Here is a 144,179-nt window from a genome sequence, read left to right as displayed (position 1 = left end):
ACAATCCCGGGATGATCTCCCCCTGTATCCCATAATGTGTTCTGTGACTCTGGGCAGTGAACCCATAGTGTGGGTGCCACCCTCATCCCATGGGTCTGCGGCTTTCCTGGGACAGCACTGGCAGGTACCAGGACAGGGAGTCATGTCTCTGACTGGAGTCTCTGACTCTTGTGCTTTCCTTGTGCCTCTGAGCTCCTCTCTGTGTACTGGGACAAGTTTTATATCACACAACCTGGCACTGTCAAGCAGCTTGGACTTCTTTCTCACTCCAGACCTCTGAAGAACTCACAGCTCAGATATCACTCTGTCTTGCCCACAGACCTCAATCTCGCAGTCATTTTCAGAGTATTCCTAGGAGTTTAGGCTCTGTGAAAGGGACAGGGACAGTAAGCACCAGTATAAGTACTTCTGAGAGCGCTGTCTCCTTGTTGTAGAAGAGGGGAGAGGAAAGGGGCAGTAGAGAGAACTTCGAAGTATGAAGAAATTTGCACCCAAACATCCTTGGAGAGTGTTCAAACATACTAAGTGTAGAATCTCATAGCATATTGGAAGTTGAGGAATCCCATTCCTTTCTATTAGAGCTCTTCTATTTTAAATAACTCTCACATGGAAAATTAAATATAAACAGTGAGAAGCAATGTATAGAACTGAACATATATCTCCCATGATAGAACTAGAAGGCAGAAGCCACCATATTCTGCAATGTTCTAAAAAAAATAAAGCCTGTATTATGATTTTTCAAAGACATGTATCAGATACTTGACCCCAGTAATCAGTTTAGGATAGCAAACAAAAAGTGGACAGATTTGAACTCCAGAGGCAGAATATGTAATAAAATGTGTATTTGTTCTTTGCAACTCCTATAGTGATAGATGAGTGGCTTAAACACATTTTTCTTAGGAACTAAAGAGGATACCCTAAAGTAAAGGCTTTGTCTCTGTGTATTTTATAAAGGACTATTAAATCAACAGAGATACTTCTTCTAAGCTGTAAGTGTATTCAATCTTTTGTGTAGATATTCTGTATCTTCCAAACACTATTGAATTCCACTCTGTAGCTCCAGAATGTGGATGTATTTCCATAGCTTTTGTATATTCTTTGAATTTCACAGCAACCTTATCTTCCTGGCAGATCCAGTGACACAAAGGGCTGAAATGAAATGCCACGCAGCAGACCAGGACCATAACTGAGACTAGAACTGAGGTTTTTGATGTCATTGGTAAAGGTCTAGTTACAAGTTCATTATACCCTCAAGATACACTTTTAAACTGTACCTCTGATCCTGTTTCAACTACTGACTGCCTTTGTGGTTTTTTGTGTGGGTTTTATTTTTCCTGAATGTCTCAAATTGTTTGTTTTCTCTTCCTCCTGTCAAGCAATTATTTGTAAACTCTGAACAAATGCATATTGTAGGGCTGGATTACAGTGGAGATAGAGGAACTGTCTGCTGCAGCTTGCTTTTCGGAGAGGCAAATTTATTATGGAGATAAAACTGCTTTACAACTTTAATAGAAGAACATTTAGAAGGAAAGCTGAAGTGATTAATTATTACACAGTAGACAGTTAAATATTTATTAAATACCAGGGATGCATACTGTTGTGAACCACCTAATATGCACATGAATTGCTTTTATTATCATTATGGCAATAACTGCATGCTCAAATTGAGCTAGGCAACTTGCAAGTGTTTAAGATGCGGGTTCCCAAGAGAGTTTGAAGCTTTGTGGGAGATATTCATGCACAGGTAAATCCATTTAAATGGTAGAATAAACAGTCTTTGCAGAAAGGACCACTTCTTCCTGCCACGAGCACATTTGAGGTCCTCGAACTTCTCACACAAACCCCCCCTGTAGCTCCTCTGCTACCAAAACCTTGCCATGCAAAACTATTAGAGGGACTAACAAATATTGCAGTTGCAGCTCCTGTGTTGTACAAGCAATGGATATACTCTACCCTCAAAAGGTATGTCAGTTGACATAGTTTTTATCCTGAATTTATTCTTGGACTTGAGACCTGCTGTTCCTTCCTGTGACCTGAAGAAGAGTTTGTGAAACTGCTGTGCTCTTCAAAGTCTGCTTGTCCTTACTATGTGAGTTGTCATTAAAAATAGCACTAAACCCTACAAACCCTGCCTCTGTTATATCTCGAGTTCCACCACTGCAACTATTGTAAATGATAAAACTAATTAATGCAATAGGGATAAAAAAAACAAAAACAAAAACAAAAACACACAAACAAACAAAAAAACAAACAAAAAAAACCACCCAAAAACAAAACAAAACACATGTTATAGAGGTAATAAAGATGCATTTGTCTTCTAAAGAGCTGCCCATGGCACCTAGGAATCCTCGAATGAATGATACCTTGCAGGTAAATACAAATCTCAGCAAAAATATATTTTCTAGCTTAAGTGTGAAGGAATGACTTTACAACAGATGGGATATCAGAGAAAATGAGAGCTAGGAAGAAGCATAGGTATCTAGTGCCACTGGGGTTGCCCAAAAGTATCCAAGGTTGCCACATGACTGGCAGAATGACACAGAACTTATGGAAGGTTAATATCTGTCTGAACAGACATTTACAGGCTGTGGTGAGATCTGAGGGAGTCCAAGGCTTCAATTTTTAGCAAACTGAAATGTTATCTCATGACTGAATGGTGTTGCACCATCCCATAGATTTTGCTGCTTACATTGGAGGTTGCCTGTTTTTGAGGGATAAAAGGCTCAATGTGAGTCCTTTTCATTTTGAATGATGGGACTCTAGTGAAGAACATATAGAGAGATATATGAGACTGGGAAATAGATGGGAATGACTGTGGGGAAAGGGAATAAAGAGCAGTGACACTCCAGCACTAGGAAGAGCAGAGACAGAAGGACGTCACATGCAAAGGGGACCACTGATGTAGAGCAGAAATGAGGGAAGTAGAAAATCAGTTTTTGCTGCTGACAATTAGTATTGTTGAGCGATTTATTTGGAATCTGAAACCCTTTACATTTTCCATCTACTGAAAAGTATGTGCCTTGGTAAGCAAGAATAACTGCACAGTTACTGTTAACAGGGTAGCTTAAGTAGTCTTTCCGTTAAAAAAATAAAAAAAAAATTAAAAAAAGGGTAAAAGTTCAGCTTTTAAAAGATAAAGTCATCTTTATTTTGATTCAAAGACTTTTTCAGAAAAAAAGGTTTAAAATGTACTCCATGTATTAAGAGTGTTTCTATGCTCCAAGAGGCTTTCCTTTGGGTACTGTAAGATGGTTTATTATCCATTATCTGTAACACAAAGATAATGAAAGTGGTTCTATTGTACTGTACGTGAAACCCACAGGAATACCAGGATTTGACAGTCATGATATATCTCAGTTAGTTTCTAATGTGTAAAGCCATCACAAATCATAGAGAAGACAGTCTGTTGGTTAAATAAGTCTACAAAGTAAGATGATAGAGTTCTTCATTTATCTTCATTGAAACAGCTTTGTCTGCTCTGTGGTTGATAAAATAAATCTATTCCTATTCAAAATGTCTCCTCTCTGCCCATTGTAAGCAAGCAGTTTCTATTCTCATGTATCAATTCTTATGTAACCCTCATAACCCACAAAATTGGACTATCTTCCATTAGCACATTAAGTAAAGTGACTAACATGTGTCAACTGTAGCTCATTTTCTTGGTCATCCTCTCCCAGGGGAGAGAATTGTGTATGCAGTGAAGCATTTTGATTAGAAGACTTTTTTTTCCTTTTTTCTTTCTTTTAATGTGTTTATGAAAGAGATAATAGGTCAGAAAAATGCAATAGGAGATGGACAGGTTCATTGTCGCCCAGAGAGGTTATGGATGACCCATCCCTGGAAGCATTCAAGGCCAGGCTGGAAGGGGCCCTGAGCAATCTGATCTGGTGAGTGGCATCCCTGCCCATGGCAGAGGAGTTGCTCTTTAAGGTTCCTTCCAACCTAAACCATTCTATTATTCTCTTATAGCTGTCTACTTTTATGAGAGCTCATTGTATTATCTAAGAATAATCCCACAAATCTCCATGAACTTCAGTTACATAGCAATCTTAGTGGTGACATCTTCTCCAAAGACACTTGAAGCACATACACACACATATGATGCAAGCTTTATGGTTAGACAGGATAAATATAACCTCTCCCCTTGAGGACCATAAATAAGGCTCAAGATTCTGAATTTGACTTAATAATGGAAACAGAGAGTTATGTTTGTTATGCCTCCTGGACACATGAGATCCAATGCAGATATCTACAACTAAAGATTTAATTCTAAACTATATTTCATAGCTTTAACCCAGCCAAGAAGTGATAAAACCATGAATATCACAGTCATTGCCATAGCAGTGTTGAGTCTCTTTGGACAACTGGTGACAAACAAAAGGCATCACTCAGAAGTGTGGGTTAGTGAGAGTCTAAATCATCAAGGAATGTGGGAAGGGGAATAAACTATAGACTGTGTTGCCCAAAGATAGAAATGAACACTTCAGACTACAGCTGTTTCTTAGTAATAAAACTTTTTACAGTGCTTTTCTTTCCCCATCAACATCATCACTGACCTTTTTGGCTTTAATTTCAACAAACTGTTTTTCAACTCAGACCTGGAGCTGCTTTCCAAGTTTTGTGCCGTGTGTACTGAAGTGGTGTAGACGTATATGTGGTAAGAGATTGCTGATATATCATTTTATGACTGCATTTAAATGCCACGCAGCACCAGGGAGATGGTTGACCTTTGGAACCATTATCCAACACATTCTTTGGATGTACTTCAGTATGAAAACATTGCCTTGGAAATTTGACAGATGTGTCAAATGACTCAGGGAGGTCTAAGAAAAGAATGTCTCCCTGTTAATCATCCCTGATGGTAGCAAACCATCTATCATGGCACTAGAACTTTTCATGTGCTACTCTGAAACTAGATTATATCAAGTTCAGGATAATGTAATTTTGCAAGCTTGAGATTGCCTTGGACTTGCATTTATGTGAAATTCAAATGGGGAAAAAAAAAAAAAAAAAGATTCTACCAGGGAAAATAAGTCTTTCCTGAGTTTTTCTGGCATAAATTTTTTTCTGTATTAGTCATTTGTTTACAGGGAGAATTAGAATGGCATTTTAGACATAAAGACAATAAAGAAGATATAATATTTAACAGAACATACAAGAAAAAACCAAACAACATTACCCATGATAAATTGCTAAGAGAATAGAAGAGAAAGGAAAAAAAATTCTGTCAGAGTGAAATTCTGTGAGTTGTGAGGAACAAGGTGTTTAAAGTACCTTTGTACTTTACTGATTGCCCATTCCACCTTTGGTATCATTCTCTAGCATGTAGCTATTGCACAGCTGCCTCATATTTTGAAAAGAAATAAGATAGAAAACATAAGCATAGGTTACATTTAGAGCTGGGCAAAGGGGTAAAGACAATTACATTTTCTTTCCTCTCTTTTGCAGCTCTGAGGTCTGTGGTGCAAGTCTGTCAGATTTCAATGGCCAGATAAAGCTGGATTGAATTCAGGAGTGTGTGGTAGAAAGGGCGGGGAGACCAGCACACAGCTGCTAATGTCCCTGGATAAACTGGTGCTACTTTTCCTCTTGAATGAACACTGAAGAAAATGTCCTGTAGCAGAGAATAAGCATCACATGTAATCCTTAAAACTCTTTTATCAGAATAAAATCCCAAGGACTGTGGTTTGCCTAGTTGTATTGCCAGTGCTCCTTCTGCTGGAGACTGATTGCTTAGTCACAGAAATAATATTCTACTTTGAAACAGAGCTGAGAAATAAAAAATATTACAACGAAGCACAGCACTTTCATCAAGGAGCAATAAGTGCCACTTGCATACATCTCAGTCAAGGATACACTGTGACTTTAAATTATTCTTTGACAAAACTGTGAGAAAGTAGGATCAATCTACTTTCCTCAATAAAATTTGAGGACTGCGACCAATTCTTCATGGTGGTTTGTAGCACTTAATCCTATGATGTCTGGATCATCCAGGCCTGAGTTCTTTAACTCATATTTATACCTGTGAAATATATTACTGCTTAAAAAACCAAGAAATAGCCTTAATTATCCTTTTACACTGCATATGAGCTGTAGTGCGATTTGCTACATTAAACAATAAAAATAATTTCACAAATCCCTGCTGGCTGGACCTGAGCACCTGGCTGTCCTCTCTGTGTCATGGCACTCCAGATGAACTGCTCTCAAGATGATCTGGTTACCCACACAAGGAGCTTGCACACAGCTTTGAGTGATTTGCAGCACATTCTGTCCATTTGTGTATTTTGAAATGCTGTATTTAGCGATTTCCTGGGTTTCATATTCTCCTTCAGAAAGTACCAGAGGTGTCTTATGTAGAACTTCATTAGTCCTTTGATGAATTGCAATCATCCTGCTCATCAGTCTAGTACCAGCTGCTCATCAGTTAAACTGCTGATTTTTGCTGATATAGACATTAGCGTCTGCAATTCTTTCAAAATCAACAATTGCCCTGTAAGTCAGTCCCGAAGAAATTTATTTTAAAGTTAGGCATATAGTGTAAGCTTGATTTGTTCTATAACTGATTGAAATGGGTACACCAGGGAGCCATTTGATGTAATATGAATGCTAATTTTAAAAGAGAACCACCCTTCAAACTCTGTGGACTATAGAGGGAGCTTAGGTGATTAGCTTAGATTTGACTTTTAGATGGTGTAAGTTCAGCAATAAAAATCTCAGACTGCGTGCCTGGAGTTTATTGGTATTTAATCAACAGATCTTATTTGAATGCAGCTTTCTTTTTTAAAACAAATGTAATCTAGTTAATGAAAATAAGCTGAGACAACAAAAGGAAATTCTACACTTGTAGTTCTAACTATAATGAATTCCATGGAAATTTGCACTAACATACCTGCAAGTAAGGCTTTGCCTTTGTTTCCAACTCCCAGTACAGAGGTATTGATTGTACATATGAGGACTGAACCTTTCTTACCAGCATCTCTAAATACTGTGTTATCAAGATATTTAGAGAGATATTATACTTTTTAAGATTGAGAATTTGCCTGTTAACCTAATTCTGCAGTTAAATAATGAGGAAAAAGTGTTTTCTTACCTTGATACACGTTAAGATGCAACTGTTAGATACAGTAATAAGAGAATTACTGTAATAATTGTCTAAAAGGACAATGCAAAGCAAATCATCAATAACAAAAAAGAAGATATGAAACACAAGGAGTCTTTGGTACAAATTGATTTGAACTGTTGCCAGCTCTTAGTAAATTGTTATCCACCGTACCCTTCTGTTTGGTCACTGTTTTTACTACATTACATGAAGTTTACAGACCATTAAGATAAGCCATGTCCATTGGCCACTTTTCTTTCTGTAAATAATTTACCAAAAGTTAGTTAGAAAACTAAATTGTTAGAAATCAAGAGTTATTGAAGAATATACAGCAATAACTATGCAGAATAATGAGATCTGTCCATCTTGTCTGCTTGGAACATTAATCACACATTTTAGCACAAAAACCGGTGCAGGCACAGCCTGTGCTGCCTGGGTGGAGTCTGGGATGTTGTGAAATTCACACCTTTAGAGCACCTGAATCAAGTACTTAATTGTGAAGAGGGTTAGGAGGTCAGTCAATCATCCAGTCTCAGATCAGTTTATTGTCTTACACCAGTTCATTGTCTCATCCATATTGAGAAGACAAGAAGGAAGTGAAAAGAAAGACAAGCTGAGGAGTTCTTGGGTCACCCTAACTATTAATGAGGTAAGTGCACACAATATCCCCCATATTTATAAGGAAAACATACAATTCATACTTATGACTAAAATTCCACAGCTCTTGCCACACTGGTATTTTTGAGGTTTTTATTTAAAGGCCAGAAGAATGGGATTGCAAATGGTGTTTGCTCTACTAGTATTCCATAGTCTGTGTTCAGATATATTTTTGTGTTTAAGGTTAGAAGTAAGATTATTTTTTATTTAGTGTGTCTTCAAGCTTATTCGAAAGACTTGATGAAATGATTAAAAAATTTTATTTGCAAACTGATTAGTTGGAAAGGTGACCCTAGTTTTAATTCATTAATTAAAAACAAAAAAAAAAGTGTAAGATATGGACTGTCATTTCTCTCCCTTTTAATTAAGTTTCTGGAAACTTTTTAAGAAATGATTTTATGTGGGTTTTTTTCTGTCTTGGCCTCTTACCAATAGTGCAAGGTTCTATACAACATGTTTTTAGTGCTCAGTTGAGTACTAATAAAGAGAGTTCATACTAACTGCCTGTAGCTGGAACTAGCCTTTTCATTAAAAAAGATGTTAAGTTTCAGTATCAACTTTCAAGTGTAGAAGACTATGTTTAAGACCAGAATAAATAACCTATTTTTATTAACTAAGCATAGAATGTATTGAAGAGAAATAAAAATTAATAAACTGAATTTGGCAAATATATGGAATGCAGAATATCTTTGAAATGGTGAAAACAAGTATCTATATTTTTGTCTGAAAATGAAGAATAAAAACAAGTGTTCAAACTTAACCAGAAACATGGAAATACCTAAGACCAAGCCTTCTTTGTTTCCATTACAACAGATACTTCTTTCAAACTTGTCTTTCTTGAAATCAGTGGAAACATACTCAACACTGACTGCTTAGAACTAGTTTGAATTCTCAGTAATTTATATAGACAAAATTTCTGACTGCACCCCAAAAGAGTACTAAATGGAATATATAAGATAATATCTACTTATAAAACATGTAGATGCATATGTGGCAGGTGTCCACTGAACCTCTCCATCCCTCCCCTCCTCATCTGAACAGGGGAGAAAAAATACAACAAAAGACTTGTGGGTCAGGATAAGGACAGGGAGAGATCATTCAAGAGCTACCTTCATGGGCAAAACAGACTTTATTTGGGGAAATCAATAGAATTTATCAGCAGCCACCTCAGAGTATAAGGGAAAATAAGACCAAATCCTCAAAATATCTTCCCTCCACCTCTCCCTTCTTCCCGGTCTCAGCTTTGTCTCTGCTGCTCCTTCCTCTGCCCTCTCCTCCCCTGCTCCAGGTTTTCCTCCCATGGGAGATGGTCCTCCATGAACTTCAACCTGTGTTCTTCCCACAGGCTGCAGGTCTTCACAAACTACTCACAGCATGGGACCCCCACAGGGTCTCAAGTCCTGACATCAAACCTGCTCCAGTGTGTGCTTCTCTCCCCATGGGTCCTGCCAGGAGCCTGCTCCAGCATGAGCTCTTCATGGGGTCACAGTTTCCTTTGGGCATCCACCTGCTCTAGTGTGGAGTTCCCCATGGGCTGCAGGTGGATCTCTGCTCCCCCATGGAAATCCATGAGCTGCAGGGGCACAGTTGCCTCTCCTGGTCTGCACCATGGGCTGCAGGGGAGTCTCTGCCCTGGCACATGAAGCTTCTCCATCCCTCTGTTCTCTGACCTCGGTGTTAGCAGAGCTGTTTCTCTCACAGATGCTCACTCCTTTTTCCCAGATGCTGCTGCACAGCAGGGTTTTGTTCCTCATCTTAAATACATTATCCCAGAGGTGCTACCACCACTGATGATGGGCTCAGGCAATCCTGGAGCAGTCTGACATTGGTTCTATCAGACATGGGAGAAGCTTCTGGTATCTCCTCACAGAAACCACACCTGCTGCCCACCCCTACTACCAAATCCTGGCCACGCGAACCCAACACAGCATTTTTCTTTTGAGATGCTTGTTTGGGTGAATTGAATTTTCTTCTTCAAACTCATAAAACACATTGAGGAATAAGGGTGATCTGTGAGCGGTAAGACTATGCTAGATCAACAAGACATACCTGAATGAGTAAATAACTTGACTGATACTCAGAAGCTAGAGGCTGAAATACACTTACTTTACCTTTTGCACTGGAAATGCTGCAACCTCAGATTCAAGAAGCATAAAGGAACAATTTGCCCAGAAGAAGAGAAGACTTTTAGTCCAGTGGTTATTTTTTCACTCCTCTGACATTTATAGATGAAAGAGTAAAAAAAAAAATTAATGCAGTTGATTTTTTTTTCCAGGTGACAGGTCTTTTCCAGAAAACAACTGACTGCTATGATCAACATGTTTTGCTCAAAAATATCTCTGACTTATTTTGTGAAATGTCAAAACACTAAAGCATTTGTCTTCTGGAAGTTGGCATGAAATTAGCAAAAATTGCTGAAAACCCCAGGATTTTCAGCTGTAGCCAAACTACACCACCTTGAGTACATTTTTTGAAGAACGTAACAATCGGTAGGATTTGGTTGGACACATGATATTTTCTAAAATTACTAATTTTAATTGATGCTGTTAAAACTACAGGCTCCTTAACCAAAGGTAAGAGTGGATTGCAGACAACACAAAACTGGGCAGAGTGGTTTAATCACCAGATGGTTGTGCTGCCATTCAGAAGAACCTCGCCAGGCTGGTGAAATGGGCTGACAGACCCTCGTGAAGTTCAACAAAGGGAAGAGACAAGTCCTGCAGAAAGGAGAAATAACCCCATGCACCAGTACAGACTGGAGATCAGATCTGCTGAGAAAGAGATGGAGGTCATGGGGAACACCAAGTTGTGCATGAACCAGCAGTGTTCCCTGGCAACAAAGAAGGTCAACACCCTGTCGCTGTGCATTAGGCAAAGCCTTGACGGAAGGTCAAATCAGTTAAGTTGGTTCTACAGCACCATGAATGGAGTTCAAGGCAGGATTTGAAATACACACCATGTAGATACTTTTCTCTGCACCCCTCAGTCAGTACAAAGCAACTCTCTACAGGAATGAGTGCTGTTAGTAGACAATTTATCTAAGCAGTTTTAGATGCACATCTTCAAATAATTCCGTTGAGAAGTACCTTTTTATGTGTGTGACTATATCAGGTGAAGACACACACACTTGCTTAAATAAGTCCTATCTCTGGAGAATTTATTCAATAAGAAAATGGGTTATCTTGGATGCAGAAGTACACGACTGCAATTAATATGCTACCACAAGCTTATCTCCACACAGTGCTGCATTGAGCTTTACAGACATACCACTTTGAGCTGCCCTAACTCATGATCTCTGAAATCTGTACATCGTTGCACAAATATTTATTCTCTCAGTGAAAAAGCCCCAAATTATATTTGGAGATTTTTTTAATTTCCTTTGGATATTTCAGTTTTAAATAAAGACACTGGGATTCAGTGAGTTGTCATTTTGAAGGAAAACAGCCATCTAATGTAGAATGATTCTAGTTCACCTTATATCAGTGGCTCTATTTGTACCTCTTCCCAGGTCCTTGGCTTTCCTTTGTTGATGCCTTGGTTTCCGATGGACATAAATTCAGCACAAGCTAGGAAAGAGCTGTTACCTTCTTTAGGTAAGCAATCCACACGTACATCAAAGAGCTGACAAAAAAATGTAGCACCTCAGAATGTCAGGTCATGTTGCCAGCTGCCTTTTGTAGTTTTAGGGATTACACTGTTTTTTTGAAAATATCAATTTAGGTTTAAGCAAGGTCACATGGATCTCGTATGGAATGTCACTTCCAGATCCTCATTTCTACATGTCCTTCGGTTCAGTTACCCGAGTTTTCCTTTTAAAATGAGTGGTGTTCTGCTTTTGCCTTGTCTACTCTCCCCTGTTTGTGTTTCCTGAACTCTGCAAGGCAAGAAGAGTGAGATGAGTCCAGAATATTTTAAAGGTTAAAGTCAGTTTTTAAGTCCATTAAGAGTTTATAATTTTTAAACAGATTTTACTGGCCATTAAAATTCTGATGCCTTTGCCTGACAAAGATTGTAATGGGAATAGAAAATGGCATTAAATTGAATCCATTCTGAAGATGATTGCAAAAGATAGAAGCCTAACTCATTCTCATTATAGCTTTGTCTTGGTATAATTGTGAGTGTTATTCAGATACCTGAAATACTTGGAGAGAGTTTTACTGTGATTGTAAAAAGGTGCTACTTAATTTGATTTAAAATTGGAACTGGAATTGCTTACTTCTGTTGTTCTGCAAGTGGCATAGGAGCAGCTGACACTGGTTTTGTGTAGGCCTGCAGGAATATTTTTCTCTTGCATAACCCCAGCTACTGACATCCAAAGCATCTATGTGTGGTTTTTAGACTCAATTTGTGATCATCCACAGAGCTGACATGTCAGCTGCTCCTGTCTTATTGTTTAGAGTGAAACCAGAATGGGGAAAAACCTACAGCTTTATATTGCATTGGAACATGTCCTTGCCTTTGTGAGGATGATCTCAAGGTCACTGCCTTGATATTTGCTTCCACATAGGGTTGGGTTTGTTTTTTCTTTTTCTTTTTGTTGAGAGTGTCTCCTGGAAAGCTTCCATTTTGGCCTGCCTGGGAATCTAAGAAGCCTCAGTTGAAGGGGGTGGATCAGGCTAATATAAAAGCACAAAGTTATCTTCAAGTAGAGTTTAGGCAGCTCCTGGAGCCAATGGTTTTAAGCAAAAAATTAAAGAAATTCTGTAACTCTATGGAAGAGACAAGTCCATTCGTACCTGAGAAGTTTTAAAGCAAGGAAACCATGCCATACAGGGTACCATTTGCTAAAACATCAGTGGAAATTCATGGAAATTGGATTTGCAGCTGCAGAGGCACATTACATTTACATCCTTGTTTAATGACTTTCATGGAAAAAAATCTCTCTGCCCCCCCAAAAAAAATGTATTTCTATCTTTTGAAGTGATCTTAGAGACAAACTATTGAAGTGGACTGCTTAGAGTTCAGAATTCTAGTTAAGAAATAAACATTTGTACTTTTGTCTGTTACTAGATAACACACTGATCATATTTTGAAGTGACCCTAAATGTTTTGTGAATGGGACTTCCAGATTTAAAAATCAAAGTTTTTGGGAAAGAAAGTTTAGCTTTATTATGTACCACAGCCAGATTTCATTTCCTCTAAGAGAAGTATAATAAACAGCCAATAATTTGCAATACAAATTACCAGCTTTTATTTAGTTACAAGTAGCATAAACTGTAGAACGAGAAAAAATACTAAAGCAGAGATCAGAAGATGGTGTTGTGTTTTGGGGAAGAAGATCATTGGAACTTCTTGCCCTTGAGAGATCTAATAGAAAGATTAGTTGTACCAGAATTTCAGTGTGAAAGCTGTTATTATTCTGCTTCAAGTATCATTTACTCTTTAAGAAGTAAGATTCAAAACAGAGTAGAAGGGAAGGAACTAGTGGGTTTCTCAGACACCTAGTAAAAACTCTGATGATTTTTGCAGGAAAAAAAAATTATAAAATTTATACAAATTTAACAGCACTTGCAGAATTGTTTCTTTTTTCTCTCTCTTTTTGTTTTTGTTATGGTTTCTTTGGTTTCTGTTTATTATTATTATTATTATTATTATTTGTTTTAAAGGAAATACTGTAATTGCTTCTAGATGAAGAACTGCTTTGAGAGTACATTTGAGTAGGTAAAAATATTAGCAAGTCCCATCATCACTTTTTTCCAGGTTTCATGCACAGCCACAACCCAGAGAATAACCTATAAAGAAAGAAAATTTGAACAACATTTAAATAACCTTAGGCTTTTAATTTCATCTGAGGCATATCTCAGATCAACTGAAGGTCATAATCATGCAGAAATTTTAATCTATCCTTCAGAGTGAATCATTGTTTAAAATCCTCCAGCTTCACACATTCTAAATGCTTTGCCTTCCACTTTTCTAAAAAAGTTCAAAGTAGGTGTGTTTGTTATGGGGTTTGGGTGGATCTTTGCTTGGTTTTTTGTCTGTTTGTTTTCGGAAAACCATGGAAAGAGGAGAGAGAAAATTTGTAAAATTACATTCTCTAAAACATCTCATGCACAGTACACTCCCAAATTGTCCAGAGTGGACAGTCTCTTCAAAACCAATAAAGACTTTTTTTATACTTTCAAAACTAAAATAAAAATCATCCCACCTCAAATCAATTCTTTCTTGGTGTTGATCACACCCCCAAGGCTCATATTGGAACTAAAGGTGCTAAAACCACCTCGGTCTTAATACAGGTCCAAAATGCCATTAATATTGCATAAGAAGAAGAAGAACCAATCCTTTCAAATCGTCTATCTTGATTCTTTTTACCTCGGTGTGTTACTGATGAATACCTGTATCAGTTTGTTCTGAGTGGCTACATACTGAGCTTGCTGCAAGAACAAATGAATCCCATGAAAATCCTTGTAACTCAGTTAGAGAACAGTCAGCAAGTGGCAATGTAGCATCCTCTGAAGGAAAGAAAATGTCATGAAAATACTGCAAGCTGCAGGAAGATTTGGAAAAATCAAAGATGACAATCAACTGAGAAGAAAAAAAGAGATACTTATGGGTTGTAACAGTAATCGGAGGCCCATATTCTTTTTGGATTGATTAAGAATCAATATTTCATACAAGTGGAATTGGAATCAAATCTAAGAGAAAGATAACGTGGCCGAGAAACCATTGATCTGTTTTGTGCAATGCATGCTGTTTATGCAACTCCATGTTTTGTGTTTGCATGCACACATGGATCTTTGTGTGTAAACACAGATTTGTGTATATTACTTCCCAAGAAATCAATATAATGCCATGTTCTTGCTTAAACTTCTGTTTTGTAATATGGATTCTTGGGGAGATTCATGGCCTGCTAATGTAGTGCAAATTGTCTTACAAGATTCTTAGCAGTGGTCAATATGTTTACTGTTTTAGAGAATAAAGCATTACCCTTGAGAGATATGGCTCATATCCTAAAGAACAAAGAAATGTTTCGTGAGTATAAAGCAGGGAATACAAACAGAGTATACACTGAGCATATTAATTTTAAATGATGTGGTCACATTCTTCAGCACTTGCTCACAGCAGATTTTGCTTGACATAGTAGAACTGCTTCTGATTTATGCCATGCAAATAATAGGAGAATCTCTGCTGCCATTTAAATGTGCTTCATTGGAAAACAATGAAAACAATTCTAAAGGCATGCATTGTTGAACAGCATAAGCAGTCCAGCTGCATGAGCAAGATATCTGTATTGATCCAAACAAAGTCATTTTAGTCTTACTGGGGAGAAAATAGAAAGAGAGGAAACCAAGATTGCATGGCTTGTCTGGACTTGGCTTAGCCTGTGTGGATTTTAGCTTCTTTCAGGTGTGACAATTGTCTAGTCATCTAGTGTCATCCAAATTGGTTTAAGCTTTAGTTTAGCCTTGTGTAATTGTTCATGGACAGGTAGTAAAGCAGGTAGTCTTCACAGGGTCAACTATCCTATGACCCCAGAATAAAAATGTAGAGTTTAGGTGAGGACAGGCACAGGGCAACACAATTACTGGGGCTTTACACACAAAGCACAGTGGCCAGATACTGGTGACTAAAGGTATAAACAAACACATAAATAAACATATGTGAGGCAGGTGAAAGAGATTTCAGGGAAAGCAATAGAAAAGCAGGTATAATGTTGCACTGGAAACCAATTACTGGGTGAGTCACTGCAAGAATGAAAGAGAATATCCTTCTAGAGAGGGACTGAAGGTGACAACCTTCAGAGATGAATGCTGGACAGGTCAGCACAACACCACAGAAGTATGTATAGATCCTAGAATGCTTTTGTGTATCAGTCTTATCTGTGTTACTAACAAGAAGTGTTAAGTGTCATCATAATTGGCCTGTAATAAATGTTGTGCTTGATTATATTGCCTCAATTTTAATTGCAATAACTATAAATTCCTGGATCCGTAGGTAAGGTGTGTTTCTTTTAAACCAGAAGGAGAATTTAAATGTAATTCTGTGATTGCAGAATCTGTGATTCCAAAATATTTTGTATATGTAAATTACTCAGATCATTGCAACTGAAACATATTTATTCCAAATATAATCTCTTATCCCCTGGTGGTCTAGTGGTAAAGGCGCTGCGCTATCACCGCAGAGACCCGGGTTCGATTCCCGGTCAGGGCCACTCCCGGGCAGGTGGGGCTCGTTAGCCCTTAAAGGCAACCCACCTACGTCCTAAGGACCTCGCTGCCACTGTCCAAGCTCGCTTGGCCCCGGCAGATGAACCTTAGGATTAAAGGATGGGCTCAGTTCTGCGCACACTGTGTCTCACCTAAAAAAATCCAATGCGCAGGCTGGAAGGTGGAAAGACGTCCCCGGATCTTCGCTCGCGAAGACTGGCCATTATTATTTATTAATCTCTTATGCTGGACCATGCCAGAAATGTTACCAAGAAGTGTCTTTATCTCTAGAGATAGTGGTTAGTTAAGGAAAGAGTAGTGGACATGAGGGAATGGGAAACAACCCTGACTACGATCCTACTAACTAGCAGTCTGAAATTTAGGAAATTTCAGGGCCAGATATGTTTTGGGGTTTTTTTTTAAATGAATTAGCCCTCCATGAATTTGTCTAAGCCCTTTCTGAAACAATATAGTGTCTTTCGGGCACAGCTACCACAATTCAATTATGTATTTGGTTAAAAATATTTTAAAAAATAAAAAAACATTCCAGTACTTCCTTGTTTTGTATCCATGGAGCTATTCTTTATGCCAGCAAAACCAGACAGTGTAACTTAAGCTGTATATTTTTTAAAAAGCTGTCTTTTTGAGCCATGCTTTAAGTCTACAAACTAGATGTCAGTTATTATTTTGCAATTCATTAAGAGGTAATGAATGATACAGGAGAGATATTGATTCAGACTACTTAGGAATCAATTATAAAAATCTCCATAGAAATACTTTGCCAAGGCTTTGTCCTGTTGTGTTTCTGCCAGCTGAACCCATCTGCTTTTTTTGTGGGGTCTTCAGGGAGCGTAGGGTGTAGTCCATTTTAGACACAAGAACAGCACAATACAGGCTCTGCTACTACTTTGTGATCTGGTAAATGTAAATAAATATGAGGTGGTTTCTAGACTGAAACTTTATCTCCTTTCACAGTTTATATTCAACATTCTATGGAAATTCATTTCATTATTAGGACATTAAATGAGAACTGAAAATTCATTACTTAAATTCATATACAAACATGTCCCTTATCGAAATATTGAATATTAACAAAGAACAGGTTTTGGATTATGAGACTGTTTTTGAGTCTAAACAGCCTTACCTTGGCAGTTTGACAAAGACCTCCCTAATAGATTTGTTTTTATGACTGACATTCATCCCAGTGAACTCAATTGATACCAAGGGTTTTATAATAGGTGCAATAAACAGGTCTTGGCATTTACAAATTCATTTCCTTGGCCTGATATAGAGTAATAATCATAATCTTGGGTCTTTTTGCAAGAAAGTTCTCCCATTCCCATTAGTGAAGAAACAAATATTAGCAAAGTTTAGGCTGCCATTCACACTGGAGAAAACTTCGTAATAGTTCGTTTGGGTATTAGGGAGATATTCTTTACTGTGATGATGGTGAAGAACTGGAACAGTTTGCCCAGAGAACTTGTGGATGCCCCATCCCTGGAAGTGTTTAAGGACAGGTAGGATGGGGCTCTGAGCAACCTGGTCTAGTGGAAGGTACCCTGCTCATGGCAGGGGTGTCGAAACTGGATGATCTTTAAGGTTCCTTCTAACCCAAACCATTCTGTGGTTCTGTATGTCATTTGTTAGCCCTTCTCTCTGTGCTCAGTAAGGGCAGATTTCATCCCTGAGTACTTGTTCATGGCTGTGACAAAGGGATGTAAAAAGTACAGCAGTATCAGTACTTTCGGAATAGTTCAGTTTTCTTTTTGGTATTTCTTACTCTTCAAATCAGTATGTGAGTGACTACCTTGTATTGCAGTGGACCTGAGCATGTGTAAAGGATTTTCCTTCTAGCATGGATTTGCTTGATATTGTGGCTCTGGCAAGCTGAAGCTTGTTGTTAAAGAGCATCAGACCCCACATTCAGAAATGCTTTTTGCAGCTGTGTGCATCTGACTGCCATCCCCAGTACCTGTGTATCCATGGCCACAGATTCTCATAGCTGTCTCTCTGCTCTGTTGGTTTAATTACCAGGAAGAGTTTGCTTATAAAATGAGTAGTCAGGTTTTATACCTTATTAACTTTGTTACATTACAGTGTTAGTGTTGCATAACTCTAGTTAATGTGTTGTCTGTCTTTTGTGACCTCTCTGACTTTTTTTTCCACTTGTCCTTACAGAATATACTAAGTTTATCAACAATGTGGACAGAAGATTGCACAGGGTGCACCACTGTTGGCTGAAGATGACAGCAAAGAGCTTTGGATAGTCTAAAAATACAATATGAGAACTGGAAAACCAGCTGAGGCAGCAGATGTAGCAAATCCTGAGCACTCAGGATGCTCAGAAAGGACCTGAATAATATTAGTCCATCACTGAGCCATAGGATGACGCTATTAAAATTAATTTGTTCTCTGAATGTGAACACATCCATGTGGAGCAAAGGAGCATAATGTAGAGATCTTTGATTCAATAGAAACCAGAGAAAGTCCATATTATTCTGTACAGTGTTTATGATTTTACCTGGTTGGAATTATAAGCAGCCTAATTGTGTTTGTTGTTAATGGTGTCCCAAATCCTCCCTGCAGTTGGCAGAGATGCAATAACACAAAAGTACAGCAAAGAATAAATGTGTGCTGCTTTTCATTTCCCCACCCTTCTTGTTCAAATAAATATGCAGCATTAACTGTTCTGTGCATAAACCCAACAATGCTTTACGAAGGCTACAGTGCTCAGAACAGCACTTCTTCAAGAACATAATTCCCCTTTTCTTCCTGTCCCAGTCTGTGGTCAAAGGTTAATGATCTTAAAATTGTTTCTGTTTTATTTGGCCTTACTTTTACTAAGAGCTTATGAGAACAGCATTCTTGATGTTCAACTGTGGAATCACAGAATGGTTTCAGTTGGAAGGGATCTTGTAGATCAACTGGTTCCAACCCCACTGCCATGGGAAGGGATGCTACCCCTTAGATCAGGTTGCTCAGGGCCCCATCCAACCTAGCCTTGAACACTTCCAGGAATGGGGAAGTCAGCTGCATGTGTCCTATCCAGAGCTTTGCAAAGCTTCACACCTAAGGCCCTCGTGCTTCTTTCTTCTGTTAATGGTCATACTCAGCTGTCCTCTTATGAACTGAAAACACAATTTAATCAACATGGATTTTAAGAACTGTCTTAGATCATGGACCATCATGGTTCCCCTGTGATATATGGTGATATGTACTCTAAGTCCTTACCAGTCAGTAGCAATGTCTGGAATTTCTGACACAGCTCATGCCAGGACTGTGCTATCAAAAGTGTCTGACACTGCTAATATATGTTGGCACTATTTCTTGAGCTACACAAGAATATATGATAGGGATTTCACCTTACAATTACCCTGGTAATAAGATGGAAAGAGGACTGATACTTGGAGCATATGGAACATCCTACTTGTCAGCCACGACTGTATTTTTGGTGAGCAGAAGTATTGCAGATCCTGATACCAAGGTGACCAGACCTGGTCTGTCAGTCCACTGTCTTCCCTGAAGTACTGGACAATGCCAGGTAAATAATGAGAGTTGCAACAACTCAGTCTCACATGTAAATAGGTTCGTTACATTACAGGCCACTTGCATTAAATCAGACAGAAAGGGAAGAGCTCCTGCCCACACAGAAATAATGGACTGACCACTGAGTCACACAGACACACCCTCATCAGCCAAAGCTGCTGTCTTAGAGAGTCAACATTGTGCCACAGGTATCACCTGGGGCCTAATGCAACAATTAAGGATCTGTCCCATCACATGCACTTGGATACAATTTCTTTTAGCAATGCATTGCCATGATTTCAGACCATTTTTCATAAAACTAACAATGGTTCAGCAGTGAGATATCATTTCAGACCAGTATGTAAAAATGGGAATGTTGCATAGAAGACATGAGAGATAGTTATTCAGTTATATTTTTTGTACTGTGGACTTATTCTGAGAGAAGCAGAAATAGCTAAGTGTGATAATTTTTTTAGCTTTGTAAAGAAAAAATGGAGAGGAAGGTGATCCTCCATTAGGAAAAGGATGAGAGAAGTACAAATATTGATAATGTTGGTCAATTGCCTCTGTTACAAAAAAAAGAAAAAAAAAGAATGAAACCTGAAGAAAGAAGTTTGGTACTGTAGTTTATGATTTTTTTATTTTTTTTTTTTAAGAAGCTTCATTTCCAACAGTCTTCTAGGTTAGTTTTAATTAGAAAGTTAGAGATTTAGTAACTGTGGTTGGCCCATGTGAGAGGACAGGTAGACTGTAATAAAGAAGTTCTTGAAGTGAATTTCATATCATCAGTTCAGGGATTGAGGTCTTTTCCTAACTCTGGTATCCACACGGCTGAGTCCGAATTCCTGCTTTAATTTCTCGGGTTGTTCCAGTCTGGTTCCAGTATTAAATTTAAAATAGGATTAAATGCAGATTTTTAAAGTTTGAGTTTCCTGCATTGTCACTTCAGACAGATGTATTTATTTATTTATTTTTATAATGTATAAAGTTTCCACAAGGAGCTCAGGTGTCAACCTTGAAAAGTATTCACGTATAACACTCTGTCATTGTCACTGGTGCTGAGCTACCCACGACTCAGTAATAGTGAAATAGATGTCGTCCTAAGCCACAGATACTTCAGAACAAGATCATGAAGAGGATTTGCCAACCTGAACTCTAGAATCCTTTAGGATGTTCTTCATCACAAGGCTGTTTGAAAGAAAATCTTACCTGAAAAACACAGGTAAAAAACCCAAACCAAACCAAAAACCAAACCAAACCAGTACGTGTTATATATCATTTGACAGCAATTTCTCTACAGAATTCTACACCAACATATGAAGAACATTTCATTTATTCCATCTCTTACAAAGTACAAGAAAAACAAAAATTAAGATCCTTTGTCCCTTAATGGAGTATTTATACTGTTAATTAAATTTTTTTCTTAAAATAAAGTGAATTCCATGGCCTCCCTAGCAAAATTTAAATTATAGTATGTGTTTTCTGTGTTATCAGCATCAGAAAGTAAAAATTTATTGATTTAATTCTTTGGCTTTCTTCTTTGACTGACTGCAGGGATACTCAGTGTGCTCATTCTTGTGGTGTGGAAACTTCATATTTTAAATAGGACTGCCACATGATTTCACAGTGTGATTTCACAGTGTGAATGAAAAAGGTACAACATACCAGTGGATTTATCTTCCACACTGCTCGAATCTCAGCAAAGAATTTTAAGGTAACTTTGTCCAAAGCCATCCAGAAGCAGACTTGGACCTCCTGGATCCATTACCATTCTCTCATTCAAGCTCTGCCCTGCACTAAGGAGATAATCAGCACTGAATTTCTCCGTATCTCCATTTGGCACTTTTGTGTTTTCTTCCTCCCTCTGCAAGAAAAGTCAGCAGGATTTTTAGCCTTCTAAATCCCAGTTCATAAATGTTTACTAGGAAAGGCTTTTCAGCAACTGTTTTCTTGCTGCTGTTTGTTTTTTTTTTTTTTTTTTTCCCTTTTTTTTTCATTCATCAAAACATCAAAAAGTAATGATTCATGCCAAGGAAAATTTTACTGGGAATGACTTGTCTTGATTGCATTTGGGAATTTACCAAGGTTGAAGGTAGAAATGTGCACCAGAAGACTATCCCTTCATTGCTGAATAGGCTGAATCACTATGGGGTATGGAAAGTCCAAGTTTTTTGTTCCTCATTTACCTCAATCAAGGCCTCTTCAATAAAAATAGATCACAAATTTCTTCATCTGAAATTATCATAAGTGGAAGATTATTTTTTTTAATTATTTTTTTCCTCTGTAATGACTCTCACTGGTAAGTTTGTTTGTTTGATATGTTTACAGTAAAGGATTAGGCTGATTCTGAATCACATGAAAACAAGTGTTTAAACTTAAGTCACTTAATATATGAGATAAGAAAGGGGATATGTTACTTGTTCATTCTAATTTGGAAGTCCATAACTCTTACAGTTTTTGGGTTGTATTGCTAACGGTTGGATGGGTGGGTGATGTGTTAGAGAAGAGAATAAGTACAAATATTCAAATAAGTGGTAAGTATGGAAACATCCAGGTTCTTTTAGACAAACCTGAAAGAAATTCACGTGACCATGAAAAAAATCGAGGAAACACCTACATCTCTTTGCAACCTGGCTGGCAAGGATGAGTAGTGAAACCTCAAAATATTCAGTTGTTAAGCTGAGACAAACCTAAGAGCTGTGGGAAATTCTACCTCTGGTTACACCCAGGCAGTCTGACGGACTTCACTGAGTGTGAACAAAGTTAGACCTTGCAGAGTTACAGGATGCTCACGTGGGCTTCATTTCCCATAGATTGCATTCTGTTCCTTCAGTCTTGCTGGGATCATTAGGAACATTCACAGAGGACTGAAATAGCAAAACTTCAATGTTCTGTTCTGTCTTTCCATCAATGTATAGAAAGAGGATTTGGGGCTCTTAGGAAAGGAACACCTGATGTATGGACCTCATCTTTCAGATAGCTCAAATAATGCACCTCCTGACTCTTGTGTGTCTTGGTAATTCAGGAGAAAGAGAAGAGCAAAATGGGCCTAAAAGTCTATGGGAGTGTGAAAATTAAGGATATTAGAAGGAAAATTACAGAGTCACAGAAGGGTTTAGTTTGTTAGAGACCTTAAAGGCCATGTATTCCAAATCCCCTGCTGTGGGTAGGGATACCTTCCACTAGACCAGGTTGCTCAGAGCTTTGTCTGACCCGGCTTGGAACACTTTCAGGGATGGGGAGTGTCCAACTGCTCTGGGCATTGATATACTGGGCTTCAAATGTTAAAATATTTCTAGTTCAAATCTGGTACCAAAATTGACATAAACTTGTGTAAGAATGTTTTATCCACTTCACTTGTACTATTCAACACTCATAATTTCTGATTTTCAGACTATACTGCCATCAAAACTGCCAGATGTTTGGGAAACTTTGCAATGTAAGAGTAAGTTGCTACAGTATATTTATAAATTAAACTAATCTTTAGCGATAAGAGTGTTTATCAGGAACAAATCTGATAGATTTGAAATATTTATCTACTCTTCACCCCTCTCTTCTAGTATTAATGTAGTAATCTGTCTTTCCAGTTCAAATACTGCCTTTGTAATACTACTTTTCGGTATGTTTCTGATGTCTTTTGCCCTTGTCTGTGTAATTGATGTTTGAAATGAAATAAAAGATTCTGGAGAACAAGAGAACTACATAAATCCTTCCTTAAATCCTTCAGTCTTTAGATTTTAAAAAAAATCCCCGCATTAATGTTTGTAAACCCAATAATGGGACCAGGTCCAACCATTTATGGCTACATTTACAATTCAGATCTCTGTTAACATGAAGATTAAAGAAAGGATTACTTTCCAGCCCTAAAAGGCTCGGTTTAGCAGCCAAAGTATGAGTTGATCACCGGATGTGCCAAAACATAAAAAATACAGGAAATATCAAAATGGCCATTTCTGATATCCCGTCTTTGAAACAAAGATTAAAACCATTTTAAATGCCTTGACATTCTGAATGGCCCCGTAGGACTTTGCCAAACTGCTCTTTCTGATCCTGTCTCATTGACGTTAAAAATTACAAAGGCCCCGGCTTTGGCGTCGTTCTGCTGAGGATAATTTGGCAGCGTTAGGGGAGATGAGCTGGTTCCCCCATGCACTGACCCAGGGTAGCAAAATGGCAGCCTGATGTGGCAGATAAACAAGTCTGTGACAAATAGCACTGACATCCTCGTCAGGAGAAAAGACATGACTCAGAACCAGTATCTGTACGCAGCCCGGCGCTGGCTTTCGGTGACAAATGGTTTCAGTGTGACAGTGTGTTTCACTGCTTGAACTTTCATCTATCAAAACAAGGCACAGAAGCACGGGGACACAGACAGAAGAAGGGAAAATGAGACAAAGCAACAGATACAGGCAGACAGCCTGGCTTGCCTGCTCATAACAGTACTCATAATTTTTTTTTCCACTCTTTTAGTACCTTTATCATTCTCTGGAAAATATTTTATTTCCCCTCTCTGTTTTTCTTATGTTAAAAAAAAAAAAATAGAGAGAGAGGAAATTTTGATTTCCTTGCAGGTTCAAGCATTAGACAAGAGCCACGTGATATTTTAATGTAATCTCTCTCTACACAGGACACTAAGTTTCACTCAACCATGGACAGGGTTCAGCAGTTAGTATTAGACTAATGGGAAATTTGGTTAACTTCCAGCCAGTTATCCATGCATGCCTTGAAGCCATCAGCAGGTAGAAAATCAACTCCAGCCAGTTTGTTCTGGATATTCCTCATCTTTTGGCATTAGCAGTTTAGATCTGGATTTCTGGTTTTTATTCATCTGCCTCCAACTTCCAGCCAGGAATTAATTTAAAGCTTTTTTGCACTAGAATAAATAAATAAAAAAAAAAGGCAAAAGGCAAAACAAAACCACAAAAATCAGTGGGCAGTTGTACTGTGTGTCCATGTCAGGGAGGACTCTGCAGGTTGGTCTCTGTCATGAGAGGCCCTGAGCAATTATTTGTATCAACCAGCATCATTTCAGTACCTTTTCCACAAAACTTATATTCTAGAAGGCTGTTTTTACTGTCATTAATTTCATTCCCATCTTTTAATTTTCTTGTCTTTTCATTTAACATGAAACTTGAGTGATAGTTTTCCCCTCTTTAACAGACTTATAATCACCAAGTCATCCCACATACTCTCTTTTGTTCTTGTTGTTTTGAGTACTGGGCAAATGTTTGTTTTCTTCAGGCTTTTGTAATGTTCTATTATTATATTCCTTAATACATTTCTAACTCTGTGTCCGGAGATCTGTTCAACAAATTCCCTAGGAAACTTGCACACATCTTTGGAGGCCTCATGTTTAATGAAGATAGATAGCGACTTCTTTAATGACAGCAATTCAAAATTACCTATTTTGCACCTGAGGTGCAAGAACAGGTTGGGGTTTTTGTTTTGGTTTGTTTTTTTTTCCCAGATACAGTAAAAACTTTTGTGTTTTCTTAAAAAATTATTTGTAATACTAGTAGACTTATCCTCAGAACTTGTTCTCATTTGCACAGTCTTTATTATTTAAGCCAGTCATTTTTCCTTTATGTGTTTGGCTTTTCTCATCAGATTTTACTCTTAAGAACTTCTCAGTTATATCAATTAATATCTTTCTCTTTTCTTCCTTTTGATACATAATGATTCTTATTTTCCAGGTATTGCCTTAATTATTCCACTAGGACAGGCTAAAAGCTAGAAAAAAATGGTCTTCTTTACAAGTATTTAATCATTACTTCTCAAGTAAATAGTAGAATAGTCTCAGGAATTATTATCATAAATCTCTATTTTTCAAAGATTACACAATCATAGAACCATATAATAGTTTAGTTGGGAGGGACTTTGATGATCATCTGGTTCCCAACGCCCTGCCATGGGCAGGAACACCTTCTACTAGACCAGGTTGCTCAGAGATATTCAGATACTATTGCTCCATTTTTTAACTTTTTTTTGGTCTTCTTCTATTTCCCATCTAATTATCCTTAGCTTGGAAACATATATAATTCATAGAGACAAGCTAATCACCAGCTTGGAAGTCAGTGGTTTCCTAGGAAGTGGTGGTCAGGACTGTCTTACAATCAATGAAACAAAATAAAAGTGGTTGGAACTATCTTTTATCTTCTTTTATTAAATATAAGCAGGTTATAATCATCAGTCTCTAAGCAACAGACAGAGACTAATCCAGCACTTAATTCATCTTTATCCATATAATGAGGTCCAAAATAGAGCTGGCTCATGTTAAATGATGCCTCCGGTGTGAAGGACAAAAAGAAAAAAAGAACCCACCTGTATATGCACATATTCAAGAACTCTAATGACTAACTACTGTCTGTGTGAGACCTTTAATATGCCTCTAAAATTGAAATCCTCCTTAATAACACAGCTTTTCTTTCTGTTACATACAGATATTAAAAAGTATACCCTCTGTTCTCCACATTAAATAAGAATCTTGAATAGGTTTAATTTCAATTCTTTATTATTTAGCCCTTTGGTTCCTTAACATTGAGATCCATAGGCCTATTGATGCTAAAACTGCTGCTGACATTGCTATTACTGAGTGACACCATTTTCTCTCCTCTTCACCCTTTCTTTCCTCTTGTTCAACCCTTTCTGTTCTTGCTGAACTCATTATAATAAGAGCTGAGAATTCCAGTCATCTAAATTAGCCCAGCGTCACTCCATTCACTCCACTCCATCCCATTATACCCACTCCAGTTACACCTCTCTTTTCTCAAAGGTGGGACAGTCAAGTCTGGCCGCCAGTTTTGTACCACAGATGTCTCAGCAACTATGGGAAAGTGGGAAATTTTGTTCCACTGTGTTTGTTGCAGATATTTAGTCCGCATCACAAAAATGTTTTTATGCAATTTTAATCTAAATCCTATCTGTTCATACTTGACTATTCCAACTCCAAGTGAGAGTAAGTGTCCATATTAGTCCTTGTACAAGATGTAGGGTGCACCAAGCACATGATGCAGTAACTATGGTGCCAAAAAGCCTTTGCCAACAGCCATTCATTGATCCTGCTGAACCTTTCTCATAAGCTGGCAACCAACAGTGCTTGAAGAGACTCACCTTCAAAGAAACCAGACTTTTTTAATAATACAAAAAAGGGAATTTTTAGCCTAACGCACGCATAGCTTTCTACCATAGCTCCATGAGTATATTGTAAATGCCCTATGGCATCCTAAATGGCAATAAGTCAACTTTGGTGAGTCAAATATGGCACCCCAAGGAAATTGTCAGCTTAAGGCCCTTGCATTTAGGTCATTGCTTGCACATTACGATTTTTAATCAGAACTGGTTGTTTTTTCACTTTTTTTATCCACATCCAGCAGTGGTTCTAAAATGTCTTAGTAGTATAAAGTGTACGTGTATGCTTTTTATTAGAAGCATGTTATTTTTTGGCAGTACAGTCAAAACTACAATAAGAATATACAGAGAACATATTCATACTGCCTGTAACTTTTGCTTATTCAATTAAGTTGCCAAGAGTATTCAGGTGGAAGACAGCTGCCCTTTTCTGGACTGACAGAAGGGCTGTGACACAAGAAAAGACTGTAATTCTTGACTTCTCGTTACTTCTCAAAAGGTCCAGACTACCTCCCTCTCACATCTGTAGACTAGTTTATTTAAGTGCTCTCTAATTCACTGACAAAATGACCAGTTTTGTTGAGATTAACAAACCATTGAAGTTAACCTGAATTTAATCAGGTACTGCTCATGAAAGTTTTTGAAAGCCAAGTGAAAACGCTGGTAGTATGAAGAGGACAGTTGATGAACCAATGGTAATGACAATAATCTCTTTTAGCCTAACAGATCCTGATGTGAATGTCTGTCAGTTGCTTCAGTTACCAGGAAACAAGTTGCAAATGTTGCACATAATCCCCACAGACTCTACACTGGAAGTTACAAACCACCACCAAACCAAAAAAAAAGAGAAATGTGCCAAGTTAGCACAACTGCAGGCTCCTTTGCTCCTGTTCATGATAGTAGAACCTTTCCAACACTCTTTCCCCCTGCCTTGTTTCTTATATTCCCTCAACTAGACTTTAAACTTAACTTGCGGACTCATTAAGAGGGAGCAATGGTGAAAGGTCAAAACCAGGAATCTCTGAAGTGTTCAGTTTTTCATCTGGTTCCATAGGCATTGAACCATTGGCTTCAATATGTGCTGCCACCATCAGAGATTCCATATTTTTGCTTCAGTGACACATTGTCAGTTCTCTCTGTGTTCTCTTCTGGATATTCTGGGCACTTTAATTCTTTATACTGGCATGATAACTGATTAGGGGAAATCTACATATTGAGTGGGTTTGACATTCATAGAATTATAGAATCTTTAAGGTTAAAAAAGACCCCAAAGGTTATCAAGACCAATTGTTAACCCAGGACTACCACATTCACCAGTAAAACATGTCCCCAGGTGTCACATCCACATGTCTTTTAAGCACTTCCAAACACAGAGACTCCACCACTTCCCTTGGCAGCCTGTTCTAGTGCCTGACTGCTCTATTAGTGAAGAAATTTTCCCTAATACCCAATCTAAACTTTCCCTAGTGCATCTTGAGACCATTTCCTCTTACCCTAGTGCTTGCTACCTGGGAGAAGTGACCAACCCCCACCTGGCTACAACCTCCTTTCAGGTAGTTGGAGAGGGTGATAAGATCCCCCCTGATCCTCCCTTTTTTTCCAGGCTAAATTCCCCCAGCTCCCTCAACCACTCCTCACAAGACTTGTGTTCCAGATCCTTCACCATCTTCATTGTCCTTTGGATGCTCAAAACTTCTGGGCAGTTATCAGCGTTCACAGTGCATCTCTTCATGAAAGATTAAAAAGAAAGAAATAAAGTTTAGTATACTATCTCCCTCTTTGTTAGAGTGAATGCAGGTTTACTTAAACATTGTTAAAAGTGCATCTCAATGTCAGCCACACCAATGCGACTTTTTGTCAGTGATGCTTTTAAATTTTATTTTTCAGAGGAAGTAGCTAACTGAAATAAGCCCAAGGATGTGATATGCAGTTCTAATAAAATATATCCCCATACAGAACTGCTCTACATGCCTCTTTAGAATATTAAACTACTTCTATTTTTTTATGTGCTATTTAAACTGACATGAAGATTTGTGGATGCTCAAAGCTCGGAGACTATAAAAGAACATTAATAGAGATGTAAGATAGGAGGGACTGGTTTGTTTGTTGTTTGTTTACTTTTTCAATTTAAAATATGTTTTTGAGCTGACTTAGCCTCTATCACTTACTAGGTGCATGGATTGCTTACCAATGCTTGAAAATATTTCTGTTCCATCTTAGCCACTTCTTTTATATGCAGAGATTTAGCACTGCTCTCAGAAGTTCCTTGTTTCATCAGGTTCTGATTTACAACATACAAAAGTCTCTGAAAATGTTTGTTATGTCTAATTTGGCCAGTTTGGGTCAGCTGTCCTGGCCATGATCTCTCTCAGGTGCGCCAGCTTGCTGGCAGAGCCTGAGATGCTGAGAGGTCCTTGACTTAGTGTAGCACTGCCTGGCAACAACCAAAACATCAGTGTGTTATCAACACTATTCCTGTTAATAAATCCAAAACACAGCACTGTACCAGCTAAGAGGAAAGCTAACTCAATCCCAGCTGAAACCAGGACAACACTGAAAACTAATAACTGATTATTCAATGTTAAGGATTAATCACTTGAACTTAGTGTGGAATTAAATCAGGTATCTTTTCTTAAAATGAGATATGGGAAACCTATTTTAAATAGCCTAATACCATTACAGAATTAAAGAATTGCAGAACATGCTGAGTTGGAAGGGACCCTCAAGGATCATGGAGTCCAACCCTTAGCCCTGCACAGAAACATCCTTAACAGTCACACCATGTGCCCAAGAGTATTGTCCAAACACTTCTTAATTTCTGTCAGGCTTGGTGCTGTGACCACTTTTCCTCCCTGCAAATTCCAGTTCCCAAAATGTTACTTATTAAGTAATACTTCTTTTGAGCATTAAACATAAAAAAAACCCCAAAACCATTGAAATTGTCCCTACACTGTAGTTCAGTAAGAGGGCAGGTATGTCATGGTTAAAATGTTCTAAACTTTATTTACAAAACTCTCCACTTCTCTCCTGTTTGAAAATGGTAGCAACATAAATGACTATCGGTTCAGATTCTCCTGAAAGTCAGGGAAACATGTTTTGAATCTTCCATGTAAATCCGTAATATCACCAGTAGGTGTTTCTACACATGTGGTTACTGGGGAACTGTGAAATGGTGCTGCAACAAAGGAATGACTTGACTACCAGGAAACTTCTGCAAATAGCTGTGAAACAGAAAATTTTCTGATTTAGTGTTTGAATCAGATCTGAAGTCTCATGATTATCATTTAATAGCTTCAGAACTATAAATAAGTAAAGTCCCATCTGACCAATACAGACATCTGTAATGTAGACATCTAACTACCTACCTGGCTACCACATGTAGGTCTATCTCCAGAGGAGATCGAGGAGAAAAATGAGCAGTTTTAGGATCAGACCAACTATGCTGCTCTAGTTGTTTGTTACACAATGAAACAGAACAAACATTTAAAGTACCAGTTTTCTTCCTCCACTATATTTTGAATTTAGATAGTCATCTTAGAAACACATATCTGCACTGGCAATTCCTGCAGCTGATTCCCCATCAGTGAGTAGTATTTACACCATCAGATTCAAGCTCTTATTTTGAGACAGCTTTTGTTACAATTTGGCAGAACTTTGCTCTCTCCATTCTTGCAGAGAGGGACAAATGTTTTGCTTTTCCTGGGATCTTAACTTTTTGCCATTTAAGTCTACAGAGAATAAATCCCACACTTAGCATTGATTTGAAAGCTATTCAGGATCAACTGACAATAGTGTCTAAACTCTTGAGTTTGAATATGAAATGCAAATATAATTTTAAGGAGTTGGATCTAATCAAAATATCATAGTGATCTATATTGACTAAAATTAAATAAATATAGGATTTTACTTCAGTCTTTATTAAAATAGTTGCTCTATCGTTCATCTGATGTAAATTGGGATTAATAGAACTTTACAGAAATTGACATTTACATTGATTTACACTGACTGTGTTATATCACAAAAAAAAATCTAAAATAGATAAATAAATGATTGGGGATTTAAAATGGTTTGTATGGTTGATTTTTTCTCTCCATTACAAAGCCTGTGAATATTTTTATCATGTTGATCAGTATCTGACAATTATGTCCTATTTATTGCATTTACCTTGAGTAAATGCAATAAATAGGTCTCTTGGGTTATACCTCTTTTGTCTTTCCCTGGATAGATCCTATTTAATTCAAGACATGTAAATGAAACTTATAGGCTTCAGTTGCATTGCTCCTCTTTGCTAGTCAATAGAGATACCGGTTGAGAAGAAAATAAAATATAAAATTTAATTTTGGAGAATCCTTCCTCTATAATGATAAGAACACACTGACACCAACTAAGATTCACCTTTTTCTGTTAAATCAACATACTCCAGTTCAGAGGGACTAAATTCAGCCTTTGTGTCTACCACAACAGCAGCTCCAGTCCAAAGGCTCAATATATCTCTGTGGTGGTATAACCATCTTAACAGCACAGACCAGAATGAACCTGTTCTGTTCACACACTGTTCACACTGGGCTCAAAAATGTCATAGAATCATAGTATCATAGAATCATAGCATCATGAATCATAGAATCAACTGGGTTGGAAAAGACCTTCGAGATCATCAAGTCCAACCCTTGATCCAACCCCGCTGTGGTTATCAGACCATGGCACTAAGTGCCACATCCAACCTCATCTTAAAAACCTCCAGGTGAATCCATCACCTCCCTGGGCAACCCATTCCAATGTCTGATTACCCTATCTGCAAAAATTTTTTTCCTGATGTTCAACCTAAACCTCCCCTGGCAGAGCTTAAGCCCCGCCCTCTTGTCTTACTCGTAGTTGCCTGGGAGAAGAGACCGCCCCCCACCTGGCTACAATCCTCTTTTCGGGTAGTTGTAGAAAGTGATGAGGTCTGTCCTGAGCCTCCTCTTCTCCAGGCTAAACAAGCCCAGCTCCCTCAGCCTCTCCTCACAGGACTTGTGCTCGATATGGAAATTTATGTTCAACTGACTCAGTTTCTCCTTCTTCTCAAAAGAATTGACTAGCAACATATTTCTTCTTCACATAAATGGTAAATGTTTGAATTCACTTACCCTTGCAGCTGTGTTTAGAGGCCATCTGGTGGAAGAGGCTTCTTACTGAAGAACAAAGCACTTAATATTTTGGTTTTTTCCTTCTATTGTGTGAAAATATATATATATATGTATATATATATATAGAGAGAGAGAGAGAGAGATTTAATGCACAGATTTAGATCCCAGTCACTGAAATTCAAAGTAATCTTTCATCTAATTTCCATGCAAGTGAAATGAAGTCCCTTTAAGAGGGGAGCAAAAGAGAAAAACACTCTGAAGTAGTCACCCATTATATCTTTTCTTTTGCAAATAAATATATATTAAAAAAAATCATTAAAAAGAATGGTGAAAGTGGTCAGGAAGTAATTAATTACCACAATGAATCTCAGACTTTTATTCAATTATGTTCAATTCATGATAATAAAATTATACGTCGTTCCACTCTTATAACTCCTTAACCACACTTTTTCAACAAAAATGCTAAGATCAGGAAAAGCAATGAAGAACAGAGCAGTAAAATTAGTGAAATGGCATCAGAACAGTATGAGAGAAAGTAATATCAGTGATCACTATATCACAGAAACACAGAAGCAAAGGCTTTTAGGTCTAAAGAGGTCATCTCATTAATTTGATGTGTTGAAGAAAGAATCACTCATCTTTTGTTTGCATCTTTGATTTATTCTTACTAATTCTTGCAATGGAAATTTTGTTCCAGGGACTTTGTTCCTGATATTAGATAATTTTGGTTTCTTGTTGGTTTAAGCAAAGTTCAGAGCCACATTCATCCCAGTGAGTGTTTCGTGTTCTATTTCCACAAGCTACAGACAAAAATTAATTATGATCTATAAAAAAATCTTTTCATATACAAAAATGTTCACCTTATCCCTGCCCGTGCCAGAGGGCTTGGAACTAGATGGTCTTTAAGGTCCCTTCTAACCCAAACCATTTCACTATTTTTTTCCTCATAGCACAATTGCCCCATCACTGTGCATTTCTCTTTTATTTTATTTTTTTTTTTAGGTGATAGTGAACCTCCTCTTTTTTATTTACTTGCTTGTCTTTTGGGGATTTTTTGTTTCAGACCCATGCAAAGGAAAGAAAGGAAAGGAGATCAGTGTTCAAATTCAGTGCAAGCAAATTACCCATGTAAATTAGCCACCAGAATTTAAGATGACTTGGAGGTGACAGGAGTGTCCTGACAAAGTTTCTCACTGTGCAGAAACATTGTGAACATTGCTCTTCTGCCTTCCAGGTGAACACTCAAATTTTCCTGAGCTTTTTATACCTTTTGTCCAGTTGCTGTTCAATAGAAATTTTGGTTTGCTGACTTTGGTGAATGTTCTAAACTTTGTGGGTTTCTTGATCTGAGGGGCTTTTTGGGTTCTGGGGAATTTGGAGTGTTTTGTTTCTGTTTGAGGATTTTTTTATTTTTTTTTTTGAGGAAAAAAAAAGAAGAAAGAACAAAAAAAGGTAAAAAAAAAAAAAGGAAAAGAAAAAAAAAAAGGGGCGAGGGGAAGAGCTTACATTACCATTAACTTCTGCCACATGAAATGAAAAGAGAATCCCTGGATGGAAAAACCCGAAATAAAATGCATACATACATACCTTCCAGAAATCACATGTTGCAAACGGATGGAGCAACATCCTAAATCCCTTAATGACATGCCCGCTGTAGCACTGCAGAGCTGTAGACACTGTCAGGTAACGTTTCCTGCTGCCAGCCTGTGGGAGTGTTGTGAGAGTTCCCTCTGTGTGCACTGTATTGTTTTCAACCCTGTTTACCAGAACTTAATTGTCTTGCACACTGTTAAAGAGACTGGGGTTTGAGTCCTTCTGCAAGGAAAAAAGGTTTATGGAGTTTATCAATGCAAACTCCAAAGTCTTACTTCTTTACTTATGCTAATCACAAAGATTTCACTGACTTCACTGGGTATGAGATTAAGCCTTCACTGCCCTGAAGTAATGAAATTAATGTTTCCTTTGTCATGAATATGTCTGATTGAATTAATTTTAGGGAGCTTGCTTTGGGATTTGGTCTGGGTTCTCTTTCATGTTTTTAAGTAATTATTTGCCATCTAGCCTCTCTTTTTTTCTAGTTTTAGGGTTTTTAAAATTGATTTGTGTTCAACTAATGTCCATCAAAGTGTAAACTTCAATTTTTCATATTACATGTGTTATTTCTACATGCTGTCAACATTGTCTAGTTGGCAAATTTACTTTGATTTTTTCCCTGTATAGTTTTTTTTAATATTGTTTATATTCTTTGAACTCCAGATTATTTTCACAATTTTTGCTACATGTGGCCATTCTACCTATTCAAGATGCATTATTTTAAAAAGAGTAATGAAGGAAAACTTGTTTTGTGAGATTTTTTTCTGTTTCCTGATGGGAGGAGTATTAGCAAGTATTAACAAGAAAATAAGTATCAAATGATTAATAATTTATTCCAGTTATGATATTTTAGATAAATAATCACTTGTTCTAAACCTCTCCCATATTTCTGAGCTTCCTGAAACTTAGCATGAGTACTCAGGAGGTTCTTGGGAAACAAGATTTGCTTGTTGGTTTGGAATCTTTTGAAGACAACTGTATTACAAAGCAGATATTCCATTTTTGTGCAAATCACCTCATAAAACTCTAACTGCACTAGTGAAGTTAACACAAAAAATATTTTTTTTTATTACATACCAGTAGTTATTTACAAAAAGGGAACTAAGAGGGTTTAATTTCGCTGTATTACAACACAAAGGTTTCACCTCCGTGGTCATGAAGCTGCCAGACATCATGGTGGGGGACACTGTGGAAAATGCAACATCAGGCAGATTCTGACAGGTGCAATCATAATGAATGGGAGAAAGAACAGGGCTGAAATAGAAATAATATTCATTACCCTTGTAATATGTTCTAAAATTGTTAAGTGCCAGACTGAGCCTAATATGCTGTGAAATATTCTAATGACCAGTGAGTACATAAGTCTGGGTGAATTAGGAAGTCCACCTAAATCAAATAAATCTCATAACTTGGTACTCACATATTATTATTAAACTTGATATGAAGGATAATAAGGGCTACCCAGGGAAGATTTCATCACTGTGAATCCACAGCCATAGGTGACTTGCAATTCCCTGTAATAATCAAAGACAAATTTTCTTTGGATTTCTAATAACTGCTTGAAGTACTTTGCTGTTTGCCTTCACTTATAATTTCCATCATATACAATGAGAATACAGTGGTGGGACAATTACAGTACAATGATGAGCACAGGTAATGGATTTTAGTATTCAGTTAGAAATGATTTGCAGTTAGTCGAACTGTTTAAAAAACATGCTTCAAAAATAAAGAATTGTCAAGAAAAAAACAAGATACTAAAATAAGAGATTTTGATGTGTTTTTATATTTCAGCAGGCTTTAGTTCTAACAAGTACATCAAAAGGAAGTGTTAAAGATTCAAATTAACCTTAGAGCTCCCCTGTTCCTCCCTTTCATGCACAGACTAAAACGGTATCAGCCTGGAAAGTAGTACCAGTTCTAGAGATAGTATGTCATATCCTCAAGTGGTTTGAGTATTTACATTATCACAAAAACTTACATCATTTAATATTAGCTGAGTGTTTCACAGCAAGTGTCCATTCGGCTTGAGTTCTCAGATTGGTAAAGGTTATCCAGTTCTCTGATGATGGTCTGTGGTGAAGATGAGCTACCAAATTATGTCTCTCTGTTAAGACTGTGGTTAACAAAATCTCTGCTACTAAATAGGAATAACACAAACATGCATTTACACACATCTGCACACACATGAAAATGCTTCACAGATGTATGTAAGATGTATATAAAAGACCATATAACATATGGTTGTTTGGTTTTTTTTTTATTTGGGATAGGAGTGATTTTCCATAAAAGACAGCTAACACTCACCACAGCACCTTAGTTGGACAACTGGTACTTTGAAAAGTATAAGAACCTATTACTGACGTACCCCTGTTAGCTGTATCAAGTTCCTGGACTTTGCCCTCCTTTTTTTCTGATATATTACATCCTGAAAGTCATCTTTCCTTCATTTCCCACATCTCATTTCTCTTTCTTCTTTGCTTGAAAGACTGAAATTGCTCATTATCTGCTATAAATTGGCATCAACGGAGTTATTTCAATTTATACCAGCTGGACCAAAGCAATGAATGGCTATAAAATGCTGTTCTATTTTATGACAGACTTGGCTTGGATTTAACCTATTATTTTATTTCACTAGCAGGTTTTCTTTCTCTCCATCATCTTGCAATAAAAGTATTTAGTAAATAAACATATTAAACCACAATAGTTTTCCTTAAGTTAAAAACTCATATTATTGTACCAGACTGGATAAAGTAAGTGTGAAAGGCTACTGGAGCAAAGAATGTGTAATGTTACTTTACGTGGTGGAAGTTCATATGCAAACCCACAGAGGAACTCAGAGAGAACAGGAGGGGGTGACCAGGTAATATCTGTCTGCACCTACTCCCAGGCCCAGCCCAGGAATCATTAGACCATCGGAGGCCCATCTGCACAAGTCCAGAGGAGCACTGGTACCCAATGGCTAGGGGAAACCCAAATTAAGAACTGAGAGGAAGGGACACCCTGTGTGGGCCCCTCCCAGGGCTACTCCAGGAGACCCTTGGACTAGCTGTCCAAGTGTAAATTCCTTTGGATTGAGAGAGTTTGCTGCCTGCAAGTATGTGGTGTGACATCACAGCCTGGTTCAATTATGCACAGTTAAATAATTATGTGCAGTTAAATAATATGCACATCAGTTCCCCAAGAGGGTGGTGGGGCACTGAACAGGCTCCCCACGGCGGTGGTCACAGCACCATACCTGGCAAAGTTCAAGAAGCATTTGGATGATACTCTTGGGCACATGGTGTGACTCTTGGGGATGGTCCTGTGCAGGGCTAAGTGTTGGACTCGGTGAACCTTGTGGGTCCCTTCCAACTCAGCATATTCTGTGATTCTGTGATTCTAGATCTCATTAACTGTTCCTGAAACTCTTTTCTCAAGGCATTTGGGATATTAAGTCATCATCCTGAAAAGATCATACAGTTTCTTAAAACTATTTTAGATGTATTGAAAAGCATAAAATTCTCTTGGATAATTTTGAGATTTCTAGTAGGTTTGACTCAGATTGGTTTCCATTTTATCTAGAGGTGTTCACCTGTGTCTACCTGTTTGCTTTTATTTTTAAAATCTCCAAACCTCATTTGATGAAGGAAATGCCATTCAACTTGAATCAAGGTTACAGTGGATCTCCTTAGGAAAGGAAGACATCTGCCAGTGAACAATAGGTGGAAACAGCATTTTCTAGTATTTCAGCAATAAGCGCTTAGCTGGCATTTAACTATAATATCATTAACCAACATAAGTAATTATAACTCTCTCTTAATATCACAATTCTCTTGTGCACAATATAGAAAGTAATTGAATAATGGTATAAAATAGGCAAAGGGCAAATGAAAAGTTATAAGTTTATTTAAATGCTGAATTGAAATAAGAACACATTAAAAAAATCATAGCAGTATCTACTTTCCAAATTCAGTTAAGAAATGGGACTAAAAACTACCCAGATGCACAGAAGTATTGCAGGACAGTACACACAGTGAATCAGAACTTTAGGTTATACACAACAGAACTGCAACAGTGCATTTACTGATTTATACCCCCCCAAAATCTTACACACACACACATATATATATATATAAGTGCAATAGATAGAGAACAAAGGCCTGTCTGTTCTTTTCAGGAGTGTCCTCTATAAGCGTACCAAGATAAATTATAACACTGCTCTAATGTCTAATTTAAAAGCTATTGTGTTTCCAAGCGTGCTCCCCAGGAATACATATCAATATAAATATATAATTTGTATCTGCACACAAAAAAGAGAGAGCCTCACACATGTCTTAAAATTAAAGTGGATTCATAAAAAAAAATCAATGTATTTGATTAATATTTTAACCTGGCCTGTTGTTTATTAAGGAGTAACAGTAGAAATTTAATTCAATAAGGTTTCCAGTAAAAGGAAAGAAGTGGAGCAATATCTGTGGATGAGCAATCTGGTAACAAGCACTTCCAAGAAAAGAGGGCAATAATGAAGCTGTTACTTGAAACCTTGTCATAAAGTTGTTTGACACATTTGTCATGCAAAGGAAAATTGACTATACTGATGCATAAATATGTGTATGTGAGTTTCTCCATAATTCTTGTAGAAATTCCTAAAAAAAAATGTATCTATCCCAAGACTATTTCACATTAGCTTCCAGAATGACCAGGCTTTTTTTTTTTTTTGCCTAGAAAATTATCCTGGTGATATGGATTTTAAGAAAATACTGGAAGTCTGAAGGTTTTTTAGTATTTTTTTCCTGTGTAGTTATTTATACTTTGAGAAGAAAAGGCAGGGATGATGGGTAAAACTGGTAAAAATTGCAAAAAAGATTTCCTTTTCTTTTCTTTCTTCTTCTTTCTCAATCTCATTCCTATTCTTCTTTCTGTTCTCTTTCTCTTCCCCTCCCTCCCTTTCTTCTTTCTTCCTTTTCTCCATTTTTACCTTTACTTCTTTCTGAAATGCAAAATAAAGAGGGGAAAAACAAAAATTAAATTAAAAAAAAAAAGAGAGAGACAAGCAGAAGAAAAATCCAAATCACTACTAGATAAATTTTCACTTCTTACTTCAGGATGAAACATAAATCTCTTAAACTCTAAAAGATTAAAATTTTCTGTAAAACTGAAATTTTATTTTCAGTCATCTTTATTTATTGGAAAATTAGTGTCATGATCATATCTAAGCAACATTTGATCTGGTGTTTGCATTACATTTTAATTCCATTCGTGAAGTTTCAGCTGTAGGATTTCTTTAACTAAAATGAATCTGAGTATTGAGATTTCAAAAATCAGATTGTTCTAATAATTCACCTGGGTAGGAGGATGCTTGAACTGTGATTGAAATATTGGATTATGGTTTACAATGTTGATTAGATGTCTAGAGACTGCAGCTTTGCTCTCTTGTCCCCTCATGTATAGGTCTAATTGAGAAATAATTAAAAAAAATAAAATAACACTAGCAATTGTGAAAAGATTTGTTTTTCCTGTATCTTCACAGGGAGTTCAATTTATTGATTCAACTTACCCAAGTTAACATAAAATCCAAATTATACTTGTAGTTTTCGTGAGAATCAGCTGACCATAAATAGTATTTTTTCCCTCCTGAGAGACAGAACAATTAATGGATTTCAACAATCACATCAATTTTGACCATGTTTCAGAGCACATTGTGGTTTTTCATCATGATAATATTTTGTTTGTCTGTCTCCTGTATTTGCTTAACAGAGTTGCCTCTTTTAAGGTGGGAACAGTTCAGGATACTTTTGACGATTAATTTTTCCTCTGATTTCTATTTCTCTCCATGTTTCTTTCATCCTTGATCTCAAGAGCAAATCTCCTCAAAATTTAACTCAGTCCCTTACTACCCGTCTGCTCAGCACGGGTGAGAGCACACATGGAGTTCTGCATCTGTTCGGGAGCTCTCCAGTACAAGAGAGACATGGACATCATGGAGAGTCCATGGAATTGTGCTCCTCTGGGTGCTCTCAAATGCTGCCCCAAAGGCAGCCTGCAGGGATATAATGGGTGATACCCCTGCCTGACACTTCCTGTGATAACTGGAGATGCACAGCAATAATTTGCATCTGCCTTTTGGTGCTTGTTCCTCGGGAAAGGAACTGGGCAGCAATTTGAGGGGAGCAAACCTTATGGTCATGTGCAGAGACAGACACCCCACACAGAGTGCTCTGTGTGAAAACAGTCTTGGAAGCATGTGAAGGAGTGTTTTTGCTCAAATTATATCTGGAGTGTTGGGTTTGACTCTGCTTTTGTTATATAACAGCAGGACTGGCCACTACAGAGCAGAATATTAAGGCATCACTTACGCAACCGATTATGCAAGTATTCATGAAATCAGGTACTGTCAAATGCAGCTAATACCACTATTTGCTTAATATTCAGAGCACAAGAAAGTTAATGTGCCATTCTACTGAGTTTATGGATCTCAACAATGATATTATGATGCTCTGGTGAGATTCAATTATTGCAGGAAAAGTGCAGGAGCATGGGGGAGGATACCAGAGGGGATAAAATTTCTCAGGGATTTGGAGATGTGAGAGTGGCAAATAACTATTTGCACTGACGCAGTAGAGACAAAATAGTGTAAACCAACAACCAGATAGGAATTCAAGTTGCTATTAAAACACAGTTTGAATTCATTTTACAAAGTTTTCTACAGCACTGCAGTGTGCTGGCTGTTACTGTCACACACACTCCAGTTAGCCAGGCACAATGGTACAGTCTCACCTTCAAAATGGTGAGCAGACTTAACCACCTAATTTAAGGATCCAGAAATATGCTGCTAGTCCTAAACTTGCTGCCTAAGCTTCTTTCTATAGTCCGTGGAGAACAAAAAGTGTTTCCTGAAAAAGACAATCCAGACAGAAATCATGAATCACTTTCTGATGGAAGCTTTCACACTCGCTACTGATTATGTATAGAAACTAGATTAATAACTTCACCACCTAATTTAAAGAAGGATAAAATGACACAAGATGAATTCCATGCATTTGAAATGTATCACTCCTCAATAATTAACCTGAATTAGAAAAGGACAGAACTGGACATTAATTTGTCAGCTCATGACATATCTTAGAATATCCCTTATGTCATCATGTTTAGGGGTCAGAGATCTTTACAGGAGAGGTAACCTGTTTTGGACTTGACTGGGGTCTTTTAGTACCAGAATGGACCCCACAAAAAGGATGGAGAGTCTGTTTCTGAGACTATGTAGTCACAGGACAAGGGGAAATGGTTTCAAAGTGACAGAGAATAGGTTTTAGATTAGATATTAGGAAGACATTCTTTATTCAGAGGGTGGTGAAGCACTGGAACAGGTTGCCCAGGGAATCTGGGAATGCTGCATCCCTGGCAGTGTTCAGGCCAGGTTGGACTGGGCTTTGAGCAACCTGTCTAGTGGAAAGTGTCCCTATGTCTGGCAGGGGTTTGGAACTAGATGTTTTTTAAGGTCCCTTCAAACACAAGCCATTCTGTGATTCTGTGATGATTCTATGAGCCCAATATCTCAAGCTGAACATATTCAGTAAATTATTCTCCTTTCACTTCAGTAAACAATTTAAATTGCTTCCATGATGGAGCATCTCATGAAGAACTGCAGCCCTTGGGAAAAACCAACACTGGAGTAGTTCGTGAAGGACAGTCTCCCCTGGGAAGAACCCCAAGCTGGAGCAGGGTAAAGCATGAGGAAGAAGGAGCAGCAGAGATGAAGTGTTAGGAATTTTCTCTAACTTGTATTCCCTTTCCTGCTGCTCTACCTGGAGGGCAGGAGGTAGAAGAGTTGGGAGAAAAGGTAAGTATGTGAAGAAGGGTAGAGTCAAGTCTGATTTGCCTGTGACAGAAACTGAGGAGTGATCTCCCTGTCCACATCTTGAACCATAAGCTTTTTCACTGTATTTTTACCTCTGTCTTGCAAGAAAATGGAGTGATAGTGGCTCGATGGGCTGACAGCCCAGGTCAACACAACGCACAGAGTAAGTCCAGATCCAGCTTTCTTTGCTGATGAGTCCTGTGAAAGGGTAAAGGAAATTAGCAGATACCTCCCTTTATTACTGTGTTAAAGTAAATGGCTACAAGGAAACCAAGAAACTACTGTGTGTTTCCCAGAGACTCTCTTCCCTATTTTTGTTCTACTGCTTTTCAAATCATTTTGGACAGCAGTTTGAGAAAGATTTTTTGGACTTTGCAAAAAGCAACTAAAACCTTAACTAGAAACTCTAATGAAGGTTTATTTCAGGTTGAAAAATTCAATATTTTTGGCTCCCAGTCCTGTTCTCTACGTCCTAGAACAAAATTCTCTTTCCTGGCTTGTGAAGTTTCACATCTGACAAAGCCATAATCATTCACTTCAAAAATATAAATACAATGAAAGAAAACCTTCCTAATGAATACAAATGTAAAACACACTGGATTGCCAGATCAGTGGATTTGTTAATTCAGTATGTAAATCTCTCCAGGAACTGTCTCCTACAGAGAAATTAATTCACTCCTTGTTCAGTCTTTGGATAATGATAATCTATTGGTCTGTACAGCTGACTGCACTGTAAGGTAAAGATAGTTGATAACATCCTGCAAACACTGGAAGACAGTCTTGCTTTCCTCTTCTGTGTGAAGGATCAAATTTTAAACGCCTTGTTTAGAAAACCTCCTTCTCACAAAGCAATATGCTTCTAAAACAGAAGTATGGCTTCTCTAATGAAAAATAGCATATGATCACTGTAGCTTTATATGTATAATCTCTTAGATGTCAGAATAAACCCAGCCACAGCAACACTGAGCTTCTTGACATCATCAGGAACAAAACATAGGTCAATGCTCTGCTTTTTTTGACAACAAAAACCCTTGAACATTTTTAGAGGCCTTCTCCAGTAGTTGTGGTATATGCAGATTCCCAGATCTGGTATACTTTTCTCTCTTAGGCAAGTTTTCTGTAAGACATTCCTATCTGTGTTCAAAATAATAACAATAAAATATTCCAGAAAAAATTACTGACATGGGAATACCAAAGCTAATTTTCCTCATTCCCTTTTACTTGCAGTATGTCTATTTGTTCATTCTCTGCCACATTCTCCTATACCCTTGAATGAAAATGATTATTTATTCCAAATCATTTCCTTTTTTTCAATTTTCTTCTTTTCCTGGCTGACATGTTGTCATATGCACTCTTCATCTGGTACATTAGTCAGTTCCGGAGGCAATGAACATCCGCCAGGTTGTGTTTGGCAAGGGGAGGTAGTGAGCTCACACAGCAGTTTGGATCCCAAGCAGAAACTTCCTCTCACTGAACTGCATCAATAAGGGACAGATTTTAAGATGAGCCAAATCAATACACTGAATTCCCTAGATCAGATCTCTCTCTGAAGGATCCAAAGCACTCAAGATGCCTAAAGCACCACCACAGAGGTTAATCCATGACACAGACTAGATAAAGTATTTTCAGTGAATCATCACTAGCAGCAATCATCAAGTTCATCCTCCTGATCTAACTGTATTGACAGAAATAAATTGTATACAAAGTTCGTTGGACAAATCCATTTGTTCACAGACATTTTCAAGATTAAATTATTCCAGGCACCATTAGTATGACTGAAACTGTAGGTAATGTCATTTGTCTAATCTCGATTATTGTGGGGTTTGGGGCAAAAGACCAAGACGGAATGAGAAAGCAAGAAAAAATACAATCAAAAGACAAGGAAATAAACTTGTATTTACACTCCATATTCTAGCTTCAAATTGCAATTCCACTATAGTAGAACTTTTAATTCACCTCCTCAAGATGAAAGTTTCCCAGATGTTGAGTTACATGCATGGAGGTGGCAAGGATCACTTCAATTTTAGCAGAGCTGTATACTTCTCAACTGATATAGATACAGAAACTAGATTTTCCCTTTGAAAATACTTGAGGGATTCAGTAATTTAGAAATATTTTGATAATGTCTGGAATTGCTCTGAAGGGACAGATTGCATGAAAAGAGTGTCATCTGCTCTTTTTCAATTTTTGCTCTCTATGAAGGCAGTAAAACCACCCACATGTTTTTCTAACACCTGAGTGGTTATAGGACTCTGATTTAATTCCAGTCTCATATCAAAGGGTTTCAGATTTAAAATTCTTTAATGCCTGGAATGTTTCATAACCACTGGTTTATAAGTTTTCCAAAGACAGAGTTTACTTCAGCCCTTCAGTGACTGCTATCTTATTCTACAGAAAATAATTAGGACATGGTGGTGAGAAGGCAGAAATGAAGAAAAGTTTTCTCTCTAAGTCATTAAAATAGTCATTTGAATATGAAAATCTAAGGGGTTAATCTCTACACCCAGAACTTGTTTTAGCATGTTTCTTTTTTTTTTTTAAAGAACATGTTTCTTTTATTTATGTATTTATTTAAACTCTCATTCATTTTTAAAATATCAAATATTAGAACTATCTGTCAATTTGTTAGATTTTAAGCTTCGCTGCTAACATCAACCAAAACATACTTTTAATGAAAAATAGCATATGAATAAAGTAAAGAGACCAAAATTCATGTGATCTCTTGAAAATAAACAAACAAAATAGACAGAATTAACTTAGATTTCTTTGGTTTTGCCTCTCTGTTAGACAGTAAGTATATATTGGCTAAAGCACTAATGAGCATATGTACAGCTTTAAAAGCCCTGCAATGAGTGCTGCTTCCTGCCTTATAGGAGGAAAGAGGATGTAGGAGGGAAGCAAGAGTACTATGTCATTTAGAGAACATTCTGGGAAGTGCTGGAGTTAAAATGATAATCTAAAAATAGAGGGCAGAAGCTCTCAGAAAACAAGACCTAATGTGCTTAGGTGATCTAGCAATAATTATTTATATTATTTCAAGTGGATATGTAGTATAAGCTAGAGAAGCTGTTCAAGGAGAGAAGCAAGAACAGTTTTTCCTCTTCCTGAAAGCTGAGACACTTGACTTGAGTCAAGGCAGACTCCTTTTCTCTGGGTCTCATTCATTTTTTTATTTACAACAGCATAAACAGGAGGGTAGTAAAACCCTGTTCTTCATCCTTAGCTCTTACAGCAGACTATTCCACAGACTGCTAGCATGAACATGCTTCAAGAAAGAAGTGATAATGTTTTGAATATATGAAGCAAAGTAAATAAAATGTTGATCAGCTTTGTCTGAAGACAGTGTTGCAAGTACCTGTCTACTGCATGAAAAAAACTTGCTTTATTTCTAATGTGCATTAAACTAAATTGGAGGCCTTTGCTATACCATGGGTGGATTACACCCCAGTTAAGGTTTTGCATGATACACAAAGGGAGGGACTTATTCTGAGTCCCTACATTTGAGTATCTCTAAGGGCACTATAAGTCTCTAAACTCCATTTTGGAGCTGCCACACAATATCCAGGTGGAAAATCCATTCAGGTATTGAGCTAATATAGACTCAATTCTGCTATCTGAGGATAAGCATCTGCACTCAGTGTGCCCTCAGAAGTCTGCCAGAGGACTCAGATCTGCCACAGGAAGTTCAAAAGACACATGTCGTTTTGGATCAGACATTGGGAAGCAGATAAGATGCATGGGGTATCTCAAACAGCACTAGGCATGTTTAGTATACAAGTCATGTCTTATATGTCTACCTTTGGGTGATCTGAAAAGCTCAATAAGCTCTATTGATGGTAGTAAGTAATTCAATAGTAGCTTACACAGACCCAGACAGATAGATCAGCCACTCATGTGCCTAAAGACATGCATCCAGTACCTTATAAAATACTATATTTATCCTGGATGACCTCCTGCTGTTGCAGAAGGACATAATTCTTCTGTAGGTATTGAAAATTATCTTACAGCTCAATTTAAATATCTTAAATATCCGAAGGTACCTTTAGCAACAGATGACCTCTCTGCCGTGAGACCTCACTCAAAGTACTGTGTCCAGATCTGGGTTCCTCAACACAAGAAAGATGAGGACCTGTTAGAGCAGGTCCAGAGGAGGCCAGAAGGATGCTCAGAGGATTAGAGCACCTCTCCTACAGAGACAGGCTGAGACACCTGGGGTTGTTCAGCCTGGAGAAGACCAGAGTTTGCTCCCACTCAGTACCTCAAGGGGGCTTATGAAAAGGAAGGAGAGAGATTTTTTTATACAAGCAGATAGTGAGGACAAGGGGCAGTGGTTTTAAACTGAAAGATGGCAGGTTTAGATTAGATGTTAGGAAGAAATTCTTACCCAGAGAGTGATGAAGCACTGGAACAGGTCACTCAGAGAAACTGTAGATACTCCATCCCTGGAAGTGTTCAAGACCAGGTTGGATGGGGCTCTGATCCGGTGAATGGCACCCCTGCCCATGACAGAGGGATTGGAACTAGATGATCTTTAAGGTCCCTTCTCACCCAAACCATTCTTTGATTCTATAATTCCTACATTTAAGCAATTGAACTGAGAATCTACACTGAAACTGAGTCACCTCTTGTTGCAGTAGCCTGAGTGGGCTAAGAACAAAAAATCCTAAATTTCTCTTAGAAACAGAATGTTCTGCAAAAACCTTGAAATGAAAGTACAAAGGAAGAAATAAACAAAAGATGAAATAACTGGCAGTGTTAGGTAGGGATTATAACAATTTTAGAGGCTGTACAATTTTCAGAAAAATACAGTTTTAAGTATCACAATTTTGTACTCGGCTATCTAATTCTTTAATTGCAAATTCTCTGAAGCAGGCTGTTATTATGCCTGAATATTACCTAGCGTGGAGTGGTTTTCAGATGCAGGCTCTGTTTTTTTGTCATAAGAGAAAGAGCAAACAACAGTAACAAATGTAGAAACTGCTAGAGAACATAGCCCACTGCCTAGTAATTAACTTGTATGTGTGTATGCATAACCCACATGGTTTCAATGCCAAGAGCTCATATATATGCTACAGTTTAAAAAACATTGCCCCAGTTGTGCAAACAAATTCCCAAACCTGAGGCAATTTCTTTGAAGAGGTACCTTTCTGGGACACCATTCAAGACGTGTGCACACGTTGCAGTGTCCAGGTTTAGGTACAGTCTCTGCTGGGAAGACAGCCCCATCTCTTCAAATTACAAAAATCCACTGTTTTGAAGATGTACTCTGTCACAGTGTTAGCTATGGACTGATCATAAATATTTATGCTTTCAGCAAATGGAAGAGTTGTGCCAATGAACACTGGTGTTTTGTCTTATTTTTCAATATTTCATGAGTGGTATGCAAAAGCTAGATTGTGCAGTGACAGGTAACACAATCCTCTTCAGCAGCATTGACTTGGAGTTCAGAACCATGGAAAACTCAAAAACAAATAACACAATTGTATTGTTTTAAAGCTTCATAATCATTTCATAATCATTCTCCTGTTTCACCAAGCTTGCAAGGGGACATGCTCTAACTGGTCAGTATGTACTCTGGCTTTTCCAGTGGCTAATTCTGGGTAATAATGAAGAGAGCTCATTGTGGTTTTTGATTGTTTCTAATAGTAATCTGGTAAAGCAGAATGGAAGTTCTTTCAGGCTGCAGAACACACATCTCTCAAATATATTCCTTTACAGTTACACCTAACAGAGATTGTGTTGCTTTTATCATTCTACATTTCAGAACTATAGTCTTCAGGAAAATACGATGATCACACAGCTAAAGTTTAACCTCTGTGTTTATATGCACAGACATCCATGTCTAAAATTCTTCCCAGGCTCTTTTATGTGTTCAAAGGAACAGTGCCATAATATGCCATTATCATAACATTGTAAATGATTCAGTAGCCTCTCTCTCCTAAGCTGTCCTTGATGTAGCAAGGATGCTTTTCAGACTAATGGAGACAGACAAGTCTTTCTGTTGGGCTTGGACAGCCCTGAAGTTTATTTTACTGTAAAGGGATCTCTTATATTTTAAATGTTCATTTTAAATGCCACTGGGGTCAAGGTTGTGCTTCTCTCAAAGTTGAGAGGAAAGTTGGATTACTACTGAAATTTGAATGGAAAAATTATAAGATTTTAAAACTACCTGTATTCACAGTTGTGGTGTTGGTGGGTCAGAAATCGTGGACAGCACATGAAAGAACTCATACAGGAAGAATGAGATTTATCTTTCTGAGTAAGGGATGAATGAAAGCCAGCTTAAACTCAGATCACTTGATACAACTCAGTCATTCAAATCACTTCCAATTTCATATTTCTTAGCATGTTGTCATTTTTTTCATCTTCCCAACAGTGAAGTAAAGCAGGAATACATTATTCCAAGACCAAATGGATATCAGAAGTAGTCTGATCCCACTTTCTTTTCAGAGTGCTAAAAGCTATTGTCTTCAATGATATTTAGAATAATTTTGGAAGCTTGTTTTACTACATTGAAATACCTGAGTTGACTGTCACCTGTATGTTACTTCTAAGCTGTAAATGGTTCTTCATGTTGCTAATTTATTTATTTACAATACACACAAGATTAGTCCATAGTTCTTGGTAGCAAGGAAGTGGAGCCACCCCGAAAATGGATCTCTGGGCTATTTCTGTCTCCATGAAGTCCTTTATATGAGAGCAAATATAGAGCTGCAAAAAGTGTCTGGTATTACCAGACACATTGCAAAGTAGCTGGCAGAATTTCCAGTCTCAAGACAAGGAACATGACAGTGATTTGCAAATAAATTGCAGAGACTTGTTGGAGGTAGTCAGAAGGAAAAGTAATCCTAGATCAATTTTTAGCAGAACTTCTTAGCTCTAAGCACCTGCTGCAGGTTGAGTCTAATGCCTTGCAACATAATTGGTCCATGGGTATGACCTGAAGTGTGATTTAGAATCCAAGCCTAGTAGTAGTAGTATATACATAATTAAGAGAATTTTAACACAAAACCTGAAAGTAAAGAACTTTAAACTTAACTGTGATATTCTATGAATAATACCATTATATCCTTAATGAAGAGTGGTGTCTATATATTTTAAATAATAAAAAAGAATAAATGGTTGTAGTATGAATAAAGAGATGAGAGAGCATATTACCTGTATATGTTCTTGTATATATACACACACACACCAACAACCTAATTTCACCCTGTGTGTCCATAATTCAGGTGTGTACAGTGAAACAAAAACTTTCATTTGATGATTTATCACCTCTGTATTGGTAATATTGTCTTGGATGAATTACTCTTTTATTCTTGTATTACTCCACTGCCTACTGAGCAAAGATGCAAGAAGGTCAGCTTAGATGATTAACTTTAAAGTGATTCATTGCTCAAAATTAAGTAACCTCATTGGACTTACATCCTGTAGAAAATAAGAACATTATGAAGGCATGGACAGATGGGCCTGGTGAACACCAGCACAGTGATATCATGATGCCTGATCTGCCTGGCCAGCTGCTCTCTCACAGACTGAGGAAATACCTTTCACCCTGGTCCCTTGGCTGCAAAAACACACTTTTAACTCATGTGGTGTGAGTTAAAAAAAAAGTATTTGGCTTGAAATTTCACATTAAAATAACCCTAACACCCCTTAAACCACATTAAAATACCCACTCTTGTGAGACCTCACCTAGAGTACTGCCTCCAGCTCTGGGGTCCCTGGTACAATAAGGACAAGGACCTGTTGCGGTGAGTCCAGAAGAGGCCAAAAAGATGACCAGAGGGGTGGAGCATTTCTCCTATGAGGAAAGAATGAGAGAGCTGGGATTCAGCTTGGACAGGGAAGGCTCTGAGGTGAGCTTATTGCCAACTTTCAGTCCACACCTGAAAGGAGCCTGCAAGACAGATGGGAAGGGACTTTGACAAGGGCATGTAGTGATAGAACAAGGGGGAATGGCTTTAAGCTGAAAAAATGTAAATTTAAATTAAATATTAGGAAGAAATTATTGACTATGAGGGTAGTGAGGCATTGGAACAGGTTTCCCAGGGAAGTTATCCCTGGAAGTCTTTAAGGCCAGGTTGGATAGAGCTTTGAGTAATCTGGTCCAGTGGAAGCTGTTCCTGGCCATGGCTGGGGCTGGGAACTAAAATATCTTTGAGGTCCTTCCAATCCAAACTATTCTATGATTAACCACCTGTTGACATTTATAGCATTTTCTTTATTTGTTTTCAGGTTCTCATTTGGCAGTTTCTCAGGTGGGGTCCAGAACTGTCTCACATCTTGTTTGTTTAGCTTAATCTCAAGTCAGACTAGGTAGACCTAGTCAGCAGTCTAATCATCTGCCTGCAGAAAGAAGAATTAATCAAATCTGAGGTTACAGGCACTGATGATCTCCCTAATGGATATTCTTTATAGCCTTTGAATTCTGGGTTGATGCATATGAGACATAAATGAGGTAAAAACATTTATTTTTTCCTGAAGAGGGAGATAAATGGGGCTCAGTAACTCTCACATCTGTACAGTGGTGTGTGAACATAAACCCTCCTCAGAACAGTAAAGCATTTTGCCAACAGCAGCACTTACTGCAGGTGCCTTATAACTCGTAGATGACACACATTCTTAGAAATTGCTAGAATTGTAGGAATCTTCTTCATTTGATGCTCATCTCATATATTTTATATGTTTGCTTGAGTTTAACCTTCTGTCTTCAGCTATTACAGCATGGATTTTGCTTGCAGAATCTTGGAAAAAATGTATATTTTGTGCAGATATTAGAAAAGAAAAAAAAAAAAGAAAAAATCCTGTAGCAGTATTATTCTATTGCAGTATCTGTCTTTGTATCATAGAGCTTGCAAACCCTAAGTGTTTGGATACTAAAGTATATTGTTTGTTCTAAGAAATTCTCAAGTTTGTTTTCACAATCTAAGGCTCAGAAAGACAATTTATAGTTCATCTTTTATAATAAAAAATAATATAAATAGATGCTTTTGATTAAACTTTAGATCTTAAAGTATAATTAGTTCTTCAGTTAGAAATAAAAAACATCTAAAAGATAATTCTGGTCTCTCATTTAGAATTAAGGAACATCTATAAGATGCTTCTGGACAACCAGTGCTATCTTTTTGTTTTTATTTTATTTTTTCCTGTCCCAACTTTCTTGAAGGTCATATTTGCATAACAGTTCAGATTGCCCATTCATCCAATAAAGATAGATTTTAGTCAGGTTGAAAATGTATATACTAACACCAGAAATTTCTACACATCTTAGAGAAATATTAGCCAGATAGATTTATTTCTTCACTTTTAAAATTGCCTTGATATTTATTACGGTGTGTAATGACTGAATTATATGGTTGATTGTTTCCAGGTATTACTGCAATATGAATATATTAGTAGTCCCCTTCTTACTGTAGTAAAGCACAAAAGCAAATGATACAAAACAGATTGAAATGGTTCAATATGTATTTACAACCTCCTATAAATGAACACCCAGAAAGTATGGAAAATATAGAGTAGTAATGCTTCTTAACCTTGTTTAAACAATTGTGAAGGGCAATTCTGCCCCAGCTTTTGATGGACTGAGAAAATGTATAAGGAAATCTAATGTGCAGTTTTGTTTCTGTACTCATAAAAAAGCTTTATATTGATAGATTAGGAGCCTTATATTGTGTCCCTGCTCTGTTCGATAATATTTGTTTGGTCAATTCATCGTTGAAATTAAATGGTTCACATAGAAGAGAAAAAAGGAAGAAATGTATGTTACAATGGAAGATGCCGTACAAAGTCTCTGAAATTGTGACATAAACTGACTTTTCATAGGAGTTTTGTCATCGCTTTTTATCCCTTAAAACTCTTTGAACTGTTAAATTTTGAATAGAAGTGTGAAAACTAATAGAATTAATTGATCTCTAATTTGATGTATCTACTCACCAGTGGGACCACTGGCCACAGGGATGATCAGGTTTCTATGACATTATTTTTAAATATGATGAATTCCACATTTTGAAGAGGAAATTTGTGGAATTTTCCACTGAAGAAATATGAATTAATCTGGCCAAGTAAAAGTCATGTCAAGGTACTCAATTTATTGTGATAAAGTTTTTGGATTTTGAGGGTTTTTTAAATTGATAGTTACAAAATGGCAATTGCAAAACAAATATCCTCCTAATACATTGAAAGATGTGGAGCAAATCTTTCTCTGTCTCTTCCAGATCGTTAGGAAAAGAGGGCATGGTCTTAAGCTCTGACAGGGGAGGTTTAGGTTGGATATTAGGAAAATTTTTTTTTCCAGAGAGAGTAATCAGACATTGGAATGGGCTGCCCAGAGAAGTGGTGGATTCACCATCCCTGGAGGTTTTTAAGATGAGACTGATGTGGCACTGAGTGCCATAGTCTTGTAACCACAGCAGTGTTGGATCAAGGGTTGGACTTGATCTTGGAGGTCTGTTCCAACCCAGTTGATTCTATGATTATTTATTTTAAATTTTTGATATTCTTGTTGTTACTATTACCATCTGTCTCATGAGTCCTTTGTTTCATTTCATAACCAGATCCAGGCTTTTCACTCCTCTTTGAGAAGCTTTTGGATCAGTTTTAGCTACTGTTCTCTTCTGCAATTCTTCTATCTAATTCTGGCAAACAGATTGAAGATTAACTTCCCTCAGCCAAGTGTATCAGACCACTCTATAAAAAAGGGGGGATATTCAGCATCTGAACACCACTGTGTTTGCTGGTTACACGAAATTCAGCTCAGTGCAAAGTAAATAAATGCCAAATGTGTAGGGCTGCTGGAGATCCCTGCTCCAGACCTGCAGCCCCTCGTGCCCTCATCCTCCTCTCAACTTTGTGTTTGAAAGACTGTTTTCATACTTACTCCTTTTCTCCTTTTTTCTCCTTACTCTACACTTACTCCTGTTTTCTCCTTACTCCTTACTGTGCATCTGTTGTGTCTCACTCTTCCCCAACATGTTTTCACAGAGGCTTCTTCAGACTTCAAAGAGAAATACAACCCACATTTTACTTGTGAGACAGGTGTACCTGCTAAACACACCTGGGGGCTGGCAAAGGAAGATTCTCCACAATAAGGTAGTGACAGAGGTGGCAGTGATGTCGAAGGAAAAGGTTTAAGTTATGGTGTAGGACCCAGGAATAAGAAAATTTTATCTTCATCTCTGAAGTTTAGGTGTTTATATGCTTTTTTTTGGTTTTTTTGTTTTGTTTTTGTTTTTGTGTTTTTTTTTTTTTTGGTTTTGTTTTTTTTTTTTTGTTTTTTTTGTTTTTTTTGTTGTTTTTTGTTTGTTTGTTGTTTTTCTTGTGGTTTTGTTGTTGTTTTGTTTGGTTTGGGTTTTGTTTGTTTTGTTTTGTTTTGTTGGAGGACTGACAAAATTTGGAACAGTATGTGTAAGTCTGGAGGTCAGGTTTCCAAAAGCTGCAGTATAAGTCAGAAGTGTGAAAAATTACAAAGTGCTTTGTTTTAAGCTGGAAAAAAAAATCAAAAGAAGATTGAAAGATTCCTTGCTTACAGTGTAGATGTATCTTCACGGACAGAAAAACACAAGTAGTCAAGATCACTTCACTGCAGTGGAGAAAGTAATAAAAATAGTAAAAATCAAGAGCTGAAGCCAGAAGAAGATTCAGTGAGAAGAGAACTTCTTAAAGGTAAAGCTCGTTAATTATTGGTACAGACTACCAAAGCAAAAGACATAATTTCCATGGTTTTCTCTCTTCAAATGAAAAACAGGATGACTCTACAAAATATTTCCTTTAACCAAGCTCAAGTTATTGGGCCATGTGCTGTACTATATTCAATCCAAAAGTGCCTTTTTTCTTTAGAGACTGAATCATCTTTCACTGAAGTAAAATTCCTTTCTGAGGAAGTCAGTATCTTTTTCTTCATCATAAATAGCATCAGTAATCTGATTTGCTCTTAGAGTTTCAAAAGAGGTTTTTTGGTTGACACTGGCTATTTTTTTTCTGTTCTTTTTGAACTTCTTCTGATTGCTTCTAAGACTCACAGGCTTTGTCAGATCACTTTATACTCTGGGGCTGTGTTACTATTATACTAGTTAAGGGAGTTATTGATGCTTTTTAACAGCACCCTCAGAAATGAATGTATCACCAACATCTATAAGAAGGTGGCTGTTCTGAGGGTGGCCTGTGACATCAACCTGCCATAGAGTCCCAGGCCAGTTCCCAGGATTCAGGGTCTCTGCCCATGCTGAAGGACGTGGCTACTGCTTTCCCAGTTGCTGCTTCAACCAGTTCATCAGCACACATGTATTTGCGGATCCTTCGAGCACCAGCACAGCCCCTCTATTCTTTCTGCACCCCTGCTTGGATCCCAGGTCAGCTTAACTGCCCCACGGCTCACCTGCTTGCCAGCTGGTCCAGCTTGATGCTCACTACGAGCACACACAAACACACACACAGTCGTCCCTCATGTTCTGCACTCTTGCAGCTTCTCCTGTGTGTACCAGCACAGACTCCCTGTCTGCCTGATACCCTGCCCCAAACCTGAGGTGCCCTTGCTTGCCAAATGGTCCAGTTTGAAATTTTACTGGTGAATACACACACCTCACCCATTCACACCAGGACTGTGGATGATACAGACACTCACCCCACCTCTGCAGTTTGCACCAGGCACCCAGGTGTCATCTACAGACACTCCTTCACATATTTTACAATTACCTTTAGTCCTTTAATAGTAGTTTTGCATCTATGTTTAAATGCCAAATGTGGGATCAACAGTCTCTTGAGTTTACACCCAGAATGAAATTATATTCCCAATCTTCATGATTTTGCAGTTGAACGTTGTAAGACAAAGATAAAATAGAGAATGTCAGGGAACAGATTAGAGTAATCCAAGGTAAGAATAAAATTATTAAACTTACTACAATAAAATACTATTGTAGTGCATCAGCTGCCTAAATGAAGCCAAGTGTATTAGGATCAGGGAAAATTAAAGAGTACTTTATGTTTCTGCCTTTCTTATGTAAGGCATATTTAAGAGCAGCATTAAAGCAAAAGAACAAGGAGCATGTTTTTTGATATAAAGGAATCAATCACACTTTGAACTCAATGAGTTTATACAATTTTAGCTCTATTATGTTGGTAACATCCTAAACCAGTGTCCAATTTTGTTGGAACCCAAAGAATAATGTCTTTCTTCAAAGTCTCTGATAGACTCCATTGAAGCCTTATGATAACTGAATTACTTAACTATATTGCTACATATATGTCACACCAACTATGAATCTTATATTTGGACTGTGTACAAATAACAATTCACTGATAATAATCTGTGGCATGAGTTAGAATTCTGAGCTTCTTCATAAATGCACAATACAATATTGTCCTCATCCTAAGGAGCTGAAATTATAGAAATACTTTGACCTGAAGTACAGAATTTCATTCTCATCTACTCCTCCCATAAACAATGAAGAGAACCTTGAGTGATCAGCTTCCCAAAACAGTAATTAAAGGAAAAAAATCTTAATTACCTGAAACTTTCATCCTGGATTATTTCAATAAAACTCTTGTAATATACTCCACTGCATTTCACATAGGCATAACTTAAATTGTATGATGCAAAATAGGGCAACAGTCATAATATTCAATTACAGCAACATGTATAAGCTGTGACAGTGACAAACATTAAAGTCTTTGCAGTAGAAAGCCATTGGCAGTCGTTGATTAACTCTTTAAAAAGTTGCTTGCATAATTAATTGGTTTCCATTCTCTATATAATTAGTGGGTATATTGTCAGTACCCAGATGGATATCAAATGATATACACATCTCATTTAAAAACTTAAGATTTAATTTCTTTCCTAGCAAAAAGAAAACTCCTTTAATTTATATGAACAAGCCTCTCTCTCCATACATCAACTGACAGTCAAACCTAAAGAAAACCATTTGTGAAATTTGAAACACATCTGAACATCCCACTCATTGGTACTACTTACATTTATTCACATTTTGTATTTTGCCTCTCTTGGTCTTTCCTCTTTAATTCTTGGTCTTTCCTCTTTAATCCTCTTTAATTTGCCATTAAATTTTGCCTAAATTCAATCGTAAAAGTGTCATGCATGTCAATCATGTTGGTCTCTCAAACTAGTCAATCTGCTATGTGAATGAAGAAATTGATCCTACCTATAATTCACCTGTGTTTTTAAAATGTATAAGATAACCTCAGGGGAAGGAAAAAGTTCATTCACCACTCTTTTTGTATCCTCCTCTCACATCTTGTTTGAGAAAAGCCTCTAAATTTTGTAATTCAGCAACATATTCAATTGGTGAACTGGCTGTCAAGATGTTTACACAGAATCACAAAGAATCAATTAGGCTGGAAAAGACCTCCAAAACCATTGATTCCAACCTATGACCAAACACCACCACGTCAGTTAGACCAGAGCCTAAGTGCCACATCAAGGCTTTCCTTAAACACTTCCAGGGAAGTTACTCCACCACCTCCCTGGGCAGCCCATTACAATATCTAATCACCCTTTCTGTGAAGAAATTCTTCCTAATGTCCAACCTAAACCTCCTCTAGTGCAGCTTAAGACTATGTCCTCTTGTTCTGTCACTGGCTACCTGGGCACAGAGGCCAATGCCTACCAAGCTACAACCTCTTTTCAGGTAGTTGTAGAGGGTGACAAGGTCAGCCCTGAGCCTCCTCATCTCCAGGCTAAACAACCTCAACTCTCTCACCTACTCCTCATGGGACTTGTGCTCCAGACCCTTCACCAGCCTTGTTGTCCTTCTCCCAACCTGCTCCAGCACCTTTGAGAGGCCCAGAACTGGCCTGGTCCTGCTGGCCACACTATTTCTGCTACAGTCCAGAAATGTTTTTGTACTCTTTCAACTGGTTTGCAGTGAAAACAGGAGGAAAAACAGAGAAATCTAAAAAAATAAAAAAATCCTACTTGTAGTTAAATACATGATAAAAGAAGAAATTAACTTTAAAAATATCTCTTAGCTGTAAAGGGAAATTATATTCTCTAATTCAGTTGTAGATCCTTAGATTGCAGATGTTTGAAGTTAGGCAAAATAAACACATTATTTCTTGTAACAGAGGAGTCCAGAAAGGCCTGACATAGTTTAAGAAAGAAATTACGAAGGCACAGGAGCAGGGTGGTCCTGTGTACCAAAAGATGAGCTGATGGAGAAGATTGGCCTGGCTAAGTAGGGAGCTTTTGTAGGAAAAAAAGGGGGGAAAAAAAGGGTATATTACCTTTGTAAAAAGGGGCAGACAACTCAAAAAATGTTTGAGGATATCCTTATGTCATGCACAAAGATAATTAGAGAGGCTAAAGCTTGGTTAGAACTTAATCAGGTCGCTTCTGTAGAGTATTTTTATAAATACATAAATAAGAAAAGGAGTGGCAAGAAAAACCTCCATTTTTTATTGGACATGGAGGAACATATAGTCACGAAAGCCAAAGAAAAGGCTGAGGTACTTAATACCTTCTTTACCTCAATCTTCCACAATAAGACTGTTTATCCTCTGGACAACCGGCCTGCTGAGCTGGAAGACAGGATCAGAGAGCAGAATGAATCCTCTGCAATCCAGGAGGAAAGAGTTAGTGACCATCTGAGCCACTTAGATGCTCACAAGTCTGTGGGACCAGATGGGATCCATGCTAGGGTGACGATGATCCTGGCAGAAGAGCCTTTCTACCATTTATCATCCGTCCTGGCTAACTGGGGATGTTCCAGATGACTGAAAGTTGGCCAGTGTGATGCCCATCCCTGTGAAGGCTGGAGGGAGGATCTGGGGAAGTACAGGCCAGTCAACCTGACCTCAGTGCCTGGTGAGGTTATGGATAGAAAACGGTATTTGAGGTTTGAGAAGTTCAGGTATAATCAGCCAGGATATGTTGTCCATAATTTCAAATGCAGTGTTGATTTTTAACTGGGTAGATGACAGACCCTGGTCTAATCAGGCATCTTTAACTATCTCCACTTCTTCAACTTCATTTCATTTTTTAGAAAAGCAAAATATATTACGTTTCTCTTTATTCTGTTCATAGCACATTCAAGCAAAATAGGAATTGGCATCACTAGATGAGTAATCAAACAGGTGGCATCCAAAATGCTTTTTGATGTGTGTCCAGAGAAGACATCATGCAGCTGGCAGATTATTTTGCATGCCAAGTAAGTCTGATGAAGAAAAGCAATCCTTTCAAAACAAAAACAAAACAAAAGAAAATCCAACAGATGAAAAGGAAAAAAAGGAAAAAAGAAAAAAGGAGAAATTTCTGAAAACAGAGGAAGCTTTGTTTTTGGAGATTACAAGAAGCTTGGCCCTTTTGGCTAAGCTTTTCAAATATTGCTCATGAGACAGAGTCTAATTCCTGTCTTGGCCAGTCTACCTCTGTGAACTTTGAGGAACTGCATGATTTTATGGCTTAGAGCACTCTCTGCAGCCTTTTAGGCATCATTATGTCTATCTGGATTTCCAGAGTAACTCAGCCAACAGAAAAGAGTAGAAAAACATTGGATATGATCTTAATATACAAAACACTGAGGATAGAACAATGCTTTATGTAACTGGAAGATTTGGAGTCAAATCTATTTGGAAGGGAAACAGCCCATTTTCAATTTATTTTCAGATTCACAATCCCAATCCCTTGAAGAAATATGAAAATAACTTTCTCTTTTTATAAATTTTCTATGTGCAGTGGAGATCAAAGTGACATCATCATAGCAAGGAAAATTCTTGTCCTGTGCTTAATATTTTCTCTAATGTTATATTTGTTGAGATCAGTAAAGGTAGCATAGAGACCTTTGTTCTGTTCCCTGCACTTCTCTTGTAGTTGTCTGAGAACAAATACCATGTCTGTGGTACCTCTGTTGGCTCGGAAACCACACTGGTTATGGTGGGTATTAATCTGTTCAAAAGAATTCTTGCAAGGATTTTACCAGCAATGGAGAGCAGAGTAATACCTCGGTAATTTGAGCAGTCTGATTTATCTCCTTTCCTCTTGTACAAGGTGACAATGACAGCGTCAAGAAGGTCTGAAGGCAGTTCACCTCGTTCCCAACAGCGCACCAAAAATTCGTGAAACTTAGCATGGAGTGCTTGGCCACCATGCTTCCAGATTTCAGGTGGGATTCCGTCAACCCAAGCTGCCTTGCCAATTTTCACCTGCTGTATTGCTTTAAGAGTTTCTCCCATGGTGGGGGCAGTATCCAGTTCAGTTTTCATTGGTTGTTGTGAAATGTACTGCATTGCTGAGTCTTGAACTACAGGGCTAGTACTGAAGAGAGGAGCCCCAAAGAGGAGATACAAGGACTTCCTGAAACAATCCCTCAGCCTTGGCCATATTGATCACCACCATTGGTCTACCCTGGCCTCCAATCGAGAGGCCTGGAGACACACCATCTATAACGCTGCTGCTGCTTTTGAGAACACACGCAGGATCACTCTCGAGGAGAAAAGACAATGCAGAAAGAATCGCATCTCGTCGATAGCACCTGGGGAGTCTTTCTGCTGTGCCTTCTGCAACCGGACTTGTCTATCTCACATTGGCCTTATTAGCCATCAACACGCTTGTAGCAAGCATGGGTAGAGCCCTTCCCGGATCTTCGTTCGCAAAGCCTAGCCATGATGAATGTTATACATAAAAAAGATATGTTATCACAAGAACAGTCTTCTTCAACAATCCATTACTGCAAGAAAAGTATCTCAGCAGTGTCATGAAGAGTGAAAAAATTTCATACCTTTGGATTGTGATCTCAGGATTTGGTTAGAACTGAAATGCAAATTGCTTCACTATGAACAAATTGAAAATAACATTAAAATGACAGCTCTTCTGAGGTCTAAAAAATTCAAATTGTCAAAAAAAAAAAATCCAAAAGTCTATTTGCAAAACCAAACACACAAAATAAAAGGGCACTTCAAGCATGTTTTTACTTCAAAGGAGAACTCTAAACATATAAATATATATGCAGATACACTTTTTTTTGCTTTTAAAAGTATGACTCTAAAAATAAAAATGGTACTTAAAACTTTCTTCTCAACTTTTAACTTATCTCAGTCTGATTTTTGAGCCACTAAATATCAACTGCAATACTAGTAATTGCCCTTTATTTTTATGGCCATAAAGTGTTCCCTTTAAATGAAAGACCACTATAATAACAACCTACTTAATAATTAATTATCTTGTATAAGAATTCTACTTCCTCAAGAAATATGTTAATTTTTAGTTAGTATATTGTCTTTTACTGTTTTATATAGTAAATTTAACTATGTTTTCTGTTTTTTTCTTTAACTTGTGAAGAAAAAAAGCACTGTCAATGGAAAATGTTCTTACATTACAAATAGTCCTAATTGTTTAGATACCCACACAATGGCTCTGAACTGATGAGATGATAAAATTATCTGTCAAATACATAAAATGGAAGCTAAAAACCCTGGGCTTTTGTGTCACATTCTGATGTTTTGTTGGTGTCATAGATCATGAAAAACAGTTGTAAAAGTCCTGATTTAAAGTGGATTAAGAAGTTAAGAAGCTTTTGTATCACAAATGGTGTTTTTAGGGTCAGTTTGGTAGATGCTATCTTCAATCCTCAGTCCTCAGATTGTGCAGAGTTACCAAGCCCTTGGGTTTCTGCTCCCAAAAGACTGTTAATCAAATTCTGCTATGGAAAGTAAAGTTATTCTTTCAGAGGAGATGATGACATCCCATGAGTGCAATGATTAGAGATTCCAGCTGAGATCTCAGGGAACGCTGCAGAAATAGTAATCCTTTGTGAGGTAGGAGAAAGAAGGTCTTCATATCTGGGTAGGGGTTCTTTGAATTTCCTTTGAAAAATGATCAGTAATCCAGTTACATGCAAAGCAATGAACAAACTGGTTTGATATTTGATGCATTTTTCTAAAAATTATTTTCTAAAATATAGACTGAACTTTTCACAGAATCTGTATTTCAGTACTGAAAGACAACCATTTGGATGAAATGTTATTATCAACAAATCAGCCATTGATCTGAAAATAGTATTATTAAAACAAGGTTGTAAGTGATCTCAGAAAAACAAATGTTGTCAAAGACACAAATTATGTTTTTGTTTGTTTGCTCTGAAATAACCAGGAGCAAGGAGAGCTTGACACCTTGCATACATATCAAGAACTCAAACATGTAACACTTTACTTAATAAAGAAACTAATCTCCACAAACACATCTAGCAACACATATTCTTTTATTGTGCTTTTCTCTTTGTTCTTGCAAATAATTTTTTTGTGCAAAACCTAACATTCCACATCATATTTATTTTTCAGCATTCTTAAACTTCACACAAGTGTCATTGAATCTAAGGGAACACAAACAACTCACTTGTTTCCTTGCAACTTCCTTTCTTATCTCTGAGATTAAAGTCTTGAGAGAGTAGATCTGGCTGCCACCCTCTTATAATGTTTGAAGGTGTTCAGGGATTTCTTTTCTTCTTTCCATTGTTTGGTGTGGGGTTATTTAGCACAGCAAATTTCCATGGGAAGCATCACATGAAATGTGACATTTCATCCTGTTTTGGATAGCACTACAAAAGCTTTCAGAAGATTTTCACCATTTGAAAACTGTTTAGGTGCCTTTATATTGAATACTTGAATGGATCAATGCTACCTGATAAAGATCCTAATTTTTAGTCTGCAATATATGCATTGTCTGATTATGCTCTTACATTCACAGTCTGTATCCATGTGATATATCACTTCCCTGTGAGGATTCATACCACTGAAGGCCCAGGTGAAATTGTTTTAGCAGTCTGTAGACTATCCAGTCATATTAGGTGCTATGGAAATGAGTAGATTTTGTACCTTAAAGTCTGCATCTAAATTAGCAAGATAAGAAAAGAAGTGAAGGCCGATTACGGGGGATTGGTTTGTGAGTGAGGTTTTTTGTTTGCCTTTTTCTTTTGTTTTCCTCCAAACAAATTAATAGACAGAGCAATAAAATGATATTTCACAGACCTATTAAAAGCATAGGGGGATAATGGAGTGCAAGCCCCCTGGATTCTAAATTTGGACATATCCTACTTATCCTGAACCTTCACATGCTTTTCAATTACATGGGTATTCATAACACCATTATGGACTAAAACAGAATCCTAGTTTATGTGTTATATCAGGACTAAGAATGGCACCACAAGGCCCAGCTCACATGAACTGAGGATCTATTAGATAAGGCCTAGGGTTCACCTCTCACACGTTCATGCTTATGAACATCACAAAGTCACAACTAAGACATGGGAATGGACAGTAGAAACATTTTCACCTAATTTCTACCATCTGAAAGTCAGATGCCTGGTTCAGGCATAACATCTGGTCTTCCCCTGCAAGTATGAAATCCAACCCCACTAGGAAATAGTCCCACTGCACATGTGACAACTGTCTCCAACATCTGCTGTGTTTTGTCTGGTAGCTTAGCTCAGGTATCTAAATTCTAATTGACTAAGTGAGATAAAGTGATTCCATCCCCAAAGCAGAGAGACAGGTTCCTTAAAACAGGCCTACCTGACTGCACTTTTCCAGCCCTTTCAGAGAAAGTGAAACCAGATTAAAGCCAGATATTTTGTTATCCTCTTTGGGGCATCAAGATGTTAAATATACACATTAGAGGAGACTGAGAAAATTAACACTATGACAGTACACAGTACATGGTTGTCCCTGAAAATTTACCAAAGAAATCAACAGTGTAGATGAAGGGTTTTTTTCAGGTATTCTGTAATGTCTTGGGATCAGATCAAAATTTCCAGTGTGACTGTTTACCTCTAGTGTGCTGTACAAAACTGATGTTCTTCCTTTCCTGCCTATAAACAAACACCATTTTCTGATTCAACCTCTTCCACTTCAACCTTTTTCAATCTGCTCACATTTCTGCATCGTTTCTGATTTGAACAGTAGAGCTTTCTTCAAGAGTAGAGGACGCTTAGTTATTTGGTGACACATTCAGAGCTCAGATGCACCTGTAAAAATTGAAACTAAACCACCAACATCAGCAGGGCTACTCTGAGAGTCACGGTGAGGTATACTGGTGCTCTACATCTAATTAAAGAACACACTAAGGTTAGATCACAATTTCTTTTATGGGGAACAAAAATACATCTTGTTCTCTCTACCTAAGCAGTGTAATAAAAATAGGATTATTAGAATTGTGTCAAGTTGTTATGACAACCTGAATTTGGGCCCTGAAAAATTGTGTCTGATTTCACTTGAGTATTAATAAAAACTTTCCAGTTGAGGAACGCTGCTGAAATCCTATGTAGGTGAAACCTCTGAAGAGTAGTCGGTCACATCTTCACTGGATGTGAGTTGTTCAAGTAAGCTGTTAGGATCTTCTAGTCCTTCCTCCCTAAAATCCAACCTTCCTTCCTCCTGAAATGTTTCAGGGACAGTGACTGCTCTCCCTCAGCTGCATACTTTCTCATCTATGCTGAACATTTATTGCTCAAGGCCACACACCAGAAGGTGGTTTGGAAGTTCTAGTAACCCCACCAAATAGAAACAAGAGAAGAGACAATCCTTTCTATTTCTTCTTCGTGTCCATGCTCACACTTTCTGCTGTGTATCCAAAACAGGGAGACAAAAGCCAACTTCTGTATAATCCTTATAATGGTAGTAGGAAGACTTTTTCCCCTGAAGTGTAATATATCAAGATGAATAAGCAGTCAGGGTGCAGGAGGTCCCATATATGTCTCCATCATTCATTTTAAATACATCTATCTAAGATCTGACCCTTAAACTACTGATATTAGGCAGTAGGCATCTTCTTTTGCCCAAAACCTGTTTCTTTGTCTTAAAATTCAATATGAGGGTATCTAAATAGTTATATAAATATTTTGTGTTTAACTTTTTTTTCTTCTCTGCACTTTGAAGCAAAATCAAATAAATTAATGTGGGAAATATTTACTTTTTGTTTTGCAACACAAATGTTTAATTTTTAAGACTTTGAAACAACATGTTGCTTCAAAATATCCTTTGGCTGGTATTGCAAGCAAAACTGGCAAAGACATTTTTTTTTCTAACTTAGAATATTTAATTTGAAAAAAGTTCTTCATGGTTGTATTTTTCCTAAATAATTTTTTTTTTAGCTGTAACATGCATTTTTATTTTTGATTTGTTAGTGAATCAACAAATTACTAGATTTTGCTACAGTAATTAAAAATGGAAGTATTCTTTCTGTCTTAAGTTATTTTAAAATACCAGAAACATCACCTCTTTAATATAGCTTCTGTCATTTGAAACCAAGGTGATTACTTTAAAGGAATATAAACCTAAAAAGTCTGGAGTTAACAATATGGTTTACATGTAAGAGTTTACAGAAAAGTCGTTGTTTTCTTTCTGGTTTTCATTTTTGAAATTTTAACAAATGCTAAAATTTTATATCTCTTTGGGATAACCACAGAGACACATTTTTAACAGGCCAGCCTGATGTGGCAGCTCTAGTTGTACTTCCAATTCTTGCCTGGTCAAGATAGAACTCCAACAGCAAAACCAAGCCATGTTCAAAATGATAAGTTTCTATACCAGCTGAATTTTGAAAATATGGCATCAAACTACCTTATATTATAAGTGAAGATGATTGCACAGAAACACGTTCCCCCCAATGGAAGGCAGGAGACCATGGGAAATTTACATATCAGTGGGCTTTCCCATGTGTGTGACTGTGTTTGCCTTTTGATTTAAGATTTTCTCTTTATATAATTTCTGTAATGCAGCTATGAAGCAACAGATACAGTGCTACTGTGCAAAATATGGTCTTACACCAGCAGTAAAAATTCAATAGCATAACTGCTCTCAATCTTCTTTTTCTCTCTGTGCTCGTATTCCACCCACTACCATACATCTTTTTTGGTTAATTTCAGCTCCTAAATTTATCCCTGAATTAAACTGCATCAAAATGCTAAAACTGTCTAGACAGTGAGATTACCTGGTTTTTGGTCTTCTGCTGGTTCAGAGATGCAGTTGTACCACAGATCTGCATCTTCTCACAGAGGAAAGCTAGAAATAGCAAGGCATGGGAAACTGAATGTATGCTGCAGGGAAGTTTTCATTCTCCCAGCAAGATTGTTATCATGGATTGGTACAACAATCTCACAAGTTGATAATTATAGCTGTTCTGATGTAAGGTCCAAATCCAACGTAGTTCTGAAGTAAAACAGTATTTCTTTGACCCTGTTCTGTGGATTGCTTCTAATCCTCACATGAGCAGTTGGCAATGGCAGCTCAGCCATTGGGACAGTTGGCTGCATATCCATCTGTGTGATGTGGAGTTGTCATCCAATAAGTGTGATCCCTCAAGTAATCTGTCCAGAAACTGGGCAAGCCTCTTGTGAACATTGCTGCTTTGAGGTTTGGGGTTTTTTTTTAAAGTCCACTAGAATTTTTTTTGTTTGACGTGTTTTCACTGAACATTTTAAGTAATTGCCCTTGTCACACATGAGCCTTACCTGTTCAAGATCTTCAAAGTATTTCCAGCTATAAAACCATGTCACTCTTTTTCATTCTAACATTTTTATTGGTAACACTGGTAAGCAAATTGTCATAAAAAAACCCACAAGGATATTTCTCCACTGCTACAATGTGCATCTTTAACCTTGAGATGCCACAAGAATAAAAGAGTAGGAAATGAGTAATCACATTTTCTTGGAAGGAATTTCTTCATTTGCAGCTGTAGACCGAGATTTGCTAAGATGATGATTCAGCTGGCGGGGTGGAACGTGAGGAGAAGTGATAATAAAATGGCTGTAGGCCAAACCCATAAAAAACAAGGTAGAAGATTTCCACAGAATTACATTTTCAAAACTGACATATGCATAGTGTTTTAGACTACATGTAAACATTTATTGATACTGGTATACAGTAATCAATAATTCTCAATGTTGGAAGCATTTTGGGCAGAGATATTCGATCTATAGCCTAAATTTTATTTTCACTGTGTAGTTAGAAAATAAAAATATTACCTTAAGAATTAATTACAAACTTTTCCTTCAGGAGTTATTATCAAGTAATAATAAATAAATAATCTGGTTAATCCTCCTAATTTCAGTGCACGTGGAATTAAAAGAAGGGCAAATAAATGCTAGTGGAATGTTTTTAAAAGGAATTTTCTCTTCTTCTTTCCTTACTTTATACCTTTGTTACCTTGGACACATAACTTTTCTGTTCCTGTAACACAGAACACACCTGTAGACCTGTGTCACAATTTACTCGAGACACCCATGTGGGGAGAATTTAAGTTTTAGTGGAAGAGCTTTAGATTGTTTGCCAGAATGTTACAGTGCCAAGTGGAAATTCTTGAAATGGGTGTCACAGACGTTGTCTGTTTTTATTGTGAGTATTGAACGACAGAAGACTAAAATCTATTTTTTCCTTTTTTTTTATCACCTTATGGTTACTGCTGCCTAACACCTGTAGTAAAGTATATTGATATTTTTACATAATAAGCAAAGTATTTAAAACATGAACTGCAACTGCTTTAACACCAGATATGCCCCAGTATTTATTTAATCCTTATTCATTGCTACAGATGTTGCTTCTTATCCTTCAGTGAGATCTATTCTCCTGCAGTTGCTGTGGAATATGTTAGCACAGCTGTGATTTTCTTTGATTTTCTCCAAATATTCCCCCAAACTAAACACACTGCCAATGAATCCTGGTTTAGTATCTTGCTGACTATGTTAATTTTTTGGCAAGTTGTTTAGGTTGCTTAAAGAAATCACTGGCAAAGGTATCAGAAAAAGTTGGTCTAATATAAATCTGTAGATGTAATATAATAATCTAATATAAATTTGTAAAATGACAACAAAGTTCAAAGTCAAGGTTGACTCTACTACTTACTACAGGGATGAAAGATACAGAGGAAAATCAGATTAGAACAAATTTAAAATTATTTATGTGGAGGCTGGGGGTACTAAAAGTAAGGATGAGAAGTGTGAGGGTGAAAATGGGTGAGACCCTTCCACTGAGTCACAAGGTTCAGAGTAAACTCTCTTGCAAAACTTAGCCTCATACTTGATCAACAGTTTCTGTCAATTGACTAATTTAACTTTTATAAAATGATTCACTAGAACTTACTACCATTACAACAATGACTTAATTATAGATCCGGGATGGCAATATTTATGCTATATGTGCTGCAAGATATTTAAGTCAATTCGCATACAGACATAAAGAAGGTACAAAGCTGTATCTATGTAAAATTCCCCTCAGGTTTAGTGAAATACTCACATCAGGTGCCTTTGTATCTCTCAATGGGCTAAGGATTGAGCTTCAAGTAGCGAGGGTATCAGTTCAGGCCTCCTAATCAACTTTCAGCAGTGGTCCCCTGAGTATCAAAAATTCAAGGTTTTGTGAGCTCTGAAGAGGTGTCCCACTCGAGACAAAGTGTCCAGGAGACCTTGAAGACCCTTATGTAGGACCATCGTTTATAGGGTCACAAAATTATAGGGCTTTAGTCATCCATAAAACTTTTATCCTTGGGTTGCTAATTACTGGAGTTTCTAAAACACTTGGAAATTGTTTCCAGAATTCCTGCAACAATGGTACCGGAGTTTCCAAAACTCCAGCTAGAATAGTGTTGTTCCACTCAGGCTTTGATTATCAGGGAATGTTCCAAGGCTTTCAGGGGATGACTGATTAATTATCCCCTCTCTTACCCTTTACCTCAGTGCTGCTCCCACCTTAGCCAAGCAAGAATTCCTGGTACGGTGAAGGGACATTTCACTGCCCTACTCATTACACAAAGGCTAAGGTCTAGTGGGAATTCCTGAGGTCATATTCTCTTCCCCATCCCACTGTTGGAGAGTGAGTGGATGTGAGGGGGCTCAGTTGCCTGGGCAGAAACCACTGCAATGGGGTTAAACCACCATTCTTGTATCCACAAAATCTCAAAATCTGCAAAAAGTGTAACGCTTGTCTTGGCAATGGCATATTTCCAGGGCTTCTAGCAGATCTCTATGAGATGTTATGGTTGTTTTCTAGGACTGCATACGAAAAAAAGAGATGTAGAATTTCCCCTAAGAATTCCTGCTCAGTATCACTAACTATAGGCAGGAAATTCAGCAGCTGAAGATCATAGGGACCTATAGCCCAGCACGCAGGTAGACTCAGTCTGCATCTCCTCAGATAATCAGTAAAAGTTCTATCTTTAAAAGGTACAGAGACATCTTTTGATGCATGATGTGATCACATTCCCACCCATTTAGTATTACCATGTTGATTTATGAAGATTCTATTTTCCTAAAAAAAGATATTATACACTATAAAATCTAATGCTTCACAGAAGTCCAAGAATATTTCAGCAACTATATTACCTTTATCAATATAATCATCAAAAGGTTATTAGAATCATCAAAAGTATCCACAGAGAATTTGTTTGTCCTAGCCCATTGATTTTTTTTTTGCTTTCTAGAGACTGAGCTGTGAATTATCATTAGTGTGGAAGGGGAAAACCATTTACACTTCTTTAAGCAATCTTACAGTCTTTTTTTTCCTTTTTTTTCTTATCATCTCTTTCTCATTTTTGTTTGTTTTTGTTTTAGTCTGTTCTTTTCCGTAGCAAGTGAAGAATTCCCTGCTGTTTTCATTATTGATACACATGAGGCCCATACACCAGTGAAAGCCAGAAAGTAGAGCTGCTGAAAGATGTTTCTGAGCATTGTCATCTTTAATGATGTGGAGAAGAACAGAAAATACTCTCACCCTCTTCACACTCATTGGAATCCATCCTGAAATAGTGTGAATGTGTAAAAGTCATAAAGGATATTGTTTACTTTGATATAATAGTGTCTGGATCTATAAATTAAAAGCACCAGCACTGTTCACTTTTCAACTCTCATTTCTCAACTTTCTCCTGTGCACACAGGCAGGGTATTTTGTTTCACACTATAGTATTTCTGTGAGGTAGGTAAAGGAATAGAAAAACACACTGCCTGTTATTAGCCTTATTTTTATATTTATTAATATGATCTCCCACATGGAGTCCTAAGGTCCCGAAAACCAGGAGATAAAGAAAAGAAAGGGCGTTTTAATTATTTTTGAGGGGTGTTTTTAGCTGGTTTTCTTTTTGGTATTTTTTTTTTGTTGTGGTGGTTTTTGTTTGTTTAGTTTTATTTAAATGAGGGGGGCTTCTTGTGGTTGTGGGTTTTTTAATATCACTGCAAGGACTGTTACATCCTTCAGAATGGAAGCAGTGAGTGGGGAAATGTTAGAGGTCATTACAGAAGACTGCAGCAGCAAAAATGGGGAGATTTTACTCCACCTTTTCATTTTGCCAGTCTCTTTGCAGACACTCAGCATTATATTCCCAGATTATGACATTTTTATATATCGATGAGAGGTGAAAAAATTTATAAAGACCGCAAGAAATTTTTTTACTCTTTTATTCATTCATTTTCAAAAGCTAAATTCTGGATTTCCCTATCTATTGATTTCTTTAGGATGTGCTTTTACTTACTAAATTTTGGAAAGCTAAATTGCCACGTAGACTTAGATACCCAAGGACAAGCGCAGCTCCACACTTATTTGGCTTGGCTATTTTGTAGTTAGGATGACTAATTGTAGTCCAGTGTGTCATTTAGGCTTGTCTGTATGGTAGATGAGAATCTCACGATGGACTCGCCCAAACAGGCTTTAGCAGAACTGGTTCATCCCCAAGACCCAACAAACAGCACAAGGGTCCCCCAAGAATCATAGAATACAAAACGGTTTGGCTTGGAAGGGATCTTAAAGATCATCTTGTTCCAACCTCCCTGCCATGGGCAGGGATACCTTCCACTAGACCAGAGAAAGGCTCATAAATCTCCTCAGAGACACTTTATTTTCCCAAGACAGTCCTGTTCGTACGTGCTCACAGCACATTAAAACAACTATGTTATTTCTACTCCTGGAATTTTTCGTTTAGCAGGAGTAGGGACGATCTCAAGCCACACTGGATAAAAGCCTTATTAGATCAGGTAAAGTACCTAACAGTCCTGCCCTCTAGCACTCAGTGACACGTCTTTTGAGGAGCTGTGAGGCAAATTGATTTCCTAAGGGTATGGCTTGAGTGACATGACTTTGTTTTTTCCCTCCATGAAAGGACGTTCCCTTGCAATTCTTTTTACCCCTGTGGGACTGAATGCTGAATAAAGCATTTCCCATTGCAAGAACAAGAGTAGAATCTAACCTTTTAATCGTTAGCACATTGCTGATACAGATTTGTGTCTTCTGGAGCAAAAAACATATCCTGTGAAAGTCAGGCTGCCTACTTATTTGGCTGAAAATAAAACAAGGAAAACTTCATTTTCTAGATAAAACACTGTGTATGGGGTTGAACTTTTTCCCCTCCCCATCTCTTGAGATATGTTAGCTGCTGGGAAGATAATGTGTGTCACTGCAATATCTGCAATATTATCAAAGAGTGCATGGGAATGGTCACATCCCCTTCACAGTAATAATTTGAATTTAATTCTAAGACATCAGTATCTTCACCCAGTTCCTGCCTGAATGACAGCTCAGAGTCTCCAAAGCCATCACAAGCCATCCTGGTACACTCTGAGCAGCCAACTAAGTTGACAGATTTTTATAAAATTCAGCATAGCTCTCTGCTTCTCTCAGCCAGTTTTCAATCATTTTTATATCTATGTGCATGTGTGTATAATATCTATGTGGTAGCCTTATGCGCTCTGTACAAATTAAGGAGGATTTCGATTTATGAATTTTTGGGATGTCTTTTTGTTCTTTTAATAGAAAATCTGTCTATCGAGAATGAGGTCCTGTTGTGCTAGCAACAAATATTCACTGAGAAGGAGACAGAGTCATAGTAAGGAGAAAAAATAAAAATTAGGGAAAACGCTGTTATCCCTAAAGGGATAAAATAGGGAATTACTGGATGAATATTGTTAGACTGAGGAGATCAGAATGAAGTGGGAAGTCTATCGCAGGGCTCAGGAATGTCTGACCTTCTTTTGTGCTTGCTTATCTTAGGCCGAGGTTTAGAAGACAGATTTAAGCATATGCTTTTCTTAAACAGTGATTATTTTCTTTGAAGCGCTTGACTGAAATTTTAGTGGGTCAGGCTTTTGTTGTTGCAGACTGTGACTGCTTACATGCTCAGGGCACTGATACTCTGCTCACATTTTACAGAGCAGTTGTTCCTACCAGAAAGCATCATAATCAGGCAAGGCTCAGGGGTGACTCCAATGGCAGAGATCAAGGAGTACTAAAGGTCAAAGCTGAAGGAAATTTCCAAAACTATTAAGGAAATCATTCTTTCCTTCAGTTCTAGAAGACCACAGGCAGCTATCTAGAAGTCTTTTTTTTTTTTTTTTTTTTTTTTACCTCTTCAGGGTGAGGTAAGCAGCTCTGGGAGAAGTGATCTGTGATTAAGTTTATACAGAGCTCAGGTGCTTGGGCTTGGGTCCATAACCATGCCTTGGGTCCATAACCATGGCTTAAGCACATTCATTCTTGGCACAGGATAAACTCTGTGCAATAGAGTATAGAATTACAGAATCATAGAACCGTTAAGGTTGGAAAAGGCCTTTAAGATCATCAAGTCCGATTGTCAACCTAATGGCACCACCATGTTCACCATTAAAGTGTGTCTTTAAATGTCGAACCCACATGTTTTTTGATCATTTGCAGGGGTGGTGACTCCACCACGTCCCTGGGCAGTCTGTTACAATACTTTACAACTCTTTCTCTGAAGAAACTTTTCCTCATATTTAATATAAAATTTCCCTGGCGCAACTTGAGGCCTTTTTCTCCTCACTTTTTACATGGGAGAAGAGAATGACACCAACCCGGCTACAATCACATTTCAGGTACTTCTAGAGAGTGATAAGGTCCCCTCAGAGCCTCCTTTTCCCCAGGCTAAACATCCCCTGCTCCCTCTGCCACTCCTCACAAGACTTGTGCTCCAGAGCCTTCAGCAGTGTTATGAAACAGGGCTTTGCCTCCAAGTTCCTCAGCCCAAATCCTGAGAACAGGAAGTGAAATGGTTGAAAATCACATGTAGCTGCTTCTGAAAGGGCAAAGAAGATATCTGAGCACTTTCCTCAAAGATGACTTCACCACCAAAATGTAAGACGTTATGACCTCTTTGTCTTTTTGTTGAATCTGTTCTGTTTTGCCTGGCATACTCAACAGAGAAAAGGGCAGAGAGTTTCCACTTGAATTTTCCACTTGTTTTAATGTTTGTCCTTTTGTTTCCCACTACCTAAACCATTAATTTATTTACTTACTTATTTCTTTATTGGAAAGAGTAAAGCAGCTGAGTCTGTGTTAAAAAAGGGGTGTGACAAGGTGTTGTCCAAATACATTTTTTTTGTTTGTTTCTCCCTGCCCAAATGTATTTTAGTTGGTACAAAATTAAATTACTTTCTGATAGGCTGAGTCTGTTTCGTGTACAGCAGTAACTATTAAGCAAACCACCTGTCTTTTTGGCAATCCACTAACTTTTCCATCCCCTTTTCTTCCTCTGTCCTGTTGAAGGAGGGAGGACTGGGCAGCTGAGTGGGCATATGACAACTGACCAAGGCTAAATCTCCGTGATTATCTATTACTGTGGGGAAAGGGGAAGTCTGGGAGAAGATTCTGTTCACTTTAACAAGTGGATATTCCTTTTCCCTTTTTAAGATGATTATTACAGTAGTTGCAGGAAAGTTGTATGTTATCTTGTCACTGGGAATTCCTGCTGAGAACTGAATTGGGTATTTTTTCCTTTTTCCAAGTACATAAACTTTTCCCAGTTCACATGCACATAGAAACACTGTCTAATAATTGGCTTCCAGCAGAACCATCTAACCATTCTGAACCCTAATAATAAAAAATCTTTGTTTCCTTGCCCTAAACATGAATTTACAATCTCTGTTACTATGGATGAAGTTTAACACTGAACAGAATATCAGTGAAGAAAATTGATCATATTAAATTTTCCTGTTTCATGGGTGAACCATTTCATGGCTAGGCAGTAATTCTTGAGAGAGAAATGTTTAATAACAGGTAGGATGTAGCTTTTGTTTGCTTTATTGTATGTACAATCTCCTGCAAAGGCAAAGTATCCAAAGTATATGCAAATTATGTAGACTGGTGTAGATGATGAATAACTTGCTTTTGCAGGGTTTTGAACACAACCAGACACACTGACACACACATTCATATACATCCAGGAGCACTCAGACTAAAACCTGGCATTCCCAAGAGATCAAGGAACTTAATTTTATGTTACTAGTTCCAATTACCAGAAATTAGACCCTCATGGAAGATAATAAGTAATAGTCATTATTCTGTTTCTTTTTTAGGAGGCATGTGTTACTGGTTTTTGTTTTTTTTTTTTTTTTTTGTACGATACAGAAAGGTATCACTATGTCTTTTTGCACAGTGCTGATTTTACTGGTGACTTTGGTATGGATAAAAGGACAAAAATTATTGTAATCCAATGTGTAAAACAAAGGAATAGGCTCAGTTGTCTTAATACTGAATTGCTTTTTGTGCTCCAGAAAACTGTGTTGCCTCTGCTGATTTTGCATTTGGATGCATCCAAAACCTTCATTATTGGAGCTTGGTAATTCAGTGCACTGTAATGCAAATAATTAGTACATAGAAAGTAAATACATTTTCATGATTTAAAAAAAAGTAAGAAACCTAGAGCAAGGGTTGCTCTTTTGCTCTCTCATCAGCTTCTGAATATACCCTGACACAGTCAGCCTGAATGAAGATCTGCCACATATTCAAAGTTTAATTGACATTTAATTGACAAAGCTTAATTTTCAGTTCATACCTCTGTCCTCTCAGTGCCTGGTTCACTGTGGATATCACAACATTTGAAAACAGTGTCTAGAACTGCATTGTGCCAGTAGAGGGAAATGAACTCCCCCCATCTTTATTCTTTCCTGTTACTGCCCTGAGTGTAAAATGATGATTTGAATCAAGTTAAGAAACAGAATATGAATCTGTCTGCTAGAATGAAAATAACCTGTACCAGTTTTGGTTAGGATAGACTTAATTTTATTCATAGTGGGTACTATGGGTTTGGATTTGTGTTTTCATTATTGTTGATTTCATTGGTGTTTTCATTATTGTTGATCAGCACTTATACAGAGTCAGGACTTTTCCTGCTCCTCACCCCACCAGTGAGGACACTTGGGGTGCACAAGGAGCTGGGAGGGGACACACCTGGACAGCTGACCCCAACTAACCCGAGGGATATCCCAGATCACATGGTATCATGCTCAGCATAAAAACTGGTGAAAGAACAAGTAAGAAGGGGACATTCAGAGTGATGGAGTTTGTATTTCTAAGTCACCATTTTACACAACATAGCTCTGTTTTCCTGGGGATGGCTGAACACCTGCCTGCCATGAATGAATGAATTCCCTATCTTGCTTTACTGGCATGTGCAGCTTTTGCTTTACCTGTTAAACTGTTTTTATCTCAACACACGAGTTTTCTCACCTTTACCCTTCTGATTCTCTCCTACATCCCAGTGGAAGGCAGTGAACAAGTTGCTGTGTGGCGCTAAGCTCCCAGCTGGGGCTAAACCACAGCATCACCAAATTAGAATTTTACAGTTCCACTGAACTGATCACTTTAGGCTCTCCCTGTTACTGACTGCAGAAATAAATACATGAATTTTAGTAAGAATTGAGCTGCACCTTAACTGAGCCAATTTCTATCACATTAATATAAGGAGATCATAAGTAACTTAGATATAGATATATAGACCCATAAAGGAAAAAACTCGTTTTCTAAAATACATCAAAGTAGTTCAAGAACTGTGTAGACTCCTTAATCACTAAGTTATAAAATTATCATCTTTAAGATCAATGCAAACTTAATATCGTGTTCCAAACCAAACATCTTTAAAAGTGAGATTTATTCCAGATCACTCTAAAGTGGTCAGGGCATTCTCATAACAGATACAGTACCTGGATTCTAACACAGATATTATCTCTTTGAATGCATGATGTGATGGAAACCTGTCTTCCTGAAAAATTGTTATCTCAATTTATGGTCACTTCTGTAGTGTGTGAACACTATATAACTGAAAAAGAGAGGCTTCACAATCAGATCTTTTACAGTTCATTCTGTCACAGTACAAGGCTGTATCTGTCTAGTGGTTCACAGCTCCTCAGTTGCTGTGAGAAAGAAAGTGTTACCAGCTACAAGTCTTGTTCTTCCACTGCAGAGATTCTGAACTGAACAACTTCATGTATATCTTTGGAAGTAAAACAATTTGCACAGTATGCTAATGAAATGAAAACAATATGAGAGAGAATCAGACTGGCAAAAGCTATTAACAGCCTCAGAAATATCTATTGATTATAATTATTTTTTATTTTTGGCTTAGTTATCACATCATTTATTGAACTTGATGTACTATTCTCAGGGTCCTGAGCAGATTCCAGCCTTCTGGGAATTCTGGTGCTTGGGTTAAGGAATTCATCTGGCTGAAGCCAAGGATCCTGTACTGAGAAGACCAGCTGTGAGGTAAGCTGAATAGAGAGGGCTGGTCAGAGCTGATTTTAAGCTGAGCCTTTACTGCAGATTCCTACATGGGCAGCATTTACATCTCTGCCTGGTTTTCTGCCTCTCCCATCCTGACCTGGGTCTCCTGCCCTGACTTTCTGGTTTTATCTGGTTCATCTTGTGTCTATAAATTTGCAGTGTGATTGCTGGACTGTGTCTGACCCTGACCTGCTGCCCCCAGCTCCATGTCAATGAGGTCCATGCTCCCACCTGTCTTCCTACTCTTTGGTTTCTGGCTCACCATCTCTTGCAGAACAGCCAGACACCATTGTTCCCAGTCACAGAGAACATGCCATCATGAAAAAAAAAAAAAAAGCAGCTGCTGGGTCACCATGACAATCAGCATTCAGATGTTAAAGCTGTATTACATGTTGTGCTCTACAATGAAGGATGATCTTCACAGGCTTGACTTAAACTGAGAACTTCACACTCACTTTGCCTCACAAGACATTATGTCCTGTAAAACGCTGGTTTTATTTTCCATCATGTAGGCTGGGTTTAGTGTGGTTTTTCTTCCCCTTAAAAAAATCAAAAATTGCCTTACACAAAGTTAGTACCAAGACCCCTTTGATTCTTTTTTGTAACTTTTTTACCATCAGAATTAAACATCTGCTGTCATAAACATTGAGAAGGCAAAGTTGAATTCTGTGTTCATATTGGCTGGGAAAGAGCTGGTTGAAGATCTGTCTGTCACAACATGTAAACATTAGATATAAGTAATCTCACATCAGCATCTTTGACATGTTTTTGAAGAGATGTGTGTCAATTGGCTATATAAAGCATCATTAGGAACTAATTAATTTAAAACACTCACTGCAAAACTTATCCTGAAGATGAATACTATGTCAAAGACTATACTTCAACTTCACATCTTCTGACATTTTTACATGGGGCCTGGTGTACCAGTACTTCAGAATCACCAAATTGCAATGATAACATATTGGATTGATCAAGTGAATCTGCTTAGGGACTTCCTCTATGAAACTATACAACACATGAAAAGAGAAATCACTGATGATGATGGTGGCCAGGCAGGGTTGGTTTATGAATATTTGTGCAGTTCTCTGAAAGTTTGATAATAGTAAAGCTGAAGAATCGTAGAATCATAGAACCATTTAGGTTGAAAAAGGTCTCTAAACTCATTGAATCCCACCATTAACGCAGCACTGCCAAATCCACTACTAAACTATGTCCCAAAATACCACATCTACACATCTTTTAAATACCTTCATGGATGGAGACAACCACTTCCCTGGGCAACCTCTTTCAATGCTTGACCATCCTTTGTAAATTAGGTGAAGATACTGCAGTTGCCAAAGATCACCATTAGGAAATACACTCAAATTCTTCAAAAAGTTCATTTGAAACTTCTTCAAACTCTTTAGAAGTTCAAAGACTGAAAATGATGAAAATCTGTCCAAATATAGAGGTGAAAACAGGGACTAGATTTCCTCCTTTTCATTCTTTTAAACCATGTTCTACTCATTGAACTTCTTGGCTCTCTGCTTCCAGCTGGGAGGGTTTGCAAATCTGGAAATAAAGCGCAGCACCATTTTAGAAAGACTCAAGTGAGTGGGGAGTTCAAAGTCCTTTCATAACTCTCTTTCCTTTCCTACTAAATTTGTTCCTGGCTTGATGTAATATATACATATAGATAGATATAGATAGATACAGATATAGATACAGATAGATGATATAGATTAGATATAGATATAGATGGATATATATCTGACTTTCTAGTTTTGCACCCAGTAGAATGTGAATGGGACAGAGTTACCACTGTATAGGCCATTTTATTTTTCCACTTTCAGAGTAAAGTGATAGAAACCTTATTTCTATAGATGATCTCTCCCAGAACTACCATGCTGCCAGTGTCCAAAAACTTTCTTTTGTTTCTTTTCAACAGGAAAACTACAATTCCGGTAAATTAGATTGAATAATAATTTTAGCTGATCTATATTGTTGTTGTCCTAGAAGGAAAATAGATGAGAAAAGCCAAGATATTTAGAAAATTGTCCTGAATTACAAGAACAAGGGAAAAAAAAAATCCTCTGACTGAAAGTTAAATTCTTATCTTGGGTTCATATGTTGGGTTTCTCTGAGATAGACTCTGAAAGCAAATCATGTCACTCCTCTAGTTTCCACTTACTCCTCTAGTTTCCACTTCTTCATTTGGAAAAATGTAAGGGGTTTGTATCATCACAAAAACTTAACATTTTTAAGCAATTGATTTGATGGATGAGTTTTCCAAATGTGATTGTGAGCATCCCTTTGAAAAACCAAACGCGTGCCAGAAAATGAAAGTACTTAGAAGTGACTACTCATGTGTTAAAGTCTAGATCATTTGAGTTATAAAATTGTAAAAGTTTAACATCAATTCTACTTTGGTGATCATCTGCACAGTCTGTTTATTTACACCAGTGTGATGTAAATTAATACCAAGTAATGAAATAGCTTCATTTTGACTCAGCAGAATTAACACCGGTTTTAAATGGCCTAAAGTCCTCTTGTTTAGTCATGCAGAGACAGGAGAAAAAAGTGCACAATTTGTAATCCATAAACCTAGTTATTTATGTTAAGCTTTTTCATAGGTACATTTTTTTCCTTTTGTGCATTGATTTTACAGTAGATCTGATGGGAATATGCAAAGTGAGATAAGTTGAGCACAGAAGAAACCATTTTCACTGCCTCTTTTCAGTTCTCAGTTTTGATTTCCCTTTGCAACAGAAAGAGATGAAATTTTCAGAACCAAGAGGATTTTGTCAAAAACATATGTTTGGGTTCTAGTTCACTGTACCTCAATCTGAATCACATAGGCAGGGTCTTGGAGCCAAATTTTTCAGTCCCAGCTGATCACCCTTCTTGCTTCAGATCTTACTTTCCTGATACATCTTTCTCCCACTCAGTGCATACAAAGACACATACAGAAATCTGTGTGTGAACAATATCTATCTTTATATATTTATACATATATATATATAAATATATATATATACACACACACATAAATAGGCATATTTTTCCCCTGGAAGCTCTGTGCAAACTAAAGCATTGAAGGAGTAACAGAATTATTTCTGCTACTTTTAGTTACAAATAAACCCAAACAACTAAACAGAAGTAAAGAAACCCCACTTTTTTTTTTTTTTTTTTTTATTATATTTTTCAATTTTGGAATTCATAATACTGGCAAGTTTTCTTCACAGTGCATACGGATTCCTCACGTTCACATCATCTCAACCATAGATAATGTCAGCTCCAAGTAAAAGGCTGTGTCATATCCTCATGGATAATGGGTTTTCGTGTTTTCCTCACATCTCAGTTGTTCTATGGCAATTTGGCCTTCCAGGGCACAAGGAGTACAATACTTCAAAAATACTAAATGGGACATGCTACCATGGTACATATCCAGAGCCATACAGGCAGCACTCTTCTGTACACTGCCTTTTGTTAGAAAACGAATGAAGTTCAAGGTCTTGCATGTTCTTTTCAAAGTATTCCAGCACTTGGCTTAGGATACTTAAGGAAAAAAACATCACCTAAATCTTCGAGATGAAGAATTTGGTTGACAGTTTTAGTCCCTTGGCACAAGGAACTGTCTGCAGGTACAGGAGAGCAAATGAGAGAAAAATGGAATATTTTTAGGGGGCAGTCCAAGGCTGCAAAGTAATTCACTTCAGAAACTTGCAACTGTCATAAGTGTCACCACTTCTCACTCTAAGTGCTTTCTCTAACAATACCTAGCAATATGCATCTGAAGAAAAGGAGAACACAAAGCAAAATAAGTTCCATCATTACAGGTACTTCTCTCACAGGAGGTGGTGAAGCAGAAATTCAACAGCTGAGAGTTGTAAGTCACTTTAAAAACACTGTGGAAAACCTTTGGATACTAGAAAGATAGTCTGAAAGAATAAGAGAAAGAATAAAGAAAGACTAAGACTAAAAATAGGAATAAGAACAGAATAGAATAGATTAGAACAGAAATTTCAAAAAGAGTTTAATTAAACAGAGTTTAATAGAATCCATGGAAAATGTACTATCTCATGTGCAGGAAGATAAATATTCTATTTTTTTGTATATATACCCTTGTACCTGAAGGCAAAACATGCACTGGCAGCACTCCATGATGGGTGATTTCACTGATATTATTCAATATTTTCTTGTGTTCTCCAGTCAGTCCATGTGCAGTCACCTATAATCACATGCATTATTCTCACATTATCATTTCTTTGAAGTGAGATTACAATTTTTAGGTGCTTGTACAATGTCCAGTTTAATAAGCTTTTGTTTCTGCAGTGAAATTATTCAGTTCTACCACAAGAATTGTGGCTGCTAAAAGCTGTCAACACACATTTTGTGTTCTCTGGCTGTAGTATATAAAAGGCACAAAGTTGAACAAGGTCAGTATAGAGTTCAGTAGGACTTGGGTGTGACCTGACCAGATCAAAAACATTTACCTCCTCCTCTCTGAAATGATTGTGGACTGCCTCCTGATGTAGCTCCAGTACTGTCTCTGGCTGCTAACAAATACAAGAATCATTGCCTTGTTCCCTGTCTACTTTCTCAGTGTTTGTTTCAGAGCTTTTTTCCCATATTTTCTCTCTGACTAATGAGCCATTGTTCTCGTACTCTTTTGCCAGAGTGCATTTCTAGCTTTTTCCCTCATTTTAAACACATTAGTTATGACAGTGAAAATATTTTTTTAATTTTATTGCAATTTCACTGTGCATGGACACGGACATTTTTTCTAACAGCTCTGAAATGACTAACAATGCAAGTCTGCCTGAGAGGAAAAGGAGGGGAGGACAGAAATTTAGTCACTTAGCTTGCTGCTTGACTTTTCATTCAGTTTATCTGATGTTAGTTGCTTTGCCAGATAGATGTCAGATTCAAGAAAACTAAACATAGTGAAAAGCACTGTTATGAGCAATTTTTTTTGTTTCGTCCTCAACACCACAACAGTACTCTGCTCTCACAGTATGAAAAGAAAAAGGAAGAAACAAAATTCCTTATAAAATCCCAAACATTTCACTCAGTAAACTTATTTCCTGAAGAAAAGCTGAGGAAATAAATACAGTGTTGAGAATGTACATATTGTTTTCTGTGCTCCCACTGCCCTTCTCAGTCTATAAGGTAAATTCCACTGCTGAGGCACAGAAATAGCACAGAAAGGATGAAAGGCCACTCTTTGTCAATACCTGTACCCAGATCTCCCTACAAGTCCAATGGTGAAACACAGCATAGAGAGTTCATAAGAGATTGCAGTGAAGCAAGCATGTAAGAGGTAGAGAAATAAAAATGTAATGGAAGACATGCAGCTACTAAAAGTAGTCATGGAGTAGTAAGAATAAAGACAATATAGGACAAATAATAGATTCACAAAATATGCGATGTTGGAAGGGACCCACAAGGACCATCAAGTCCAACTCCTGGCACTGCACAGGACCATCCCCAAGAGTCACACCATGTGCCTGAGAGTATCATCCAAATGCTTCTTGAACTCTGTCAGGCTTGGTGCTGTGACCACTGCCCTGGGGAGTCCTCTGACACAACTTCAGGCCGTTCCCTTTGGTCCTGTCACTGGTCACTATAGAGAAGAGATCAATGCCTGCCCCTCCTCTTCCCCTCATGAGGAAGTTGTAACTACAATGAGGTCTCCCCTCAGTCTCCTCTTCTCCAGGTTGCACAAGCCAAGCGCCCTCAGCCGCTCCTCACATGGTTTCCCTTCACGGCCCTTCATCTTCATTGCCCTCCTTTGGACTCTCTCTAATGGCTTAATATCTTTCCTATATTGTAGTGCCCCAAACTGCCACAATATTCCGGGTGAGGCTGCCCCAGGTCAGAGCAGAGTGGGACAATCTGCTCCCTAGCCTGGCTGGCGATGCTTTGCCTGATGCCCCCCTTGGTCATGGTTGGCCCTCCTGGCTGCCAGGGCACTGCTGACTCATATTCAACTTGCCATCAACCAGGACCCTCAGGTCCCTTTCCATGGCACCACTTTCCAACATTTTTGTGCTGGAGCAAAGCAATACACTTGTCAGGCATTCCTTAAAGTCTGTTTTGCTGTGTGTTTGCATGAGGAATCTTTTGCTTTCTAGACTTTATTCAGAAGAATTAGTACCAAAAAAGAACACAGAAATGTCCTAAGTTTGCTAAGTATATGCAGTCTTGGGAGGCCCAGTTGCATAACAACTGCTGCAGTCATTATCTTTTTCCTCTTTTGTTAGCTCTCAAATAGGTGTATTTAGATTTTGACAAGATGTTAGTAGAGTACAAATGTAGCAGGTAACTGAAAATGTTATGAATAATTTAAAATTGTGAATGACCTTTTTTTTTTTTTTAGTAGAAACGACACATTAAATGTTCTGTGATATACGGATTTACTTGCCATAAGTTGTCATGTGTAGTGTTCAGCTGTCTGTAAATCATGCATTCCAATCCACACTATGAAGAAATGGAAAAGTGGCCTGAAAATGTCTTATACATAAAGATTATCCTGGAACCCACTTCAAAGCAGCTGTGACACTGTTATCTTGTACAGAAGATACTACTGAGAGTGACCCAAGAGGGAAGACACTGCCTGGGCATCATATGTCCTTGTCAGGCTTCAATCATAGGTTCAGGTTTAAAACTTACTGGGATGGTACTAATCCTATTTCACACTGAAAGAAATAAAACAAAAGCAGTGAATGAACAAACCTCGATGAATATCAGAAGATAGATGCTGCTTTGCGTTGCTTTACATGTAGAATTTTGAAACCTAATGCCATTGGAATGTTTGAAATGGAATGGCTATCTTGTTATTTTCTAGTGTGTGCTGGTTCCAGAGACGTTTCATGGAAGGTAAGGTAGACTTGCAGACTACCCATGAAAATATCCACAAAAATCCTCTCTGTGCTCAGAGCATGACTGAGCTCTTGCTTTTTTAGACAAAATTGTTCAGGGTACCTCCATTTCTTAGTTGTGCTTGCCTGGGTGTGTTACCATGGTGATTAGGAGAGTCTGGGAATTAACTTCAGTTTATGATTATTGTGGAACATTCACATGTGAGCTGATGAGCTGTATTTCAGAACCAGACCTTGAAGAAAAATTAACCAACTGGGGATTAGCAGCTTTTCCATGGCGAAAAATAAAGAGCAACCTAGATTAAAGAAGGTCAGATTTGTGACTGATGGATTGAACCATTAGTGATTTCACTCAAGTCACACCTCTTTAAATCATCCAGAAATCCATCTCAGTATGCTGTTAATTTTCCGCCAAAAAGCAATTGGATATGTAAACACCATGAAAATGAAACAGAAAAAACAGTTAAACAAACCAGCTGCCAAATCGTGTGTCTTCTGCCAATGACCACTATCCTGCAACACCCTGCTCTGTCAGTGAAAATATTGCCTTTGCTGTTCCAGAGTTACAATTGCTGTTTTACTCTTACAAGAGTTGATAACAGTGACAACAATGACACTCTCTGGTCAAACCTAGAGAAGAGAGATTCCTCCTTATTGGAAGTAAAATATGAGGAATCTTCTTGTTATAGAACTTCTTCTTACTCTATAGCTATTATCAGAGCTTCTTATTATAATTAGACATTTGACTCTTCATTATACATTTGTTGCTCCCCTGACAACGGAAATAATTTTTAAGAGTATCCTTGTAAACAGAGGTGACCACTGACATGAAAAAATGTTTATTTATTGAAAAGGTAGAAAATTTAAAGTGGAAAATATCATTGCGGGAGTGGGTTTCAATCTTGGCTGACTGTCAGATGCCCACCCACCCACTCTCTTACTCCTCCTACTCAACTGGACAGCTTTGGCCAGTGATGGGTCTGCTGGAGCTGACTGGAGCTGGTTCTGTGTGACATGGCAGCAGCTCTTATCTCACAAAAGCCATCTCAGTTTATGATGAGTGTTCACCTCATCTCTTACTCCAGGATGTGTTATTATACAGGAAAGATCCCAAGATAGACATCTATTCTACTTTACTTGTAACCATTCTCTAGGTGGAACATGGTCCCTTAACAAATATTCTCTGAGACAAAGCACCTCTCCAGTGTTTTGTCCATCTGATTGTCCAAATATGTTCACTTGAACAGTGGAAAATCTGCGAAACAGTGTCAAAAACCTCTCTAAAAACCAGGGCAAATTATGTCCACCACACCTCCCTTGGCCACAAACAGGCAGCTTATCACAGGAAGCAATCTGGCTGGTCATGCAAGATTTACTCATGATAAATTCATGCTAATTGTTACAAATCACTTCTGGTTTTATGTGCCCAGAAATGTGTTTCAAAAAGATTCACTCCATGATTTTCCCTGGGACTTGGGTGACTGGCCTTTAGTCTTCTGGATTGTCACCTTTTGAAAATTGGTGTGACAGTGCTTTTCTGCAATCAGGAATCTTCCCAAATCTCCACAGCCTGGTAAAGATGACAGAGAGTGGTTTTCAAGGACACTGGCTAGGTCTTTGATCAGCCTTGGATGTAGTTTCTTGGATCCCACGGTTTTATAGGGTTTGAGTTCTTTCTGTAAATTTCTAATTGGATTTTTTTCTCTTACATTTTTCCTCCTTCAGATTAATTTCCCCCTACCTTTTCTGTTTTGACATTAAAAATAAAAAGCCAGAGTAGGGCTTAAAAATATTTTTAAATTAATTACAAATAGTATAATTCCTCCTTTCCTGTACCCTAGTCAGAAAAAATAGTTTAAATTGATTGTAATCTGATGCTTATTTGATTGTTCTATTTCAATAATCAGGATACTTGAACTATTATGCATATGCACTTCTCTGTTTTGAAGTACACTTGAGGAAGTAAAGAATTCAGACCTTGGTTCTTCAAGGCTGAACACATCACACAAAAGCCAAAAGGTTCCACTTTCACAAATCTCAGCAACGACTGCAAATCTTACTAATTTTTCAAATACAAGATTAAATTGGTTTTTGATGAGACGCATAGGACCAAGCTTTCAAGCAATCTGTGGAATCACAGAAAGCAATTTATGTGTTATTAGGAAAAAATTCTGATTATAAGGCTGGTGTAACTTGTGCTTGACCTTGATCAGGATTCAGAGGCCAGTGGCAGGAATGTTTCTTGGTCTGTAAAACACACTTTTAAGTGAAGGAATAAAGAAGCAAAAGCACAATCTATTCTATTTATCAGAGTGAAATATAAGAAGTAAAGACTACCTTGGGAGGTTAAAATAGATGGTTACTTTACATAGAATGTGTTATAGAAGGGATAGTCTTCATTGTCACAGTTTTGGGATCTGCGATTTACATCAGTGAAAATCAAGGTTTGCACAATAGACAACATCAAGGTTTTACTGTGGGATGAAGGAAATAATGCTAGAATAAAAACACAGGGACTAGTACATTTCTACAGGTAGTTTAACCCAGCTGGGAAGTCACCCCACACAGCCACCCAATCATTTCTCCCTGGGTGGGATCGGGAGAGAACCAGAAAGGTAAAAGTGAGAAAACTCACAGGTTGAATCAAAAGCTGTGCATATTAAACAAAACCAAACAAAGAATTAACTGACTACTTCCCATGGGCAGGCAGGTGTTCAGCCATCTCCAGGACAGCAGGGATCCATCACACGTAACGGAGTGATTTGGGAAGACAAATGCCATTGCTCCAAACATTCCTTCCTTGCTTCTTTTCCCCCAGCATTATATGCTGAGCATGATGCCACGTGGTCTGGAATATACCTTGGGTCCATCCCAGCTGTATTTCCTCTCAACTTCTTGTTCACCCCCAGCCTCCTCACTAGAGATGTGTGGTGAAGAGCAGAAAAAAACCTTGGTGGTGTGTAAGCACTGCTGACAAAAAACACCCCTGATTACCAACATTATTTTATTTATAATAGCAAACTAGATAGATGGGAAGGCATGTGAAGGTCTCATGTTTTAGGAATGGTGAAGGTCCTGAAGAAAACCAGCAGGTACAGGCGGAGTACCTGGAAATTATTTTCATCAAAAATGTAAATTTCTACATTTTTGGGAATATGAGGGAATACTGTCTCAGACAAAGCCTGTGGGTATTTTTCCATGCTCTAATTCAAGACTTTGTCTCTAATTTGTAGAGACCTGTGGTATTTATCTAGAGAGAAGAGTAGCAGGGGAAAGTCACAGCTCTGTTGAATCAGATAAAAATCTGTCTTATCTGAAATGTTCTTTACCAGCAGCAAATGCCTAGAGAAGTGCATAAGAACAGAGAAAATCTATGTGGCATCTTCCCTTCTCACTCCCTCATTATATATACTTTCCCAGCTCCAGAAATCTGTGGATGATGGATGAATGAGTAGGGATCTGTTATGCACGGATGTGCTTGACTGCAAGTAATCTTCACAACTTAGATTTCTGGAGATTTTGGAAACATTTCCTAAAATGCACCAAATGTGCAACTCACCACATTTCATGAATGAAATTTTGAAGACGACTTCATGTTTCAAACAATGTATTCTTTTTTAGCATTTTAAAATCTTTTGCTTCAGTAATGATCTTTTATATGTTTTAATCATCAAGAAACCTATAAATTGTGTTGGTTTTCAGCATTATTAAGAAAAGAAAAGCTTTTGAATAAGATGAGTGCTCTTAGTTTTTCAAGCATTTTTTAATTTAATTTTAAACCAGGGAACCTAATTAAAAGGACCTTTTCAGATGAAGAGTCTTGGGTAGAAAACGTAGTGGGTTTTGAGGGGTGTTTTGGGATTTTTTTTTTTTTAAATTCTTGATAAGGATGCATGTCCTGCAGACTCACTACTTAATTATTGCATGCTTCCTTCTCCCCCAAAAAACTAATGCAAGAGAAAAAGAAGGATTGGTAGGAATATGGATGAACATGGAAAAAGGGCTGATAAGGAGTGGAAAACTACTTTGAGGAGGAAAAACAGAAAAGATGAATTGCAAAGTAATATAGTACTCCTCATATAAAAGTCACAATGCAATAAGATTGAATTATGGGGAAGGTATGATTACGTTGTTAAAGAATAAACACCATTATGCAAACTACTAAAGAAAGAAAAAAATTATATGTGACTACTAAACTAGATTCTGTCTACGATAAGTGGTGGTAATAAAAAACATTCATTTAAAATTCCTAATATAGTACTTTTTACATGTTATTTTTTTAAACCAAACTATTTCACACTCTTCTCTCATTTTGCTGTCCAATCTTAAGATACAAGAGACCATTACTATTGAAAAAGGAAGAGGTTTTAAATTCTTGAAAACTGTATTCTTTAATAATGAATTCAATGTAAAGGCATAGAAAAAGTCAATCACGATTTTTTAATACAGAAGTCAGCAAAAATTAGAGGAAGAGATGATCAGCAAAAGCAATTATAAAAGGATGACGCTCATGGAAAACATTGACACACAAACTAACAGGAGGAGTCTGACTTCCCTCACAGACTGTCTCCCTTGAGTTTTCCAAGGGAAGTTTTTTATCACTTCTACAATTTGCAGTATAAGAAGAAGAAAAAAAACCTCTCATCACACCAGTTGAATTCTTTGTAGTCCTTCATTCCAAGTCACCCTCCTGTCCTTTACACACCTTTCTGTTGAATTTGTCAGGCATTTACTGAAAACTGTTATTTAAGTGCACTGTTAGTGCAGCTCCTTTCATTTTCTTTTTTAACTCCCTGTAGTTTCAAGACCATATGTTCTTTGACATTCTTTTTAATTAGTGACAGATGGATGAAAGAATTTTAGATCTTAGGCTGAATTTCTTGCTGTTGTGATTTTTTTTTTAATGAGACTTTTCACACACTTTTCATTTCTTAAAATACTTCGACTTTTTGTTGGTGTCTTCTACCCTCTCTGCTCTATCAACACCTCTGTTTTGTTTTCAGGAAGTAAAAAGGAAAAGACTATTTATTTGAACTGTGGGATTTTTTTCATCCTGTGTTCCATGACAGCTGATGATCCTGGAGGCCTAGGCTGCTTCTTATTGTGTTTACTGTTCTCAGCATTTCTGAAAGAAAAGTCTGGCATTCAACTAAGTGAATTACAAAACAATTTTAAAGAGTTTAATAGTTTATTTTAAAAGCATGTCCAGGAGACAAAACACAGCAAAACACCACCACCAAAAATGTAAAACAAAGACTAAGGCAGTCTCTCTGGTATAATATGGCAACCATCATTTCACATTGCCTTTTACTTTAGGACTACACAAATGCTCCTTTTATGTTTGTCATTCACAGACCTTGTGTTTTCTTGGCTAGTGCTTTCTTTTGGCGGTGTCTTTTCCCCTGCTCACCCCCTCTGCCCCGGTATGAGTAACAGAGCCTACTGGGCATTCAAGGTCTTTATAAATTACTTGCAATAGTTGCTTTTCCTTTTGCTCATTAAATAGTACCTTGCCTCCAGTGAATCTGATACTCTAAGTGCTATGATTTTACAGCCATTTTCAACACATCAGTTCTATCTTCTGCCAGATAACTTAAAAAAAAAAAAAAGGAAAAAGAAAATTAGCACTTAGCACTTTGTTTGATCTATTAATCCTCTAAAATTTACTTCTTACAGGAAAAAAAGAACAAAGAAGATCTAGTTTTATATTTAGAATATGATTAGTAATGACAAGTAAACTGGATATAATTTTAATCTTTGGGAACAGAGTAAGTGCTGCTTGTGTTGAAAGGAGAAGTTGCATGGAGACCTCAGAGCAACCTTCCAGTCCCTGAAGGGGCCTACTTGAAAGCCAGAGAGGGAGGGACTTTTCATCAGGAACTGTAGTGATAGGACAGGGAGTAATGGGTAAAAACTGAAAGAAAGGGAAACTAGGTTGGATATTAGGAAGAATTATTTACTGTGAGAATGGTGAGACACTGGAACAAGTTGCCCAGTGATGTTGTGGATGCCTCAACTCTGGAAGTGTTCCAAGTCAGGTTGGATAAGGCCGTGAGCAACGTGGTCTGGTAGGAGGTGCCCCTGCCCATAGCAGGGGATTAGAACTAGGTGACCTCTAAGGTTCCTTCCAACCTTTAACATTCTATGATTCTGTGATTCTAACTGGGAAAGGTCTTATTGTGTAGATGTCATGGTTTAAGCCCAGCTCATGCACCATTGCTGCACCCCCTGGAGGGGATGAGAATCCCAAATAAGATGTGAGCTGAGATAAGAACAGTTTAATAGTTGAAACAAAATTAATTATAATACTAATGCTAGTAATGAAAAGGAGAGAAGGAGAGAGGTATAAAATCCAAGAGAAACAAGCAATGCACAGTAGAGGTACTCCCCACCCACTGACCGATACCCAGCCCATCACCAAGCAGTGATCCAGCAACTCCCAGACAACTCCCCCCAGTTATATACTGGACATGAAATTCTACGGTGTGAAATATCCCTTTGGTCAGTTTGGGTCACCTGTCCTGGTCATGCCCCCCCAAAGCTTCTTGTGCACCTGCTCCCTGGCAGAGTATGGGACACTGGAAATCCTTGATTTTGATGGAACGCTACTTAAGCGACAACCAGAACATCAACGTGTTACCAACATTCTCATATTAAATCCAAAACACTGCACTGTACCAGCTACCAAGAAGAAAATTAACAGCCCAAACCAGGACAGTGCATATATTATTAAGTCATAATTTTGAGATATATGTACTCAGTAATACCCTCCACAGCTACTCAAACCTATGCAGACCTCCAAAATTGCATTAAATTATTCAGAAGTAGAACATTTAGAATGAAGGGATGGTGGCTAGTGTAGATCTTAAAAAACATCTTTTTCTAAACTAGATTGGGATGTTACTGACCAGAAACACACCCAAAATTGCTACATGTGATAAACCAGATTGCACATATACATTGTGTTATATTATACTTGGATAAAAATAGACATTAGCATCTCTTTGCCCTTCACAGAGAACAAATAATGGTCTCTTTCATTGGCTGACCAGAAGAAACAGTAACAGAAGATAAATTGTACCATGATATTCCTTGGAGGATTAATCTATTAGTCTATACATCTATCTAGTTCTATCTTCTATTAATCTACCTGCTGATTTATATACCTACTGTCTTTATTCATGTTTACCATTTTTCTGTGTGGCTATAGTCCTTTATGATGAGGAGAGAGATTGAATATGTGCTTTAAATATTGCTTCAATTTCCTCTGTCAGAACCCCTACTAGGAGACAAGAAATAACATATAAAGAAACATATTTATCCAACAGGACGTGCAATGATTGGCATTTCTTATCTAGTCACTATTGCTTAACTTACTATACTTTTTTCCTGAGTGAAAAATCCTGAGAGACTGAAGAGGATAATGTACTTTGCATAAAAAGCCTTTCAGATGAATTCCTTCAGTACTTACAAAGGAGAGAAAAAAAAAAAAGTTTTTGTTGCTGAGCTGTTTTGGAAGAGCAGATTGAAAGGCCTAGAGCTCAGCACAAACTGCTGCACCTGTAACTGCGAGACAGTGGTGAACAGCTGGTGATGATTAGTGCAGCAACAACCCACCCACCCAGCATATTTCACTCTGATAAAGAAAAGAACAAGATGCAAAAAAGCATCACAGGCTGTAGCCTTCACTTTTCTCTTCGAACCTGGGGGGTGGTGGGGTGGGGGCAGCTTTTTGACAAAGGGATCTCAAGAGCAGAAATAGTGTGCTGTATGTTTGTGTTTGCTCTCCCACTCTTAGTTAGGGCAAACTAAGAGAAAACACAAAGAGGAAGCTGGCATCGCTAGCAAATTTTGCAAGTTAAGTTCAAAACCAGCATTTTACAACGGAGATAAAAAATGTAAAATACCTTTGCCATTGTATACTGTTACCACGCTAACAAAAATTGCTGGCTATATTGTGTGCACATATTTTTCTTTGTCCAACTTCCTGTTATTGTACCAAGCTACTTCTTTAAATAACCTATAAAGCAACATAAAAAAATAACAACCGATGTCATATAACTTTTGGATTGAGGAGCTAGCAAATCTTAGTTAAACTCAAGTTGAGCTTTCAAGCTCATCCCCTGAAAGCTGTTCAGTTCAAGCCAAGATGGATACCTCATTGATACCAGATGAATCACTGTCTGACAATGAACTGGTAATACAGACTGAGTAAAGAGTTCTCCCTGTCTTTATCTCAATCTACAAGCTTTTCCACTATTTTTATACCCTTGTTCTTCTGAGGAGGAGTGAGAGAAAGACAACCCACCAAACTCAACCCATGGCAGGAACAAGTCAAGGCTACTATTGTTCCCTGATGCAAAAAAGCCTCTCCATTTATTAGTCCAAATATTGATGTCCATTTAGGATAGAATTAGGAAAATAAACAATCCCAGATCTTGCACAACTTAGCCCATATGTTCTGGAGTCCCTGCTCAATGAAAACCTACAATGCTTGGATTATTATTGGTTCTCCAGCCAGGTGGTTTGTTGACTCAGAACTTTTTACACTAACTTATGGTCATGATATCTGCAGTAGAGACCTAGTCTTTAGGGTGTCTGTAGAATTATTTCTTAGGTAAATACATTATACTTATAAAGTAAGGATGACAGTTTGCTTGAATAAAGTGTGTTTGCCTCCATAAAGATCACAAAATAAGATAATGATATCCTGGGATGGGAGTGGTGGGAAGAGGAGGATGAAAATAAGCCAAGTTCATCAAAGCATCATAATTTATCAGAAGGTGATTCTGTGTAACACTTTCAAATCAAATGACAGTGCTGAGAACAAATGGAGTCAGAAACAATTTACTCAAAGATATATTCAATTTTACAAATTCCACAACTGCTTTGTTCTGTGTTATAGATGACACAGCCCAGGTGAGAATTCAGGTGGGTAGGTATAGTGTGGCCTTGCTCTGTGTAGTCCTTGTAGCATAGTGGTAAAACTAGGGTAGTGAGGTCCCCTGAGACTCCTCCTCAAATAATTTTGGATGTAGTCAGTTATAGAATTGAATAGAAAACATTAAATTGTTATTCAGCCCATTCAAATTCAACTGACTTCTAAAAATGGACTGTCACCATCACTGATGTGTAAAACATGCTCCCTTCCTTTGCACTTTTTGCAGTGATAGACACAGTGTTTACCTTCACTCTGTTCTTATAATATACTGAATTCCCCTTCCTGTAGGGTTAGATGAAGTTCACGTGCTAAGGCTCCTGTCAAATGGGTCTACTTTATGCTCATGGATAAAGCTTGTTAATTTTTAATTCCTAATATGAAAATTCATAGGTTATAGGCTCTGGGACAGGATTGGAATCAGTCCTAAAAAAAAATTGTGATGATTTGACCATCTTCTGAGAAGTCTTTTGGATGGGTAGGTTTGACAGCTTTTGGTATTAGTACAAGATGAATAACAAAAAGGAATTTCTGAAGTCTCCATTTTGCAGTATGAAGAAAATTTTTGATCAGAGTTATGTAAATAATTAATTCTTGACTTCATGTCCAAACTGCAGTATTTTATTTCTAATGAATCAAAAATTCTATGAATTTCCTGCTTCTAAATTGAAAGTTAGGCTAAAATGATACATGATAAAATCTGGGTAATTTTTCTCATCATGTTGTCTTTTACTTTGGAAAGGTGTTTGAATCACTTTGGTTTCCTGCACTAGAAAATTAAAAAAAAAAAAAAACAAAAAAACCAGAAAAACAATGAAAGTGTTTGTCTTTGAAGAAGATCCACAAATAAGCCTGTACAAGGCACAAAACAAAAGGCAAACCCCAAAAATCACATTTGCAGTCAGTTAAATGATTTATGACATGATACTGTCTGAGTAGGTATCTTAAACTGGGAGAATTTGCTAAAGCAGTGGGTTTCTAAATACAGTTAATAGGTTTATGAAAATACATTTATTTACTGATACAAAGGTCACATAATAGATAAAATGGTTGCATACAAGACCTCGCAGCAGAATGTATGAGGTTCAGCAGTCTTTAGTGAAGGACCTTCAAGTGGAACTCAGATTAAGTTGTCAGCCTTTGGATGGCTTTTTATTCCAGAATTCAAAGGCATCACAAGTTCCTCTTGCCAGCAGCTGAATTCAACTACATTCAGACAAGAAGATGTGAATAAAACCATACACTTATTGTAACTGGAATAAGATGTCAACATAAATAACCTTGGAAGAGATCAGTCACAGATATAACTCACTCTTTGTACCTTAAATTTGTAGACTTCAAGGGTGGCCTTTAGAAGGTTTTGATGTTCAGCTTAGGGTGAAATAAACTAGAACTTAGAAGAAATAAATAAACAAAATTTAGGTGAAATTTTAATATAAAATACAAATACAAAACAAGTGTGAAGGCATCTGTGGAGATCACCTAGTGCCATTCCCTTCTTAAGAAATGGTTAAAGCAGGTTGGCCATGTTTTTATCTCATTGGAGATTGAATCTCCCTAAGAATGGAGACTCCACAGCCTCCCTGTGCAGCCTGTTCCAGTGTCTTATCCAACTCATAGTTCAAAACTGGTTTTTTCTTCTGTTTAAATGGAGTTCCCTGTATTTCAGTTTATGTCCATTGCCTCTTATCCTTTCGTGAAGTGTCACTGAGATTTTTCTTTCAGTTATGTCAGTAATTTAAAGGAAGCTAGATTTATTTTTTCTGAATTCCTAAATTCTTTATAAATGTTGAAGTCGATAATATAATTTAGTATTACAGTAACATCTAGAGGTACCAGCTGAGAATTGTTCTCTAGATAATGTAATAAAGACATTTTCTTATTAAGATGTAATAATCTGCTTAGGGAAGGAGAAAACAGAAAAAAAAGAAAGAAAAAATATGAAACTAAAAGAAGTTTTTTCTTAACTTGCATGATAGACAGTTTTCAGAAATGGACAGATCTGTTTCTTTTCATTTCAGCCAGACTGCAGTTTTTTTGCTAGAAGCATCCACACGATTTAAATTTCATACTCTATAATTCTGTGCTTTCCATACTCTTCCTTAATTAGTCAACTCTTTTACTTTCAGTGAATATTTGTTTAATAAACTATTCATTATTTAAAGCATCTTGTTTATATAAAAACCTTTATATGAAATAAGATCAATATAATTTTAGTTAGAATGTATTTATTTAATTTTTAGGCTAGGTAATTAGTTTACTTTCAGTATATAATCTTTCTTATATGTGAACAAGCTAATAAGACCTCATGGAAGTGTGACTGCTTAATAATTATCTGTATTTATGGGACACAGTGTTTATTTAAAAGTAAAGAACAAACAGATTGCTATTTCAGTGATTTATGGGAAAACAGAGCTGCAGTAACTACACTGTTATCCTCTTACATGTACTTCTTTCCAAAATTAGATGGTGGGCTTTCATTTCAAATACTTAGAGTTACCTTAATGAAGGCTAATCACATACTTCATGTAAAGACCTTTCAAATCACCACAGTAGAAACATATAGATCTCCTTCTATCCATGTGATATTTTTACTCATATATGTAGGACATCAGGTGGAATCCTGGCTCCAGCAACGCCAAGAGGCATTTTGATGGACCCATTAGCTTGTGTGGCTGAACTGTGCTTGGTGCTTCATCTCACTACACAGTAACAGTGACAATCAGAACTATTTTTGTAAGCTCTTGACCATAAAATTATATCATATTAGCTTCAAATACCTTGAGGACCATAATTCATTGAAACTGCTGCTGCTACTAACAAAAAACCAAACCAAAACAAAAATAAATCAAAAACCCAAATAAGCAAAACCACAAACAAAACCACCAAAACTAGACCAAACTAAACCAAACCAAACAAATAAACAAATACCAAAAGAAACACACACACACACACACACACAAAAAGCCCAGGGAAATTCAGTCTGTACTTTAGGTTAGTAATAAAATTTAAACATGGATGCTTATCAGCATCTCCTGAAGACAATATCTATGTGCTACCAAAAAAACAGGGTAAGTATTTTAGGAGAACATTAACATATCTTTTTGCATTATTCAAATGAGAGGAAGAGTAACTTCTTTTTAGAGACATTTGTGTTCAAATCCCAAGTCTGTAACACTGGAGTTAACCTGAATTGCATTAGAAATTCAGCAAAAGAAAGAAAAAACCAAAACCAACAACAATTTTAATTATTTATTGATATTTACTTTTTTGTTTAGTCATGCTTCTCATGCATAAACAGACTTTCCATTTCCACTACTGGTATTCTGCTATATCCTTTTGTTTCAGGACATGATATAAATGTAATGGAAATTAGTTTATTTTACAGAATCTGTTGATTCAAAGAAAAGTGATAACTGGAAAATATCAACACATTCATTGGCTATGCTCAATAATAAAAAAGAATGCTTTAATATTGCTTAATCAAATTTATGGTTATTATTGATATCATCACCTACAGAAAGAAGAAAGAAGATAACAATGGAAAATGGAGTTTTTTCACATGATCAGACATGAAGAAAAGCTTGAGTCCAATGTCAGTCCAATATCCAGAGAAACAGCAATAGATGAATGGATGAAGATAATAATTTAATATCCCAAGATTGTTCTGTTTAGTTCTTTTGGCACTAAACTGCTGATTTTTTTCACACAGCTTTCAAATTTATATGGGTCTCATCCATTGTGCAGAAATATTTTCCCTTTTTTTTTTTTAATAAATGTAACTTCCTCATTCTCTACACGGGGTCCCCAATTCCTTTGTTCCTCAGTTTCCATGCTGCATGTAATGTGTAGCACTTATTATCTCACTGAAAGGTTTTTGGGAACCTGTTCATATTTGATGCATTTCTGTAATGCCTGTAGCACAATGTAAAAATACTTTGCCCCAAACTTAACATGATTACAGATGAGTTTTTTTAGTTTCCTTTGACCCTTCTTTCCCTTTGCAGCATGAAGCTTCAAATTTTTTAGTATTGCAAATTGAGTAAAATCCTTGGAAGATTTCATATCATGTCTTGGTTTCTTTAAGAAAGAGAGAAGATTTGTGGAGACGAAACAAATTTGTAGTTTTGTCCCATGTTGCTTTGCCCTTCTAAACCTCTCTGTTTGTTTCTCTGACAGTAGCAACGCCTCTGAAAATCTGTGCCTTTATGGCCTAATCCTGCCAACCTTTTTATGGGTGTCTCTTCCGGAAGTCAATGAAGACTCCACTGGAACCAGCCATGTCTGTCAAAAATAAACAAACAAACAAACAAACTATATTTCAGCTCTATGCCATGCAGAATAATATGTATCTTGATTCAGCTGACTTTGGTTCATTTGAATCTTAAAGGTTTCAAGGCGTAACTGCCATGTAGGAGCTTTCTTAAGTGCACCTAAATGGATTCTAGCAGCAATCTATTCTCCTATTCTATCCTCCTAAAAGCCCAGTCTTTCAACAGGTATTTTAGATGTGATCAGGAGTTTATCCTCTGCCTGAGTTCAGAACATGCTAGAATCAGAAATCTGTAGGTTTGCAATCTTTGGATAATTCATTTGTGTGAACCATTCCTCATTCCTACAGTCTTCCACAATGCAAAGTGCAAAGTGTACTCAAATAGTGCTGTTAGCCCCAAAACAAATTGGGCAGAGGGTTGCCAGGAAAACACTGACCTCATAACACAGAATGAATTACCTGTATCTAATCCAACCCAGTGGAAACATAGATTGGCACATTTTAGAATTCACAAGGAAAGGAAACTGTGAAGTGAGAGTCACCCTCCATGACATGCGTGATAAAGCCTCTTGATAGAAGGAACTTGCTTTGCACAGCACCTCTAAGACTAAAAAAACTGCCTTACAAGTATGGAAAGCAAAGAAAAATGAAGAAAAAAAAATTCTGTACTGAAATCATAAAAAATAAATACAGGACCTGAACAGCATAGGGACCTGAGAAATCATCACCCAAGGATCAAAACTCCCATAAAGTTACAACTAAGATCTCATTAATCTTGATTAAAAAACTACTTTACTATTTAGTGAGAGAGGTTCAGTATATCACCTATTGTTTGCAATAATGATGTCAAAAGCTGGATCTAAATTCACTTGTTCTTTGAAGCCTCACAGTAAGACTAAATACTTACGTACCTTTCCTGTGGACATTCCCCAGTCCAACCTCTTTAAGAGCCTGCTGCAGATCAAACTGTTGTTTTGTTTGTTTGTTGTTTTTCTTTTTTTTCAATCATCTGGTTTGATTGCTATATGGTAGCAGCCTTTGGGGCATAAGAAACACAGAAACTCTGTGTGGAGGAGTAAAAATTTTATATTTTCTTCTACTAAGCCATTTTTCCTGATGAGATTTCTTCCAGTTCAAAATCTTTTTGGAAAGATGATGCTTGCAATGGACTCTAGCACTACCTTGTGAAGACAGGACAGTGTTTCCTTTGCAAATGGGATATAATATGGCATGCAGTGGATTAGGAGCAGCAAACTTTGCACAGCTTCTCCCACATCACTCCTGGGCAAGCATAACTTTGCCTCTGAGATTTCCATATGTAATATCAACATTAGTAACTTCAGGATGTACCAAACAGTATGTGTTTGTTATATCCCCAAACAAGAGCTAAACAGTGAGCAGTTAATACTTTTTTCTGCCACAGCTATAGTTTAGATTTGACCTATGAACATCCTAACAATGATTTTAGGCTGAGAGATGTCATTCAAGATGCTTCCTCACCAAGATCCTCCAGGATGAGGCTAATTAACACAATTATAGTAGAAATTAAGGAAGAGATTTTGACTGGTATATTAATTTGTTAAACAAATTGAAGCACCAGAACTTGGGATGAGACTTCATACACATACCAGCTGAATCATGAGGGCCACAAAAGGGCTTCCTTCATTTTTCTTTAGTGCTTGGTACTGTACAGAGTTAGGGGTCTTGGAGGAATCACAGAATGGCCTGGGTTGGAAGGGACCTTAAAGAACATATCATTCCAACCTTTCTACCATGGGCAGGAACATCAAAAAGTGTGCTTTCAGTCCAATCTAGTGTGACCATGTAACCTCCAAAAAATGCAGGTTTGAGGGAGACCTCTGGAAATTTTAATTCAATCCTTGCTCAAACTAAGATCAGCTCTGAGCTGAGATCAAGCTATGGGCTCTTAACAAATTGAGATTTGAGATTCACAAAGCATATTCAAAATATTCTCCACAACCTGTCTGGGCAAACTATGTCTATGCTTTAACATCCTTATCCTAGCACAGTCTGGCTTCAGCTCCTCTGTAGCACCTCATTAGCTCATAGTAAACAGCCATTAGATGCCCCCCTGAGCCTTCTCTTCTCCAGACTAAACATGCAATTTTCACCAAATCCACTTGCAATTCCCTGGCACCTTGTTTTTTTGTGTCTCTGGACATGATTTCTGGAGGGATTTGCTCCATATACTTTCCAGGGACTGAGACTGAGCTGGCAAGCCTTTACTTCGCCACTTGTCTCCTCTCTGTCCTTCCCAAGTGTGCTCCACGGCAGCAGAGGGAGGGAGGGAAGAGTTATCCTGCCCTGGTTCAATATTTATGAAGATGTTGTTGGTTCCAGACACGGTATCGAGGCTGAGCATGTACTGACAAGGAGCACATGTACACAGACACACACACCAATGTAGACGGAGAGTAATACCTTTATTGACACCCACCTAACCACAACCAACACTTGCAGGAACATCAGCAGGGCTGGCTCAAACCTGGTTCTCAGTCCCTTTGTCAGTCAGGACTGAAAGTTGTTATTGGAATGTGCACACATCAAGAAGGAGTCTCCAGAACTTTGTATAATACTCAGAACTTGGTCTCCTCCAACTGCTGGCCTCCAGGGGTTTCTTGATTCTTGTTGTCTAGTCCTACTTGAATTTTATGTAATTTCACACAAACATACCCAAAGTAGAAAATTCATGCACATGGAAGATAGTTACAATTATAATTTAATGACAATACACGCTGGGCTGAATTGTCTGCCAGACAAGAGAGCTCACACACAGCCACATTTCTCTTTTTGTCTTCTGTTTCACATGCTTGCACCCCTTGATCCACTTTAGACCCTCCTTTTCCCCATCTTTGGTTCTTTTCCTAAACTTTCTGCAGTGGGTTTCACATTTTCCAACAATTCCTTAAAATTTGCAACAAAACTTTCCAGGTCACTATAAACAAGTCTGCTATTGATCATTAACCACAATAATGGTGTTTTAGGTGTAAATATAGTGTAATGTTCCCAAACAGAATAAGTATAATGACTGTCTTCATATTCCACTGTAATTATGACTCTCTCCTTATTTCATTGAAAGTTAAAGAAAATGTTGTCAATAGGATTATATTATATTTTGGTTATAGACATAGTAAGTCCCTCTCTGTTACATGAGTTTCCATCTCATCAGTCTACTTTTAAAATGCAGATGGTTCCTTTTTTTTTGTTTTGGTTTGGTTTCAAAGGCAACCTAACTAAAGAGTAATACTTAAAAGAGAAGGAAAAGCAGTCCCAACGGGCTAATGTGAGTAATGTACCAATTATTTTCTGTACTACAATTATATTTTCTGCCCTGAGAGAATGCAACGAAATAGTGTTGCACTAAAAAAAAAAAAAAGAAGCATTTTTGTACATAGTAAGTGTCACTGTTATGTAGCTTCTTAGTACTCTGTAGTTTCAAGTCAAGTTCACAAGTTCATACAAATAATTATATTTATAAACATAATCATGGCCGAAATCCTTCACCCATCATAAAAAATCTTTTCATAAAACTGTTTTTCTAAAGCTTATCAAATGGTACATTACATAGAAATATTATCTTTCTTTATGTTATATCCTGTGGAAAGCTCCAGAGACAAGATATTCTGGAAGTTAGAAACCATTGCTCTGCATTTGAATCATATTTAAAAGTTTTATTCCTATGTGAGAGATGTTATTTTTATATTTTTCTCTGTCATGTTTGTCGTCCTTTTTATATTATAAAAGAATATAAAGTTTTGCTTTTAACAGTGTTATTAGAGGACTTTGTATTCAATAATGTTTCAGCACAACTCACTGAGCTCCACTACTTCTTTGTGTATCAGTTATTATCTGCACTTCACCTTTCATAAATTGATTAATATTTACCTCTATGGCACTATAGCAAATGCTTTTCATTCTTTGTCCAGAAAATCATGAGCTTTCTACGCACAAGCAGTGCTCATCTGATATGATCTGCCTTTATTAAAAGAATCTTCCATTTTGCTCTCTGATGTGGTCAAACCAATTGCCATACAGCAGACCTGATAAGATGTTCTTTATATATATATATATATAAATGATAGATAGATAGATAGATAGATAGATAGATAGATAGATAGATAGATAGATAGATAGATAGATAGATAGATGTAAGTCTCTTTGGATAAGGAATTGAAATTACCACTGTGCTAGAGAAACTATAAATATATGTTATTATAAGAAATTATATGTTACTCTAAGAGAAGTACTGAGTTGTTAATTGTATCCCAAGGGTGCCACATCTTGATGTTCCAGACTTTTAGATTGAAGATGTTTCTAAAAATTGAATGAGATCCTTCAGATCCTTCTCACCTTAATTAGGTTTATGACGTTCAGTCTGTAATCCAGGAAGTCTTAAACTCATTATTCATTAGTTACATGTTCTTGGGACTAAGGTATTTGAAGAGATAATCCAATCCTGAATAAGGTCAGAGAAAGGAATTTGTGCTGCTTTTGGCAGCAGCGTAAAGAATTCGATCATCACCTGCTTTTGTTTGAAGTATGGGGAGCCACAGACTCATTAAATTTGGATAGGGCCATACAAGGAAAACTTGGTTGGGGCTCCACAGATCATTTGATCTTGCTTGATATTAAGCAGCATATTCTCAGGACAGAAGAATACATAAGCATTTGATTAATTTTAAGAAGGAAAATTGTTCAATGGATTTAAACGGTCCTTTAAAAGTGTTACTTATGTGAATTACTGGTGCAGAAAGAGAGAAGCAGAAGACAAGGGGACCTACTTAAATAAGTCTAGAAATATCAATCTTCAGTACAGTCTCATGAACTGGTAGAGCTCCAAGCAAAAATATATATTAAAAGAAATAAGAACTTCAAACCTAGTCCTTTCTTTAAATATTTTTCCATAAAGAACTACTCTGTTAACAAAAGTATGATGAATACATCCAGAAATGCAAATCAAATTTTTTTTAATGATTCTAAGGAGGAATTTATAGGGAATACTGGACAGTTAACTTATTAACTACTCCTGTTAGTATCTCTGTCTAATTGCCTAAAATCAATTACTTTGTTAGGAAAAATCAATAGGGTTTTCCTAGTCATCTATGTTCAGAGATGAAACTAAGAAGAAATGTGCTGATATTCTGAATAAAGCATACAATGGAATCTGAGAAAAAGGTATTTTAAAATCGGTATAAATTTGCTGGTAGTAAAATCTCAACTGGTGAGTTTTATTTTTCCACTCTCTTTACAGAATTACTGATGAAATTCTGATGGATGAACAGAGAGAATAGTGGTTAGATGTTCTTTATTCCAGTAGTGACATGACAGAATATATGTTACAGAAGTAATTCAAAATATTATTACACCTGTTTCAGTTTGTTTTGACTAATGTGATGATGCAGGTGTTAATTGCTATGAACTCAAACTTCGAAAATTTCGTAGAGGCTTCATGAATTTTCCACATAAAACACAAATCAAGACATTATAAATATTATAAATATACCCACCCTAAGATAAAGAATGAGCTTACCCCTAAAACTAGAGAGAAAATTCATGGTGATTTTTATAGAGCAGTAGTATCTTTAGGGACCACAGTAGGAAGACAACTCTCTACCCCAGACTAATCAGCATGAACCAGTTCTCTTACTTCCATGCTTTCAGAGTTACTCCTCTCTGGGGTTGACTTCTGAGCCTACACCATTTAGTCTTAGTGTGCTGAGGGAACCCTCTAGTATTCCTGGGACACAACCTGTGTGTGTTTGTGCTTGTCTGCACTTACTTTTCTGCATAAGGACATGGCTATGCTGCAGTTTAATAAAGTGTTTCTTGTAAAGCATGAAGTTAATGTTGCATGTTACCTGCCCTTGGAAGTCACGCTGGTAATTCAGTGGTGGCATTGCTCTCTGTGCAAGGGCACAAAACCTCTTATCTTAGTGCTGTATGATACATAATGCAGAAGGATTCAGCCTGCATTTGTCTGAAATGCAGCCTGTACTGAAGGATCCTGTCACCAGGGATACAACTCCTTCTCTGAAGCAACCACCTTGCTTCAGGATCCAACCAGGGGGAGAACCAATATGCGTGAAGTGTGGATAATGAGGGAAAGCTGACCCCACAGTGAAAGACAGAGCAAGCCAAATTAATGTCTCCTTTGAAACCTAGTAAGGTCTACTGCAGGTTTATGAAGTGATCAGGGAATCAGGGTAAGATCAGGCTGAAGTGCTGTGTTGTTGAAGAATACCTTCAGACTTGTAGAAAAAGTGAAGACACCCTTCAGAGTTGCAGAAAAGGTTTCACCAGAAAATACCTTGGCCCCTAGTTCAAGTGACCAGGGGTGAGATACTATAATGTTCTGAGCTTGTGTTAAACACTAATTTTAGTGGAAGAAAGTGTGGTCCTATCAGATACCATAGAAATGCTGATATAGTTCCAATAGAGTAACTTGGAAAAGGAAGAAGAGGAATCATAGCACAGAATCGTAGCTGAGTTGCAAGGGACCACAGGGATCACTGAGTTCAACTCCTGGCTCTGCACAGGACACCCCAAGAAATCACGCAGGTTGCCAGAACATGACACAGGAAACAGACGTGCCTTACAGAATGAATCCAGGAAACAATGAATTTACCTCTGATTAAATGTAACAGGGCCTTTGAACTCATCCAGAGGGAGACAGCAACGATGTGTCAAGGTAAGAGAAAGCTGTTCTTCAACACATGCACAATTCTCTTGGGCAGGAGAGGCACAGAAGATGAAGCAGCAGCTGCACACTGGCTCGAGGACTGAGTAACACAGTCAAGTGTGAGCTAAATAATGGTCGACAAGAATAAGGACCTGCACAGTCATCTAACTGCAAACTATACTTGACTCAATTCAGCTTGTTACCACACTGGTAAATAACCATCAAGGACTGAGAACTATGACACCTACACAGGCATTTTGGCCATGGCAGTCTGTAGAAATGTAAAAAAAATAAATAAAAATTAAAAACAAATAAACAAACAAACACAAAAAAATTCTGTGGCTTTTTTTTTTTTTTTTAAATCCTAAAATTAGTAAATACCTTATATGCAATTTTTTTTTTTTTTTAAATTCAAGGAATCAGAAAAGGGATGAAACTGGAAGAAATGGAAGATAGCTCACAGGCTTTGCCATAAAAGAGCATTTACCCTGCCATTTGAGACTGGGTCACTAAATCATCAGATTGGTTCCCTTTTCTCATCTGCACAAAAAGTACAGTGGTTGAAAGACCAGTTTGCATGCAAATAGGAGTATAGATCTACTTCTTGTACAGAATTAGGGCAACAACAGCCCTAGGCTTCTCAGGTTGACCAAAGCTGGTTAGGAAGCAGATGATTAATTGTGGCAGGTTTTGTGTACTTGTCTCTTCACATAAGGATGAGAGTGTAGGTCAAATTTCTGCCACTTTCTGATATTTATGCTGCATTCCAGCAGGGATTCACATCATTCCAAAGCTTCCTCCTTTACCAATGAGACAGGAAAAGAGAAATGACCCCTACCTGGACTAACCCATTCCAAATGTCAGGAGAGACAGAGTAGTAACTGTGGTTGCAGTGGTGTCGGAGTGGTGTCCCAGCTCACCTACGCCTGTCTGCAGTGCTCTGCTTTGAGCCAGAGTACTAAAGAAGAAAGAAACTACAGTTGGAACAAGGTTTTTTAGACCAGAAGATGGAGGTGGGCTTCAACCAACTTCATTTTAAATTAAGCATCTACATCTAAGCTAATCACCCTTGCTTTTCATTCTCACCAGCAGAGAGATGAAGCTTTTCAGTGAGTGATTTTTCTGCTGTATTTTTAACCATCTACTGTAGCCAAAGCTGTATTGCACCAAGAAGGAACTGCTTTAGTCAGTCTCCACTGACTAAAAAAGGAGCTGGGATATTTAGTTTGGCTATGCACAATTGTGCAAGATGAACCAAACTCTAAGTCCCCAGTTCATTTTTCTGCAGTAAAAGCTAGAACTAAGACATTAACATCCAGTCACAAACACATCTGAAAACCAGGCAGCAGAATTCTATTTAAAGAGCTCTGGAAATAAAAATTATGAAGTTGGCTTGAGAAAGACAGGCAATGAAAATGAATATTTGAAAGATGCAGCCTGCATCCTAAGTTATATCCCATTGGACCGGTAAATACAAAGGGAAGGGTGTCAGACCAGGTGCTTGCACGAGTGTCCTTCAGACAGTTGTTGTTCACAATCTTAGAAATGCTCCTGGTAATATCCCTTTTATGGCAAGGTTGGTACAAGGCGTTAAAAACTGCTACATTCAGAAACATAACAACTCATAACAAAATTTTTCGGCAAGATTTTGATCTTTGATCTCATTTCAAAGATGTCAACCTTTCACTGGGTCTCAGCATCAGATAAATCTCTTTGGTGCCAGCCTGGGACACACTGACTAATTGGTTTTGACTGCTTTTAAGAACGTGTTGCATTTTTTTCTCTTGAAAATTTACATAGCTAGTGTTTTTGCCTTGTGACATCTATGTACTCCAAACCTGAAATCATTAGGGCTCACTTGGTGTATTTTGCTTTAGTGAAGCCATTTTGGTTCCTTGCTTCCCCCCACAAGAGTAACTGTTAATTCAGTCTTCCTGGGATACACAGGTGGGTCAGGTAAAACAAGCAGTTGTCACTGTTCAGAAGGAGCCAGTTACAAAAGAAATGTGGGATTAAAATGAATCTTACTGAGTTCTGGAGTTAGTTTAAATATTTGTTACTTCTTTCATTAAAGTGGTAAAAAAAGAGAAAGGAGAATGTGTGTGTCAGAAGGGACAAATGAAGAGAAAAAACCTTAGACACATTAAAGCTTTGAAATGCATAGAGCATTGAGTAAGGATTTCAATTTAGCAATGCCCTTCATTTGTTTAGCTGGAGAGTGATTTTGTAAGGAAAAATAATAAAGGGAAAAAAACTGTTAAATAGTTTTTAAAATTACTCCACATAGTAACATTTACACTTTCTGAGAAGGAGCTGTCCTCTCAATAACCCATTCCTTTTACTTATTGGAACTAATTTCCCCCTTTTCCCCTCTCCCCTGGTATATTTGATGATAGTACAGAGCACATAAAGGGCCTTATTTATTAGTTATGAATTAGCTGAGAATGTCTAAAGGTTTTGATACTGTTGTTATTAAAGTCTAATGCTGTTTACTTGAAGACAAAACAGAAATAACTTATGAAAGTGGGGAGCGAGAGGAACAGTGGAGCAGCAATAGTTCTTCCTGCTGATGGTGCTTGCTTGTAAACCTCACTGATAAGAATAAATAGACATGCATACAGTTTTATAATGCACTAAAGAAACTAATAAACTCTTGCTACTATCAGGATGTTTAAAAAGCTTTTAGCTGGGTTAGTGGCTTTGTGTTTTGAGGTTTTTTTTCATCATTCTTTCTTTCGATTTTTCTCTGATCATGGGTTTACAACAGAATAATAAATGAAACAGTCATGGTTGTCTGCGTCTTTTTAAACAGAAATGTAAGAAAGAACTAGAACAAGGACAGAAGATGTCCCTAGAGGAGAGAATCAAGGCAGGTTTGGGGTTTCTCCACCTCTGGTGGTGTTCAGAATTTACCCAGAAGTAGCAGAGAGACCATTTACAGTGATCAGTGACAGATTATATGGTTAAACTCTCACCTTTATAGGCACAAAGGAGTCCAGAGATGTAAAGGCAGGCTGGGGAGCCCCAGCCTTAGACACGAGTCCCAGGATCTTCCAGGAGTGTCCCTGGCATCCACCGAGTGGGACAACCAAGTCTCCAGGTCATCTCATATACCAAGAGAGGTCACTGCCTGGGGTATGGGACTCTTTATGTGGTGCAAGGGAAGAGCACTGATATGGAGATGATCTGGGTACAAGAGAGGTTCAGTCCTCAAGCTGGGTAAGGGAGTGGCCAGGATGTCCCAGCAGCTGAGGAGTCCGTAAGTTACAGTCTATGGACCAACCCAGGGACTCCTTTGCACTTGTGTGTCTCTCAGTGTGAGAGGTTTCTGGAGGCCCCTGAGGGTCCAAAGACCAGCCTCTGACTAAACTGGATGTCTAAGGGGATCTACAGGGATCCACAGTGTGTATGTGTTTCTGTGTGCAAGTGGGTGTGGGGGAGTGGGGACTTCACCCTTTAAATGGATTAATGGATTCATGGTTGGAATTGATGCTCTTAGAGCTCTTTTCCAACATAAATGGGTCTATGATCTCATGTGCAAATGTTGGTAGCTTTGAGGGATCAAGATGCATGAGAAGCAACTGGGCAGACTGAGCATCTGAGATCAATTACTGCAGGCATCCACTTTGTATATACGTATATATATATATATATTTTGGTAAAGGGATTAGGTTGGAGATGCTTGCTTTATAACTGCAGGGACCCACCTGCTTGTGGCAAGTGGCCAGACAGCAATTTTATCTCTTGTAATAGTTCATACAGTTTCAGGACCACAGGAGTATCAGCTGCATCAAGAGGCAAAATCTCACCCCTAAACAGAAAAAAAATCTTCTGCTTTGCAACTGTTTTCTGGCTCCAAGGAAATTCTGGCCCAAGCTGTGGAGTAAAGGTGGGAGGAACTGGCTGATGGGGAGGTAAGTTGCCACTGAATTGCCATTCTGTGCTTGAGTTGACAGCTTTTCCTAAGGTCTGATTTCTACAAAACAAGACTATTAATAATTAAGGAGTGAGTAAAAGCTTGTGTCACTCCTCAGCTATTTGGTATTGGCATTTGATGACAGCCACATTTTTAAATGTGATTTAGATGCTGGGCTTTCCATAAAGCAAAATAAAATATGTCTGTCTAACTGGATTTGAGCAGTCGTCTACTTTTGACTGTTCCTTATCATTCCCCATAAAATATTTACTTCCAAGAAAGCCTTCCTATTTATTCCCACAGTTTTAATTTCATATGGGTGACAACTGTCAAGTTTGATTCCACATGATTCCTTTCTTTTCCTATTATTCTATTTATCTATAGCTAATTATTTTGTTAACTGATTGATTCTAGGTTTTGGCATGTGGAATCTGTCCCACTGCAGCCACTCCAGATTCTTGGATTTTCTCTCATATGATCTATAAAGTTGTTCAAGGTATATCAGTAGGAGACTAATTGGACTGTTTGTCTCCTGGGGTTTGTTTTTTCAACGTCTTATGAGTTCACTTAGATTTCTGCTTTCCAATGTCAGGCACTGTCTCTGTTGCTTTTGATTCAAGTGCAAACAGTAAGAAAAAGCCCAACACATGACATCTGTGATTTACAGGAAGAAATTTTTTCTCACTATTTCTCTCTGTTCTCTAAGTTCTTTTCCATATTGTGAAGCAAAATTAACAGGAACTTAACATCCTTCTTGATCTTAGTACACTCCTTATTAGAGAATATGTTGCAATGAGGAAACTCTGCATGTTTGAAATTATTCAGGCATAAGGGTTTGGTTTAGGTGTAACCTCCAAAGAGTTGTTTTGCTTGCACTTCAAAATAAACAGCAAATGCTGCTGTATTTTCTCAGCAGATGAACAAGCCTTTCTTTTTTTGCACATTTCTGAGAGCCACCAGATCAAACTGCTTAGAGGTGATGTATCCTGCTTCCAGATGCTGTTTTATCTCAGGTGGTAAACACTGGGTGTTCAACATTGCAGAGGACTGCCCTGGGAGGTGGTGGAGTCATCAGCCCTGGAGGTGTTCAAGGCAAGACTGGATGTGGCACTTAGTGCCATGTTCCAGTTCACAAGGTGGTGATTGGTGAAAGGTTGGACTCAAGGATTTCTGAGGTCTTTTCCAACCCAATTGCTTGATTCTGTGATTCTGGTAGAATCTGAGTTGTCTTTGAGTTGGGATATTTTGACCTCTACATGAACAAGCTGTACAGCCAGAGGGAACATACCCATGGCAAATCTGAGGGAAGATGTTGCTGTCCTGAGGGGCAGGGCATCTGCTCAGGGGATCTGACAAGCTACAGACTGTGCTGACAGAAAACTCATGGCGTTTGACACCACCAAATCAGGAACCTGGGAGACAAAAGGCAGTGTCTGATTTAACAATTCCCAGTAGAACAGATGTTAACAAACTGGATATGCATATTAAGAACAAGAAACTCTTAATACAGTTGGGGTTTGGAACAAAAAAAAACAGAAGAGGTTGAGTTGGCTCAGGCTGAAAAAACTGCCTCTGAAGGCATGTAGCAGTTCTCTGCAACCACTAATGGAGCCAGACTCTGCTCAAAACTATACAATGTAAGAACAAAAGGCAAAAGTCCAAGATATAAATGGGAAGTTTCCGAGACACTCAAACACTGTTTACAAGGGAAGTGGTTATCCACAGAATGGTCTGATCAGAGAGACTGTGAAGACTGTCCTTGGAGACATTCAAAACCCAATATTTCACAGACCTGAACAACCTGATCTAAGTTCAAAGTGCATGCACAGATCAAGTGACTTTCCAACTTCAGTTTGTTCGTATTTCTGTATATATACACAAAAGTTAGTCACTCTGGAACCTGAATCTCCTTGGAGTCCAGATTACAGTTAAGTAGGAGCTTTGTAGATCATAATGGTGTTATTTTACTAAAGCAGCCCCACCTTGAATCCAGATCCCAGGACTTTCAGATCACTTATCCTCCTACCTTGGCTCTATCAACTGCATGGCACATCATCAAACCCACGGAGGAGCAACCTGAAAGAAACGGAGACCCTTATGGTTCTACATATTGTGCTCTGTGGGCTTCCTCTCTGGTAGAACAGGCTGAGCTGTCAACTTCTTTGTATCAGAAGCCAAATAATCATTTTAGAATGACTTTTGCCATTTTCCTTTATCCTTCAAAAATAACTTGGTGTGATGAAAATTCAATCTGTTTTTAACAGCAAGGAAAAATTAAGCTGCAATAAAAAGTGAGAGCTTATATGGGGTCTTGGTAGGTTAGTGAAGAAGAAGAAAGTTTTGAAATAATTTTCAAGGATAATTTAGTTCCAGAATTTGATTCGGGATCACAGCCTATAGTCTGAGGTTAGTATTTATACCTTAAGGTATTTCAATTTACTGCTGAAGTAAATGCTACGACATGGAACAACTGTCACAGTACCTTAACTTTGAGGCCCACACTGCTAATCATGACACCTGTGCCCCAGGGCCTTGAGCCTGCAAGTTCTTGTTCGACAAGGACAGCAGGTGGGAGGGGAAACTGTACATGAGCACAAGTAAGATTAGGCAGTAGACTCATTTCTCTGCACAGAATGGAAGTGCAATGTGTTTTCCACAAAACTGCCTTCTTATTTTCAAGAATGGGAAGGAAGAAAGGGCTATTGCTCGCCAAAGAATGTGGGATCTGACAAATTAGTATGCCACATCCTCAGGCAGTTTATGCTGATTTACACTCACTAAGGGTCTGGCCTGCATGCTGAAACATAAAACTGAGCTTGGTAATGAGACATTTACTCATGTGGTCCTGTTAGCCCTATTACAGCTATTTGGGAATCAATCCATAGCTGCACAGCTCAGGTTGCTTTCTACTCTCTGTCCTGCTTTTTTTACCTCCTGCTTTCACATGGCAACTGGCATCTGCCCAGAATGAAGGATCAGCTTGCTAAATCCATGGTGCATGCTTTTGTGCACTTGCCAAAAAAAGCTTCCTGATCTTCTGGATTGATCAGGGTATTCAGGGCTTCATTTGATAAACAAAAGCAACATAAAAAAATTCAAAGTGTTATCTGGCTACTGCAGCAGGGAACACTCTTAATGATATGGAAAATTCAGCTCTTGTTTTTTATGTAGTTTTTTATTTTATTCATTGCACTGGGGATGTTTCATGAATGTGTACACGCATTTTTCCCTCTGTAGCTCTAGTGAATTTCATGAAAGTTCTGCTGGTCTGTGGGTGACTTTGGCACCTGTTGTTTAGGTTTATTTGGGTTCTTCTCATCAGTTAAATTTAGTAATAAGCCATTAATTTCAAATGACTACACAATATGAAAGAAAGAATGCTTACAACCTTTCCTGGTAGGGGCAGTTTTTGAGACTCATGTACTTTAAGTTAGTGCCCAGAGGAATACTGTAGATCAGTGATTTCAATATATATGTATATCAGTTGTATCAATAAGAAATGTTTACAAGGACCTCTCCTGGTACTCTATTTTTTTTCCATGGTGAAGTCTGAGTTCCTCACTTGAGCACTCAACCTGCTGTAGGCACCTAACTATTTTCATCCCATGGTGTCTATACCTCACAAATTCTGCTTCAAGTAATGAGGCAGTTCCTGACGTCAGTACCAAGAAGTGCATTGACTATTCAGCCAATGAAGATTTGCTCTAATCATTGATACCTAAGCTATGGAGGCATCAAAATGCCCACCAAAGTCAGGATGCACAAGAAATTAATCAGAAATAAAGCCTTGGAATTATTTTGAAAACCTTTATGACAAGAATAGAGATGAATCTTGAGATTGGTTACCAGGAAAATTGTTTAGTTATTTGGCCATGGAAAGCACATCAAATAATAGTAATGTAACAGTTTTATGAAATTTAATGGTTTACATCAGAACTTACTGTAACAAAAGTCTAGGAGAATAAAATTTGCTAAGATTATACAGTAACTTGAGGCACTTCCAGATCAAATTCCCTGAAGTGAATTGACAACAATATTGTGTCTTTTAAAGAGCACTTTTTTATACAGCAAGACATATTCCTTCACCATGGTGCTTCAGTGGGCTGAAGGAAATAGCCAAAGGCTTTCACTTGATTGTGATATGTCAATGGTTTTCATCTATCTGTTGAAGAAGTTTTCTGAGTGGTGATGGAAAATCAATGTTTTTCCTGTAAGGCAGGATTTGATTTCACAAGTTTATTTTAAGAAAGAAAATACAAACAGCAAAACAAAATAAAAAGCATATTTATGAGGAAAGATGATGTTCACAGTCAAACACATTTGGTGACTTCCCATGGTTGAACTTTCTACAACTTAATTTTATGATGCATCGTGGGCTAGGGGTATATCTGTCTCTTCTCAGACCTGGAGTGTTTTCTGCTTCTCTGCCATTTCCTCCCATCTGGGAAACACCAGCGGTGTAAGAAGGCATGGGATGATGTGTGGAGGAGAGGAGAAAGTAGAAGGAAGGGAAGAAAGAATTATGAGAGGAAGGGAAAACAGGAAGGACAGAGGGAAGGAAGCAAGAAGAAAGGAAGGAAATAAGTCTTGGTTGTTTCTTAGTTCAGTTTCTTCCCTTCTTTTTCCAGTGTGGAAAGAGGCTCTGCCAGTGTCCTCAGCCTAGTTCATGGGTCTGTGCTCCACCCATCCCCATCACCCAGGGCTTTACTATGGCTCAGGGCATGCCCACGACCACAAAAGGTACAAAAAGGTGAGGCAGTTTGGGATATTTTCCACTTTTTAACAGTGCCACAGAGAAATGACAAAGCCTGTGTCCCTCTGAGTCCTTGCAGGAGGGTGGTTGGAATGACTCACCAGGGGCAAGTACAGAGTTTATTTTAAAAAGAACAACCTTCTTTCTGTTCTTACTCTCACAGATTCCTTAACAAAAAAAAAACAATACTGAGCCTAAAAAGGGGCTTGTCTTTCCACTCAATGCATTATTTTGACTTCTTGATATTTTTTTTTCTTTTTATAGTTATGGCTTTGCATGGTCTTAAAAGGACTTTTCTTCAGTGACTCAAAGACAAATCCTTCTCCTTTGGGTCTGATTGACGTTTCAGCACCTTGTTGCTCTCAAAAATTTGTGTTTATTCCTCAAGAAGATGTAGCAAGAATTTTCATGTCTTTGGGATGTGGGGATGAAACGTTTCAGCTACAATTCTCTGATTTGAGGAACATTCTCATACCTTTTTGAGGCAGAGAAAGAGTGAATTAAGAAATTTGACTTTTTTTTTTTTTTTTTTTTTTTTTCCCTATGTAAACCTTAACGTCTTCTGTGTAGAAATGTCTAGGACAATTACACTACCATTTCACCCAGCAAAAAAAGCACAGTTTATGTGGGTTTGGCGATGTACTCCAAAGTCATGGGAAATGAAAACGAGACCCTTGTCTGTACAACATTTCTTTCAGGATAATAAGAAAATGACACATATAGTGATTGCCCATGGTCAGGAAGGAAGCTTGCAGAAAGCAAGACAAGTCTGGTCAGCATTGACAGTCTTCTGTTTCTCAAGTGAAAGTTTTGAAAATTGGGATTTTTGGTACTATGGGACTACTTTCTCTCTTTCTTTTTTGTCTGTTCCTTTTCAAAAGTTAGCCCTTGGGCTTTAGAACATCTTATTGGGAGTCCTGTATGCACACATAGTGCTTTAGATTGTCCAAAAAAAGGGGGAAAAAAAGAGGGTTTCAGAAACACTTATGCAATGAGTTCCACTGCCAAGGGTGCATTCATTTTTAATCACTGCTCAGTAGTAACTAATTTCCACTTGATATTTCCACAAAAACCATAATACTATGAATTTCCTTACTGCCACTGCTAATCCTGTCCCTAATGTCTATAATTCAGAGTGTTGACCTCAGTGATAAAGTGTTGTCACCATTTTTTACTAACTGACATCAAATTAGTATTTAACAGATATTTTTCAAAATTTGGGATCCTATCCACTGCTTAGAGAGGACTGTGATTTGTTTTGGTGACTGTTGCACTTCTGTTGTTTATGTTTCTTGGCTTCTAAATTTGAAAACCAAGTGCAAAGATTCTAGACCTTATAGCACTGTGTTATAAGTTCCAGTAAGTCACCTGGCATGTTATTTCAAACTGTTACTGTTATCACTGTACTCAGAAAAAAGTTTATGTTTGGCTAAACCTTGATTCTCAGAATGGCATCAAAGCATCATTTAGAAAATCCAACAGATGGATGGTGTTAGCAACTGTAAATTAAGGACCTAGTAATTGCTTAAGATTAAAAGAATTACTTTATCGTTCATTCTAAACAAAAGATGGAATGGATTTTCAGAGATACAGATCTCTAGCACCATTTCATATGCTTCAGGTCGTCCAAGGTGCCTGCATGTGAATGATGGGGAAGAAAAAGACCGTGGAGTGACAGCAGCATGCCAGGAAGGATGTTCTATCATACCTACAAGGACATTAATCTGTGTGTTGGTTTCTCAATTCTGACTTCATTGTGTCTCAAGAGGGAAAGATGAGATGATGCCTTCAGATAATGGAAGATCCTGATGAGTAAATTGAGGAAGACACAATTTCCCCTCCAGAAATCTCCACTGTGTTGTCCTTCACTGTGCCAGAAATGAAAACACATACTTTAGGTAGAAATGAGAAGACTAACTGAATGTGTTAATCCTTCTGGCAAATAAATGCCTTAATAGTGTGTTCTAAATATGATTCACCTTCTCTCTTAAAAAAAAAAAAAAAAAGTTTAATTATCATTTGAATTTGCCTGTTGTCTCTATCTGGCAGCTTGTTCTTATCATGTTTTTAACATAGGGACTGAAGAGCCCATTGTCTTCTTGAACTTTTGATGGTGACCTACATTAATCAAGTTCTCAAACATCGTTTAGGTAAACTAAGCAGGCTGTGCTTTTAAGCTGTACTTTTTCCTAAGGCATTTTCTCTAACCCTTTAATACCTTGAGTTGTTCTTTCTCATGTTCTTTCAAACTATTAAAAATCATTTAAAAATTGAAGATCCCAGAACTGAACAGGCTAAACTTTTGTCAGGGGAGAGCAGAGGAGGAGGTGTTGATATCTTTTTGTTCTGGTGACCAAAGATAAGAGGTGGAAATGAAATGAAACTGCATTAGGTGAAGTTCAGATGGGACATCAGAGTAATGAGAAAGTTGTTGATCACAGCATCAAACCTGTCAGAGTTCAAGGAGCATCTGGATGACACTTTTAGTTATACAGTTTACTTTTAGGTAGTCCTGTGCAGGGAGCAGGACTCAATGATCCCTAGGGATCCTTTCCATCTTGGGATACTCTATGATATAAATCAATGTTTGACTCTATTGTGTATCTCCTCTTACCTGCAGAGATTTTTTTTCATGACTTTTCTTTTACCATTGCAAGGAAGACTGATGTTGAGTATCTGATGTTGAAAAAGCCTTTTAAGAGCCATTGATTTCAAGGAGAGAAACTCTTATACTTCATTCTTTAAAGCTGCGTGACCTTCACAGACTTTTCCTCAGACATGTAATTTTTCATTAGGTTCTATAAATTAGATTAGACTAGCTTTGTAACTTACTGTTAATGTTTGTTCTTATCTTTATTATACCTTTTCTTGAGCTACCCAGTAATTTTATGTTTACTTCAGATCTTTAATTTTTGTGTTGAATAACTTACTACCCAAGTTTTGATCTTTACACAGTCATACTAACAGAAAAGTCAGCATGACCTGGATGTTGACTTGCCCGATGGATATTCTTAATCTTTTCAATACACACATTATGATTTGTATGATGATATTGTCAGTTAAAATGCCATGTTAGGTTAAGTGAAATGTCTATGCATATCAGATGAATAAAGCAAGGATTGCTACCGAAGTGAGACTTGAGGGGAGGAAGGATAAATGATTCGTTTGCTTGCATTTGTGCCTCATGTTATGGTCAAAATATTTGAGAATTCAGAAACCTAGCATATAGTGTTTCTTGATTGCAAACTTGCAGTTTCATCAGCATCTTCATATATTTTCCTGCAGAACTCCCAATTGTCATTGATGTTCTTCATTACAAATTTATCTTGCCTCTTAATTGTACTCCCAAGTTTACTTCCCTGAGATAAGCTGTCCCTTTCATAATTTTGGACCCTCTTCTGTTCAGAACAGGTTTTAAATATGAGATCTTGGTCACTGACTCCTAGTTAGCCATCAACTTCCATTCTGGTGGATTCATCTGTACCAAGGACATTGATAATAATAATAATAATAATAATAATAATAATAATAATATAATAATAATGGCCAGTCTTCGCGAGCGAAGATCCGGGGAAGGTCTTTCCACCTTCCAGCCTGCGCATTGGATTTTTTAGGTGAGACACAGTGTGCGCGGAACTGAGCCCACCCTTTAATCCTAAGGTTCATCTGCCGGGGCCAAGCGAGCTTGGACGGTGGCAGCGAGGTCCTTAGGATGTAGGTGGGTTGCCTTTAAGGGTTAACGAGCCCCACCTGCCCGGGAGTGGCCCTGACCAAGGACATTGATAAAAATGTGAAAAATAACCAGTAAGAATATTTTTGTGACACAGACGAGGAAGAATGAAATTAAATGACTCACTTAAGACTATTCAGAAACTGTTAGTCAGAGACAGAATAGCACAGACCTTCTCAATTCTAAATCAGTGCCTTCAACAGAAGACCATCCTATCAAATGTGCTGTTGACCCTACATCTGTCTGAGGCCCCCATCTGTTTTCCTGCATAAACAGATGGCAAATAGAACTTTTTTCACATGAAATCTTATTCCCTGGGTGCTATAGCTTCAAAAATTATATTTAAAAAAATCATAAAAATGGAAGAGGATGTTAGAATATAACAAACACTCACAATGTGAATCCTACTACAAGATGAAATTTTTTTTATGAGTGGCTGGGTATATTATCACAAACCAGTACAGGAAATTTTAATTACTGATTAGAAAGACAGAATAAACATTTAGCTACTCACTAATATTTTATTTAATGCAAATTCATGAAAGGTCTGACTGCAGTTAAATGAGGTGTACATGATAATATGCACAGTGATTTAGTTGGTGATAATATATCAGTAAACAGATATTTCTGTAAACATCATTAATATTTGAAGTGTTGCAGGGGAGCATATGATGTCTTCTTCTTGCAGATTAAAATATCCAGTATATTTCATTACTTTTGTCAGTAAGCAAGAGGGATGAGGGTTTAATGGCAGTCTTGTGGAACACATTGTATTCAAGGAGTTAGTTGTCTTGAGAGAACTCTGACAGACAGAGCGGGCCTTGTGCTAAGGCTTGAGATGTTGATAGATCAGCTTGAGTCAACCCAAGATAACACTGGACATAAAAATAAAGGGGAACATACTGGAAGGCTCTAGAAACATTCATCCATGTGTGTTCTGGTGGGCATAAAAAATTCCTATCAGAAAAGATGTATAGTTTTGTTTGTTATGTTAGATAGATGGAGCCATGGTAAGGAGGGGTGTTGAACCTCTCCATGGGATGTGTGCAGAACTTTAGGATTCTTCATCTGGGATTTGTGCTATACTGCATGAGAGTAGGGTTCCCAACAGCTGAAGGAACAGAAGATTTATTCACTAGATAAATTTCTCTTCCTAATTCTTACCACAGTTTTATTACTGTTGCTATTACAGCAGTTTTGTTGTAACACTTGCTGCTGCGACCTTTTATTGGGATCAGGAAATAACCCTGCACCTTTCCTGGTACAGAACAGAGGGCTAAGGAGACACAGTAAAAGTTGCATAAACTCTATAAATTGAAATTCACATTTGTCCTGCTTAACCTTTTGTAGGAAAAATGTAAGTGTATTGCAAGAATATACCACCTTAGGATGTGTCTGACTTCTTGTCCATTAGTAACATCTTAATTTACCAGAAAGTGCTTCAGACTTGCTGTGTCTCAGTTGTTTAGCTCTGGAAACACAAGTACACCCAAGTGCATTATTTTAGTTATGAACCTTGTTTCCTAGAGGATCTCCACTGCATAATAGAAAGGGACTGCACTGCAAGGAACAGATGAAGTGAAAACATTCTAGGTATCATATTGGCCATCAAACTAGAATTTTGAAACATCAGATGACTCAGTATAGACTCTTATAAAATCTGGGGAAAACTGGTTTAGCTGGGACAGATGTGGGAAAAATTTGTTTAGCTGGGACAGGTGTATTTTATGTAGTGACTAAATAAGTCAGTTTTTAGAACAGTTTTAGTTTGTGGCAAGTTTCATGTCGCAGCGAGAGAGCTGCTAGTCTAGAAAGCATCTAATTTTTTTCACTTTTATGAAAGTGAAAATGATGCTGTTGTTTACAAAGTCTCAAGTCTAGTGTGACTAATTTAGCATTTAACTTATGCATGGTTAAGCCTCATACATAGTGTTCTAAATATGTGCAGTAGTGAGAGAAGGGAGAGTGGTGGCAAGAATTGAAGAAATTAGTGGGAAATGAACCAGTACCCCTAAATGAAATATTTTAACCCCATAACTAGTCAGTGGAGAGCAATAAAGCGTCTCCGACAGCCTGCTTAGAATCATCTAGTTTGACTAAATTAGCTCCCTGGGCTAAAAAGACTTGTGAATATAGTTGGAGGTTTACCAGTCTGCAGAGAATTTGAGTGAACTGGTGAACTCTAGATTCTCAGAGTGAGTACAAACTGCATCATCAGCAGGTCAATATATAGAAATGGCTGTAAAATAATAGGGAAAGTATTAAAAATCCTATAAAAGTACCATAAAAAGTAATATGCTAGATGAAAAATAAATTAAAAAAAAAGAAAAGGAAAAGAATAGAATAAAATACTTCACAAAAATATACACACCAATCAAAAAAAATTTTTTTTGAACTCCTAAGTATATAGGGGAACTGTTGTCTGTCATTTTGTACTATAGACATTGCAGAAATGTACATGATTTTTAAAACATAAGTAAATTAGCAGGTAATTTTTCTATTCTAAAATTTACATTTTGTAATCATTAATAATGTAAATAAAAAATATCTGAGTGTAAGTTTTATATGTAGGGAACTCACCTGGGTTCCAGTTAATGTATTAGCTTGCATTGACAAATCACTACATAAAATCCTTCCAAGGGCTGTCTTAACAACTAAGCTTGATATTCACATCCACACTTACTTTCACTTCCTGTCAGAATACAAAAAGGTCTTGAAATTAAAATTAAAGAAATCATAGAATAAAATTTAATGCACAAACATTAATATTAAAAGAAATATATACTTCTGTTCAGGAAAACAGCTTCCACAGTGGGTTCTCCTGTCATGAATATGAGCATACTATTAAGGACCTCTGGTTGTCCATCTTCTTTAGGAAGTTTTTATGTTCTGTAGAGAGATAAGAGGTACTTCTCCCCCTTACTTTTATAAATAATTTTTTCTCTATCATCTGTAGAAAACCTTTTCTCTATTGCTCATTGTGGCACCAGTCTTGTGAAGTGCTTAGAGGTGACCTCCTGGCTAAATTCCCTCTGCCAACAGAGACAAATATTTAGTTTGTGTCTCTGTATCTTGGCATGAAGGTCTTCTGACCTGTCAAGATGAGCATCTCTGACCACATGCCACAGCTTAGAGAGTGGGATAGGCCAGAGACAGACCCTCCTATGTGTCCAGAACAACATTTTGTGATACAGGAGAGCACATCGACCCAGTACTTTTAACCTCTTTACAACTCTGCCCACAACATCCAGTGTTGCTGTTCCCTAAATAACATTGAGTAAGACCAAGTGAGCTGTGGCTTCTTGAACACCAACTGCTTTCATGAAGAAAATAACTAGGAAGGCACATGGTGCCAGTCCAGATCAGAGCATCCATGGTTTTCTCTGTCTTCTGAGCCTTCTAGAAACTCTTCTAGAAACTCTACTCCAGTCCTGGACATTACCACCACAAATGCAATACTTACAATTTCTAGCGTTATTTCACAATTCATCCAAAAAATTAGGATCATGCTTACTGATTCCTGAGAGTTAGAAATGATTTGCACTCTGTAGCTGACCAGCCTTGTTGATTCAAAACTGAGTATAGAGTCCAATTTCCAAAATCAGAATATCCCCTGTGTTTGTCTTATTTGATCACATACAGCCAAGCCTCCTACTTATCATTAATATGATGTTCCCCTCTTCTGTCCCCTATTGCTGGTCAAAGATGAGATCAGCTCATCTTTTAAGTTTAGAAAAGGCAAACAAAGGCAAATAAAAATAAAAAAAAAAACAACTATATATCTAAAATAAGAAGGTTTATGTTACCTGAGCAGCCATGGCAGGAAAAAAAAATTGAGGCATTTAATAAGCCAGAAGTTAAACAAAAAGTCCTAACTATAAATATGCACTTATGTATCTTACTTGATTTTAAGCAACTAATTTGAGCTATTGGGCATGGTTTCCCTGATTTAATGAAACATATTAAATGAACAAAGTGTCTGTAAGCAACTCCTTTCTGTTTTTCCCAGAGTTTGTGTTAATATTTTTTTCCCACTGCATTGAATTTATCTAAGAGAGCTACACCTTTAAATATGTAATTACTTTCCTTTGCCTATTGCTACAGAGCTTTCCTTGGGGGAAAGGTATCAGAAGAACAGTTATCCCCACCTCGGATGAAGTGGAAAATTTAGTTGTAAGTGGCATTTACTGCTCTCTTCAGTAGCAATAATCCAACCATTGAAATGTTACTAAGATTGCTTCTTTTGACCCTTTTTAACAAGATCACAGCTTTCAGCATTTCAAGTACCCTTATCAACCAGACCCAGCAACGGCTTCGGGAAAGGCATTACCTGATGCGAGAAGCTTTAAGGTGTCAGAGAGAGTCAATCAGCCCCAGTACAAAGCAATTCTTATCAGAAATTCCTTGCTCTTTACTTTATATGATTGTTCCCTTCTATATTGAGGTGGGGGCTGGAAGAATGATTGAAGAAAGAACTTGGTGAGTAATGTATGGGCGTTTTCTCTACATAAGTGTCTTTTATGAAACACCAATTTATTAAGGCTGTTGCTACAGTGTGTGCACTGGAGGTGATGGAGAGTGAAAAGCTTTCAGAGACGAGGTCTACAAAACACTAGACAACCCCTAAGGCAGTCAGGGTAAAAATCAGCAGGTCCCATCAGTGTGGTCAGTACAAAATTTTTACTGTGCACCAGAAGTCAAGGAAAATTACCCCTCTTTTCTCACCTTTTTGATTGTAGTGTACCTCCATGTGCAGGGGAAAGATAAATAAATATTACAGCAGAAGATGAAGATATTCCATGATGAAAAATAACCTTTACTAACATCAAAAATTAGGAATTGTAGAAGCAGGTGTTGAGAACAATTAGCTCTTTAGGATTTTGGAGCAACTCTTTCAGAGTTCAAAATCATAGGTTTTTTTAGACATCCAAAGCTTAGAAGAAATAGAAAGAGAATTTAGGAAATTTAATCTGAATTTTCTAGTCAATGAAAATACCAAAGATACTACTCTTTTTTTTTTTTTTTTTTTTGTATGCTAGGAAAAGAATGGAAGCAGAAGTGGTTGGGTTCATTTGTCTTCATCTTTTTCTAAGTGTCAGCACTGTACTTGCTTTCTCTGCTCTATATCTTGCAACTTTTACATGGATTAAATAATTTTAGGCTCCACTGCAAAATATTTCAAGGTCCATTGCCAAAAAATGTTGGAGAAAAACTGAATATCCTTATCATAGTAAAGCAATAATTATTGATCATTCTATTGTTGATTACTTAGAAATACACATTATCATTATTACTACTGTTATTATTATTATTATTCAGGTGGTTTAAAAAGTTTAAATAAACCATAATAAGCAAATTCACATCTAACAGGAGGGGTTTTGCATCATGTTCATCGCCCACTTCTATGTTTCTTAAGAATAATAGAAACTAATAAGTAAGTTTTGTAGCATGAAAAGGTGTTAATATTTAAGTCTATCAATTTTGGGCGTATCTGGTGTATTCTCCATCATTCGAAGCTCCTTGATGCATTGGGAATGCCATTCTACAGAATTATCAAACAGCAATCAATAGAATTGATGCAGAAATCATATAGTAAAGTTGAAAATCCTGGGGATGTCAATCCTATGACCTGTCTAAGCCTACAACAGACAATGTTGCAAAGATCCACTAGAAAATAACACTGAAAATATCATGTTCAGCTACCTTTCATTTCTGAGGCAGAGTGACTTGATGTTCCAGCTTTTCAGACAAGGATATGGGGGTCCTGGTGGACACCAGGTAGAACATGAGCCAACAAAGTGCCCTTGTGACAAGGAAATGTGTTCTGCAAGGTCAACCTGTTATTGCACATCTGTGTGCTAAAATTGTATATACTTTCTATTTTCCTCAATCTATCTATAGAGTTCGTGAGTTCTCAAAACAGCAACATTCAAAGGATTTGTTTACACATTTAGTAGAGATCAATATCTTTTCAATATGCCTAGAATAGCTTAATGAGCGTCCTGAAAACCTGATGCATGATGAAACATTGATTTGATGTGATTCTTCTACGAGACCACCTATGAACTCATTGATTTTTGTTGGATGTCAGCTTTGCAAAATGCTTCTTAGAAGTTTTCAACTCTGAAACATCTGTGGTGAAATTAAAACCCACCTGAGTCAATAAAAAGCTTTGATACCTTCCTGGTGTTGAGAAATTTCAGCAGTGTACACATTTTGTAAAAGTTATAACACATGAGCATCTGTTGCTCCTTTCCTTCAAAGCAGTCATTTCCTGTTGAGATGAGTTCTTGGCACCACTCAAAGAAAGGGGAGAGGGAAGGTGGTCACTTTATATTTCCCTTGCAGTAGAGATTAAAGCATTTTCTTGGGAAGGAAAACTAGTGATCCCTACCCAGGTTGCCCTATGCAATGCCACAGGAGAGGTTTGATTCCCAACTTACGCTTTTCAGCAGACAGAAATATTGGTAATACTCTCTGATGGAAAAAGGCTTTTAACTTACAAGTAGTTTAGTCCTCTCGAGATTCGTAGACTGATCCTTCTCCTGAAATTAAATAGTCAGGTAGTGTATTGGGTTTGCATGGCAAGGTTTTGGTAGTGGGGGGGCTGCAGGGGTGGCTTCTGTGAGAAGCTGCCAGAAGCTTCCCCCATGTCTGATGGAGCCAATGCCAAACAGCTCCACGATGGAGCTCCATTGCTGGCCAGGGCTGAGCCCATCAGTGACAGTGGTAGTGCCTCTGGGTTAATGTATTTAAGCAGGGGACAAAGTACTGCACAACATCAAGCAGAGAAGAAGGAGCGAGAACATATGAGAGAAACAGATCTGCAAACACCAAGGTCAGTGGAGAATGAGGGGCAGGAGATGCTCCAGCAGAGCAGAGCAGAGACTCCCCTTCAGCCCGTGGTGCAGACCATGGTGAGGCAGCTGTGCCCCTGTAGCCCATGGAGGTCCATGTGGGAGCAGAGATACACCTGCAAACCATGGAGGAATCCCACACCAGAGCATGTGGATGCCTGAGGGAGGCTGTGACCCCAAGGGGTGAGCCCACGCTGCAGTGCTGGAGTCAGCACGTGAAGTCAGCACACAAACATTTAAAGTATAAGCTATTTGTTTCTATTTGTCTCCTGTTAAAAACATTCTACTTTGTAAAAACACATAGGTGAATAAATAAATCAACAAATAATAATCTTCAGTTACTCACAAGTTTAAGAACAGAGAGCCAGTCTTCTGTGCTAAGTGGTTGCTGCTATGGTTTCCTACAGTCTCAGCTGCTGAATATTTATTAACTTACAGAAACAGAAACTGCTTCAACAAAAAAAAATATTGGAGAGTCTGATATCTGAATGACTATGTCTGGTCTCAAGTGACTTTTCATATGCTATTTGAGTGCAAATACTTTCAAGCAAAGCTCAGGATTGCATTTGCTTTATGAGTTTCACTGCCATTAAATTAGAGGTTCAGTCTCCTTTTGTTTTGCACATATTCCAATTTATGCTTCGCTCTTTAAACATGCTTAGATATTATGAAAGTAATAACTGAGCATAGTTGCTGACCAAATGGTATATGTGTTCAGGTGGATGCTGGAGTCTGAGATGTAAAATCCCGGATTTAAATCAGATGGCAGAGTTGATTCAGTGTTTTGTTTTGTTTTGTTTTGTTTTGTTTTTAATTACAGATGAGTATTTTTAATTATTGGCTAGTGGATGAAAAAGAAGGACCCACACCTCTGTCTTTATAATAAAATGGCCTGGGTGAATCACCTGCTTCAACAGGATGGCAAATTGTAATGGGAAAGGTGCACCAAAATACCTGGGAAGAATCATCCAGATGACAGTATCTGCAATTAACCATCTCAGATGATTTCAAGGGTCAGTATTATGGATTTATAGATAATACTCTTAAAGCCTAGATAGGTGATAACACCAGGCTGATCCTGTCCTCTGACAAAGCACTGAAATTAAACACTGCAGTACTGACCTTAAGTCCTCTTTGAAGTTAGCTCAGAGGTTCCCACTGTAGATATGAAATCTCTCTCTTTCATAATTATTATCCATTTTGGATCTAGCGCAATGGGACAAGACAGTTCAAGGTTAGGATGAAGATCAATTGAGAAAGGAAGAGAGAAAGAATGGGATTATGAGAATAACTAGATTAGGATGCATTTAAATATGCCTGTACTAAACCTCTCAACTGCTTTTTCTTCCAGGCAGCAGAAGTGGACCTGACACCAAAATCTGTTTTGAATGAGTCGAAAGGTTTCTGCAGATATATGTGATGGCTGCAAATCAGTTATTCTGATTTATACATAAAGTAACGCCACTTGCCTGCAATCACCTGCCATGAGAATGGTCCAAATAGGTGTGTAACCATGAGCTGCCTGAGTACATTTGGGCTACCTGCAGGGATATTATACTACTATTTCTGTGAGTTTCTACCTCCTTCTGTAGCTTCTTCACTGCCTTAACCCTTTTGAGTATTATGTCTTAGATTCGGTTTGGTGTGAAAGCCTCTTCCTTCCCATCATCACAGTGTCCAGGGAATAAGAATGGTTAGAAATACCTTTAGATGAAGAAGATTTTAGAAAAATGACAGTGTATATGGATTTTTGTTTGAAATATAGGATACTTTAGAAGACATAATTAAACCAAAAGAAAAGAAAAGAAAACAAAAACACACAACAAACTAAGAAACAAAAAATCTTCCTAAATATCAGGAAGCTTTCATTATCTCAAATTTGACACCCTAGATCTGTTACCACTTATGAAGGTTAGAATGGAACATTTTTATGTGAATGTCTAATATAAAGAGCATAGAAATCATTGTGTTTTCAGCTTTATCTGTGCCTGTAAAGTGAGGAAGAAACTTGAGGAAACTTAAAAAAAAAATAAATTAATGCCATGAACTGATCAAAACACATGCCTCAGGTGTTCAACTACAGTCAATTAACTCCAAGTGATTATTTTTCTTGGCTGGTACACATTTAAAAGCTGTTTTCATTTTTCCACCACTACTAATAGAATTTTTCCAATTCAATCTATGTTTCTCACAACCTGTTGCAGCACTTCCTTGAACTGAATAAAGCACGAGGTCATATTTTGCATGCTTTGCTTCTCAACAGGATGTCCTTTGAGCACATCAGCTCTTTAAATATGGTTAGCAATGCATGGATGGTCTGTGCAGCAGCACTTACTGAGGGAAAAAGAAAAAATTTAGTCTTCCTTATTGTTGCCTGTGAGTATTAGAGCCCAGTGGGTTCATTTGTTTTCTGTCTGCATCACTAGTTTCATTTTTGAGTATAGGAAACATTTCAAATGACATACAAGATGTGCAGGTTCAGTTGTGGTTGTGTTCATCTTTGATTTAACCTCATCTTTTATTGTTTTGGGGTTTTTTTCCCCTAGACTATTCCGAAATAAACAGCTGTTGTGTGATTTCCTCAGTGATAAGGAGAAAAAGCTGTGAGAGAAAGGTAAGTCACATAATTTCTCCTAAGACAAAAGTGAGCTGCAATTGCCAGTCAATGAGCAAAATAGGAATGCTTTTTTTGATGGGCAAGCTCTTCCTCCCTTTCCTATGCCATACAGTGTGTAAATCCAACCCATTTTCTGCACTACAAAGAAAAAGAGACTTCAGGAGTGTATTTAACTGATGCAACAGAGGAAGCTACTTCCCTTTACTGACAGCATAGATTGAGTGCAGGATTTAAACTCCAGGTCAGACAGTGTGGATTTGACTGTAGGTAAAAACATGACTCTGCATCTTCCAGTTCTCAGCGTAATGAATGAAGCCTCAGAGGGGTTCATAGAATCACAGGAATATCCTGACTTGGAATGGACCCACAAGGATCACTGAGTCCAACTCCTGGCCCTGCACAGGACAACGCCAAGAGTTACACCATGTGCCTGAGAGCGTTATCCAAATGCTTCTTGAACTCTGTCAGGCTTGGTGCAGTGACCACTTCCCTGGGAAGTCTGTTCCAGTGCCTGACCACCCTCTGGGTGAAGAACTTTTTTCTAATATCCAACCTAAACCTCCCTGGACTCAATTTCAGGCTGTTCCCTTAGGTCCTGTCCCTGGTTACCATAGAGAAGAGGTCAGTGCCTGCTCCTCTGTGAGGAAGCTGTTGACCACAGTGAGGTCTCCCCACAGTCTCCTCTTCTCCAGGCTGAACAGAACAAGTGACCTCACTCACAGGATGTCTTACACCTGCTCTGGAAATCCACCTGAGATCCTAAATTTGATCAATGATTCTGTCTGTAACTTTGCTGGAATTAGAGAGTAGTGATGATGACTTCTGTGTTTGTCTAGAAGAGTGACAATGGGATTTGGGCATGTCTTGGACTATATTCCTGCAGAATTTCAGTAACTGTCCACTAAATAAAGTGTTAACCTTCCACCTGAACTATAAAGCCCAGTGCACCTGGAGTGTGCTAATGTCCAGTAGCCTACAGAAGCATCAGTTGTGAACTAGCAGCAATAAATAAAGGCCATGACACATGGCCCACTCTTTACAATATACAGAAACTGCTTTATGTATATAAAATGCTACCTTGGACTCATTTCTAGTAGAATTTGTTGAGAGTTTACAGTCAGTTCTGGTCAGAAATAACAGAAACCAGCTACACAAGGATACACAAAGTGATCTAAAGCAGCTCTGGCTCACAGAATGACTTTTCAATTTCTTGTTGTCCTTTTTTTGTTTTCTTCTAGTGTAAGAATGCATTGTTTCCATGGCATTTTGTTACTTTTCCACATTTTCATACTTTCTTGACTTTAGTTCAGGACTTAGTAGAAAAAATACCTCAGAACTGGTCTAGTTCCAGATCTATCCAAGAATATCCCTTGAAAAGGAACACAATCATTATTATATAGGAACTTTTCCAAAGTTTACGTGGTGGAGAAGCTTCCCATCAAGCTTAACCACTACCAGACACATTATACTGAAACTGCAGAGGCCTTATTTTGCAGCTAAGTGTATGCCAGCCTAGATTAACCTTAAGTTTTGAAAACATGTCAAATAAGAATGCAGTTTAAAATGTGATCTAAGGGCAATGTCTTTCCAAAGTAAATATTTTCCCCCATGTAAGTACTTCACTACAATAAAGAAATAAACAAAATTAAACTTGACATTGAGAAGATCCCAAAACGCTTGCACTGTTTCATGGGGAGGAAGAAAGTCTTCCCACAACTTCTGTCTAAAACCTGATTGATCAAAGTACCCTGTTCAGATCTCTCTCGATTATACTGCTTAGCAGGCTTTGAATGAAAGCAGGAGGAAAGAAAACATGACACCAAGGGAGAAATAAAACAAAACAAAGAAAAAGTCTCTTGATATTCACTCAGTGTGTCGCTCCAAAGGAATTATTTATCCATTTGAGTAAGCTATTCTACTTACCAAAATGAAAAGGTTTAATGTGGACAAGAATGTTCTGAGGGCAAATTAATTTCAAGATAGACCCTCAGCAGGTGTAAATTAGTGTAATTTGATGCAATTCATAGCCTGACCTCAAGCTTCCCCAGATGAGCATCTGATCTGCTGCGTGTTGTGTGTTTTAACAGGCTAAGTATTATATTCAGCCATTCTAAGGAGCTTTATTTTTCTGTGATTTTTCTGATCTCAAATCATGCCTGGTAGCTTGTTACTAATGCCAGAAACTTAAATTAATTTGTTAAAAAGTCTCTTCTTATATTGCACTAAACTAAACTCCTTTAACCTTTCTCTATGACACATCTCCAAGGATATTATTCTTGCTGCTCTGCTTCCTCCTAGCTCAAGGGCGATTATGTTCTCGCTGAGGTATTGCAACAAAGCTGTGGAAAGTGCTCTGGGTGAGGTATTCCAAGTGCCTTTCACAGTAATAATGCCACCTCTAAGAGCTATAGTCCCCTCCCACAGCACACTAAGATGGCATTCTCTTCATTTTCTCTTTGGGAGCTGTATATTTCATGACACTTTTAAAGGACATTTCAACGTTTCTCCCCTTTTTTTTGTATTTGTGTTTGGCCTCTTTTAAGCAATTTTAATTCAAAAGACAGTTTCCTATGTACTTGTATGATTCAGCCTTTCTTCCTCATCAACTTTTGGATATCACTTTACTATGATTAATTATTTGTAATCAGTAGCATTCAGGAAACCAGTAGCTAAGCGCTAATATGTTTTGCATAGCAACAGGCAGTCCATGTTCCAACAAGCATACTGTAAAAAGAGGGAAGAGAATTAGGGCAGAAATGCTCAGAAATCACTGTCAAGACATGGCTGAAAAGCCAGTTAAGTCAGTGTCTGACACAGAGACATTGAATCATTGGTGCCACAGCAAGTCTGCACCTTATCTGGTAGCTGCTGAGTATAGAGCCCAATGCTCTTTCCTCATCATAAAAATAAAATATGTTAAAAATATAAGTCAAGTCAATAAATGTTAGATTTTAAAATATTCTTCTACATAATTTCTGTAATAATCTCCATCTGGAAGAAACAAGAGGTCTCTCATTTCGTATTCCCACCTCTCTATTTTGAACAATTTAATTAACTGACTCATTCCATAGGCTTTTGACATGAATGGATAGACATGAATGGATAGAACATGTGGTTTTCCATTTAATCTGTAATTCTGTATTCCATAATTTATGTTTTTTCAAACTCCATTTCCTTAACAGGATTTTAGTCATTTTATGACTTCTTATTATAACATTTTTAAAGGATCCCACCTTTCCCTGTAACTGTAAAAGTGACTAATCAGTTTTTCACCCCTCTCCCCAATTATGTTAGCTGGTGGTAATTGTTTAATTAATTTGTTTATTCCTTTGTCTTCTGTCTCTAATTCCTTATAATCATTCTTAAGAGAATTCTTCTTTCATTTCACTATTGTTTACTTTACCTACCATGAAATCACATTATATTTTTTTCAGCAGCTTTCCATTCAAACATCACTATATTTTTCCTCTATAGATAATTTCGTTGTTATTTTCACTTCCTCTCAGAGCAAGTTACATACACACATTATTAGATTCTGAGTATCTTTTAAATGTTTTTGATAATTTTTTATATTCTTGTTTACATCTTGGCCTAATCACTCTTGTTGGTGCATCATGCTACCTGTTTGACAATTAGGACAATATTTATGAAACAAATGGATTATTTACATGACAATGACTAATAACTAATGTCTGTGGGGTTTTTTTAATTTGTTAGGTTTCATGATTTATCAAAACTCTACCTAGACAGCTGTCTCCTCTACAGGGCAGAGAAAATGAGTGCTTAATATAGACTGTGATTATTTCCTTTTAGCATCCTTTACAGACTAATGAAGCCATTATGAAATGACTATTTGTGAAATTATCTGAAAAAAGGGGTAGGTCAGGCATAAATTATTTGTAAAAGGGACAAACTCTTTGGTCACAAGAATGATGCCTTAACTGCTGTGAATATTATACAGTGATAAATACAGTGAATTTAACCATCTCATCCTGCTTTTTGCACTAGTAAAACAAAGAGGGCCACCAGGTTGATTAGAGGGGTGCAGCACCTCTCTTATGAGGAAAGGCTGGGAGAACTGGGATTGTTCATCCTGGAAGAGAGAAGGTTTGGACATGACCTAATTGTGGCCTTCCAGTACCTGAAGGAAGCCTAAAAGAAAGAGGGAGAGAGACTTTACAAGGGCATGCAGTGAAAGGACAAGGAGAAACAGCTTCAAACTGACGGAGAGGTTTAAGTTAGATATTAAGAAGAAATTCTTTACTATGAGGGTGGTGAGCCACTGGAACAGGTTGTCCAAAGCAGTTGTGGATGCCCCATACCTGGAAGTGTTCAATACCAAGTTGGATGGAACTCTGAGCAACCTGGTCTAGTGGAAGGTGTTCCTGTCCATGGCAGGGGAGTTGGAACTGGAAGAACTTTAAGATCGCTTCCAGCTCAGGCCATTCTATGATTCTAAGATAAGTTTTGATTCCTCTTCAAGGAGCTTTAACATCCCAGGATCAAAAATATAATAATTTAAGCACAATCACTGAAGAAAAGGTGTTATGGGAGGTAAATTATAGGTAAATTACCTCAAGTTGTTGGGACACGTACTTGAGTTAAGGACAATATTTATATATACCTTCCCATAACCTTTACCTGAAGCATCCTGAAAAGATAAACATTGTCATGTTACTGTTGTGGGATTATCATCACCATCAGCTCTTACTGGCAAACACAAGCCTGTCCTGTTCTTCTCTTCAGCAAAGTTGGCAGTCGGTCACCAGTGGTGTCCCCCAGGGATCAGTGCTGGGCCCAGTCCTGTTTAACATCTTTATCGATGACCTAGATGAGGGGATTGAGTCCATCATCAGCAAATTTGCTGATGACACCAAGTTGGGAGGGAGTGTCAACCTACCAGAAGGCAGGAGGGCTCTGCAGAGGGACCTGGATAGACTGGAGAGATGGGCTGACTCCAATGGGATGAAGTTCAACAAGGCCAAGTGCCGGGTCCTGCACTTTGGCCACAACAACCCCCTGCAGCGCTACAGGCTGGGCACAGAGTGGCTGGAGAGCAGCCAGGTGGAAAGGGACCTGGGGGTGCTGATCGACAGGAAGCTGAACATGAGCCAGCAGTGTGCCCAGGTGGCCAAGAAGGCCAATGGCATCCTGGCCTGCATCAAGAACAGTGTGGCCAGCAGGAGCAGGGAAGTGATCCTTCCCCTGTACTCTGCGTTGGTGAGGCCACCCCTGGAGTATTGTGTTCAGCTCTGGGCCCCTCAGTTCAGGAAGGATATTGAGGTGCTGGAGCGGGTCCAGAGAAGAGCAACCAGGCTGGTGAAGGGACTTGAGCACAAGTCCTATGAGGAGAGGCTGAGGGAGCTGGGATTGTTTAGTCTAGAGAAGAGAAGGCTTAGAGGTGACCTCATCACTCTCTTCAACTACCTGAAGGGAAGTTATAGCCAGGTGGGGGTTGGTCTCTTCTCCCAGGCAACCAACAACAGGACAAGGGGACATGGGCTCAAGCTCTGCCAGGGGACGTTTAGGTTAGATGTTAGGAAGAAATTCTTTACAGAGAGGGTGATCAGGCATTGGAACGGCCTGCCCAGAGAGGTGGTGGATTCACCATCCCTGGAAGTTTTTAAAAAGAGATTGGACATGGCCCTTAGTGCCATGATATAGTAATTAGAGTTGGATCAGGGGTTGGACTTGATGATCTTGGAGGTCTTTTCCAACCCAATCTATTCTATGATTCTATGAAAATATGCTGGAAGACTGCAATGACAAGGGCCCTCAATCCTTCCATATTGCTGTGCCCCATGACTACACAGAATACTTGAGATTGTAATCATTTTGAGATCTGACTATAGCAGGAGTTTTCCTCACAGTCCTTAATAATCACAACTACCACCTGGAAAGTAATCTTACCCCTATCTCCATGGACTTAATGATAGTTCACTGGAGGCTGAGGGACTTCATGGGAATACAGGTGTTAAAAATGTCATTATTAGAGGGACATTGCCTGTTTTGTTACTATTACTCGCATGGAAGTAACTGGCAAGTTTTTCTAGTTGATCCTTTATTATATCTCTCTGCCATCAAAACTGGTAGTCACTGGCTTCCAGTTGTTCTCCTTCATCTTACTTCGTGTTCATCAGCCACACATTTTGTCAAAGTCTAGCACTAAGTGCCACTGAGCTTCTCAAAACTCCCTGTATTGCCACAATGCACTCTCAGATGTGGCAGATAGAAGGCTTGGTGCTCCTGGCTGCTTTCTCATGCTGATATACTTTTTTCTACATGGCATTTAGTTAAGGTAAGTGTTCATGGAGACCTGCAATCTCACCTAGTCTAAACTGGCATTACTGACCCCCTTTATTGTGAAAAGTGCAAGCTTGACTGTGTTCCTGTCCCTCTAGGTAACAATACTGTAATTCACATCAGCATTTCAAAGTGTTTTAACTCTTGACCTTGTTAAATATAAAAGGTATATGGATAGTACCTGTAAGATTCAATCACCGTTTTGGTCTCTGTATTGGCTTTGGCTGGGATGGATTTAATTCACAGCAGCCCATGTGGTGGTTGTGTTTTGGACATATGACCAAAATAGCATTGGTAGCACAGCACTGTTTTTGTTGTTGTTGAGCAGAGCTTACACAGCATTGGAGGATTTTCTGCTCCTCACTGCCTTACCAGCAAGGAGGTGGGGGATGCACAAGGAACTGGAAGGGGACACAGTTGGGACAGTTCACCCCAACTGACCCAAGGGATACCCCAGACCCTTTGGCATCATGCTCAGCATACAAACTGGTGTAAGTCAGAAGAAGGGAATGATGCTCAGATGTCTGTCCTTGGTTTCTTGGAGATGACAAGTAGTGAATTAATTCCTCATTTTAGTTTAGTTGCACACACAGCTTTTGTTTTGCCTAATAAGGTGTCTTTCTCTCAACCCACAGCTAACCTGGAATGCTTGAGCCAGCATCAACTGATCCAAGACTGCTGCAGTACGCTGTGGACAGGCTTCCCCAGCTAACCATTGCAGCAGTGGTAGGCCTCAAGGGAGTCTAATATCTTCCCTTATGTCCTGTCCCAAAGGTCTCAGAAGACCAAGGCAAAGGCAGGTCATGACATTTCTGCAGAACATTCCTGTATGTATATGCAGGTATACATATGCATACATGTGTATTTTGGGTTGTGTATTGTATATTGTGATGATCATGTGCATATCAACTTACTGAAGCAAGTCCAGAGAATGACCATGAGGATCATGAAGGGATTGGAACAATTTTCATGTAAGGAGAGAGGTTGGAAAAGCTGGGACTGTTCAGCTTAGAGAAGAGACTGGGCACGTTGCAGAGAAATCTTACTCATGGGTAGATACTGTGCAGTGAGAGGTGGACTCACCTCAATGGCATCCAGTGACACAACAAGAGACAACATCTGAACATAAAAAAAGACACCTGAACATAACAAAAACCTTTTATTACTTTGAGGGTGCTCAAATATTGGGACAGATTGCCCAGAGAGGTTGTGGAGTCTCTCTTACTGGAGATTTTCACGAACCATCTGGATGCTCTGGGATGACCCTGCTGGAGCAGGGAGCTTGGACCAGATGACCCACTGTGGTCCCTCCCAGCCTCACCCTTTCTGTGATTCTGTGAGTCTGTAATGTATTCATCCTTTGACATATTTGAAATCTGACTGGATACAGTTCTTGGCCACCTACAGGAGGGACCCTGTTTGAGAAGGGGGTTGGACCTGATTCTGTAATTTTGTGATTCTTTAATGCTGTGAGATGTTGTGCTATTTTTCCCACAGAAATCTAATTTGAATTTTTAACTGTTATCATTTAATGATACACTTTCATTAACATTCTGCAGAATATTTATGTGATCTATTCCATGTGCTTTCTTTCTCAGCAGGGACAGGCAGCTCATTTGGTTGCCTTCTCTCTTGTTTTACCATAATTCATTTCTAGCACAGAGAGATTCTCTCTGATAGAAATTCTTGGCCTTTATAGATCGGATGAAAGTCAAGGTAATTAAAATTTCAGATTTGATTTTTTTTTTTTTGGAAAAATATAAAAATAAGTTCTACAAGTCAACATAAATATGTAAAAAAACCTGCTTTATAATTTAAAAACTAGTTTACCTGCAAAATGTCTAGCCTGTTCTATTTATCAGTAAATTGAACAAAATGGCCACTAGAGGGGGAATTATTGTGAACACCTTTCAGTAAATCTTGTATTTCTGAATGGAGTTGAATAATGTGATATAAGTATGCAGATAGATAACATTTTAAAATATTAAATGTCTGATATCACTGTTTTCTCTTTTTGTTTTTACCTTTTGGAGTTTTTAAAAATGCACTCAAGCTGCTGGTACTTTATGGAAAAGATAATCAAAAAAAAGTCATCAAGTTCCAAGGTGTTCTGGAATTAATGTTTAATGCTTTGTTATTATAATCATGATTGAAACTTTTTTACTCTTTTCACTTTCCCATTAGTTTCATGCATCTGATGCTGAAATGTCTTAAGCTCTTAGCTTTAAAAACACACAAATCTCAAACTGAATGAACATGAGTCTTGGTATTGCAAAAAACCCCAGAGATTTAACAAAACAAAAACAAACTAGGATAAAGAAGAAAAAAAAAAAAAAAAAAAGCATAATTGAGGAAAAAACCCTACATTTTTATTAGGAGTTTTAAAAATAATACAGTCATTCAACTGGATAAATAATGAAGAAAAAAACCAGAAAGATGGTGATGTTTAAAGTCTATATGATATGTAAGTGGTCTTCTTTGATGCAAACATATAGAAGTAAAATTGCAAGAATACTAAAACTAAATTGAAAAGGTCCCCTGCCAAATGATTTTTATGCACACACAAGTATACAGAGATATACACACGCTATAACCAGAAAGTTAAAAGTAGCATCCCAAAAATCAGCAAAAGTTGTAGTGGAGAATTTTTTGCTCTGGCTTTAATGATGCTGAGTAAGTGTTCTGTGAATAAATAGCAAATAACAGAGCTCTTGATATCGCTTGTGCCTTCTAATGAACTACACACACCTCTATAGGTCTACTTTATGGGGAAAAAATTCATAGAATCATAGTGGTTTGGGTTGAAAGGAACCTTAAAGACCATCAGGGTAGTGTGGTCTATGACACTAATTTATATCTTTAGCTGTGTTTATTCCAGAATGAACTATTCCAATGCTATGCAATAAAAATAAATTAATAGATAAACACCCTCAAATTTCATTGTCACAAAATCTCTGTGTTATACAAGCCTAATTCTTCACAGTCATGAGCATGAGCAGTTCTGTGTGTTGGGTAGGGTTTTAACTGCAACCACAGCGCTAGTGCCAACTACATTCTCTGATTTGCTGCTATGTTTGAGCCTCAGCTCTAATTGCTTTGCTACATTTTGAGGGCAGGCAGCTTAAAAGAAGGCATACTGATCCTTTTCCCTTTCCACCTGCCCTCAGCCACTCTATCTATAAATGTGCAGATTCTATAAAGAACCTTTTGGCAATCAGCAGTGCTAAGATGTCCCTCATCATGTCTTTGGCAACGTATTTTTATTTGCACCTTAAGGGGACCAATTTTCCAAACAGTTGTTCAAAACCATGATGGAGCTAAATGTTCTATTTTTTTTTTTTTTTTATGGCCTGGTGATATTTCCTGTGCCATCATTGTATCCAAGAGGTTTTTTGTTTCCCGGGGAAGAAAGCAGCAGCTGAGCATGAATGAGCTGTTTGCGTGTGAATCCGAATGGGGGATCATCATATGGCTGCAATCAGCTCAGGGCTGGCAGCTGCTGGGTGATGTCACACACAGCCTTGGCTGACATCACGCAGCCAGCCTGGAACACTCATGTTGCCAGGCAGCCCATTGCTACTCACACTCCTGTTCAGTCAAGAGAAACATAACCACTCATTGCCCTCCAGAAAGTCCACACTTGAAAAATGCCAGCTCCGCTGAGCAGCAGGTCTGACTTAAGGCTGGAGATGAAAAATGACCTCCCACCTGAGTTCCCTATTCACAGAGTTTGACAAATAGCAGAGGCAGATAGTTTTGAGTGCCCACAAAGCTACTCTGCACAAGTTTTCCTCCAGTTCCTTCTGGAATGCCATAAGGCCATACCCCTGATGCTGCTCATGTGCACAGAGCCTGTTTGATTTTCCAGTCAGAGCCTAGGCTTGGTTAAGTTTGAAAACAGGTGAGCCAGCTGAGAATGACCCATTCTGGAACACTTTCATTCCCTCCCTGAAATGAAAGGTGTGATCTGCAGGAATGCTTTGGTGGCCACTGCTCCTATTCAGCTTGAAATAATTAAGGCTCAGGCCTTCTTAATAAAAAACTTTAATTTAAGGACCAGGCTTCTGCAGGAGTTTGGGGCAGCATATACAGTTTTGCCTTCACTTCCAAGTGCAAGAGTTTGATCTTTCTATGATTTTCACTGACCCCTCACTACTGCTCATGGCAGTGAAAAGTGGGTGTAAGTCAGAAAAAGGCTTCCTGAAAAAAAAAAAAGTGTTTAACAGGATGAGACACATGCACAGGACAGAAGAATCTGTTTTGTAGGATTAGTGTAATGGCTTCTCCAATCTAATACTTGGTGAACTGAAGAGTCATGAAACATCTTAATTGTGTGATGGGATGATTGCCCTGCACTGGGTTAGAAAAGGCACTCAAACTGTGTTAGAAAAAAGCCTCTCCATAGCAAGTGTAGGAAAAAATAATGTTAGGCACTGTCATTCCAGCAGATTCTCTCATAGTCTTTTTTTTTTTCCCCATAAAACTGTAAAAAAAGATTCCCCATTTTCTACTCTGAGAAAATTCAATGGAGATCTGCCTGAAGGTCTCTGTGAAGGAAAGATTTTACTTACTCTGACTATTTGAGCTTTTTAGTCTTGGCATTCAACAGAAAGTTTAGGAATCTCCAGGGAGTTCCTATATAGTAACCACGGGTAGGATTCAGGTCCAGATTAAGACCTTAACTTTCTGTGTGAATATATTGCTATTTACACATGAACAAGGTGCTCATCCTTACATTATAGAGAGGGAAGACCCAGGATTCTTCTCTGTTATCAATCACAGGCAGTGATGCCTATTTGAAGTTCTTTGTCATACCCAATTTGTTTATGCTGGGTTGTTAAATATGCACATTCTCTTCTCAAATGAGAGCTAGAGGCCAGGCAAGATGCAGAAAAGCTAAAGTGGCACTGGACACCTGTGTTTGGACAGCTGAATCCAGTCCCATGTGTCCAGTAACTCAAAACTATCCATGACCAGTAAAAATAGATGATCCCATAGGAAAATAACAGCTTAAAACATTGTGATCTCCAACTTCAGCAGAAGATGTCAACTCCCTTGATATAAGGTAATCCAGGGATGTCTAAAAAAACCCCAGAATAGAAAAACTGTGATTTTTCCACTGTCCACTGTTCCCAATCAGGAGCATCACAGTCACAGTTAAATATGCTCTGAACATCATATTATGTTAATATATTAATGACATGTAAATGTTTTCAGAATAAACTACACTCATGCAAATTTGTTGGCTCTGAACTCATTTTATTCTGACAGAGCAGTGTATTTGATCTGGGCACAAAACAAATTAACATTTTCAGAACTCATTAGTATGTGTGAACATCAGGCAAAGGTGACAAATCAGTTTGGTAGAGTTCCATTATTTTAGGACAAAAAGTCAGTCTTTTGGGTGATTTGGGATGCCTGATCCAATGCATGCTGCAGGCTGTGAGAGTTCTACCAGTAACTAAAAGGGAATAAGAAGGTCAGATCCTTGGACATGGTAGATAATGCAGTGGCAAAACACAGAATGAAGTTTAGACTCAAGCTCTGTTAACAGATATGTGGAATTATCAGGTGGAACAGGCTCAGTGGTATCAGGTTCTTTAATTTCCCTTCATGTAACACTCACTGTAAGATCGTTCCCTTCGGTATTACAAGTCTCTAGTGCTTCATTTTAATTGTTCAATAAATTTCAGAGATGTGGTAATTAACATGGTCAATTAAATATAATCAACTACTTCTAACCAATTGGAAAAAAAAAAAAGAAACTTTATTCAAGTGCATCATTAGTCAGTACTTACTACTCATCCACCATTTGCTAAATTTTATTGTCTCTCTTCATAAATATTTGTCCTATTCAGACAAATCTTGTTTTCTTCATGATTCTGGGAGAACATATTGTTTGATATAAAATCAAAAAATATATTGCAATATTTGGTAATGAATACAGGGCACCAAAGTACTTGGGGAATGAATCATACAATACCATTTTCCATTGGCAAGAAACAACATTTGAGTTGTTGTTCATGCACAGGCATTGATACCTCCTTGAGGTTCCCTGAATGTGAAAGAACAGATAACAGGGTGAGAGGCAATAATACATAACTTACCAGAAATTTCTATCACCCAATTACCAATATCTGAGATTTGGAGAAATGATATCTTATTAAGTGACCTTACGTGTCTAAAGATGATGAAAATATTCCAAGTCTTTGAGCAATGTTTGGGAAGAAACAGGCAAACCAAAATCATAGAACAGCATCCTTTTGAACGATTCTGAGCCAGACAAATACCTCCTGTAACTCAGCAGAGCTTAGAGAAGCAGTCCCTGAGTTGCCAGTGATGTGAAAAAGCCTATCTAAAAGAAACAATACAATATATCTGGTGGAAATACACACATGCTCTCAGAGTACTGCTCGAGTCTAAGAGAGATAGTTTCTTTGAGACGTGCTGTTCTGAACCAAACATGCCTTCAGATACAGAGTCAAGCCAGATGTCCTCGTGTCATCCTCTACCACAAGATACCAACATCTCTAGAATCACTCTATCTTACTCTTAACAGTTTTATATCCTTCCTCTAACACAGCACCAAGCCCCAAGCCTTCCAGAGTTCAAGAAGAGCTTGGACAGTACTCTCAGGTACATGATGTGATTCTTGGGGCTGTCCTGTGCAGGTCCAGGAGTCAGACTTTGATGATTTTTGTGGGTCCCTTCCAACGTTTCTTTGATTCTGTGACATGCTGTGAGATACTTTGCACACTGATATGTAATCCACAATTCAGTCAAAATGAATGAGTAATACTATTAATTCTGGAAGGGCTTCCGAGATATTTTTAAGATTCATTATGAAAACTTATTATCTTTCTTCTTGCATCCTGTTTTTAGACAAATTTCAAGCTGTTTTGGGCATATGCCTTCTTCCTCCATCAAGATGGTATATCCCACAAGGCAACATGCTTGTTTAAGCATGTCTTCCAACAGTTATGTGACTAATAAAAATATGAGAAGAATGATGACAGGAATCATATCTCTATCTCACCCTGCTCAGCTTTTCCAACTTCTTACAAGTTCTAAGTTATGTTTTTAAATGAAGTAAATTTAGACAAAAAATACAAGACTAATGATAACTTACTTCAGCTGCTCAAGGAAATCTTGGGTGAAGAGAACCTGATCCTCCTGCGTGACTCCAATTACCCAGACGTTGTTGCGAAAACAACACAGCAACAGTCATAAATCCTACCAACTAGAGCAATTTGTCACAAAGGAGTTATTTAGATCACTTAAACAATAACTGTCAGAGGTGGTTTCAAGATGATGTTGTGAAAGTGCGACTTAACGAAGATTGATGGCAGGGTTCACTCTGTTACTGTGTTACATGGATTAAACATACAAAATGTTGCTAGAATCAAGCTAGAGTGGTAGAGACGCAAAAGGATGAGGAGGATCTTCCTGTTGAGTCATGAGATTCAGAATGGACCCCCTAAATTCCTCCTCAGGGTGAGCACAGGTGCAGCTGGAACCAGACTTAGTCCTAGACTCAGTCAATAGTTTTAAGTCCATGAATAAATATCAGGACAGATTTAAATAAAAATTTTGAAAAATGGTTTGTATCTTACTTTATCTTCATAAACTGTTTCACTTTCCAGATTTCCTTCTATTGCACCACACTGCTTGTTAACATGGACTCAGCTCTTGGACAAAAGCACACAATATACAGAAGATTCTTATCTCACATTCTTTCTTGAAAGTCAATGGGTATCTTGCCATTTCATATCACACTGCCTGATTTTATCAGTTCTAGGGATACTGTAAGGATATGCTGAACTCTCTAAATAGAAAATAGTTTAAACCTTATCTTGCTAGATCAATACATGAAAAGGATCAGATACTGTTCCATTCAATTCAATAAACACTTTACCATTGATTTCCATGCATACAAAACAGGGTTTCAACATGAGATTATTGTTGATTTATCATTTAAATTTTAATGAATGATTAAAAATAGAGAAACTGAACTGAAGGAAAAGCAACTGCAAATATAGTGCCCTGTTTCATATAAAGAATCAATTGAACTGGGTCACAGACAATCCAGATAATCTGAACATTAAAAACGTATTAGTGTTATTCTTTGTTAGAATGTGACCATGAGATAAGGTTGTTTGTTGGAAGAATAAAAGCAGAACAGCAGAGGATTGCATAAAGGCTTCCTTTTGGAAAGTACTTAACCAACAGCTCTATTTTCAGCCCACGCTTAATCCTTTTGAGTTCAGTGGCTTAAATCTTTCCCTGTAAGGAACAAATTCTGAATTGAGGCCTAACTGCTTTAATTCTGTGAATAGTTACGGCTTAGGCCAAAGCCCATGGCAGACAATACAACTGTTTTGCAGCAGAATCAGCACATTTTGGACAGGGCAGATAGAGCTAATCTGCATATTTTGTATGCAGGGGTGTTTCACTCCTTTAAACACAGAAACATATGATGGAGGCAGATTTATTCCAAACTAGAACATTTAGTGGGTAGAACAGACTTGATGATCCTGATGGGTCCCTTCCAACTCAGCATATGTTATGATTTCATGACTTTACAACGTACACAAACTATTGAAATAGATAATGCTGGTGGAAATGCATGTCACACATCAGAATAAAAACACTGTGCCTATAATATGTTGCAATGTTTAATAAAATAGGTCTTTTATGGATAGAAAAAGGAGGGTGAAGGGGCAATGAATGACCTGATGATTTCCTCATGTTTCCTGTTTAGACCAAATCTGTTACCTGTTTTGTCACCTGTAAACCACAGTACTTTTCAGTGGCCAAGCCCCCTGGCTGAAATTTAGAACTTTTGAAGAAGAATTATAGCTGTTCAGAGAAATATGTGAAGGTCAGGAGACTGCAATAGAGTTCCTATCATTCATTTCTTGGAATTACTTGCAGTTGCCCGGTTTGTGCCTTGGGAAGGTTTCAGATACTTAATTTTTCAAGAGTAAACCCAAGAGTTTTGAAGGAACAGTTACATATTTTAGCACCGAAGAGGGGATTTCTGGAGGATATTGTATGTGAAAGCTTGGTATTAGAAGGTCAGGTGAAACAACCTGAGAGAGCATTGCACAGAGTCAGATCTGAAGCAGTCCAACTAACTATAAACACTCTCCTGCAGAATTCCAGAGAAGTAACTGAACCTTTTTACAATAAAGAGGGATAATCTGCTCATGTTGTTCAGTGGTTCCAAAATTCATGAGCTGTTAGGGATTGCTCAAGCAGGTAATGCTGAGTTTGCATGTTAATAGGTTTGGTGTGGTAACAAAGACATATCCCTGGTCCCCTAGATGTGCACATGCAAGTAATAATTTATAGAGGTTTCTTTTTAAACTACCAGTCTGGCATCATTTAGTACGATGTTGAAGAACAATCCACGTACTTCTATCCTAGCAAAAATTCTCTGTATATTTCTTCAGGGCAGATATCTCAGCTCTTGACTTACACCCTTATTTGGTTAAGTAGTATTTTTGTGTTTGTTGATTGTTGCTATGTATTGTTAAGACTAAGCTAACAAAATATATCTCATAGAAAAATATGATGCTATGAATGAATAATATTTTTTACAAAATGAGAATTAGTCAGATATTTTTGTATATGGTACAGATTTCTATTAGAACATTCAAAAGAGCATGTAGTCATTAGGCAATTTTCTGTGTTTTTCTTTCATACACTTTTGTAAAACCCTGTCAAAACCATTTCTGCACAATTCTGCAGGCCCTTAATTTGGTGACCAGTTTTCACCTATTCCAAAAGGACCAGAGATTGATTTTCTTACCCTTGAAATTATGGAAGAATAAAGGGGATGAATGCTTTTATAAAGAGACAATTCAAAATATGCTGAAAATCCATTCCACTTTTCACAGAAATGTGTTAAATACATGAAACACCCAATAGCATATGAAGGTATGAAGAAGAATCCTTAGTATAGAACATCAACTGAAAGAGTTGTCAAGACAGTTTAGCTGCTCCACAGTGACAGATGTAAAGAAGAAAAACAAAATAAAAAAAAACTCACCAAAACTCCTAATTAGGAGGAGGAAAAAAAAAAAAGCTGGTGAAAAAAAAATAAAAAAAAAAAAAGGAAAAAACTAAAATACAAATCTATCTAATGTGAGCAGAAGAGGAGGCATTAGCAGATGAAGTGATGCCTCAGTGACAGACAGATGTGTGGTAGTGCTGCTTTACACCTCAGAGGCCACCTTGCAAGGTAAAAAATGTTTCCACACAAAACATTTCATCAAGAGGAATAACAGATGGCCTCTTTCTTACCCTGTCCAGAATACTGTAATTTGCTTGGTGAAAGGATGACTGAAGACGTATTACTACCTGGTACCTGTAGTTTGCTTCAGAGACAGCTGTTGCTGTTTTCCTAAGAAAAGAAAATGGGGCTGCTGGTGGATTGTCAATCATTTTGGGTTACAAGGTCACAAAGACAGAGAGTCAGGATCATATATTTTGCACCTAAATTGCAGCATAAGTAACCACTGTTCTGATCCTTTCTGATGCACTGATGTTGCTTGGGGCAGATTTATCAGATATCTTGTCTGCCAGATTCTCTCCATCCATTTCTGACTCCCAGTGCCTCACACATGCATTGATACATGATGTGCTACCTCTGGATGTTGATAGATTCAAAAAGAACTGTTAAAATAGTTTTTCTTTCTTCCACTGAGGACAAGAATCTACCTCTGTATTTAGTATTAATCAGAGAGAGCATCAGTCAGGCAGTGGCTGCAGAAACTTGAGATGTTATACTCAACATATTTTGTAAAAATTCAAGTGAGGAGGAGAAATAAAACAGTGAACAGATAATGCTTTCTGACATATCATGTCCACACAAGCAACTAACATAATTCTCCCCATTTTTTTCTTTTTCATTTATGTATTTAGGGCTTTTATGGGTTTAATCTTCCTGGACTTGTGCAAAGCATTTGACACTGTCCCACACAGCATCCTTGTCTCTAACTGGAGACACATGGATATGACAGGTGGATCACTTGGTAGATAAGGATTGGCTGGATAGTCATCCTCAAAGAGTTGTGGTCAACAGCTCAGTGTCCAGGTGGAGAGCAGTGATGAGTGGCATTCCTCAGGGATTGGAAATTGGGACTGGTGCTCTTTAACATCAGCAACATGAACAGTGAGACTGATTCACCCTCAGTAAGGTATTTTTGGGGCACAGCAGTCCTAACTTCAAAGCAACAACAGAGGAAGGTGAAATAACCTTCACCTCTGGAAGGGATTATGACCTCAGCCATTTCCTGGGCAATAATTTCTGCCATTTATTGGAAAGGTAAATTGAAGTGACTGACCTTTTAATTCAGATATCTACACTGTGCTAAAGTTACTCAGATTAATCTTGACATAAAGACATTGTGAGGATCCTGCTTACCTGTATCTGCATCTGAAGGTAAGGAGAAAGCTTTCATAATTTTGCCTTCTTGACCTTATTCCTCCATAAAGGAAGAGCTGGAATACAGTTCCCGAGGACCTCAGTCACTTGAGATGTCATTCAAGCTTTGGGGTTTACAGGAGAACATACTTTTGACATGATATTTTGAGTAATGCTAATGAAAGTCCATCTATTTTATTTTCTTTTCTGAGTTAATGTCAGTAAGACAAAAGATGTTTCATGAAAAATAGTTTGGTGAAATCAGCTATAAAATTTGCATCTTTAAAGCTACATAAAACTTACCACATTGTAAGTTACAGCTAATTCACAACATCAGAGAACAAAGAATCATTAATGTTGGAAGGAACTTCTTGAAATCAAGAATTCCAAACCCCTGCTTGAGCAGGGTCAGCTAAAGCAGATTGTGTAGGACAGTGCCCTGATGAAAACTCTGCAGTGACTCTGAGCAACATGTGACAGTGCTGTCACCCTCACAGTCAAAAAGTGGTTTTTTTTGCATTCAGATGGAATTTGTTGTAGATTGTCTTTCTCTCTCTCTCTCTTTTTTTTTTTTTTTTTTTTAAATTAATCCCCTCTTGTATCACTTGGTTCCTCCAGGAAAAGTCTGTCTCCCTCATCTTCATTTCCTCCACTCAGGTACTTATATAAAAACCTCCTGAGCCTTCTCAAAGCTGAATAGACCCAGTTCCCTCAGCCCTTCCTTGTATGAATGGTGCTCAGATCTCTCAATCCCTCAGTCATCTCAGCTCTAGGGGATTTTGTTATTGTTTTTAGGTTTTGCTTCTTAGTTTTGTTTGCTTGCTTGTTTGTTTGTTTGTTTGTTTTTGTTTGTTTTGTTTTGTTTTCTAAGACACATATAGTACCATTAAGAAACCAGACTTGGCATCTGGGCAGAAAAAAACCTCTATATATTGTTTTCCCTTTTGAAACCAAAGGATCAGCTTATTTCATTGCTTTATTAAAAAAAACTTTTGAGTGTAAAAGTTTGGCCAGCACAGTTTGGCCATGTCCCTGCTCACCTATTTTTCTGACCCTCCCAGCTTTCTGGCAGTTTGCCCAGACAGAAGTTGTAGTTTGATGTACTCAAAGAAACTATCACTTTTCAAGTTAATTTTCTTTCAAGTAAGACCTGACTGACTGCACAAGCCTCAGTGAAAAGGATCAGCTGGAACAACTTATTACCTGAGGAGTGGGAATCTCCATCTGAGAGAAGAAAACCTCCAAAGATCTTCAGTCACTTGTGATCATGTAAACATATGTACTGTTCTTCACAGTGAGGTGGGTTTTGGTTGTTTTGTTGTTATTGTTGTTTGTTTGGTTGGTTTTGGTTGGTTTTGTTTGGTTTTTTGTTTTTGTTTTTGTTTTTTTTAATTCAGTTTTCTAGATGACCTTTATCTACTGAAAAAGTAGCATTTTCTTGTGGATTGGAATTTCCATTTCTTTCCTCTTCCACCCCTGAACATTAATACTATGTGCTCTATGAATGGATTTCTGGTGAAAATCAAATATATTTAGAAGACTGGCCTTTCCACCCTTGACTACATTGCACTGCATGTGTTCATTCTTAATTCAGGAAATCATTTTAGGATTTGAATTAACACATACATATAGTATGTTCTAATCATGTACAGAACTTGATAATATCTATGCACTTCCATGCATAAATGTCATCTTGAAAGAAACAAAGAAGAGTTGTAACCTTTAATGCATGAATGCTCATAGTACTGGATGCATACTTTAGGGGAAACTCAGATTAAGTTAATTATTTCATTAAATTAGTTAATTTAATGAGTAAATATTAATTATCATTAATTCATTCACTCTAAGAGTTACTTTATCTGTGCAAAACCACCTTAAAAGAAGAGTTATTCTTTGGAGAAAAAAGTAAATTATGCTTTTGCTAATAGAGTTTGCCACATTGTCTCAAGCTAGGCTAAATTGCAGCAAGAGGGTAAGCCCAAGAGTAAATATGATTTGTGGTTTATTTTATTAGTGTTCAAAGATTATCCTGTTAGGTGGAGAATATTTGCTATAGAAAACTGATCCTGTTAATTTATCTTTGTTTATAAAACATTAGAGATGAAGTTTAGATCATATATTAACATATCACCCATAATATGGGAGAACCAGATGCTCATGTTGTGCTTTTAACTGTGATTGCTTGCTCTTAAAGCTTCTTCTTATGAGTTTTTACTTTTATGGAAAGTGACAATTAAACTTCAATTATAAGTTCATTCTGGATTCTCTTTGTTTTAAATTAAAGGCTTTTTTTTCCTCCCCTGTAGAAAACCCTGTATATTGCTTTCTTAATTTGCTTTGCCATCTGTGTCACTGCACACTGGTCTCCCAGTTTGCATTCTTCAGGGGTGGAGTTCTGGGCCCTGCTGAAGCCAGGGGTCATCTGGCAAATCTCTCAGTGTGACGGTGTATAGGGGTACAGGGGATATCTCCTCTGGGGTACAGGGGACATCTGAATGTCATGAAGCCATGTCAGGGGAGATTTAGGGTAGATATTAGGAAAAGGTTCTGTAACCAGGTCAGGCACTGGAACAGGCTCCCCAGGGAAGTGGTCACAGCACCAAGCCTGACAGAGTTCAAGAAGCATTTGGGCAACGCTCTCAGGCACATGGTGCAACTCTTGGGGTGTCCTGTGCAGGGCCAGGAGCTGGACTCAGTGATCTTTGTGGGTACCTTCCAACTCAGGATATTCTATGGTTCTTTGACCTTCTGTGGAAATGGGCATAAATGTACAAATCAAGGTCAGTTACATCATCACCTACTTTAAAATCCTAATAGCACTGCCGTGGGAAGCTGAAGTAGTCTGAATTTTCTAGTCCCTCACAACACACCGTGGGGTTACATTTCTCTTTTCACCAGCACTGCAAAAAAAGGCAAAATCCAAGCAGTGAACCACACGTTCACCTTGACAGACCATCAGCTCTGACTGCCACATCTTGCAGTTATTTGGGAAATTAGTGTGCTTGAACACTGCCAAGTTTACTCCTTCAGGTTTTATCCTAGAAGTAGCATTGTTAATCTTGACAGGTAAGCACAGCTGGGGATAAGCCTGAAAAAATAAAATCAAAAGCATAAACAGAAAAAGGCTAAGTGAATGACATAGAATATCTTTCATTGGATAATTCCAAGCCCTTTAGCTTGAGGTCAGTTATCCA

Source organism: Myiozetetes cayanensis, unplaced genomic scaffold (assembly GCF_022539395.1).
Source record: "Myiozetetes cayanensis isolate MyiCay16 unplaced genomic scaffold, myiCay2020 scf1, whole genome shotgun sequence".
NCBI classification, from domain to species: domain Eukaryota; kingdom Metazoa; phylum Chordata; class Aves; order Passeriformes; family Tyrannidae; genus Myiozetetes; species Myiozetetes cayanensis.
This window is presented reverse-complemented; position numbering follows the sequence as displayed.